The sequence below is a fragment of the Gobius niger genome, assembly GCF_951799975.1.
Source record: "Gobius niger genome assembly, chromosome: 7".
Lineage (NCBI taxonomy): Eukaryota > Metazoa > Chordata > Actinopteri > Gobiiformes > Gobiidae > Gobius > Gobius niger.
Window position 1 is genome coordinate 11,989,506 of NC_136858.1, and position 130,513 is coordinate 12,120,018.

At 41.1% G+C, this 130,513-nt stretch overlaps 8 protein-coding genes across 12 annotated transcripts; 5 read left to right on the top strand and 3 right to left on the bottom strand.

The window, feature by feature from the left end:
* Positions 1–1,092: 1,092 nt before the first annotated feature.
* On the top strand, positions 1,093–34,595 carry stox1 (storkhead box 1). The gene is made up of 4 exons (XM_079559897.1): positions 1,093–1,734; positions 29,623–29,775; positions 30,714–33,213; positions 34,146–34,595. Exons 1-4 carry the CDS (start codon positions 1,413–1,415, stop codon positions 34,297–34,299), a joined length of 3,129 nt encoding a protein of 1,042 aa, XP_079416023.1. The 5' UTR covers positions 1,093–1,412; the 3' UTR covers positions 34,300–34,595.
* An 870-nt stretch (positions 34,596–35,465) lies between these two features.
* On the bottom strand, positions 35,466–41,055 carry LOC306965761 (uncharacterized protein). 3 transcript variants are annotated; one of them, XM_079560305.1, is made up of 2 exons: positions 40,845–41,055; positions 35,466–38,824 (listed from the first exon to the last, which is right to left on the bottom strand). In XM_079560305.1, the coding sequence occupies exon 2, from the start codon at positions 38,700–38,702 to the stop codon at positions 37,023–37,025; it is 1,680 nt and encodes a 559-aa protein (XP_079416431.1). In that variant the 5' UTR covers positions 38,703–38,824; positions 40,845–41,055; the 3' UTR covers positions 35,466–37,022. The 3 variants fall into 3 exon arrangements, with proteins under 3 accessions (XP_079416431.1, XP_079416432.1, XP_079416433.1); XM_079560306.1 differs by lacking the exon at positions 40,845–41,055 and adding an exon at positions 40,164–40,391; XM_079560307.1 differs by lacking the exon at positions 40,845–41,055 and adding an exon at positions 39,667–39,801.
* A 1,712-nt stretch (positions 41,056–42,767) lies between these two features.
* Positions 42,768–47,241, top strand: ftr14l (finTRIM family, member 14-like). Its single transcript, XM_079560309.1, has 7 exons — positions 42,768–43,246; positions 43,374–43,469; positions 44,306–44,539; positions 44,740–44,899; positions 44,981–45,220; positions 46,434–46,570; positions 46,837–47,241. Exons 1-7 carry the CDS (start codon positions 42,815–42,817, stop codon positions 47,221–47,223), a joined length of 1,686 nt encoding a protein of 561 aa, XP_079416435.1. The 5' UTR covers positions 42,768–42,814; the 3' UTR covers positions 47,224–47,241.
* A 1,557-nt stretch (positions 47,242–48,798) lies between these two features.
* Positions 48,799–82,016, top strand: LOC306965497 (transmembrane protein 150A). The gene is made up of 8 exons (XM_079559976.1): positions 48,799–49,026; positions 49,697–49,944; positions 56,569–56,616; positions 58,117–58,203; positions 60,534–60,601; positions 71,322–71,449; positions 80,835–81,012; positions 81,372–82,016. Exons 2-8 carry the CDS (start codon positions 49,880–49,882, stop codon positions 81,668–81,670), a joined length of 873 nt encoding a protein of 290 aa, XP_079416102.1. The 5' UTR covers positions 48,799–49,026; positions 49,697–49,879; the 3' UTR covers positions 81,671–82,016.
* Positions 82,017–87,190: 5,174 nt separating this feature from the next.
* Positions 87,191–95,797, bottom strand: mat1a (methionine adenosyltransferase 1A). 2 transcript variants are annotated; one of them, XM_079559676.1, is made up of 12 exons: positions 95,348–95,797; positions 93,941–94,091; positions 91,640–92,130; positions 90,039–90,116; positions 89,685–89,807; positions 89,470–89,582; positions 89,104–89,247; positions 88,894–89,019; positions 88,602–88,694; positions 88,351–88,533; positions 88,154–88,287; positions 87,191–87,392 (listed from the first exon to the last, which is right to left on the bottom strand). In XM_079559676.1, exons 3-12 carry the CDS (start codon positions 91,704–91,706, stop codon positions 87,290–87,292), a joined length of 1,164 nt encoding a protein of 387 aa, XP_079415802.1. In that variant the 5' UTR covers positions 91,707–92,130; positions 93,941–94,091; positions 95,348–95,797; the 3' UTR covers positions 87,191–87,289. The 2 variants fall into 2 exon arrangements, with proteins under 2 accessions (XP_079415802.1, XP_079415803.1); XM_079559677.1 differs by lacking the exon at positions 93,941–94,091.
* A 1,111-nt stretch (positions 95,798–96,908) lies between these two features.
* LOC306965946 (peroxiredoxin-like 2A) lies at positions 96,909–98,344 on the top strand. The gene is made up of 5 exons (XM_079560558.1): positions 96,909–97,189; positions 97,564–97,655; positions 97,732–97,872; positions 97,951–98,115; positions 98,187–98,344. Exons 1-5 carry the CDS (start codon positions 97,045–97,047, stop codon positions 98,283–98,285), a joined length of 642 nt encoding a protein of 213 aa, XP_079416684.1. The 5' UTR covers positions 96,909–97,044; the 3' UTR covers positions 98,286–98,344.
* A 304-nt stretch (positions 98,345–98,648) lies between these two features.
* On the top strand, positions 98,649–104,952 carry selenou1a (selenoprotein U 1a). Of its 2 annotated transcripts, XM_079560031.1 has the most exons (7): positions 98,649–98,759; positions 100,077–100,278; positions 101,770–101,943; positions 102,171–102,262; positions 102,345–102,485; positions 102,821–102,985; positions 104,309–104,952. In XM_079560031.1, exons 2-7 carry the CDS (start codon positions 100,107–100,109, stop codon positions 104,402–104,404), a joined length of 840 nt encoding a protein of 279 aa, XP_079416157.1. In that variant the 5' UTR covers positions 98,649–98,759; positions 100,077–100,106; the 3' UTR covers positions 104,405–104,952. The 2 variants fall into 2 exon arrangements, with proteins under 2 accessions (XP_079416157.1, XP_079416156.1); XM_079560030.1 differs by lacking the exon at positions 100,077–100,278 and having other exon boundaries at positions 104,309–104,950.
* A 5,367-nt stretch (positions 104,953–110,319) lies between these two features.
* sfxn3 (sideroflexin 3) lies at positions 110,320–118,860 on the bottom strand. Its single transcript, XM_079560048.1, has 11 exons — positions 118,780–118,860; positions 117,227–117,399; positions 116,976–117,146; positions 115,342–115,440; positions 115,111–115,186; positions 114,943–115,028; positions 112,637–112,764; positions 112,498–112,547; positions 112,260–112,309; positions 112,121–112,168; positions 110,320–110,762 (listed from the first exon to the last, which is right to left on the bottom strand). Exons 2-11 carry the CDS (start codon positions 117,388–117,390, stop codon positions 110,666–110,668), a joined length of 969 nt encoding a protein of 322 aa, XP_079416174.1. The 5' UTR covers positions 117,391–117,399; positions 118,780–118,860; the 3' UTR covers positions 110,320–110,665.
* Positions 118,861–130,513: the final 11,653 nt, after the last annotated feature.

Here is a 130,513-nt window from a genome sequence, read left to right on the forward strand (position 1 = left end):
TTTTTTTTTTATCCGTAAATAAACTACAAGCTTTCGAATAGCGCGTCATCGTCTTGCGTCTCTCCTCGTTCTGTGATTGGTTCCCAAATCCACCGGAAAATTGGGCCATGGTCTCCAGGCTGTTGTGCAGTTCGAAATAATTCGAGCGCACACAGCAGCCTGGTGTTAGCCAGGTTAACATCTTCGGCTAATTTAACCAAAAACAAATGCACAGAACTAGAATGTGCAAAAGTTCAGTTTTAGTTATAATATTACAAATGCAGCTCAATTTTAGTCTTATTCTGACACAATTTGCTACAAAACAAATGACTCACAGCCTATTGGCCAGAGTAACACCTCATTTGAAAGCTAAGACCTGCAGAGCTCATCTGAGCATCATCCTTGTTTTATTTTATCACGTTTTCATTGCTTTTTTGCCACATCAAGCCACAAAAATGTGACTAAAACACAAAAGGACGAAAACATTACAATCATAATGAGGAAGAAGCTTAGATCAGTTTTGTAGGTCTTAGCTTTCAAATGAGGCATTACACTGGCCTATAGGCTGTAACCTTATGGATTTGGATAAAGCTGAATTGGTTAAGGGGTTAAGGGGTAAAATCGTCCGGAACAGACTGTGTTGAAATGGTACATTCTTATAAAAGAACATAATGACATTGTTAATGCAGTATTGCACACCTTTAACACACGTTTTTTCAATATCCTGCAGCTAGTTCGCGCCAAGTTGTGGCACGTCAAAAACATGGCGTGTTTCGGCGCTGCGCGGGGTTCCAAACTGGCTCCAAATTAGTCTCAACCACAAACCAGTTTAGGTAAACTTTGACATTGCGAAATGTTTATGCTATCAAGATTGGCAGGTGATATAGACTACTTGTTGTTATTATTATTATTATTATTATTATTATTAGCAGTTGTAGTAGTAGTAGTAGTAGTAGTAGTAGTAGTAGTAGTAGTAGTAGTAGCAGTTGTAGTAGTAGTAGTGGTAGTAGTAGTAGTATTTACAACAACAATTTCAACATTTTGTTAACGGCTAATAATCGATTTTCACCACGCGACTGTTTTTAGCTAGCACCTGTGCGTCAAGTTGTTCGCGCGCATTTCACCCCCACCCCACACATGCACACATGGGCTAGCCGCTCACACACAGGGAGGGGGGAGGCTCCACCTGTGTGTCCCGGGGCACAGAGCTCCTCCTCCCCGGCCCTTTCACTTCACTGTTTCCCTGGAGCCACAGCGGCACACACAAACCAGTCTGACTCCAGCCGGGAGTGCGCACACGCTCATCAGAGGAATGCGCGCTTCCATACGGCTTTCTTGTGGATTTACCGACCGAAGAGGCGCCCTTTAAACACGGTCGATTTGTTGTTGTTGTTGTTTTTTAGCATGCGCAGAAATTAGTAAAGCTTCCCACAATGACTCTCCCGCCGCGGGTCGTCCAGCTGTCCTCCGCGTCCCTCGCTGTGGTCTTCGCACGGGACGAGGAGAGCTCCCACATGATCCCGCAAGTCAGCGCCAACACCGGGCAGGAGATATTCGCGGACTTTAAAGCCCAGAACTCCCGCAGTTTTTGGAATAAGAGACTGGTCAAGGCGATGGCCGAGGTGCACTTCCAGGGGTGGATGGAAAACCTGATCCTGTTCATTCAGGGCAACGCCAATAACCTGGAGGTGCTGCGGGAAGCGTGGATGCGCCGAGCCCTCAGGTCGCCCAAGGGGTTCGTCATCAAAGCAGTGGGTAAGTTGCGCGCTCTCTAGTGAAGTGCGGACAGAAGCGGCTTTTCAGGGGAATGTTAATGATGTGGTGGGAAATGACCAAGAGAACAGCCACCACTTGTGACCAAAACATGGAAAACAAGTGCAGAGCTGTGTGCCATGGGGAAGTGGTTGGAATAACATCAACAATAGCTGCTATAGGTTCGTCCAAATGGGTGATACATGACACAACAAACATGTTGCAACTCATACAGGTTCATAATCAACATGAGCTGTACAAACCTCTTAACCAAGTGCATTTTCTCCAGTTCAGCTTTCCCCGAAATGTAAAGGGTTGCAGCCTACGGGCCAGTGTAATGCCTAATTTGAAAGCTAAGACCTATAAAAGTCATCAAAACTGATCTTTTTCCTCACGCTGTTGACATTTTTTCCCCCATTGCTTTTTTGTTGCACTTTCGTCCACATTTTTTTGTTGACATTTCTTTCAAGAAGCTTTTAGATTTGGGTAAAGCCAAACTGGAGAAAATACGCTTGTTAAAGAGCTTAAAAGCAGTTGAAATCGCAGTTTTAACGGTTGCAATTGTAGGACTCACATAAATCGAACTCATGGTCTGAAATGCAATTATGTCTTATATTACTGCAACTGTTCATGCCCTGGGTGTATCTCAAATGTCCATGTTGAGTTGTTAAACTTTTGCTTTAAAGCAGAACTAACAAATTTAAGTTTATAGAAAAAGCTCTCCGGAAACAGCCCTAGTAACAAGCATGAACCTATCATCACGTGAATCCATAGTATCTTTGACAATATAAGCCAATGGAATCCACCCGATTCCCACACTACTATATTTATAAAGCACCATGGCAGGATGTTATTTTTCTTTTTCATTTTAATATGTTACGCACGCTGTCATCAAGTCAATGCAGGGTTGTCCAAACTGCAATCTCCCTGGAACATGCTGAAGAAATAGGAAAATGTCATTTGCAGTAGCCTAAAGACACAACCTACTGTCTGAGTTCTTCACATTGAAAAGACCAGACAAGACTCCGCAAACCTCCTCGTGTTCAGGTCGTTCGTACAAGCTATAAACACAGTCGTGGCTCCAGACTGACACTTTGCACCTATATTCCATTTCACGTATATCTGTCTGTATGTTGGCAAAGGCTTCCAAAACAATGATTATCCGAAAACCACATAAACACAGTCTGCCCGATATTGTGAATGTTGTTTCCATGGACTTCTACTTAGCCATTATTCAAAACAATGTACAGAGGGCATGCTCCATCGGTCTTGTCTACGTGTAATGAATGTTGCTGCTGGTAGTTTTCACACAATCCTCAACGTTTTCCGATGCCTGCCTTTATCGTGGATAGAGATGGGGATTGTGCAGTCAACCTCACCGATATTTTCTTCCCTCCGACGTTTTATTCATATTCTTTTCATTTCCAACTCCTTCACAGATTTGTCAAGTCGACTTTGCTCGTGTTGTCATAACAAACGGCCCTATAAAACTAGCGCAGCGCCGTCGTCGTCCATCATCTCTGTCACTCGGCTAACGCCACATATCATTTGTGTTTAGTGCGTGGTGCTTGAACTTGAAAGTCCAATCAGCTGTCTTTGTCGTAGCCTTGTGTTTAGCGAAACACGGGCTGTGATTATGCCTAATTGCGTTTGGTGTGAAGTGTTTAAGAGAGAAATGGTGAACGTAGAGCGTGATGTCATGTGCATGTATGAGGGCAGCAGCTTCACAAATGACAGTGCTGCCTGTCTCCAGACCTAATGACTGTGTTCTGGAGACAGGCACCGCTCATTGGAATTTTTGGGACTTTGAGAGTGCAGGCAAAACATAATAGCGTCTATGTGTAAACGAAGGTGTTTGTGACTTGACACTGCACGCGATGTCCACTGATAGGAATTTGTTTTGTCAAGGTGCACACATAATATACAGGTACAGTGCAGGTATTCTTAAAGGTCCTATTCTTCTTTAGTTTGGCTGTGGTCTGTCATGTTTATGTAACGTGTCGGGCCTATGTTGTGTAAAAAGAAAGATGTTTAAATTGTACTCATAACGCCAGCCCACACTCCGGTAAACGGTACAGTTGAAGCTCCTTTTAAGTCTAATGCACTGACGCTTTTACCAAATCTATGATTCTACTCGTGTATTTTACTGGGACCTATGTTTAAAAAAAAAATAAGTTTCAGGTTGTGGAGCACCAGAGCTCATATTGGAAGGATTACGCCTTCAGTTGCTGTTTGTATAGTTTTCTGGACACATACATTATAAGTCATACTACAAAAATACCAGAAGTCCTAGTAAGGCGCCTGGAATGAAATGGTGGAGGACAAGTTCATGAATCATCAGGTGAGGGGAAATGTTTTGACGTCTTGAGAAGGAGAATCAGGAGGAGACAGATGCATGCCCTTGTGTTATCGTCTGTTGTTTATGGTCAACCAATTATGTGACAAAAAGGGGCTGACATTTTTTTCTTGATGATCAAACAATGATCGGATGAAAAGGCAAAAAATAAGGCTTGGGTCTTTAAGCTCAAGAAAGTAAATTTAGCAAAACCTAGCGCTCGATCTTCCGCCTGGCGCAACAACGGGCTGCTCAAAACGAGGCTGGTATCTTGCGTACAAACAATGGTGCGGCAATGCTTGCGCCCACTAGCCTGGGGTCGACTGAGACATGGTGTACTACAAGCAGTGCTGACAACAATGAGCGCTTGCTGCTTCCCCTTCGCCCTCCGCATTTTTACATTGGCATCACACACAACCTCAAGTACTTCATTCAGCATTTGGGCTACAGCCTTTTTAAGCTCTCACAGAAACATTATTAAAACACTAGCATGTGCGCTCCCGACACCCACCTCCACCCACAGTCTGTGGAAAATATTCAAGTCTCGTATGGTCTGTAGGAGGGAAAAGACTGTGGAGGGACCACTGTTATACATAACATCGCCATGGGTGCCTGTCCAGCCCACTTACTGCGTCAGGTATGGAGCTGAAGATTTCATAAAGCACTCGCTGTCAGCGCAATAGTCTAGTCTACAGCCTGTGTTCAGCCTTATAGCTTTTTTAGGTTTTAGTCTTCTATAGGTAAATACTATAATGTCCACAACAGAATTTAAATTAGTAAGAGAGTGTTCACCAAACAACCTGAAGGTAACCAGATGAAACTTGCTACAAGATACAGCACTCTCAACGTGTGTCCATGAGCAAGACACACAATTACAACCAAAAGACCATCTACCGTAATTCCTGCCCAATTACAATGAAAGTGACTAAAACAAATGGTCCAAAAAAAAAATCCTTTTAGCTAATTGACTCACTATTCAATGTCAGGCCTCACTTTCTTCCCTTTTTATTTCACACCCAAAGGAGTTACCCAAAGTAATAGTCCCTTTGATAAACCTTGCATACCTTATTGCTAATCTCAAATGGCACGCCTCGCTAATCAAAAGCTCCCGGACACCCTTGACTTCTCTGTCTGGTGTGTGTGCGTCTACCTGCTGATTAGCTCCGCTAAGCACTGCCAGGTCGGGCGACACGCAGACAGTGGAGTATAGGAATGCAGAAGACCACACAGAGGAGCAGACAGGGAGACAGGGGTGGAGGGGAGGGGGCTGTTGGAAGGCAGAGGAGGGGGAGCAGATGAAGAGGCTCATTGCTGTCCCGCTGTGAGATCGTTTCTCCCACTGAGCATCAACAAACCAGCAACATATGGGTCGACCTGCGTACACAAGAGGAGGGTATTGAGTAAATTACAATCTCTTTATACTGTTATACTTATAATGTTCTAGTTAAATATTGTATCACAAGCAAAGTTTTTCTTTTTTCATTATTTACTATACAGTAATTGCCACAAAATCAACTATAAAAACATGGTTATGGATATACAGTATAATTATTATGAGACTATGTTTGGTACTATCAAAGGATCATTCCTGGGTAGAATTGTTTTAGTTTTTTGTAGGTATTGAAGTCAAGTAATTAATTATAGAAGGTAAAATGTATTGGTCCAATCATTGACCCTTGTGGAACTCCATGGCTATTGTTCGTTAGAAGTAAATGTACAGTTAAAATGACAACATTATTTGCATTTTTGATTTGTTTTGCGAATCATTCATAGGGAAAAAAGTTTCACATTTTAAATGACTTTAACTGTTCCTTAAGAGCCCGGACATGCATGGGCAAACAACACAACAGCACGTGCCTGAGCTTCACGCCTCATCCTCGTAACCAAACGCAAACACCTCCAAAGTGCGTCACCTCTTTCTCCCCAACAAATCCTTTACCTCACACCGGAGCTATTTGTATGGAAATTGGCCCCCGCCGACTTGTCATCGTGCTTTACGGCTCTACTCGCTCGGCAGTGAATCACCACACGCTAGCTGCCGGCCTCGTCGCTTTTGTGTTAGCTTCTCCGGATTAATGTCCGTTTGGTTTCACGGCCAGCGAGGGACAGAACGAGCCAGACTGCCAAATTGATATCACGCGTGGACACTGTGGCCTTGACATTGTCCGGGTATAAAGATGTCACAAATATGAGGAGTTATGGCCCGTAGTGAATTTTAAACAGGCTTGTTTCCCTCCGCGGGTCGTTACAAGGTTGAGACGTGACTTCTCGAAATTGAAGAGGCTTTAAAGTGGATCAAAGTCAAGTCACGATTCGGCCTTGTTCTGACGTAACTATTTAAATAATTTTCATGGCAGTATGATGTAAAAGTTTGCAATAGTTTTTGGCCCGTTCTAGCGGGAAGTGAATTTACTGCTCAGACATAGAGAGCCCAATGTGCTTTTCGAATAGCACAATGTGGTGATTACAACATTCACTTTACTTTTTTTTTGGTTTACTACAGCAATGTTTACGGTCAGTTGGTTGCACCACAGATTGCAAAAAGGTTTTAGATCTGATTTAGTCCTCTTTTAGTTCTTCAGTACTTGAACAGCCATGTAGCGGTACTTACTGTGAAAAGTTTGAGAATCATTGCTCTAAAGAAAACTCCTGCACCGAAGTCGAAATAATTAATTGTGTCATTGCATCACTCATTGACTATATATTTCAACCGAGGAATTTGTTATCTCCATCCGCATGTGGTTTTAGTAAAAGTGAGTGTGACAGGGCCTGTGGTGTCAAAGCAAAGTGTCATCATCCTTTATCATCCCTCTCTTGGTTATCTGTCCTGAACAGAAGACAGAGCTGTGAAGGCGTCTTGTGCAGGAGGAGATGGGAGAGCTGATGGTGGATGGTTCATTGTAATGCGAGTTAATGTGGGGTAAACACACTGCGGTTATCTTTGTGGGAACGGGCCTCGGTGGAACTCAGATTGACCTTTTTTCAGCTTTCAGTGTCTCCGGGCTGGTTCTCCTAATCGTCTCTCTCTAGTTTCGCAGCTGTTTACATAGCGCAGTTCGTACAAGAGCCTACCCCGCTCATACAGTTTCATAAATGAGTTTCGCCACTGTAAACATAACAGTCTGAAACGTTTTCATTAAATATTATTGTAATGGTTTGCTGCCTGAGAGATTATATCTAACATTGTGAATGGATACAGAGTTGAAGAGGTTCTGTAGGTGTTTATTGTATTGTAGTGACAGCGGTGCAGTGGGTTGGGTTTGCGTCTCCAAATGGATTCCATGGTCAGAATGGTTGTGTCTTGGCATACAGCATGTCATAATATGTAATCAATGAATTATATGAGTGCGGCCGAAATGAGTTTCCTTCGCAGGGTGGCTGGGCGCACCCTTCGAGATCGGGTGAGGAGCTCAGTTACCCGGGAGGAGCTCGGAGTAGAGTCGCTGCTCCTTCACGTCGAAAGGAGCCAGCTGAGGTGGCTCGGGCATCTGTTTCGGATGCCTCCTGGTCGCCTCCCGCGGGAGGTGTTCCAGGCATGTCCTAGTGGGACAAGGCCTCGTGGAAGACCCAGGACACGGTGGTGGGACTATGTCTCCGAGCTGGCCTGGTGTCGCCTCGGGGTGTGTGTGGACCGGGAAGTTTGGGCATCTCTGCTGAGACTGCTGCCCCCGCGACCCGGCCCCGGATAAAGCGGAAGTAAATGGATGGATGGATGGATGGAATTAATTAACTGATAATTGCCCTTACTAGTCTGACAAGTCCAGTAGAAGTACGAAAGAATTTCAGCCAGTTCAGTTTTGGATAATGATCACTTAAGTTTAGGTGAGCAGTTGTGATAGTTAACAGTCTTTTGCAGACATCTTCCTACTTTTAAAATAAACTCACATAACCTGCCCATTATTAAGGTGTATTTAATTGTCTAACATTTTAAGAGTTACCTGTGTTTGCATCCTGTCTACCTTCAAGCAACAACAAAAAATGTGAATAATAGTGGTGCCAAGATTGAACCTTGTGGAACTCCCAAACTAAATACTCCCATTCGGCAAATGTAACTTGATTTGACAGCAAGTTCAAGATTGCCTGTCAACAAAATGACTGGTTACATATGCGTCTGTTTCTGCGTTGTAACCAGAGGCCTCACACGAACTGTTGACCTCTGCTACATTATTCATAATTGTCTTGTCATTGCTTGAGGCTAAGGATGGAACAACAAGCTGAAACATTTATGTGCAGTCAGTCAGTGTTGTAATGAGGTGTCCAGTGTCCCCCGGACAATCACCTCCGTTACTGTCCCTGTGCCCTGGATGGGCCTCTCACTTTCACATTGGAAATTGGTTTCTGTGGGCATTATAACATGTTTTAGTGGATATAGCCTGCAATGGAGTGGAAAACAGGACTAAACTTGATTTCCTTGGCCGTGTTTCATCTTAACTGCTATGTTTGATTTAAACGTCCATAGCATGAGGTGGCGGGGCATTCCTGAGATGCTTCATTTAGTCTTGAGCTCATTTCCTCAGCGCGCTCTCAAAGACTCTCCTATGCTCTGTGCTTGTCGGTTTTACGTGTACAACTTTCACACAAGCAGCGTCCTCTTTCATGAAGGTGCTTTGTCAAAGTCGAGCCGTGCTAACGGTCGTAACTCTTCCAGATGTTCCGTTTTTCACCATGACACTGCTCGCTGCGCCGCCACAGGTTTAAACGGCCCACCCCCCTGTCCTCTTAAACAGGCGCCTGGGGTCAAAGGTTGTGACCTCCATGCAGACTAAGCTACCTTTGAGGTCCGTGGCACACAGAGGGGTTCTGAAGCTGGGCAGCCACAGCAGCACAGTGGCCAGGTGTTCAGTCTGCGGACACTGGGAACAAGTCCAGTAAAGTCCTGATGTTATCTGCGGCGCTCTAATGAAGCCACAAAGAAACGCTGTGTCTGTGTAGCGCAGTTGATTGAGATAAGATGACGTTTTGGAGAAGGAAACCTAGAATCTGATAGAAGCAAAAAGTAGGTTTAAGTGAACACTAATGAGCACATTTGGAAAGTACTTTGCAAAGAAAAGTGTACATTCAAAGTGTTTTGACAATTATCATTCTGATTGGTCCATTTATTCAAATATTGTTGTATTGTGGTATTAAACCTTGAACTGCTCTGAGTTTAAGCATAGTGGTAAACATAAGACGCATACAACCAAGTTTAAATGTGAAAGCTGTAGCAAGTATTCTTTTCATTTGGGCCTGTTTCGAGGGGCTATCTATATGGAAATATGAAGTAAATGTAGGAAGGGTACACCAATATTGTTGCAATCGAAGCATTTGAATCTGGAATCTCGCCTCGAACATAGTACAGTATTACAGTATAATATAGGTTTTCGCTTCATTGCATATCCACCTACTATCATCCTTTTCGAGAGACGCTCTGACTCTGCAGCACATTTTCGCACATTCCTCTTGGCAACCCATGCTACTTACTTCTGCTTGTCAAATAAACTGTCAAAACATCCATAAATCTCTTTCTCGGCTGTGCTACAGATATCCTAAAGCTACCCAACCCCTCACATGACCCTACCCTTTGACAAGAGAGCATCTTCTTGGGTTTTACTTTTGACATCAATTAGTAAATGCTCCCAGGTTTTCCAAGACTTCTTTTGCAAAGTGGCCGAAGTCTGCTACTCATTTAGTGGGAAATCTAACCTTAACTGGCCCTATTCTTCCAATGTATATAAGTTCCTTGCATTTTCTCATTAACCTTTTTAAAATACATGCCTTTAATGTCTATCATGTGTCATAGCGGCTCACCTGACCTACTTAAACTTGTCACCATCTTTGCCAATAGCGCTTGAGTGGATTGGAACCGTGCCCCCCTTTTTTTGTCTACAAAGAAGAGTATCTAGTTTGATGAGAGTACTATAGTATAAGTTACAATCCCTTCTCAAATCAAATCGTTAAGACAGATCACTTACCAGACCCTTGACTCTTGATACTTTGACATCAGGCTGCTGTTTTCTCAATCCACAAGTACGAAGAGGGTGTTTTGACAACTCTTGGGCTCCTTGAAAAATGGAAGTGATATGTTTTTTTTGTAGTAACTGTAGTAAGTGCAGTAAGTGCAGGTATTCAGTAGTGACAGGGCCTTTTATGTAATGATAAAAACGTCTGTGCAACCTGTACCCTGAAGTGCACCAAACCAGTTCCGTTTATAATATGTGTGATAGCAAATGTAATACATAAAACAAAAGCAGGACAAAAACTAAGGTCTTAACCATATCTTTTCCTGCAACAAACAATCAGGCTAAAAGTTTATTTGGCATTGCTTTATTGCTTTGTATACGTTGACATCCACATTTTTTTTGTTATTTTTTGCTTAGGAACGGCACAAAGACTTAAGTTAAGAGTACTTGTGAGGTAGGACAGCTCAATGTAAAGACACAGTGGCACACCTGACAGCAAGAATATCCTGGGCTTGATTCTTCGAGGAGCATCAGCTTTCTGTGTGGACTTTGCATTTTCTCCAAGCGTCTGGGTATAGGCTTTGTTCAAGTGAGCCTAAAAGATGCACAATAGGATGACCCTCCATCTATAAAACTCCTGACTATGATCCTAAACAAGTAAAACAGTAGTGAATAGTACTATACATTACAATAATATTGCAAAAATGTTTGCAATATTTGGTGATGCAATATTTGTATCACAAGAAGCCACAACATATTGCAAAATAGTCCACTCCTGTTTAACTTTAAACAGAATGTTCTCACTGAAGCAGTCCTGTGTGTGTTGGTGTTAAAAGGAGAAACGCCGTCGATCCTAATGTATGCAGACAGTTAGTAAGCCAACGAGTCTGGGAAAAAGAGTCCGTTGTCCTGCTCAATGTATTTTTCCTATAGCCGTTAGCATTAGCCATCAATACATCATATACAGATGTTTATATACACATTTAGATCAAAGCCTTGTCAGAAATCATTATAGAATGTACAGACCTTTAGAGATTTTACTTTAGATACAAATTAGTGTATAAAAGTTGCCTCTGAACTCAATGCTAACTCAAATTCAGTCAAGTTTCTTCTTTTTGTGGGGTTGGATACACATCTAATGGCCACTAAACATCGTCTTAAAATATGTTTATGATAAAGAAGCCACATAAATTATATGTAAATGTCATGAAACGGACAAAACGTACCTCACCATACGTTAGTATTGTGCCTGGCTTCCCTATTCGTTTGTATGGGGATAGAACGCTCAATATAAACGGGTCCGGGAGCCGTTTGCCAACAAAATGTGCGCAATTGTAGGAACAGGTTGAAGTAGCTGTTGGTATTCAGTAAAGGGAATCACGTGTTTTGAACGATCGCACATCACCACTGAAACGTTTCTCGGACGAGTCGACTTGCTCACTGTCGTACGTGAGGATCAAGTTCATGCAGCTTCTCCTTTTATTTCTATGACTCTACTCTGGCAAACAGAAAGTTATCCAAAAACATTTCGTGCACAGCATATTTAGCATGTCTGCTTTTCTACATTTGCATAATTCAAAGGGAAGTCCCCTCGTCACATTTCATTGAGATCCAGTTTCTCACATATATTACTAATATTAATATAAGTCCACATCGCCAGACCTCAGCAGGATATGTAAACATTTAATTAGATTTGAATGAAACTGCAACATGAACCAATGGAACATGTGACTTCATACTCCTTGCCTGCGTCCTTCTACTTCTTCATCGTTAATTGAATTCAGAATATTTTCTCACCAGAGAAAGGCCTGTTATCCTTGCGCTGAAGCCAAGGGTGTGCTCACATATGTGTCAAAGATGTGTAAGCGAAAATCCTTCAGTTTGATTTGCGAGGGGCGGCTATCGGCACCTCATTTGTCCGACACATCCTATAATGCGTGCCAGATCTGAGACATTATGGATGGACCACTGTGCCCTCTTTATCAGCCGACATTAGCACCAGAGTCGGTTCACGGCCAACAAAAACAGGTTCCTTCTATCCCAGGTCTTACATGAGCGCTTAGGTTTCCCTCTTGGGATCCATCTCCATTGACTCCACATTCGGGTCATTGAAAGGGCTATTAAAGAAGTTTCCTGACGGGATGTTTTCTTTGCTTTATTTGGCTGGATTAATGACAGAATCTGGTATTAAGGTTATTAACTTTTAATCAGGGAGGGTTTTTTTTAAATGGGAGAAAAAATGCGTGTGACCATAGGACTGGAACATGAGATGTGTTCGTATAAGCTCTAGCTAATTCTAATCCAATCTTTTATTTTTTTATTTAGAAGAACTGAAAAAAAAATGAAAAAACTTAGACAGTCATCAGCCATGTCCTTTCTTGAGCCTCTAGTAGCAGTGACAGGTTCCCCTGTGACTTCTCATGGAAAGGAAAGAAAGATTTGGCTGTTGTTCCACAGAGCTTGTCAGTATTGATCGGGAGTGGACGATTTGGACAAAAAATGGTATCTTGTATTGTTCCTGCCTGTTGGAGCACTCAGGTTTATTTAATCGCTCAAATAACTTTTTGAAGTAGAATTATTTGAAGATATCAACACCCTTACTAAATATGTTACTCTTCCTACCATGAGTGTCATAGTAGTAGTAGTCTGTAGTAGTAAAAGTGATTGAAAGTGAGTAATTCTTGTCCTTTATCTTAAAAGGTTTTTATATGCAAAATTGACTTTTTAGACTTTTCATCGCATTACCATGTTATTCTCTCATCAAAAACATACATGGTGTTATATTTCGACCCACTCGCACATTTTTGAGTAAACTTTGGGTCTTTACCAATGGTAATTGTAAGCAGTTCCCTAAAAGCTCCTCCTGAGGTCCTACGTATCCAGGAAATGCTTTACTCACCTCTCGATCTCTTGCTCAACTTAAAGTTTTTAAAAATTACAAACAATGAAAGAGAAAGCCACTAAATTCCCTAACTTTCCTAACATATCTGTAGCATCCCACTTCTTCACAGGGACAGGTTTATAGACACTTTTCACACAACTTGCAGGGTCACTTTTCAGGGTCACTTTCACAGAAACACAAGAAAAGTAGCCAGTAAGTCATGAAATTGATACAAATACTTTATAATGAGTGTTTTCCCACAAATGTCATCACTAAAACAGTTTCTCGGTCATCAATTCACCAAATACTCAAGTATTTTTGTCATTCTTTGTATGGATACTTTTTACTTACTTGAGCACAACTAGTTTAAAGCGACTCTTGCTGAAGTTCATTTTTTTCTACTTTACTTACCTGTCAATGATCAAACTGCCATCTTTTGTTGGTTCGTACCAAGTGATCGAACATCTCTATAGCAACTCAACAACTGGCTCTTGAACATATTTGGCCTCAGTGCTGCTGAAGTTGAAGCGACACAGTGTGAAATTTAGTAGCCACCAGCTGACTGCCCATTAGCGTGTTTGTTTTGGGCTGACTGTCCAAACATGACTTGGGACTTCCTCCTCCTCACACACTTCGGTCTGTTGCCCCAAGTTTGCCGTTCCTCCTGGAGAGAAACGGCAGGTATTTCCCCTAAAACTGCACCCGTGTGGCCTTTCCCTCACCGCCACACTCAGCCAGGCCTATCCCAAGACCCCCACGCACACACACACGCCCTTCATCAGGGGTAAAGCAGCCTCGAGATCAGATGAAACCCATTTCCTTGAAGTGAACTCGGCCTGGGTTAGCAGATTGCAGCGTTTGTTATTCTAGCGTTTACTGCTCGACCATCTGATCATCTGCGCCGCGTTAAACTCCAGCAGCTGAAAATGTCTGCTGTCAAGGTCCTAACCTCAACCCTCACTATCACAAAATCATGCCAGAAAAGCTATTACTGTGCCCTAATCAGTGTTGGGAACGTTACTTTTAAAAAGTAATTAGTTATAGTTACTCACTACTTGTTCCAAAAAGTAACTGAGTTAGTAACTGAATTACTCTATAATAAAAGTAACTCGTTACCAGGGAAAGTAACTATTTGTGTTGCTATATGTCAAAGAATTTTGTTTTTTTGTTGTTGCTGTTTTCACAAGTCAATTGAAATGGTTAGAACAGACAGGTGTTCAAAGATGTTCAAAGATGTTCATAGTAACTGAATGAACTGAATGGGGGGTGAGTGGGGGATGCCCCTGTTACTGAGTGGTATTGTATTTGCCTCGCTGTTTTATTAATGTAGGAATATGGCCGTATTCAAAGAGAATGGGGAGGAACAAGAGTTGCACTGTTCTATGGAGCGGAGAGCGGGGAGAGAGGAAGAAGAAAGGCGCTGAGAGAGAGAGGGAGAAAGACGTGTCTCCACCGCGTCCACTGCGTCTTTGGGTTAAAAATAAGTTCCGACACTACTGATCAATGATCACCAACTTGATTCTCCCCTGCGGCTGCACCGCGCTGTGGGGATGACAAGCCGCGGGTCGGGGACACAAGTAGTTTATGGAGCAGAGAGCGCGATGCAGTACTCTGCACGGACAGTCAGATGTGCGTGTTCTGCTCCGTCAGACTCCGCCCACCCTCTCCACTGCTCTCCCCATGCTGACACCGCGGCGCTTCATTCAGCCCAATTGTAACGTGCCACTTTGTTTACCCAGTAACGATAACGGCGTTGTAACGACGAGGAGAGTAATGAATTAGATTACTCCGTTACTGAAAAAATAACGCCGTTACCTAACGCCGTTCTTTTAAACGGCGTTATTCCAAACACTGGCCCTAATGCAATCAGTTCTGACAAGCTGTGGGCCGATGGAAATGTCCTCAGTTTCGAGACCTCTTTTTGCAAGCCTGTGCTTTCAATCTCCTTAACATAGATGCAGATTTGATTGAATTCTTTTGTAGAACTTATGGTTACACTATATAGACACAGCCTACTGTACAACCCTTCGCTTTCCTCTTCGGGGACTTTTGGAAGAGATTGGACTGATAACAAGTATTTACGTATCTTTGGAGTTATTCCTTCATTCATTCAATGTGTGCCATGACCACACCATGGTTTGGCTGGGTTTCATGTGTTCCAGATGCCCCTCCTGTTGCCAACAGCCTAACTAGATAAAGTCAGGACTAAGCTGGGTCTAAAAAGGGTGTAGAAAAGACACAAATGGATTCTAAAATTGCAAATGACCCTGAGTACCACATGAAGAGGAGCAAGGACAAGGGCAACACGATGTTGAAAAAACGTGCGATATACGATACGGATGTGCAATATTGCGATAAGAGTGTATTGCGATATTTCACGATATGTTTCATTCAATTTCATCAAACAAATTGTGATTCATTTTATTGTTAGCAAATCGTGTCGAAACAAGACTTTGAAAAACACCAGGGGTACATCCGAATTCCTCAAATAATACACCTATGTCCTGATCCTAGCTCCGAACTGTTTGATCCCTATGCAGTTAGGAGGTGGAGCTTCAGTAGAGCTTATGCGGTGCGGTAGCTTATGGGATGGCACATAGCTCCTATTTGTCGATGCCTATGCTAAAGGAGATATAATAGGGAGCATACAGACTCCTTTTCCTACCTCCTTCCTCACTGACAGCACAATTCGGACGCTTCTTATCATGGCCGACGCTGATGTAAATCTGGTTTGGGTTTAGACTTCTACCAATCTGCTCATTTCGGATGTACCAAAACGAGACTACTAAAACTGAATCTATAAGTTCCATGCCTTTTTTGCTTAGGCTGAGTTTGCAAAATCTTTGACTTTTTGACTTTGCGTTATGGATATTGCATCACCTAATTTTGCAATATAGGTTAATATAGGAAATATAGATTAAATAGTTTTTTTGTAACGTCTGTTAGCTGATTGTTTTGAAGATGGTCATTTCCAATTCACAAATGGAACGGATCATCTTCCCCATAGCGCTCAATTGCAACATTGTGACCCCTCCAGTCGACCGTCTTCCTTCTAAATCATGCAACATGTGCTCACTGTCATATTTATTTTACACTGACATTATAGTTTTCATTGTTCTACACAAATATTGTCATCCTTTTACTGTAGCCGTTTGAACTTCCATTACATCTTGAGCCAATCGCGTGACAAATCCTGAGCTATTTCCCATAATCTGTAATAGCGGTGTGATAGATGGTGCCTGTGAAGCGCTGTCAAAGCTTCAACAATATATCTGACAAATGTTTAAAAAGGGCAAATGTGAATTGTCTGGGGACTTTGCGGTCTGGCTGGTATGGTGCTTAACAGTGAATACAGGCATACCGTGACTAATGCTTATTCTCACATAAAAGCTTATAATAAAAGCAAAATGACACAGCGGTCTGCGCTAAATAGCTATGTCTGGCACCGTAATGCTTATAATAAAGAAGACAAGAGCCAGATACTGCCTGCTGAGGTACAGTATCCTGGCATCTCAGTAAGCTGGATCATATTACACAGCTAACCGGGCCTTAGCTTGCGCCTTGTCGAGTTTACCAGCTGCTTAGGTGTGTTTTCCATTCCAGAAGAACATGATAAGAGGGTTTCAGCGCTGGGTTTTTCACTATTAGGTCATTTAATTGTTATGGCAGAGCGGAGATCCCCTTTCAGATTACTGCGGCGGGATGGTAGAAACATTAGTTAAAAGCTTTACAGCCGCGGGGACTTCAAGCGGAGAAGTGTTGTGACAAAAAGCTTAACTTGAGAGTCCTGGGCTTTGTCAAAGTGGAAAAGTGTCCCACATCGGAGTTTAGTGGCGCTTTGATTGCTGCAGCTCTGGGCAAAAAGGCTGTTTAGTGGGTATAATGTGAAAGGGTGGTTTCACATGGAAGGTTTAAAGTTTTTCTACATTCTGCTTGTTCTCAGCGTGTTGTTTTCCAGTAGAGATGTTTAAGGCGATCATTCTTTGAGGAGTTGATCGAGGTGTGTGGGTGGGTAAACTCCAGCTATTCCATTTTTCTGCCATAAACCTAGAGAAACAAAAGGCTCCTGTTGTCAGTCCTGAGTACTGATAATGACACAGGGTTAATTTTATTTTTGTGGACACTTAAGCTGAGGTTTATTTTCTTGCAGTAAATCATTTTTCTTTTGCTGACAAATGTAGCACATTCTCCTCGATCCCTTATCCCTTATGTGAAAGTAAGATTCTAAATCAGAGCGTTGTGGTGGTTCATCCCAAGTCATGTCACCGTCCAGCAGGGATGCCAAAGATACGGCCTGTGGGCCATATCCGGCCCCCTGGAGTTTTAATCTGGTCCCTGAAGCAATTCACAATATGTAATATCGTTACTAAATGCAATTAATTAATCAATCGCAATTAATGGCACATTTAAGCATAATTTATTTAGAGGTTGTATTTTTAGAGATTTATTTCAGATGCTTATTTGTATTTTCCATGATTTGGACTTATTTTGGTGGAGATGTGAGGCCTGTGTGATCATTTTAAACACTTCAAAGACAGATGCAGTTTGATTTACTTTGGAGAATGATCTTTTTAAATAAGTTTATGTCAGCTTAACTGTGTGAACAAGTTTGACAGTAAAATACTTTTTGGCTTTACGCCGTGTTCGTCCCTAAGCAACGTCTGCAGGAAAAAGGAAACTGAAAAAGTGCACTAAACCTTATGTAATAAATTAATCGAAGTTAATTGAAAAAGGTCCCGGCCCTACAAAAAACATTTTGCCTAATTTGCAAAACAGCCCAACGCATTTTGATGAGAATGATCATGATTATGATTTTTGACCCGCTTGAACACCCTTGATGTGGAGTTTCAGCCCATGAACCAAGATGAATTTGGCAACACTGCTGCACACGCACCCGGAATGTGCATTTAATGAATTCACACGAAGAGTCGGGATGGGAGGTATTGTGAAACCTAGAAATGAGTTGGTACAGCAGCTAAAAGCTTCTACTTAACTACTGGCAACTGCTGCTGTCAGAGATTCAACGTACATCGGTCGGTTCAATTCTTGTCAGCATATTTATGTTAGGATCCAATGTTCAAATCTGGTCTAGCAATTGTTTCAGTCCAGCGTGATGATCTAAACCTTTTCCCGGCTGTTCTGTTTCGCCAACACATTTCAACCACCGCTTGTTCCAGCACTAGCGTGATCTTAGCGACGCTGCACTTTGCGTTCTGGCTTTGCTTTTATTCCTTCCTTTTGTCTTTTGCGAGCACATTAAACATCTCCATGGCGACGCAGTGTCAACAAAGCTGTCCTGCCGTGATTCTTCTTCCTCCTTTTTGGCCTGTACTCTTTAACTCACAACTTTGTCTTTGCACAGCCAGGCCGCTATAAAAACCTAAGTGCTTTTTGAACGAGGCCAGAACAATAGGCTCCGATTTCCTTTCATTGAAACTTCAAAATTCATATCCTCTCGCCGCGGTGAAATTGTCCAGCATAAATCACGTCTGATCTCCTCTTTCTCAAAGCCAAAATTCTGGAGGAGCTGTATCCAAAAAAAATGGACTTGCAGCTTGGACTCCTCGCTTAATGTTTAAACACTTGTGTAGTCGGATAGTAAAACACCACAGCGTTAGGATTAATAATTGATCGGATGCCTGTAGGTTTGGGCAAAGAAGACGGTTTTATGGCTGCGTCTGAGTCATTAGACTTGTAGGTAAATGTAACGTTTTTATTGCGCTTGTCTGCTGCAGGTAGACCACTGTAAACACAGGAAATGTATGGAAAGTGCCTTACATATGAATATTTACAAGTCAGACGTGGTTATTGATTGAGCATTTTCACGGCTGCTAAATAACAACTGGAGTGTGGCTTTCAATAAACAAGATGTATTTGAGTAGAGATCTCCAACCATTAGCTCAGGAGCTACCGCTAGCTCTTCAGCCTTTTTTTTGGTGGCTCACCAAAGGCTTCCTACATTTCTACACACTTTCTTTTGAACATTTACCAGAATCTGCCAACTTTTAGGTATAAAAAGTCAGAATAATTATATTTTCTTAAATCATGTTTAAATATCATCTTTGCTACCTCCCCTTTTATCGCTCACCCGATAAAAGAGGTTGGAGACGCCTGTATTAGAGTCTTGTTTGGACACTGTAGCTTTGGTATTGCAGTTAGCTGAATAGGCGGTCAAAGGTGCTGGAATTCATTACTTGACTAAAAGTACAGATGCTACTGGTCAAATATTACTTCAATAAAAGTAAAGGTTGGTCTGTCAAATGACTAATTAAGTACTGAAGTATTTGCTGTGGTAAATGTTGAAGTATTCAAAGATAAAAGCACAAATCTGTTTATATAAGTGCTGGAAAAAATGCAAAAATTGTGCCCAAATTCACTCTCCGTATGGCAAGACAACGGGGACAAAACCTCTTCCCTGTGGTGAGTCAATAACGTTGCATTTGACAGCACCACCTACTGTTCTGGAGTGTTAAGGTTTTTAAAATGAACAAAGCTCACAGACAAATGTAATTTTTACTTTGGAGCCTGTATAGAGATGTAGTGACATAGAAAGTATTATATAAATATTTCAAATGTAGTGGAGTAAAGGTAAAGTAAAACACAAGTACTACTCGAGTAAAGCACAGATCCTCAGAAACTCTACTTAAGTAAAGTTAAATTTACTTTGCTATCGTTACTGGCCAACCCTGATTTTCAATGTCTTTTTTTGTAGCTTATTTAGGCTGACCATTGAAAAGGTCTGGCAATTAAGCCTGCTGACGCCAAATCATGCTGGTAAATTGTTTGCTGAAATTATCAGAACAAAACTGGTGAAGTTGCACAGACTAAAACTTACATAAAGGAGATTTCAAGTGATACAGCATTTTGACGTACATCGGTTACATTTTTCTGAGAGGAAGAGGAAGGTGGACTAAAATCTTCTCGAACAAAACTATACAAAGCAGAGCAAATTTATTTTGATGAGTGAACGATATTGGTGTAATATCTGAAAAAGGCACATTGTATTTAAAAACGAGTGGTTGTAGCTGTTTAGTAGTGTAACTGAAGTTCCCATCCAAGCACATTGTTTAAGACCCTTCACTCTCAATGTTCTCAGTAATATGGCTGGTAGAAACAGGATGTGCATCTAGCTTTAAAAAAAAATGGTGATAAAGGGAGTTCAACAAGGACAATTCCCGCAAATGAACTCAACAACATCAAGGCAACCAGACACTCTTGTTATTCAAAAATGTACTGGCTTTAATTTACGTTTATTCCAACATTGACAGATTTGCAAAACCTCTATAATTGCAGCCATGTTGACTGCGAGCAGGAAACAGAGACCCGGCCTTGTATACAGTACTTGTGTAAAGGAGGACAATCTATCAGCGCAGTAAGGACGCCATTGTGTCAGGATCCGGCAAAACAGGGCGAAAACAAAAAAGTTGGTCCAACTGACTGCAAAATGTATATTTGTTGAACTGTGACGCTACACAGAAAGGCACACCCTCTTCCTTCCGCCATCCAAAGAAGTGGATGAACAAATGAGTTATCCTTTCAACCAAGCGGTTTTTGACTAACGTTGGGGCTCCTATTTTTACGCAGAGACCCCTGAGAATGATGTTTACTTTGTCATTGTTCAAAGTTGTTTGCTGGATTTGTAATTTATAAAGTTTTAAAATACAGCCCTTCACTGTGGAGCTGATTTAGGTCTTCCGATTATTGTTTGTTTTTATGTAATATGTGGGATTTTGGCAAGCCAGGGGACCTCCATAAAGCTAGCTCTGACATCAAGTATTATGAATAAATCATGCCATGTCATCTGCCATAAATCTAAAAGGTAAGTCGTTCCACAAAATGCCAGGTGTGAGACTGGATGCCATAACTTCTTTGTAACTTCATAAGTTAAATATCACTGGCCAGCTGCAAGAGAATACGTTATTCTCATATGGCCATGAGGCATCCAGTATTTTGGCATCTTGGACTGTAACCTTCTACTGCCAGCAAGGAACAAAGTCCAGTTTATTCACAAGACGCACTATAAGGCATAATTACTGCCAAATGGTGGTAAAGACTCATAACTCTTTCATAAGCTATTGTGCTGCACAAATGTTTCTTCATGATAGTGATGCAAAGCAGAGATGACATTCTGCTCACGCAGCTTTTATTTGCACAAAATCATTCAGGACATTGGCGCAGACAAATGACTGAGGCGCAAGAATCGTCTATTGACAAATTGATGGATAAACTCTTGGCGCTTAGACCCTGGCAGGTAAAGACATCCTCAGTGTGATGCAATGACAGGAGAAGATGGTGGTTTGTTGAAAGAAGAAAAAAGTAAAGTACGATATCTCCATCCAGAACAAGGTTGTGATGAAGGGGCTGAAGAATATAGGAAGATGCGTTGCTCCTCGGCCAAAAGGCTTTATTGAAAAGAGATTTAATCACAATATTTCGCAATGCACAATTTATCTCCAAATTACTGTTATTGCAATGTTAGGTAACATAATATCCATATTGCAAGACAATCACTGAGGTCTACTATCTGACTAAGGTTTACCTTATTTTTTGCTAGCAAAGCCTAAAACAAAAAGGCTTTCTAACTTAAGTCATGATTTCCCTAACTTAACATATTCCTTAAGATTTATTTTTATTTTTATTTGATGGAGCATACAGTAATAATATTGCAATAACAAGGCAATTTTCAAGATATTTTTTTTCTCATCATGTGCAGCCCTTACACCTGTTATAAATTGAATTGAACCCCTGAACAATGTTTCTCAACTGGTGGGTCGCGGGCCAAAAGTGGGTCGCGGGACCATTCATGGGCCTTTGCCAAAAAAGTGAGTTGATAAAAACTTTTTATAATTTTTGATGGACAGTCATTATGATCAAAAACTCTAACAGGGACCATTATATAAGTTTAAAGCTATAATTGGGCCAAACAGAACAATGTTTGTGTTGTTATTATAAGTTTATGCTATGGTAAAGGTTGTCACTGTATTTTCCTGCCCCAATAGAACTTCAAAATCTGGTATCGTGTCAGGCCTTGTCATTACTTGTCATAACACAATGAAGTTTGGTCCCGACTCCTGAGGCTTCACCAGTTGAGAACCACTGCCCTTAAAGGACCAAGATTGACCAAGGGGTCCCACTTTGGGCACCCCCTGTTCTGAATTGTCCTATAAAATGCGGCACGGTGGTGCAGAGGTTTGATCCCTGGCTGGACGAGGCCCCTCTGAGTGGAGTTTGCATGTTCTCAACACTGTGTGATGCGCTTTACTTTCCATTCCAGGAAAGAAAGAAAAGTGAGGAGAGCGATACAGTGCACAAGCATCAGCCTGGGATTGGTTTACAGCAAGAGCCAGGCGGCAGGTAGGATCCAAGTTGGAAGGATTGTGGCTTCATTAGAACTAATATCTGATCGCCCGTTCTGTCCCTCAAAATGACCAGGCCATTGATGAAGCTTTGAAGTCACACCCTATTGAACTGAAATGGTAGAACGTGAGAGAGTGTCTGTAAAACCCATCGGGCCGGTCGACAGAAATGCTCCCAGTGCCAGGAAGGGGCCGTGTTGTTGGGACATTGGCGCGGCGATTGCTCTCTGAAGGGATTCTTTATAGGGCCATTTAAGTGCTACTCCCACATCTGTGCTCCGTGGAAGTGAAAGACGCAAACTCGTAAAGGGCCCTTACGAGGTGACGCACACACACACACACACATACACGTAGAGGTATAAACGAGGAGAGGGTGGGGTCGCGAGGTTCCGTGAGTCCACTAAAACTAAAACAAAGTCAGAAAGGTCCTGGGAGCCTGACATTATAGGCATGTCATGAGTACAAAAATGTTAATTCCCGTGTTAATGTTTACTAAGGCTGTAAGATGAATCCCAGTCGAACTGAATTTGATATTTTACTGTTGAACTGTTCAGATATGTAGCAACATTCAGAAAATGCAGAAAATTGTACAAAAAACAAGATATTTTTGCATCATCGATGATGTACCAGCATCTAGTAGTGCTCCCTGAAAGTTGTGAAATGTGCAGGCTAATTCCTGGAAAGTTAGGAATGAGATTGAACATTTGAATTAACAATTTCAATTATTCAGAAAGGAGAAAATAGAAATAGGGCCATTCAACTATTGTAAATCTAATTGCAATTGCGATATTTGCCAGATTGGAGATCTCGTCGTTCATACACTGCATGATCCCCAAAAAAGGTTCGCCATAAAAGAATAAGGTCACATGCTCCGATATTTGGTCGCATCGCCTTTAGCTTTGATTACAGCGGTGGCATTGTTTCAATAAGCTTCTGAAATGTCAAAAGATCCAGATCTTGTATCAAGATCTGGACTCTGTGGTGGCCGATCCATGTCTCAAAACGACGTCTCTCTTCGTTTTTTGATCAGGCAGTGTAAATATCGCATTGGCAGATATTGTGATAACGAATAAGAAATCTGCGTACACTTCTGAAGTTCCAAATCATTCAGCTTCTTCTGGCGTGAATCCCATAGCAGTAAGTTTAGACCTCAGGCGAGAACCACAACTGCATTGATGTTGTTGAGGAAGAATTCAATTTGTCATCGGCATTAGTCTTGAGGTTTTTCCTTTTTTCCCTCACCACAGCACTGCGCATGACTGAAACAAGGGAGAAGACCTTTGAGTGCCAAGAACAACTCTTGGCATCCATTTGCTTGTAGGTCCTTGTATGTCCTTTTTTTTTTTTTTTTAGCAGAATGTGTATTAGATTAGTATAAAAGGCATTAGCTGTTGAAAGCAGTGTGATAATGTCAGTAGATGAGAATATTGTACAACTTGTTTTTCCCAATGCTATAATAATAATACTAAACGGCTGGAACTCGATCTGAACATCATCACTCATCTCAGGCTGAGGTGATTATGACAACAGATAAACGGCAACATAATTCCGAACCATACAGAAGCCAAGAACATGCTGGTGTATCTGCCAGTGAAATGTCACTGAAAATTAGACATCTGTGATTAGAGTCCAGCGCAAACAGGCACCGGTAAACCTGCTCCCAAGTGCAACAACTTCTCAGAACTGTTAACAGCTGTGACTGTCATGACAGGAAAACACATTAGCACTTCAGAAAGAGCCCACAGCAAAGTCCGGGGCTACGGCGTGGATGGCAATCTAATCGGAATCGCTCAATCTGGAATTAGCGACTGCGCTGTGAACGCTGAATCCTGAATTTGTTTTACTTTGCTATGAGTCAGTCAGTGTAACCGGCGAGTACAAATCACGAGGTCCCCAACCCTGAACTCCCTCAAACTTGATCTACGGACAACATCGTGGTTCTAGGTGTGGAGCCGAGGTCAAGATGACTGCAGAAATCGGAATTTACAAAGCCCAGACTTCCATGCGTCTCGGGCACATAAATATTTCGTGATTTAAACGATGCACCGCTACAATAACAAAGCTGTTAATCTCCAAAACGTGTGTCCTCTTCATGACATCAGCGGGCCAGGAGTGTATAGAATCTGTCTGACGAGTCGCAGAGCGCAGCGCAGACGTCTTATTCACCCCTGTATCGTAAATATTTGGTCTTCTGTAAGTGGAACGGTATGGATCCCTCCTCGAGCGCTGTCGGACGCCACGGTCAGTTGTAGATTTGTGTCCGGCCTCGCGTGACGTCTGAGGTAATGCAATCACGGGGCCGGCGGTGGCTACATGTGGACCCGATCAGCGCTCGGATCTCAGAGGAATCAATCTCCGGCAGTGTAAGGAACCCCCGGGCGGCAGTTTAGGCTGAGGAGAGCAGAATTCATGACACAGCTGTTTCTTCTGGGAGGCATATGATGAATGTCGCTGAAAACGGTAAAGATGAAATATAAGAGTTTGGATATAGAGTTGCAATGATTTGTGCAAAGTCAAACTTGGTCGTGAAGAGAACAGCAGGGCTCCTGACTTGTCGGCTCTGGGGGTCACTTTAAAGATTTCATGATACCTGTAGCTGGCGATGCTAAAACAACACGACTTCTTCTGAGCCTGGCTCAATGCCTGAAGAAGGCTGTTAAATCATAATGTAAATGCTGTCTAGGTTCCATTCTATGGTCCTGGTAAAAATAAATATGATATACCGGTATATATTGTTTAAAAAGTGATTTTTCAATGTCTTTTGTTTACCTCTTTAAACATGTAATATGAAAACAGAAAAGCCCCAGACCCAATAATGCTGCCTATCCTCATCATGTCTATATATTTTGTACCAGATTTTTCTGTTCTTATCACAAAGTATAGTGTGTGATTTGATCATAGTCTTATCCTTCAAGTGAAGATTAGTTCTAATAGAGATATTTGGATCTGGGACTAAACGGAGCCGAGAACAAAAAGATTTGGAAGTTCTAAGAGGACGAGGTTCTACGGGGATGCAAAAGACAATAATTGAAACCTCATTATAAAAGATTTGCACCTTCAGTTTTGGTTGCATTATAAGGTATTTTAATGGAGAGACTCACTATTTGCACCCTTTTCGAAGTCCGAACATGAGTTAAACATCTAAACATCTCACAGGCTATTTTCAGCACAAGGTCCCAAGTCGCATTTGCTCCAAATTCTGCAACTTTGTCACAAAGTGAACGATTTGGTCAAAACTACTTCTGCTTCACGATACAGAGTAAGACATTTTGTTACTGCTCTACACAGGGTTGGGTCGCCACAAGCATTGGGGAAAGACTGTACAGAATATCCAGCATCTGAATTTCTTCTTCTACTCCAAAAATGGGGCTGCTTTTAAAGGTGTGTTTTCCTCTGTAAACTGCAGTTGTCTCCAGTCATACTGAAGGATATGAACTCTCTCTCTCTTTTTTCTCTGCTCATGTCTGTGCCTTAAAATTATATTAAAACGAAGCAGTACCAGCTCTGCATATAAAACATGGAGTAAGTCAGGCGGAGTGCCAAGCTAACTTCTCCTGTAGCACTCAACTTAAATTCCCTGCAAAGGAATATTCCCTGGCCTGTAATATTTTCACGAGTGTTTTTATAATTTAATGCAATCATATTACTCTACATTTGTCATAGTCATAAAACGTAAGTTGCTGATTGGTTTTTGTCCATTAAAATGTGCTTAATGTTGGCGCCTTGTAGTCAGGTTGATATATGTCCTAGTTATGTAATTATGATTGAATGTGGCATTTATACAGGTTTCATCCAACCGTGAATGGAAATCATTATTACATACGGCTATGTAGAAAACACTGGTCAGTGTTGGCCATATTAACCGTGAATTTTCCTTGTAGAAGAGTGAAGATCTTCATGCCCCTGTTGAGTATGTTGTGAAAGTCGCGCAGTAACGGAGTCAAGTCAACAAAGTTAGTAGTCAGCGTATAGTATTTTACTTGCAAACTCATCATTCTTTTCATAAGTTTTGTGAATTAGTCGCCCAACTGCGATGGCTCTCCACTTTTTTCCCTTGTCAGCCTGTTGATCGGCCTGGCTTTGTCACAGAGTCCGGTTGCCATGGCGCTGAGGGGGTATTCATGCTGCGTATGACAAAGAGTGTAATGTGGCCGAGCTGCGCTAAGGTTACAGGAACACAGGGGCCTGTTTCCTCTGGAGAGCAGAGACTTACTACAATACAGTCACGCCGCTGCTTAGCTCAACAAACACGACAGCTCCTCAGAAATAGCTGCGCTCTTTATAATAGAGGAGACAGCAAACTTGGCCCTCCCTGTGTTTGAGTGGGTTCCTGCCATGAACCCAAAACATGCACAACAGACTGAACCTCTCGTTATCGACCAAACCTAGTTGAAGAGCTGATGATGGATCCCCAGATGCGGCACAGCACCATTGCTCCTTACTAGTTTGATCCCGTACGGTATAAGAATTGTATGTTTGTGTGGCTTCTCAGTCGTCCAGCAATGAAATCTTCGAATAGGTTCGACTGGACTGGGTTGATTGTGGTGAAGACGATTCGGCGTGAACTTCAGAGGCTCCTTCTCGCTTTTGTTGTCAAACTGCTGCAGTAGCAGATCAAGAAGCCTCTGAAGATAATACTGGCGAAATATTCAACATAGTCCAGTTGACGATACTTGAAAATCTCTTCTACGATGTCAACATTATAATATAAACTTAGGGGGTCAAAGTATTGATTTCATTACTCAAGTAAAAGAACAGATCAAAAAGTTGTGCATAAGGCTTGGTGCCCACTTTTGACTTTGGAGCCTTTGGAGTAGAAAGTATTATATTGTCCCTCTGTACTAGAAGCACATGTATGTCCAATAGCATGTCCAAAAGGCCAGAATAGTGCACAATGCTGACACATTATTGAACCGTTGCTTCCTTACAAACCATAACAGGAGGTCGTAAACAGGACATCCTCCTAAGATTAGCCCTTCTATTATTGAATCCGACCTACAAACCCGCTTTCGGGCCTAAATGGAAAGTCGACGGCGCTCACGTGCGGTTGCTATGCGGACAGACATTCCTATAGGAAGTCCGACACAATGGTCAGCGGCGCTAAATCTCGACTGCTTTGAGACGGCTATTGAGATATCCGCCTGGTTTAGACAGATTAATGTCCGACTGGGGAAAGCCGCGAGAATTTTACAACCCCCCTGGGTGATAGGATCAATTTAATGTCCCTGTCTGGGGGTCTTAAATCGTCCTACTGTGCAGCTATTGTTGTCATAATTACTTTACATAATTCAGTAAGACACAATGTATGTAGTTTCAGTACGTTTTTTAATCTCTCTTCTTTTACTTTGTTGCAGGTAGGGCTGTCACAATAATTACTATATCAACTTATCGTAAATTCATATTCATAAATAACAGATAAACAGTACATTTTTATCATCTGTGCATTCATTTGCATTTATTGTCACTTTTTTCTCATGTGATAGTAACTAATAGGATTAATAAGTACTTTTCAAACAAAGCTTTACTGTCATTTTTAAACTTCTGTGGCCTTAAAAGGTCTGCAATAATATTGTTTACGGCAATTTAAACTTTTTCAGTATGGGACATCAACATAACTAAAGTAGAACTAATACTAACTAACCTGAACCCACATCTCCGTATCTGTGAAGCTGCTCGTTGTTGAGATTGAAAAATATGCATATGCGGCGCACATGTGTTCCGTCATGCTCCAAGCCCTGACAGACATTTGATAAGCTGTTTATTTTCTCTGTCTCTGGCCATAAGTGGTTCAAGTGTAGGGGCTGAGAATGTTTACTTTACAAGTGTGAGGCGGATGGTGTTTTCGTTCAGTGGCCCGGGGTGGACAGGACGATCACTAACAGTGACCGAAAAGGCATGTATCTGAGTCGCTCCTCACCAGAAACATGTCACACCGAGAGTTTGCGTAGTTTTGGTTTGAGTGCAGTGCCGTTATTGTCTTTGGGGTCCGGTGCAAAATCCTATTTGGGGGCCCCCATTATCTGAACCACGGTTGGAGAGAAAAATAGAGTGATTTCTTGTAGCAAACTTCAAACAAATGAATAATTTCTGTTTCCTAAAATAATACAAAATTCATTTGTACTGAAATAGACATAATTCTTAGTTTAACTTATCAACGTGCCAAAGTAACTTGACCAACATTTCCACAAACCCAAATTAGAGGTATAGTTTCAATCTATGTTACAGAGCATTAAATAAAAAAAACTAATTCAGCAATTTAAAATTCTCTATCTAGTGGAAAACATTTTTTTTGTTTAATTTTTTGGCTTTAGTATAGTAAGAGCAAACGTGTGAAAATGACCTTTGTGCACTGTGCATCCAATTATAAAGCCTTTACATTAATCATTAGCAGCTAGTTGTTCTTTATCGTGACAGTTTTGCTCCATGAAAGATGTGCAACGCGCTTACAAACTCATTCCTTTGAAGAAGTGGAGGATCAGGAATGAGTTACGGATTAGTTTGAACCACAACTAACAACTTAGAATGTATAAACTCTCTCTTTCATTGTTTGTGAACAGAAAACATCAGGTATAGGTCCTTTAACTGAAGCAGATCTTTCAAGTTTGTTTGGTAAGGTTATTGTACTAGTGGCCTGCTGAGCTTTTGGAAGTTTTACGTAGTGGTTTTGATAAGAAACACAGTGACATAGTGCTATTAACATCAAACCATTGCCTTTCTTACTGTAGATTCACTTAAATCACTGCATGCTGTTTTAATTACGTTTTCCTTTGCATAAAAGTCACTTGATTTCCTTTGATTCTCGAGTGAACCAGCTCTAAAAACGTCAAGAGTTTCCAAATTATTTTAATGGTTGGACACAAACTGCGACTTCCGACTAATGGGCTAGCTAAGTTTGTTTGCGTGCGACTTTAATTACTGTCAAAATCCTAGGAGTGACATTTGGGGAGTGGAGTATAAACGACTTTTTGGTATTTAAAGAGCAACATGTTTCTAAGACTCTGTTCATTTTCGCCCAGTCTAACTTTCACCAGCGTGTTTGCCCAAACGCACCACTTATAAGTGCGCAACCTTATGCTATGGGGGGCACGACACTCAATCTCGCTGTGGTCACTTCTGTGGGAGCAGTGGAATTTTTTGTGGTCGGTCCCCGGACTGATGGAATTTCAAAACAGCGAGTCAGGCGCGGCTCGTATAGCTCACATAAATAGACCACCTCGGCCGTGATTTAGTGAGTGGTTAGCGATGGAATGTCAACTGCAATGAGATGTTTTCACTGGCCGACAGTGGGACCCCACAGAGCCAGGTGTGTTTATGTGGGAATCGTTCTAAACCCCACCTGTCCTGTCCGGGCCTTAATGTGTTCCTGTGTTTGTGTTTCAGGTGATCTTTCCCCAGTGCAGATGTCCCCGGTTCCGCAGTCGCAGTTCATTCCTCTGGCAGAGGTGCTTTGCTCCGTCATCTCAGACATGAACTCCAGCCAGATCACTGTGAACCAGGACGCGCTCATCAATTACATGAGCAAGGCCCATCCAGGTAACATCATAGAACAACCATAATTGAAATGAGTCCAGAGCAATGTTGATGTATAGTAAATGAAGAAATATGCTATGAAAAGAGGTTTTGAATAGCTGTGTGCTTTTTTGTGAACACCAATTTAAGTGGTTTGCCGCTGCCCACTGCTCCCGACGTCCAGGGGCGTCGAGGGATGGGTTAAATGCAGAGGACACATTTCGTTGTACAGTTCATGTATTTTTATTTATTTATTTATTTGTTCGGGACAGTGCATGGTAATGAACATACATGGGTCACATGCATGTAAACACGCCACACACCCTCATTCATCCTGGCTTATTATTATTATTAGTTTTTAGTGGTAGGGGAAACCGAAACCTATGCATACACGGGGAGAACATGTAAACTCCACACAGAAAGGCCCGTCCAGGTGGGAATTGAACCTGGGACCCTCTAGCTGTGAAGCACGAGCACTAACCGCTGCGTTACTGTACCGCCCAATAATGACTAAAGCAACAACTTTTGAACAAACTACTTTGATATAATATGTACATGTGAATTGATCCAGATCATATTTTAAAGGGATTTGATCTTCTTTGGGGAAACAGACCAAAGGATATTTACTTTAATTTCTCCCTGGAGAAATATATATATTTTTCCTTTTAATATAGCGAGTACGTAACCTTAAGTGCAGATGTGTTTAAGACAGGAAAAGTAATTTACCTAATTCAATAATCACTGAAGACGTTATGTCATAAAATGTGGGTTTTATGAAATGGGCTTCTACTTTTTTTTATGTGGTATGTGGTGCTTATATTAAATGGCATGAAAGTCAGCTTGACCAAAGTTCAAGGATAGGAGGCAACAGCATTTGAATCTGAGCTACAGCAACACAAAAGCAGGCTGGTATTTACTTGCAACTATAAACAACTAATCTACTTCTTTTCTTTCAATTACAGGAATAACTATCCCAACTCAGGACATCCTCTACAATGCTCTTGGAAATCTCATAAAAGAACGCAAGATTTACCACACTGGAGAGGGCTACTTCATCGTCACCCCACAGACCTACTTCATCACCAACAACATGGTGCGGGAGAAAAACTGGTGGCCCTCTGGCTCTGCTGATGACCCTCCCTCCCCTCCCCCTATAACTTACCTTTTGAGCAATGAAGTCTGCATGGAAACAACTCACACCCCGCCGCTGGCACATTGCAAGTCGTGTAGCTGCTTTAGCCCCCTTCCGTTGGCCAATAACATCGCATCTGCACCTAATACCGACACGCTTCCTCCTTCGACTGTCCCAGACCAGCATTCAGTTTCCATTTCTGTGAGCGAATGCACGGGCAAAAGCTTAAAATGGCCACGCCCGCTTGATCTGAAACCCACCGTTCAAAATCAGTCTACCTCCACAGCAGCAGATTGTCAATCCAGCGAGATTAGCAAAAACACCGCAACTACTAACACCACAAGCCGCAAAGAGAAGGACACCAAGCCGCCAAGGAAGTTTGTTCTAAGTTTGTTCAGGAGAAATGTAAGCAAAAAGGACAAACCAAAGAAGGAGTATGCAACCTTTTCGGCACAGTTCCCACCGGAGGAGTGGCCGGTCCGGGATGAGGAGGACCTCAACAATATGCCTCGCGACCTAGAGCACGCCATTATCAGAAGAATCAACCCTGAACTTACTGTGGACAATTTGACCCGCCACACTGTCCTGATGAAAAAGCTAGAAGAGCGACGGGAGAGGGGATTTGAACGCGGAGTGGACAGAGGTCTTGACAAAGATGATAAATTAGTCGACAAGGGAATGTCTACTGAGATGCTGTCAGTTTCAAAACCAAGGCACCATCATTCTGCCAAGGCGTCAGGAGGAAGGCGGTCGGGTCCCAAAGCTATACGCAACAAGAGACGGGCACATTCTTCAAGAGAGAAAAGGGAAAAGGACAGGGAAAGGGTCAGGAGTAAGGCGGCCATATGTGCCGATGACTTGCCAGAGGGGGAAGACCTGATCCCGACTCGGCTCAGAGTGGAAATCCCAGTGGATCAACCCGATCAGCTGGAAGAGGGAGGGAACGTGGAGGGTAAATCTCTGTATAAGAAACGCATTGACAATCCCTTCCAGGCGGAGACGAACAATGACCCCTCAGAAGTGGAGACCGCACCCATCGCGAGCAGGGACTTTAGGAGACGAGAGGGCAAAGAGGGTAAGGTCTCGGAACATGGGAGGAAGGAACGATCAAGCCATCGGTCCAAATCCTGGGACCCGCATCGAGCCAAGATAGCTTTGGCAGAGGAGCAGCAAACAGGAAGATCGCCAAATTCTGAGGACAGATACAGCTGTCTGCAAGAAAGGGATTTTCAAATGGACTTGAAACCGACCAAGGAGCTGCCATTGGACTACAGCCCAGCCTATCCTCAGAGTAGCACCCTTAGAATCGACGACAAGGTCCGTCACCAGAGGGAAGCTACAAACTACAAAGACATACCAAATCACAATGAAGCTAATGCTAACTATTTAAACCCGGGGCCTTTGCATGATCCACCAATTTCGAATGCCACTTTGCGAAGAAAGCACTCACTCAGAACTGCGAAGCCTCAAAACAGTGAACTTTGGAAAACTGAAAATCTAGCGTATCCAGTTCATCCATGTGAGATACCTTTAAGTCTAGAGAAAACAGACCAGAGGGCGAGTACCATGTTGGAGCAAAAGAAGGTTGGAATTGCAGAAATTCTAGAGTTAACTGATGACAGCAATGCATTGGCAACAGATTCAAGCAGCTTTTTTGAGGATGACTTGAGGCTTTATGAGAAAGCTGATGAAAAGGACGAAGAGGATGCTTGCAGCTCATTGTGTCTCAATGAGGAAGATGTTATTGATACTGCAAAGGTGTACCGGGCATCTGCAAGCCACTACAATGACAAAGAGCCGAGTTACGCTCACGAATTGGACTTAGAACATCAGGGATCTCATCACCACTTCTATCATTCTTACATTCAGCGTGCCCCTTTGGTCCAAGAAATGAAGGTCTTCAAAGCAAGTCCGGAATCTGAAGACACACGATGGAGATCAAGCCACCATCGTCAAGCATCAACATCTCCTCACAGTGAGTCAAGTCCAAGGCGCAGAGTGAGAGAAGAACAACACAGTGAAGCTAGCCTTAACCTGGACTGCGCCGGCACCGCAGAGGTCGGCGACTGTAGTATCTTTGACTACTGCCAAACCAGCGAGGTGGAATCCGACTCCGAGACTGTCCGCAAGTCCACGGACGAGGGCGATGGCGAGTCAGCTCAATGGACCGTTGACGTAGAGGGACAAAAGGATCTCGGTGAAAGGAGACTGCTTCCAGCCAATAGAAGTGGGTTGAATATCCCCAGTGGAGCCATGGCGGAGGTTGGTGAACCAGGGGAAATGGTGGAGAACCAGAGCATGACGGGAGACAGCGGGATAGACTCTCCCCGGTGAGTAGTTTATTCAGACAGTACATTTGATACTTCCAAATTCTCTTTTTGAGCAACACATAAACCTACACTAAGCTGTTCACGTACACTATCAAAATTACACATTTTTTCAACAAACATTAAACGTGATAATCATTTTAGTCAATACTACCAACTCCAAGTCAGGCAAATGCAAAGATATACAAATATGCAAGACAGTTCAAACCAGTGTTTAGGTCTACACATGGCCACACAGACCCCATGTCAAAAAGAAGTCTAGTAGTGTCTATTGGGATGACTGGCATTGCTTGTGGAGGCCAATGATCGTCCATGGCAACTGTAAACAAGCACACTGCCTGTGCCATGTTTGGAGAAGAAAAAAACAAAACGCTTTTTATTCCAACTATGAATCCAAAAAGTATACAACAGCATACAACACACGATTCAAACGCATACACGACCTGTGCTAGTTAATGCACTACAGACCATATGGTTATTTATTCGCTGTAACGCGGGGAAACACAGACTGGATGTAAGATATAGCAATTCAATTTTACTTGCAATTCCCACCTTTTGCCTCAGGCTCATAATTATCACACCTTGGGATTTTGTTTTATCTCCCCTGCTGGTTAACCAAGTCCAGATTCCCAACTGTAAGCTGCAAGGTTCTGCCAAAGCTTTACAGACAGGTAAAATAAACACTGTGTGAGGTAAGATGACCCCTGGGTTACATATAGTCTTGGCCTCGCTCCAAAATAACGCTTCCCTTTGAACTAAATTGCAATAAAGCTGAACAAACACCACAATGACCAAAGTATACAAATCTGTATTTAGACAGGAGGGAGTAATTTTCATAATTATGTGTAATCATCTGACAGTATTTAATATCTGTGGATAAGTAGATTTCAATACGTCACTATATTAACCTTGTTGCCCCGCTTTTTCCCACGCAGAACTCGTGTCAGCCTGGCTTCAAACAACACCGTCATCCTGGAGGGCCTGAAGAGAAGAGGATTTCTACAAAACTTGGAGAAACTACACACTAAAAGCAACAGCATCCGACCACAGAGCTCACTCCTGCAGCTAACTCCAGTCATGAATGTATAGCAAGCTCTTTTGATACCCCCACTTACACATTCCCAATAAAGTCCTATGCAATACCATTGGCATTTATGAGGTGTTGTTGCTCATTTATAATTTGTGTGTATATATATATATATATAAATCTTAATTTTGGCAGGGAATATACCTACTTTTTCATTTAGGGGTCGACATTGTGAATGCATGGCTGTTAATAGCAAACATTGTCAAACATACTGTACAGTTTTTGGCTAGATTGTCTCCTAATATTTCTGTTTATTGTATGTAATGGATTACTGCTAATAAAATCTTGTGTTGTTACCCAAATATTTCTTCGCTTATAATGGCATAGCTTTGCAATAGGACTAATTACTTACGTACTCTTGTAATGCGCTTTATAAGCCTGTGTCACAAATTTCTCAAAGTGCTTCACTGCAGTCATTATTCATTCACTCCGTACTTGGTGATGCAATCTACTACTGAAGCCACAGCTGCTTTTGCGTAGACTGCTGGACACCATCAACCACTCACTCACAATACATTCACACAGGCAGTGGGTGAAGTGTCTTGCCCAGTGACAATTCGAAACAGCAACTTCTTTGTTATTAGACAACCCGCTCAACCATCTGAGCCACTGTGATTAATGTAATAATTGTTATTAACATATTCATCTATATTAAACAGCAGCCTACAGTAAGGAAATTCATCAAATAAAGGCACTACAAATGTATGCTATAGTCCAACCAAGTATGGAATAATGTTGCTGTTGCCAAGTCATGTATAAAGAAAGGAAATATAAAACAAATTGGAGCTAGTAACATGTTTAACAAGCCAGTGGTTGGGCAACGCACCAGACATAACAATCATTCACATTTTCTTACGTAGTGAACAGTGACACCTGGTGGACAGTTCTGAAACTGCAGATTGTTAACATATGCTTGCGTCTTGGCAGTCAAGAACGTAGTAATGAAGAAAAAATACGTTTTAGATTTCTCAAGACAATTGTCTTTTGAAATGGTGTAAAACTAACCATTGTTGTCCAAATTCTTATATGAATATATATGTATATATATATTCAGATTTGCGCTGCACTATTTTAAAACAATATTTTTGAGTATTATTTGAAAAAGCAGCACTCTTGGCAGCCATTTAACATTTTGTATAATAAAACTACAGATGTGCAAATCACACACTTTGAGTCAACAACCTTTATTTATCCATAAATGTGCCACTCAAGAAACGGGAAAAGGTGTTACAGGATCTGCCCTTTGAGAGAAGCTTGTGATGGATCATTTACAAATTTTCTTTCTACAACGTGGCCATCGACATAAAGACGTGTGAGGAAAAAAACAAAGACAAAATGGTCGTAACAGTGTAAAAACATTGTAATATACACAAAAAGCAAGATCAGTGACGGGAAATTAAAATGAAGGCTTGTTAGTATGAATAAGAACTCAAGACTCCAGGACAAAACCCAAACTTGTTTTCCTCACAGCTCTGCATACATCTCTACATAGCATGCAATAAGGCACCTATCTAACACAAGGGAAAAATAAAACAAAACTATGCTACAGTCTGAAGCACAACTGTTCTAAATCAAAAGAGAACTAAAAATATTGCTCACCATTAAGTTCACTCCTGTAAAAACAGCCTCTCTCATTCCCTTTCATAAAACCCAAGCCATATCTAAAAAAATACATTAGTTATGTAAAAGATATTTTACACAGTCAGTAAATAGAGCACAATCCATTGGAATTTGCTGAAGTCCTCTAGTCCTGTAAAATTTAGTTTTTAATATACACAATATTTTCAAATTCTTTTGCTGATCCACATCAGTTAGCTATATTCTGTACATATTATATAATCACTCTCCGAAAGCAAGTGTCAATGTACATCTAGTGCGGGAGTACAGAAAAGCAAATAACAGGACACGGGTCGTCTTGTATGATGCTACCCAGAATGTTTATTTTCTATTATGTGTCATCTTGTGGCTAAAATGCAGGACATAATAGAACCAGGGTTTCAGTATTGCTCTGTACAAAATCTATGCAGCATTTACTTTTTTTGAGATATACAACAAACAATTTCAAATATACAATGTGGCTCTTTTTTTCTTTTTTTTTCTTTTTTAATCGACCAACAAGCTGCAATGAGCACACCCGCAACATTGAAATCTCTTGTACTCAAATCAACTTCAAAAAAGGAAAAAAACAAAAGGAGACAATGTGGATCTTACAATCAAAAATGTAATTTTTTTTTGAAACAGCACACTAATCACCTATACATATATATAAAAGAAAATGCGTATATACACTGGATTTTAGTCGGCTTTGCGTGGGATTTGCAGGTGAAAAAGAAAGTGTCAATCATCCTTGTTCACCAATTCTCTCGGTAGTCTTGTAATAAAGTTGCCGCTGAAAAGCGCATGTCCGCACCTAAAAGTACACTAAATTAATTCTATCAAAAAAAGACTAACCATTGGGTGAAGCATTTTTTCTTCAGATGACAATTTGAATCATACAGATCTGCAAATTACATTTTTAAAAGTTTTCAACAGTCCCAAAGAGAATGAAGCACAATCAGTCCTTCAGGCCAGGATTTCATTTCCAAGAGGCTTTACTCTTTCACTTGTTCTATAAAGGTCTTTGTAGAAGTTAGTCTGATGCTTCCTGCGTTGTAACGACTCAAATGAAGGGAGTTTGTGGGCACAAGGACATGTGTGCCAAAAAGGGAGTATTGTGGAAAGACTCTCATTGGTCAACATGGATTCTATGGTGTCGGGAGAGAGACGACGAATGATTAAAGCCTTTCCCACACTGGGTGCACCTGTAAGGCTTTTCCCCACCCATCATGCGCTGCTTGGGGCTGTAGGCGTTGTTGGAGAACCCTTTTGGCGACTGGATGGGACTATACTGCGGCGGTTGTGGCTGCGTGGCCTGGGGAGATTGCGGTGGCTGCTTATTTTCCAAGTGCACTCTCTGGTGCCGAGCAAGGGAAGAGGAGTGATTGAACCTCTTACCGCAGTGGCCGCAGGTGTAGCTTTTGCCCTCCGAGTGGACTCTTTGGTGGCGGGACAGCGACGAGGAGTGGTTGAAGCCCTTGTCGCAGTGGTGGCACATGTAGGGCTTGTCTCCCTGCTGGTGAACTCTCTTGGCAGGAGAGTATGTGAACGTCTTCCCCGGCTGGACGTTGGTCATCACAGGCATGACAGGCATGACGGGCATCGCGGGGTTCTGCAAGTGGGTCTTGTGGTGCCGGGACAGAGAAGAGGAGTGGTTGAAGCCCTTGTTGCAGTGTCGGCAGGTGTAGGGCTTTCCTCCGGCGTGGACCTGCTGGTGCTTCTTCAGATGGCGTTTGCGGACAAAGCTCTTACGGCACATGTTGCATTTGTACTTTTCGCCCGAGTGGATCCTCTGGTGCTCTTTCAGAGTGGCAGCGGCAGCAAAACACTTGCCGCACTGTGCACATCGGTGAGGCTTGTTGTCTCCAACGAGGGCCACTCCAGCAGCCGCGTGGGTCTTTTGGTGCTGTTTCAGATTTGATGTTGTTGCAAACCCTTTCCCGCACTGGCCACATGTGTATGGCTTCTCACGAGCATGGACTTCTTGATGCTTTTTCAGATGCCTTCTACGGACAAAGCTCTTCCTGCACTGAGTACACTTGTAGGGCTTGTCCTCAGAATGCATTTTCATGTGTTCTCTTAAAGTGATGGCAGCAGCAAAGCTCTTCCCGCACTCTGAGCATCTGTGGGGCTTGTCAGGTAAATGGATCATCTGATGAGACTTGAGGGAGAAAGTATCCATAACATCTTTGCCCATTATGTCAACTCCGTACGGCTTTTCTTTCATGTGAATCTTCATGTGCTGTTTCAGACTGGCCTCCACAGCAAAACTCTCTCCACAGTGGACACAGATGTAGGGGTTCAGATCTTTGTGAATCTCAAAGTGTTGGTGAAGGTCAGATATGCTGCCAAAGATCTCCCCACACTCGTTACACTGCAGCCCATGAGCTTCATGTATGATTACCCCATTTTCTGACTCCACGGTCAACTCACCACCATGATCAGACTCCATCTTGACTACGTGCTCCCCATCGGCCTTAAGTAGCACCTCTCCCAGCAGATGCTCCCCTCCTGGCGTTTTACCCTCTGCTCCAGTAAAATAATGCATTTCAGCGTGTTCCACTTTGATGTAATCATGGTCCGACTCTGCTACGATTGCCTCAACACAGTGTACAGGTCCCAGCTCTGTGCCCATTCCATGAATCTTCAACTCTCCTCCATGTATCTCTAGCTCCAGACCACGCTTCTCCTCAGTCATAATCTCTGTTTCTGCTCCATAGTGAAGGTCGACATGGCTATGGGCTATGACACACTCCGACCCAAGTGTGTCAAGCCCCGGTGTGTCACATTCAGTCTCTGACTCGGCCATAAGAACACACTCCAGCCCGACGACCTCCGTTTTTTGGCCGGACGATAACCAAATTAGGAAACTGGGGGATGTATCTGTTGTTTTTCACAACGTAGCACTGGTGCCGTCTCAAGAATACAGACCTAAAAAATAGAAAAGGTATTTTTTAGATTACCTGAATATTAGAGATCATGCAGTGTACAAATATCACAATTATCCAAATTTCTGGTAATTGGAAATTGTGAGTAAATGTATATAGAGTTCATTCATCAAAAACAGTAATTTACCATTTAAAAAAAGTAATATATATGATAACCAACTGGTAATAATCACCTAATGTCAATTTAAATTCGTCCTAATAAAATTAGTCTTAAAAACGCTAAGAAATGTTCCTTCTAAATTACTGGTTTGTTGTTCTACACGTGGAAACTTCCAAGAGAACTTCTCTGGTCGATAAGTTGGTATATTATACAATTGCCAAAAGGCTGGAATATTACAACAATAACACATAAATGCAACATTAGGCTGTGCTACAGCTGTTTTTAGCCGCTACGTGATCAATTTGCTAGCCCTGTTAGCGAAAACGAGCATAATTTCACCTGCTAACACAAAAATCAAACAGGAATACATAATAGTGGCCTTAATCCGTAGGCACGAGCCAAAGCCTTGGTGGCCTACAAATGGCGCTTATCTGCGCAGATTCCTTTAACTCCACATTGTCTTTTTCAGATAAAATGGTGAAGCTCAAAGTATAAGCACGGGTAATTAAAGAATGTCCCAGTGGTTGTTAGCTTTCCCAAACGGCTACAAATAGCTTTCATAGCCGCTAGTTAGCTGGCTTTGGCGAATGAAGACTGGTTACCGACAAAACAGCATTGTGTTAGCAGCTAATGTGTTCGAAATCTAGCTCGCTAACTAGCTTGGTAGCAAAACACATCATCGGAAAATGTATCCACCATAAAAAACGCTCATGTTCATTGCTTACAGAAGAGAGAGGCGAAGGTTGAAATACACCACGAATGTTTCCTATTGTCGACGCGGAAACTCCTTGGGAGAGTATTAACAGGCCATCTTGTTGTGCCACACCAGCACTTCAGCTAGCGCAGATGATATGCTCGCACAAGATGGCTGCCAATAGCTACACTTAGCATGCTAGCTTCCGCCCATCAGACCGTAATGAATATGAGCTCCCTGAGGCCATTACTTAAATAGTATTCAACACGCTCTGACCAAGACTTTCTGGCACAATTTAAGCCAAAGAATCAATTACTCAGTACAACAGGAAGGCTACTTGAAACACGTTATCAGGCTAAAACGACCAGCCTTGCAGAAACGGTCGTAACAAAGATGGCTAACCCAGAGAGCAAGAAGCGCCACGAAAAGCCCGGGAATGAAAACACATTTTCTTTTACTTGTACCTAATCAAAAACGTTCCCCGTATAAATAGTTCTGGCTAAATAGTCAAACTGGTGAACAACTGACCAATATAAAGATAAGCGTGGACGACTGTAGATCCTGGCTACAACCCCAACAAGCTCAATTACTGCGACAGCCTCCCACAGACCACACAGAGCACTTCAATGGCGGCCTTGCTGATGTTAGCAGCACCCAGCCGAGACCAGCGCGCTGGCTACGTAGCCATCATAGCGTAGCCATGATGCAAAGCTAACGAGCCTGCTAATGTTGTGAGTTAGCACGGCTACATCGGTGTATACAGCTTTGAGTAGCCCATGGATGGTAAAAAATTAAGCGGAAGCTTGAGTCGGGCGCCCATCCTACCGTAGTAACTTATGGGGTGGGGGTCCTTTGTAAGATCCAACTATGCAATAGACAGGTTTATGAGTTATGGATAACGCGCTTTAAATAACCTACTCTATATACAGTACAAATAGTCACACAAACCTATCTGGGCTTTACAGCAGAGCTCAATACAGCTTTCGATAATGATTTGGCATACCTATTTTTCACTGCTTAGTTTGGCTGCTTCTGCTGCGAGTACTACAACAACAGAGTGCATTGCCCTGGAGTTTTCAGCGATGTATTGTCAGTCAGATTTTTCGCATCAACCTCGCCACTCATAACATTTTTCAGAGATTATCTGTTCTGTGGCGGTACACGTCCCATCAGGCTAGATTCCAGATACAATTGGACAAATTTACCCACCTTTCTGTCCGCTTTTTCTTGACCAGCTGATGCAGAAGCAAATAAGAATGACCGCTGATGTGTTAACTTCGGTTCGGCAGGGCAGTGCAGGCTGTAAGGCTGTTGTGGATCGGTTGTGAGACTGATCTGATCTCGCTGCTGTGTCTCCCTCTCTCTCCTCCGTGTAGAGCTGGCGCCACTGCTCATCTGGCGCCAACGAAGGAGCTACCGATGTACTTTGGCGAGGGCCGCCACTGTGGTTTTACTCGCATGGCTCCCCCTGCAGGTTTGGAGATCGGGCCGCTATGCAGAACGTAATATATAATCAATTGTAAGGCTTCAGCTGATTATATTTGTGTTACTTTGTTTGCAATGTTCTTAATAATTGTCCCTGTTTTTCCCATTGCATTCCCCCCTGATGTCTACCACACTCATAGCCAACAGTAACATACTATGTATAGTGTTATACAGTGTTGGGCAAGTTACTTATAAATTGCAATATATTCTATATTAGAGATTACAGCTCTAAAAATGTAATATGTCTGTATTACATATTACTGTTTCACACATGTAATAATGCCACCGAGCAAACGCGTAGTCAGAAATTTCCTTTTTCTTCGTTTTCCCCATTCTCTTGTGTTTTGTTTTGAGAACATTATGCAGATCTCATACACCAGTGTCCAACTTGATTTGTTGCTGCATTTTCTTTGGGGGGAGTTTCGCATTTTTTCGTTCATGCATTTAAATGCTCTTGTAACTCGAGTTACTTGAAATGTAAAGACTAATATATTCCCGTATTTTGTCTAAGCAAGATGTTATGTTCCTTAGTTCCTTAATAACTGAATAAGAGCATATATATTTGTAACTCGTTACTTTCGTTACCCCCAACAGTGGTGTTATTGGATATATTCCAAAAGATACTGCAATTGCAATAGTAATAAATATCATAATGTAGTCATCATCACACGCATTCGGCTATTGTGTGTTTAGGGTCTTAATTTACTGTCAAAGAAGTGCTTAGAAAAGGGTATGATTTATTATTTATTCTTTGGAGTTCATGCTTCTATTTCAATATATAGTTTGGTGCACTATAGCACCTATATAGACCGTTTACAAAAATATACATATTTCATTGTTAATACCTATTATTGATGAATGAATGAACAAAAGAAGACCTTGTTTCTGCACATCTGAATCTGATGCTATGCTCCATTTGTTTCACAAGAGGGCCCTGTTCCTCCATCAACTAAAATATGACTAAAATATTTAGTCATAGGCTTTAAGTCTAATCATCATTAATGTTCCTTGATTTTTCACCCCTAGCATCTCTCCACCATCTAGTAACATGCATTAGACCCCTGACAGGATAAGGAGACAGACAATTACTGTAGGCCTACACGTTTGTACATTTTGCTATACATCATTTATGTCACAGGAGGGTGCTGTTTCAGGATTTGTACAGTGGAATATTGTCCTTTCTTTAGCTTCCTTTGTCATGAAATAAAAGATTTACAATAAAACTATAGCCTACAGTAAAAATTACATGGGGGTTAAAAATTTACCCGGAACTATTGATTTGTATTAACATATGTCATCATGACCGGTGTGTGCCTGAAACTTTTGAATCATCATGGATTAAAATGTATTAGAAACAATTATAGTCAGTTAGAATGAGCTGAAAATAGGTGCCTAAAATATGCCATTTTAAAAAAATTTGTTCATGAGTAGTTTCATCACTTTTGTTTGAAGTTTCAGCGTTTGACTCACCAAGTATCATGTAGTTCCACCCCTTCCTTTGGCTAAACCTTCCACCAACCAGGAATACAGGTTTTCATTGAGAGTAAACTACATAGCTTGCATTCTGTCACCCGTAGTCAGTCACAAAGTTTCACTCAAGCTGATCACTTCAGGAGAGCCTTTTTTTCAACCAAGAAGACTACTTGAAATACTTTTTGTTTCTAAGTTTTTCATCTGCTATAATAATAATAACTATGTCTCTAGACCTTGACCGATACAGCGGCCTGGATAAACCCCGCCGTTCCACCGCAAACCGAAGCCAGCCTCGCTCCAAATCAAGATCTCAAGCCAAATATGAAGAACTGCCAAAATCTCAGGCTAAATATGAGGATGCCTTGTGCGATTTCTGCACTACGAAGAAGCAAAAAGCCACCATGTCTTGCCTGCTGTGTCTGGCGTCCTACTGCGAGGCCCATCTCCAGTCTCACTACGAGTACCCGGCTCTGATGAAGCACAAGCTGGTCAAAGCCACGGGCCAGATGAGGGAGAAGGTGTGCGCCCAACACGACAAGCTCCTGGAGGCCTTCTGCCGCACGGACGAGACCTCGGTGTGTGTGCTGTGCATGATGGACGAGCACAAGCACCACGACATCGTGCCAGCTGGGACAGAGAGGACAGAGAAACAGGTGGGGTTTGACAGTTAAGGCAATATTGGGGAATTTTTCACCTCTTGAGACCCATAAATAGTTTTGTCATTGGTATTGACACAGCTAAGAGTGCTTTTCCTAAATTCTTCTTGTATTTTTTTAATAGAAACAACTTGGAACGACGCTGAACAAATCTCAGCAAAGGATTGACCAGAGAATTAAAAAATGGCAGGACCTCCGACAAGCTGTGGAGTCAATGAAAGTAAGTCCCTTTTATTACTGTGGCATAAATGACCATTACCAAATACTTTCAAACTAAATATCTAAAAGAAAACATTGGACATCTTAAATTACTTACAAGCTCCATTATCCCACGGGTTAAAAAAAAAAACTTTTATATACTTTCAGATTCCATATATTCATGTATTATTCCTTAAAGCCACACTGCGGAACATTTAAGGTTGTAAAACTCAAATGAAGTATTTGGAAGAGGACCTAATATATTTTGAAACTTCATGTTTGGCTATCTGTAACCAAAGCAAAGTAACCACAAGATGTCTAAAGCAAAGTTACAAGTCAGATCTTGGGTGTGGGCTATTGCCAAACAAATACCAGGTGTGTGTGTGTGTGTGTGTGTGGGGGGGGGGGGGGCACAACTTTCTTACCTTTAAAGGAACTTTTTAATGCAAAGGAAAAATGTTGATATTTGTGCGTAATTGACCTTTTTTTTGTGGCCTAACGGCTGGCACGGTGCTTTTACTTTCGATCACGGTAGCCTCCACGCTCCAGGATCAATGGAATGTATGTGTAATCAAGGATTACCGCAACTTCAGCAGTGAAAACCTACCAGAAACTCTGAAAACTGTTGATCCTGGAGCATCATAGAAGCCACTGTGGTGGAAAGTAAAAGCACCAGGCTAACCACTCAAAACTACGCACTAATAAATTGTTATTTTTTTTCATTTTCCAAATAAAAAAGTTTCATAATGCACCTTTAATAATAATAATAATAACAATAAGGACAAAAAATGTAAATGCTATGCCCAAAATGGCTGGCCTGATCTCAGACTGACCTTCTCTATTGTGTTGTCGTCTTAGCACTCTGCAAAGGTGGTCATGGACGAGAACGAGCGGATCTTCACCGAGCTGCTTCTCTCCATTGAGAGGAAGTACAACGAGGTCAAGGAGATGATCCGCTCCCACGAGAAAGTCACGGTCACCCGCGCCGAACTGCTGCTGGACCGGCTTGAAGAGGAGATCACCCTGCTGAAGAAAAAGCACAATGACCTGGAGAAGCTGTCTCACACAGACGACCACATCCACTTTCTGCAGGCAAGTACGAACTGTGGATCGCGGAAGGATCCAGACCATTTGGGTCATTCCTATTTTGTTATGTTTGAGACGAAGAAGGGATAGAAACCATTCAAAGAGTTCGGAAAATTCTCTGAGCCCACTGTAAATGTTGGAAATCTCTACGTAGCTATGTGACTTCTCTGTTTGTAAGATTGAACAATAATACACTCATTTTGTAGAGTTGGCAATCTCTGTCTGGCCCATCCGGTTACGAAGACCTCAATAGCGTGATGGTCGCTCCTAACTACTCCTTTGAGGCGACCAAAAGAGCGGTTGCCACGTTCAAATTACAAGTGGAAGAAGTCGCCAAGCAAGAAATGAGCAAAATCTCTGCATCAGGTAAGCTACTTTGAATCAACTGGTATCAACTATTGTGTCCTTTGATTGAGTGATGAATGCATCTTTGGTGTTTCAATACAGTCAAAGACGTCTACGTCACGCAAGAAGCAGAAAAGGAACCCAAGAGGGAATCTTTTTATCGGGAGGAATCGAGGAGAGAGGAGTTCAGTAGACCAGAGTCGAGGAGAGAGGAGTCAAGGAGATCGGAGTCACGGAGAGAAGACTCATGGAGAGAGGACTCGCGCACGAGGGATGAGCCGCGAACAAGAGATGAGCCGCGAACAAGAGATGAGCCGCAAACAAGAGATGACTTTTTACAATGTAAGAATTTGACACTTTTTCCCAAGGTCTGAACGATTTTGGAGAAAGATTTTTTTTAAGATAGATCAAATAATTTGAAAAAAAAAAAAACAAAACATGATGCAATTTTATTTATTCCCACCCTCCTCCCTGAAGTGGCTGCAAATCAAGCTTTTGTTAACAACAGTGCAAATATTTAACAAGTCTATGAGCATTAATATTTGAGAGGAAGCTTAGATTTGAACAACCAATGGAAAACAAGAATCACATGCATTCATAGAATAGTCGACCTTCCAACTACTATCAGGCCTAGATCAAGATCAACTCTGGACTAAACGGGTCTGAAACAGATCTAAATTGGGCAAAATTGTGTCTTAACTAAAATTATGTTCATGTAACATTCGGTTACTTGAAGAATAAAAAGCGCCAGTCACGGTCTATTATGTTCTGCATCCTAATTTGATGACAATAGCATGTGGCAGAAACTACACAGAAGGTATGGCACTTGCAGAACTGGTTTGATGAGTGAAAGCAAATCTACGGGACAAGGTTGTTTCAGCAAACACAGGTGATGTGAGCTACTCCTTCGAGTTATGGCCTTATAAACAAAGGTGAACCCACATGGTCATTCCTTTAGTTGTTTTACAAGGAGTTTCGACTGTCGAAAACAAAAATACTTGTCTTTTTCCTTCAGTGTTATTAAATAGAAAGGGAGGTACTTCTTTCAAAAGCTGAATTGTAACTGGATTACTATATCATATCTGGAATAACAATCATATTGAGATGTTTAAACATGTAAAACAATGGGAATTGATGTTGCTATTATTTCATAATAGTCATAGTGAGAACAACCTGTCAGTGTTTTCACTGTGTTTAGCACTGTGGTTCTATGGTGTCATCTGATGACCATTTTTCTGCTTTTTTTTGCCATGTAACTAATGACTGCAACGGCTGCAACAGCTAACAGCTAACTAGCAATCAGTAATTCATGATTAGCATTGTAATTAAAATAGGACAACGATAACATACGTACACTTACAAATGTTCTGATAGATTCCAAGTTTTTAGATGTTGAATATAGCTTTAATTTTAAAATAGGTGATACATTTTTGTCTAGTTTTTTATTTAGTTGATCTATTTTTAATTTGCTATTTAGGGAACGCCAGTAGTATCGCAGAAAGAGCATTTATTTCTAAACTTTTACTTAATTTGTAATGTCTTACTTTCCTGCTAGATGCCTGTCAGATGAGTCTGGATGTCAACACTATCCATCCAAATCTGCACCTTTCTGAAGGAAACAGAACTGCAACAATGAGGGAAGAACGCAAGAACTATCCCGATCATCAGGAGCGGTTTGAAAACTGGCAACAGGTGAGAAAACTGGAGAAGACTGGAGGTGGGCGATACATTGTGCACTACAAAATATCACATAGGTACTGTTTAGGAAGGTGACGTTCACATGCACAATTTTATCACATTTCAGATGCATTAGCAAAAATATTACTTGACTATTTGTGACATCTAGAAAATGACATTGATATATGTTGCCCACTCCAATTTAAAACGTTAATAATGTGTGCAGCGTTAGATAATATAACTGCACGCTATACGAAGTAAATACTTTAATGTATCTTCAGGTATTGTGCCGAGAGACCCTGACTGCATCCCGATCGTATTGGGAAGTGGACTGGAAGGGGACAGAGATAGACATTGCCGTTACATACAAGGGAATCCGTCGCAAAGGCAATGACAATGAATGTAGTCTGGGCTGGAACAACAAGTCGTGGAGCCTGTACTGCTCGGAGTCCAAAATGTCTTTCGTGCACAATAACAAAAGCACAGACCTCGGCGCTCCTCGCTGGTCCCGCATCGGAGTCTACCTGGATTACATCGGGGGAACCCTGGCGTTTTACGGTGTGTCCGGCAACAACCTGCAGCTTCTCCAAAAGGTTCAGACTTCTTTCACCGAGCCCCTGTATGCGGCGTTCAGTGTATGGGGCTTTGGCACCACCATCAAGCTGTAGGAACATGCAAAGATATAATCGTCACATACATCTTACACATATACAGGCAATGTTTGTGTAGTCTAGATTTGATCACAATTCCGTCACACTCAGCTTTTGTTTTTTTTGTAGATGTTTTAAAACTAACGCTATCTGCTTCTTGGAGTCACTGTTTGGTAATTGGTTAAATCTTTCCATCACTCACGCTGTGTAAGAAAAGACAAACCAATAGGAGGAGAGAGTGGGGAAAGTAAAGTAGATAGCATGAGTTTGAGTTTAAAGCTGCTTTAGGAAAACACATAGTGGAGAACAGGCTCAAATAGGTACATCATGATTTAATACATCACAGTTTGGTTTATTAAAAGAGTCTTGAAAATCAATATGCTGTTGTAAATACAGAACTAATATCTGAGCGTAATGAAATAAAATTATTTTATTGTACATAAGAGACATGATCAAATGATAACTTAGACTAGCATAAACATAAAACCTATTTGTTTACTAGCTGTATATGGTTATCTTACTTTCATTTGAGAGACTAAAGGAATTATAATTTGTACTGCGTTCATTGTAGCTAGCTGCATCCATGACCTTAGCCAGCAAATTAACGCATTGTTGGTGTGCTTGTAAGTTAATTTTTAATTTCCTCATACAACTCAATTTGCTAAATTATTTGTATTTGTTAGTTTTGTATTTCTTTGATTTAAATAAATAAAGTAATGAATGGCCAAAGCTGGTGATATCTATGTTTGTTTTATCTTCAAAAATCAAAAATCAAAGCTTTGTTTGGGCAAATACTTACCGCGCTAAAAGTAAATGTGTCGCTAGGGGGCAGCAGAATCACGTTTTAGGTTCGCATTCTCTTTCTGTCTTGTCCATATGATTTTAGCCATGCAAAGGAAAATATTCATTGTTCATGCTTTGTACATTTGCAGTCGTTGCTTTTGCCTTATTGTAATTGGAGCAAGAAACGAACAATTAAAAAATCTCTCTCCTGATGAAGAAAGCGTCAAAATGGCGGCAAAACCGAGAAGAAAACAAGAATGAAAATGCAACAAAAAAGTTGACCAAAAGCCTCAGAAGAGCAACAAAAATGTTTAAACAAAAAAAAGATTGTGCAGCAAGAAAGTGATGACAATTCAACAAGAAAAGTGGCAAAAATGTGACAAAAACACACACAAGAAGCCACAAAAAAATCAACAAAAGATGAGCAACAAAATAGTGGCAAAAATTGATGAAATAGAAAGTGAAAAAAGTGACAACACGGCAACAACGCAAGGGAACAAAGCCGCTTAGATCAGTTTTGTAGGCCTAAGCTTTCAAATTAGGCCTTAGATTTGGGTGAAGCCGAACTGGAGAAGGGCAACTTTGTGTTTTCTTTCATAGGCTATTGCTAACTTTCCTGAGAAACACTTTGTTCTTCTTACTTCTGTTGTCAAGCTACAGTATATATTATAAAACTACACTGATTGATATTTACCATATTTACCGCCCTTCTGTCGGTGTGTGGCGCTGTTTCGACACAAACGCCCCCAGCGGCGGGTCTCTCTCGGGGGCGGAGCTGGCACATGAGCGGCACAGCTGGAGTGTCTCGTGGCGGGGACTCGCGTGCACTGAAAGCTTCCCCCACTCGGAGCGACGGTGCGATCACGGCTAACGGGGGAAACATCACTTCATTTACTACACTGAAACACTACCCAGCCGGTAACCTTCGTGCTTGGTGGGACATTATTTGGAAGTTCCCTGGAGTTTGGAGGAACGATCGGAGTGCATCAGTGCCTTAAAAAACTAGGGAAAACTTTGCAGATCTCGGCGAGGAAAAAGGTGAGCAGGATTTTCCTTTGATGTACCTTGTTAGCAGTGGAAACCAATGGGAACAGCTATTATTTACCATTTGGACTGTACTCTGTAATGGCGATGGTTGCTCTCCATCCATACATTTATTTAGTGCAGCGTTTTGCCTCGAATTCATGCAAACCTTTACCCCTTCAACATTAGTTTATGTTTATAATGTTAGTGCAAGAAGCGAAAAAAAAATGCACATAAATAAAAAAGTGAATTCCTTTTTAGCCTAAATATTGACATGCATTACTGTATTTAGGAAAGGGGTAGCTTAATGATTGACAGTTTTATTTATAATTTTTTTTAGATGTATTTTGTCTTTTTCATTTAATTTATGAGGAGGTTCCATTGAGATGGCAACCTCATTTGCAATTTTGAGTAATGATATCAAACAATAGCAAAACAATAAAGCTATTCTAGACTATGCTTCTAATTGGAACTTACAGTAGCCTAAACTAAATGAAGGTTAACAATGCTGAATGGGATAAGATGTGAGAAAGTGAGAAGCACCCACTACCCACAGGTGTTTCTTATTAAATGCACAAACCGCTTTTACAAGATGTGACTTATTTGCATTGTTGTTAGCATGCAGAGAGTTAAAAGGTAATTACATTGAATTGTTGTTCTGCCTATTTCTGTCTGTTGCCTGTAGCGCGAAAGGGCACATCTGTCCGGTCCTGTATCCCTGCCATCCCCCTGCCTCCCGAGAGACATGAATCAGCTGGTGTCTTTGCACATGTCCCACAGTTAAATGTTAGTGCTACTTGAGCATACAGTGCTGGGCTGGCTGAAGAGGAAAAAAGAAGGACGAGCGTGACCGAGGAGAAGGCCAACGATGTCTCTGTGGATGATCCTGCCTGTCAGCCTCCCAGTGCTCACCATCACTGGAATATGGGTCGTGTAAGTGACGCCGCCGCGCATGCTGGAAATGCTCACTGTCTGTTGTCTGAAATTGTGCACAGTTATGTTGGGAATGTTACGGCTGTGAATACTTAGGTAATAGAATATGGTGCGAAGAAAAACAAAAACAATCCATACAGGGCTCCAATATGTCTGATAGGGTCAATACAACTTAATCATTGATCAGTGTGTTGTTTCAATTCTCATGAGCAATATAGTTCAAGATCAACTGCAGCAAGTTTTATATGTAATTGATTTAATATAGATTTTATTTTAATTTTATTTATTGTCATTCATAAGTGACATTAAAATAAAAATGTAACAGGAACAAAGAGGGGCGAAGAGAAGAACAATCTTATGATGTTTTCTTTTCCCCCTGTTGATGTTCCTCTTTCCTCCAGTGTGAGATCAATAAAGTCTTTATCTTTTCCTGGCAACGAGATGTTACAGATCAATTATCAATTATGTCTTGTAAAGCTGGGGGACCTGATTTTTTTGCTGTGTTAGAGCACATTTATTTTTGCCACCACAGCGTGTGCTGTAAACACAGCATTTAGGTGAAGACAATGCAACAAGGTCTGTTTCTTACAGACCTTGTTGCATTGTCTTCATCTAAATGTTTATTGAGTGATGGAAGATAGAAGTGGAATCTAAACTAGGGCAATTTATTTTGGGGGTGGTCCCTGCTGCTTCACTTTGCCACTGATCAAAGCTGTACACAGACGTGACACATGCAAATAATTGATTTGCTTGTCATCGAACACCCATTTATTCCTCTGTAAATTATATATATATATATATATATATATATATATTATATATATATATATATTTTTTTTTTTTAGACACTTATCTTTGACTATTTGGTTCAAAGCTTATGCCCAATGGGGCTCCAATTCAATTGGCGAACACTGCAGCTTTTAAACATTTAAGAAGGAGACTGTAGATGGGATTTCACCATTAGCATTAGCTTTACTTGTGGATTATCAGGGGTCTTGTTGGTAATCCATCAGACGTACCAGTCAAAATAATCGATTTCTGACATTGGCTGAAAACCCCAAATCGTCTCAAGGACATGGACATTGCTCAGATCACGGTTCCCAGTCTCCATGAGAGCCAGCGCTGCATTTTTATCCAGGATTCCAGGGAGCCATGGCGATTGCGTATGGATTATGCGTCCCCGCGCCGGCTGAGATTATTATCACCCCTGTCGTGGCCGTAGTGTGATGGAGATTATCACCCCGGTTGTAATCGTGTGATGTGTGCCATGTGCGCTAAAGGGGAGCACATGTATTTGGGGGAGGAAGAGGGGCCTCTCCTGGTAACGTTTGTCAGATTGTCTGAGTCTGCCCTGTTATTAGTGCAGGAGGAGGAATGCACGCTGCAGGGGACGGGGACAGATGGCCCACATTCAAACAGACCTCGCCAGTGTACCCCCCTGTGTGCTACATTACAATATTCACCCTTTTATCCATCTCAGATCTTTATAAGCTTTTTTTAATAAATGATTTAGTCCCAACCAATCATATTTAAAAGGAAAAGTTCTCTTTATTTGAGCTCTGCATTTGACCCATCCTTCAATGTCACTGGAGGCAGCCTGTCAGGAGCAGTGGGCGATCTAGACCTACAGAGTTGGTCAGGAGTACTTAGTTGCAGGATTTAGCCTATCGTGCATGTTCTAGGTTGATGGTGGGAACATGAGAACACATGGGAGGAATCGTTTTGGTGCCACAAATAGTTGATCTAATGTAACAGATTTTGATGTAGAAGGCTGGGTGTGAAAACCAGAACCAATCCTAATGATACCTATGAGAGTGGTAGGCGAAATGAGGCGCAGAGGTCATAACAACTGTCTGCAGCAAAGGCCTGAATTAGGTGTAAAATACTCAAACTATATACTATAAGAAACAGTCAATTTCTTAAAAATGTGCCGGGGGAGGACTCCCAGGCCGCTTTCAGGTGTCAACATGAAGCTTTTGTCACATGCAGATTTAGGCCCTGTCCATATGAAGTCGAGCTGAGGACCAAACGCAAAGATATTTTATCAACCCAGTGTATCGTCCATGCACGCTCAGCGTTTTGGGGGTCTGTAAACGAACATTTTCCAAACTAGCTCCCAGAGTGGAAAGATCTCAAAACGCCGCTTACGTGGCGCCCATGTTATGCCTCCCCAACATTTACTAAAACGATGACATCACAGCACCAGAGTGGTAGAAAATCACGGCCGAGTCAGTCTGTGTTTTTGGACTGACAGTAAAAGTCTGGTCACTGACAGGTTTTTCTGCTTTAGTCCCGCTACGTCTGAAGAATAAACTCGCCTCCTCATCTCTTCTGTAGATCCTAAATCCTTGAATCAGTTTAATTTTCACTGTTTACATTCCACAAAAGTTTCAACATCTTGTCCCATTATCTGTGTTAGCGTCACAGCGCCTCACACAGGCCTGGAAGATGAATTGCATCGTTTTCACCCATGTGGACGCACACATTTACTAAGCTGACTCTGTGCCTTTAAAGAAAGTTTCTGAAGATATAAGCATTTTGTCGTCGTGGATATACCCATAGTGATTTCTGACTGGAGAGCTATAGGCCAGAATAACGTTTAATTTGAAAGCTAAGACCAACAAAACTGATCTAAACCAATCTTTTTCCTTGCGTTGTTTTTTTTACACTTTTGTTGCTCTTTTGTCACTTTTTTGTTGCTCTTGTATGGCTTTCTTGTCATTTTTTTTGTCACGTTTTTGTCACTTTTTGATGTTTTTGTTGCGCTTTCATCCTTGTTTTCGTCTCATTTTGTGTCGCTATTTTGATGCTTTTTTCCAAGATGCTTTTAGATTTTGGTGATGACAAAATGGAGAAAATCGGTTCATCGGTTCACGTGGGGGTCAGGGGGGTTAAGAGGTTAAAAGTGACATATCTCAGTCACAGTGAAGTGTCATTTATAGTAAGCCATTTGTTTCTGTTGGCAGCACACTTGCATCAAAGAGTGACTTTCCCCAGTGTGATTGGGCGTCTGATAGCTGCGCAGTCAAAGGTCTCCCAGAGGATGTAGCGTCTTACATAACTCCCTCTTTTTGTATGCGTGCCTGCTGCTTAGGTAAGTTTTGGGAATGGGTAACAGGAGGCGGGAAGGGGAGCTTTTCCCTGAGCATTTGGTGGTGTGCGGCCCTCCTATACTGCCATGCCACGTCTGCGGTTTGGATTATACTTTTCCTGCTCATGTTTTCAAAGTTTTGTATGTCAAAGAGCAGCTTATTTGGATAAAAAAAAAAGAAGTCTGCTCTCTGTCTTTCTTCACCCCTGCATAAAGGATGGAGACTACCCGCGCTCTTAAAGTTGACTTAATTTGCTACATCCTTCTCTGGTTTGTGTTTGCGAGGCTTTTGGAAAGTCTTCCCACTCAGCGCAGATGTTTCCATAGAGATCTTTGTTTAGCTTTCCTCGGACACGCATAAACAGGGCAGAAAGTGGTGGAAGAAGCGCCTTTTTTTATATTAAACACATACTGAAGAACGTAGGGTGTATTAAAAAGATAAAATGCCAAACATGCTGCTTATGCTCAGCCAGACAACAACAATGGTATACGTTGCAGTGGGTTATCCAAATGAAGCACATGAAATTGGTGTGAATGGATTTAAGATTCATCTTTGGCTGGAGGTGTCCCACTCCGAGCAAAGTTACGGGTCGTGCTTGTGGAGATTTGAACCCATGCACAGTAAAAGACACAAGATTTAGTGCTATTTTTCACCATTGAAGACGTCCTTAAATAAATGAAAGCTGATGTGGGAGTAAAGAACACAGAAGCAAAAGAGTGAACTTAAAGTAAAATACACAAAAACTATTGAAAAAAGTTAAATGTGTGTTATTTTTAGCCTCTTAACCCCCACTTTAAAGGGACTATATGAGTTTAAAAATGTTAAAATGAAGTATTTTCCCCCTAAATGTTCCAACAATGTCCTAATGTGTAGAATGAGCTCAGACCTGTTCACCACAACTGCCTCTAAAATCCTGCCCTGTCACTCAAACAGGTGTTAATTTGGGCCGAAGTGCCGTCATGCACGAGCTTAATATAGAAAGTGCAGTTACATGTACGACCTGAGGTGGCAGTAGTGAGTATAAAATGGCCAACTTGCATCTAGTCCCTTTTAAAGTAAACTATTAAACTAAAAAGTTAGATGTGCGTTATTTTTAACCTCTTAACCCCCACTTTAACAAGTGCATTTTCTCCAATTAAACTTTACCCAAATCTAAAAGCTTCTCGACTGGAGGTTGCAGCCTTTAGGCCAGCGCAACACCTCATTTGAAAGCTAAGACCTACAAAACTGATGTAAACTAATTTTTTTTCCTTGCCATGTTGTTGTCACTTTATGTGACGTTTTTATCATCATATTTTTGCCACCTTTGCATCCCTTTTTATGCCACTTTTTTTGTCACATTTTCATTGCTTTTTTTGTCACTTTTTACTTGCGTTTTTCATCGTCGAGAACTATTAGTCTTGTACAAACGCCTCAAATTTGCCTTTGCTTTGTTGCTTTCCTCCACTGCCTCCAGTCACGCAATTTACCCCCGGCCACTGCTTATGCATTTCATAGCGACCTAATTGTGTAAGCAAACCTCTCATTACTGCGCCTTGTCCGGAGCTTTAGGTTCAGCTCAGAAAGACGGCTTTATTTAGCAAGTGTCCCAAAAGTTCTATTTACACTGTGGGAGGGGACCAACTATGTGCCCCGAAAGCCATGGAAAACTTGAACAACCTCAGCCGGCCATATGTTTCGTATCCACTGTTTTCCATCATAAATTCCGAGCTCTATTCAATTCAGTGTTTTTTTTTTTTTTCTAAAGCCAGGGTGGTGAAAACGTGGAGCTTTTTTGTCATATACTGTATGTTCCTTTTATGTGATGACCCACTCTATTAAGAAAGGGTGAATAGTTAAAGCTGCACTGCCAAACATGGCCGTTAGTTATCTGAGCCTTTTCCTACAAATGCAGACTTCTGTTTGCCAACGGTCAAAGATCTTTAATAAAACTCTAGATCGGACGTGAGGCTCGTTGACGTGGCAAACGTGGCGGCCATCTTGTGCCTGGCCGGTGAAACTAACCCCTCCGGAAGTTCACCCGGGCGCTGCCATGAATTGTGCCCGCCCCTTCTCTCTTATCAGTTAACATAGGACTGGAGAAGTCATAATAAAATCAGTTACTGCACAAAAACAAAGCCGATTTTAGGCCGTGCTAAAGTCTATGCATTCTATAAAACTGAAATAACATTTGGAAACACGTTATTTTCTTGCCAGATTGGACATAAGGTCAGTAACAATTATCAAAGTCATGAAATAACTTAAGATTGATCAAAAACAATATGAAGGAAATAAGTGGTGTTTCCATTTGTTTCCATTGCTCTGGGTGAGAAAGGCCAGTCAGAAGATGGCCGACAGAATTGCCATTCGTTCCAACGATTTATTACATATCTTTGGCCAACAGTTTACTGGACCTGTTTGAATTGAGCGTTCAATCCCCATTCAAATGAATGAAGGAGCCAGGCACAATACTGAACTATGGCGAAGTATGACATGTCCCTTTCATGACATTTATATAATTTATCTGGTTTCTTTATCATAAACGTTTTATAAGGTGATGTTTAGTGATCATTGGATGCGTATCTGACTCACAAAAAGCAGAAACTCGTCTTGTGGTTTGTACTACATTACTGCTGCTTAGTTGTACAATTTAAAGCCGCACTGCGTAACATTTCACAACATTGATTTTATTACAGATATTTTGAATGAACGTGTGTGTTTGATATGAGCGGCTCACCTCTCCCCAGACCTGGCTGTAACTTTAATGGGAGCGGGACGGGGTTAAGTCCTCATCCAAATCCACTCTTTGATAGCCCTCTGCAACATCAACATTACATCACTCCAAAGTAAAACTTGTACATTTGAGAAGGCTCTGGATGCAGCCGTTGGAAAGTGAAGTGATCAGTGGAGCTCCTCTTCTCCACAGAAAATCATTTCCTGTGGAGAAGTGGAGCTCCACTGATCATGCGACTCCATCGGCTCTTGATAAACTTGGATGTGCATTTGGTTCATTATATAAGTTTTTAGTTCTTCATAAGCATTCATTCATTCATCACCTTTTATATATAAGGAGCGACAACACTCTTAATCACTTATTTAACTGATATGCACTTTCGACTTTGAATCTAAAGCAAATAGTCCCTGCTTCCTTTTTTTTGTATTTGAGTAATATTTGACCTGTGGTATCTGTACTCGTGTGATGATATCAAGTACTTAGACCGGGTGATGTCACTAAGAGCTATCTGTTGACATTCAAGCTAAATCTGTGATGTGCGGTCATTTAATCGTAGAAACCGTCTCCAAAGCCGTAGATCAGCGTGTGCAGTCAGTCAGTGGTCGTTGGCCTGACCTGCCGTGTGCCTTCACCATTGATAGCTGTTCCTATCAGTGTGAGATAAAGATGAGGAGATGACATCAGTCTGGATACCACTGGCCTAATTTAGCCATCGCTTTAACATGTTGAAAGCGTAATTGTACAGAATGCTGTTAAATGTATATATTTTTTTTTCACAGCTTTCATAAGAAATGCCTTTTTCTTCTTCTCTTCTTATAGATATGCCATGGCCCTGTACAACCAGCATGTTTGCCCTGTGGAGAACTGGTATGTTACACAAAAAGTATACACTATCTGACATATTTCTGTATTATTATTATAAAGTCATTTTTTCCCATGTTATATTTGAAATTGTTCAAATTATGACATTTTAATTGATCAAAATATTCCATAGTCAGGCTTAGAGTGGCTACTGAACAGGAATAGTAACGAGAACCGGTTCTACTTGTGCAATCTATCGGAACCGTATTTCTCCTTCATTAACGATGCCGGAGCCACTGCAGATCCACACACCACTTTCACTTCATCACAAACTAAAGTCTCGGCTGTTTTAGGATCTGCACATTGTAGCGAGCCCTCTCTATACGCTTCGTAACGTACAGCTGCTACGCACTTAAGAACCCAAACAATGTGCACGTGCTAACACATGTGCTTCTACGCCATCGCTCAGAAGCAACGGCGCCGAGGAGCAGACAAAGGAAATCCTATGACCCTCCATAAAAATAGAGGAAGGGAGAGAGATGGTTATGAACATCACTGATGACCTGTGCAGCTCCTCCTCTGCACACTTTAGAGAACAGCGTGTCTGCTCCTCTGAAACACTATTTCAATTTTAAATCCCGTTAGAGAGAGAAAAAAAAAGACAAAATAAATTCCCACCCCTTGTAATTAATGGAATTTACTCTTTAATCTTTAGAGTTATTTTAATTGTCCCATCAAACCAAGTAAAAACACAAAGACTGTGGTGGTAATGAAGTAATAATCCTAGTTTTGCACCAGTGAATTTGCCATTTGATGGCGAAAAGTTGACATTGTCATATTTTCAGTGGTCACCAGCTGGTGGGTCAGGACCTAAAAGCGTGTGATTTTTCAGTGGGTCCTGATCTTTTCCCAGCGAGCATATCTTTCAACATTTTCCTACTGAAAAAGTACAAGAGCACTGTTATCTGTTAACAGACTTGTTTTAAGCAGCTTTAGAGGCTTAATTTATAAAACTTCTCATTGATATTATATGGGCGTGCACCTAAAGTTATGGGAATACGACCACGTACCTTTACATGCCACGTCCCCTGTTGAAGGATCAATAATAAATCTGTGAAGCACTTTAAATAAAGTTACAACTGATTGAAACATTGTACAAAATGTCAAAATATTGAAAACTTTGTATATATTTTAGCAACTGTGTTGACTCTCTTAATGTTTAAGAGGGATATAATGCAAACTATTTTTAGAGCTTTTAACTTGCGCATCTTTGAGTAATCATTGAATCTTCATACCACTGCCCCAAAATTGATTTCCTGCTAAGTTCCCTTTCATCATGGAGTAAAAACTACCAATAGGGATCAAGATGTGTTTGTTAGATTATTACCAAATACCTACCAAAAGTATGAATAATACCCTCTTTTTTAAAAAGTTTCATCCAATGTGTCACATCACATGCCCTTTAAATTGTTCGAAACCTTCCTGTACATGTGGAATCAGTGCTGCGTCAGTTGTTAGCGGACGGTATGTGACTCTACTGTGCTGTGTGTGTGTTTGCTGTTCCAGGCTGTACAACCAGTCATGTGAAGAGGAGCTGTATTTGCAGAGCGGCCCGACACTGTGCTGCACTTTAGACAACGTACCCCTCATCAGGTCAGTCAGACTCCTGTCCACCACCTCCCACTGTAGCTCTGTGTGTGGTGATCTCAAACAGGAACACACTGCCATTGTTTTTCACGACCCTTGTAGGCACTCCTGAAGGACACTGCCCGGTCCTGTGTATGTGTGTTCTGAAAATAACTTTGGGCTGAGATATCCTGCCACTGTGGTATCTATGTAAACACAAAGGCTTTACTGGCAGTGGCTAAATGTTTGAGGCTCTACCTTTCGACTATACTTTTTATCAGTTTCCTTCCTCCTGTTGATGTCTCTCTATTGAATATCGCACTTGGCATTGCACTAGTATGAGTCAGCAGAAATATTATTTGTACATTGCTTTGAGATACTATATCGGGAATAGGGAGGTTCAACATGGGTCTGCAACATGCCCACAGATGGCTATATGCAGTTTATTGCACTTTTTGCTGCTGTAGCCAATGAGAGGTCGACTTGGCCTTGTGCTTTGGATTGTTGTCATGTTGAAACGTCCAAGTGCGTCCCATGTGCAGCTTCCAGGCTGATGAGTGACACTTGTCCCTCCATATACGCTTTTCTTTAACAACATGCTGCATTCATCCTGGAATCAGTTTTGTCCAAGTTCCCTGACGCTCACACATCCCCAAAATACCAGTGATCCAGCTCCGTGTTCCACTGTAGGAATGGTGCACCGGTCATCACTGGCCTTGTTGACTCCAAATGTAACGTTTATGGTTATGGGCAAAAAGTTTCATCATTCCAAAAGACTTTTTTTCAGAAATGTTGAGGCTTGTCTCTGTGCTGTTTGGCATATGGTAAGTGGATACTTTGTGACATTTGCGAAGTAATGGCTTTCTTCCTGCGACTTGGCCCATGTTTCATCAAGTGCCTCCTGACTGTACATCTTGAAACAGCTACACCACTTTTTTTCAGAGTGTCCTGTACTTCAGCTGAAGTTACCTTAGGTTTTCTTTGCATCCAGAATTTTGTTGCTGAAATCGTGGTTTGGTTTCAACAGAATCCCTAATCTTCCACATAGAGTTTGAACACTGCTGATTGATACTCTCAGTACCTTGGATATCTTTTTTATAGCCCTTTCCTTTTACACAGTTCAACTACCTCTACAATTCTTTTGCTTTCACCATGACTCAGAAACCAGAAACCGCATTTGGCCCCCGGGCCTTGGTTTGCCCACCCCTGTGTTAGGAGCTTCCCCCTTAATTCATATGATTAAACATGAACTTTCCCATTCATTTTAAAGGGGGGTTTTATGCAAAATGTACCCTTTTACCATGTTACATTGTTTTTCTATCATCAAAAACATGCCTGGAGTTGACCTTTGACCCACTCACACATCTTTCAGTAATCTTTGAATCTTCCCCAGCAGCTATTAGCACCTCGGCGGAAGTGCCCAAAAAGCTCCTCCTGAGATGCTTCCCTCACCTCTCCATCTTGAGCTAACTTTAATCCTTCCGGAGTAAAAACACTTGCCATAGCTTCACTACAGCCACACAGGCAGCGCGGTCTTTTATTTCCTCTCTCTATTAAACAGCTGAAGGTGAACAAGAGGAGGAGAAGTGGTTTATGGGCAGGTCGCTTAAAGGAAGTTAAACTACAGGATATTTAGTTTTAACTGTTTCTGGGTTTTTCTAACCCACAAAGTTTGACATAGTGATACAAGATGTGTAAGCACACTCCCTCTTTAACTGCTCAAAAAGTTGCATTTTCATGTTTTAAAGCTATTTCATTGTGTCCAATTGATATGTTCTCTGCCATTTGAATGAAACAACTCCTTGAGACAAATTCTATATTCTATTCTATACATTGCGAAAGATAAATTTGGTCAGGTGCTTATCGGCATTATGTTGTACCACCTTGCTATGTGTAATCTTGTTCAATCAAAGATGAGAGAACGATGATAATGCAGATTGACCGCAACTTCAGAAGTGCAACAAGTTTGTATTTGGGTCATACTGTCGCACTCCTCGAGTTGGACTTAAACAAAAAGGTTTCAGCTAAACTAAATCCACTTGTGCTACAGTACAGTGGCTTTTGCGGTTGTGTCTGAGCCCTCGATATTGTACATGACTCTAATGTGACTGCAGTCAGCTGACAGGGCTTTAGTTTGTCGGCACCAGGAGCCTCTTTGACCAAAGGGATGAAAGTTAAAACCTACATGTTTGGTTTATGTGTCCTACTTTTTATATAGAAAAAAAATCAAGTCTGTTTTCTCTCTTGAATGTAATCTACTTTGGGTTTAAAATGTACTTAACTTTACTTGTGTAAATTGTACGTAATAGATTAATCTCTAGTTTTGCTTACATGTGCAATAATGTTTTTATTTGTAGCAAATGTGGGACTCTTCCCCCGGAGAGCTGCTTCTTCAGCCTGATCTGTAGCACTGGATCGTTCATGGGTGAGGCTACACACACTACAATTAACATTATATACTGTGTATATACTGTACATTTTTACGAGTTATTAAACATACATGGACTGCCGAGATAATTGAAGTCTAATTTAAATGGATCAAATTGCGACTTTGATTTGATGGCCATTGTGCAGCTCTGACATTTTCAATGAAAGTAAACGGTCTTGCTACACCTGACTTTAAAGAGGACAGTTTCTTTGTAACAGGAAGACCAGAGGTTAGCAGGTTTGTGCGAAAAGAAACCACAAAAGCTCAACAGCCAAACGGAAACTGTGACTTTTGTGGTTACGTCGATGTCAAATTTGTGCCTCTGGACAACGGCCGGTTTCTTGATTTTTACTATTCTGTAAAATCTCCCACATTCCCTCTGAGGGGAGATTTTGTCAACGATAGATCAGGTATTTTGTTATTGTGGTTCAGCAGAAGAGCAGAGGTGTAGTAGTGTTGGATAAGATAAGATAAGATGGTACTTTATTGATCTCACAGATGGAGAAATTGCATTCGATGAGAGAGCATCCGGCAGCAGCACCCATTCAGTGCGCACCACTCTTTTATTTTCTTTGGTGAAAGATCGTTGTGTCGCAGCCGCCATCTTCACTGTTTTGGTCACAGGAGGAGCACTGGTTGATGGGAAATCCGTAGACGATGACCACGGCGGTGGAGCTCTTGCGCTTGGCCACTCTTCGCTGGAGAGTGGGAGCGTAAATGTAACCCAGTACCTGAACGTAATAAGAGGGGATTATTTATGTAAACGTTAGAAAGTGAGCAAAAGAGATAGTTTTGAGTAACTGTTTTAAGCATAAAAGTTTGACTTATGTTATGATGTAATCCAACAGGCAAAAGACAAATATGAAAATTCTGATATTTCTAATGAAGACACACAAACTTTACATCACTCTTTAGTCTTACACTCACCAATTGGAAGGGAGTAAAAAAACAAAGCATCACTCCAGATGTTAAAAAGTTGCATGTCCTAAAACTACTTGAAGAAGCCTAAAATGAATGCAACATACTTCCTGTTAATGTTGTCAAATAATCCACTCCCAGATACTATTAAACCTAGTATCTCATTTGAGCATCTAGTTTAGATACTTTTATATGACGTATATTGCTGCTTGTTACAACCACAGAATGTAATTCCCAAATAGCGTTTAGCGCGGGCTAACTGAAGCTCGTTCATGCTAGCAGTTCTGCTTTATTTATAGATTTAGCTCCTACATTGACAATAGGGCGAAAATAAAAATAAACATGGTGGAAGAAAATAAAAAAACATAGGGGTGGGATAGGGTGCATATGGATACAAATCTCACAAGATGAAACACGAGATTGAATCCACGAGAACGAGATGAGATTTTGACATAATTTGCAATAATAAATAATATTTTGTTCTTATATTTCCTTTGTTTGGAGCAATAATAAGAATGGGAATTGAAGCTTTTACCAAAATCATCAGGCTCTATTTATGTGCGTAGTGTAATATTAGAACAAGGCTTATACATTTGGCTCTTTTGACAGAAGATGTATTCTGATCAAATTTCCTATTGTAAATATGAATAATTCAACAGAATTTGAAGTTTCAAAGTTGATTTCGGGAGGAGGAGACAGTTTAGATTTAGTATCTAAGCAGTCTGTGTCAGACCCTGACCCACGCTTTAAACAGAAAGTGATTCTGAGACTGACCTGTTTCTTCCTCAAATGGGCCACTGTTATCTTACCTTCATATTCTGCGTGCTGTACTTTCAGCCTTTCCCGCGCTGTCCGCACGGGCATGACGTGAGTAATATCCAAGTTTGCTTGTGCAATCCACCTGGACTCGCAGCGGTAAATCAGAGGTTCAAACAGCGGAGCCTTTAGTTCGTATTGCAGCCTATTAAAAAAACATATATATGTATCACAAGATTACTTTACACCGTGATGAGAAATCCCGTGGCAATTTTATCATGCGAGTGCCCATCCCTAAAAAAACATGTTCAACAATAACGTGTTTCAATTGAAAGTCCATTAGAGCCAAGAACTCCAATGAGGCTTCAGCAGCTCATAGCGATGCTACATGTCACAATCCAACTGAAACTGCTGGTAAAAATGATGTCTAAATAAACTGAACAAAACAGACTTTTAGAGTCGTCTTATTGATCAGACAGAGACAAGGACACTTTTATTTTGTGTTGAAAATTGCATTACATTCTATATAATGGAATAAATAAATACTATAGAGATGGTCAAATGCATTGTTTGTTTGACCTTGTATTGACCTACTACATCAATGCATTGGATGTTCATTTGAAAAGTGGATTTATTTTTGTGTTGTATGTGAATTGGTACTACATAGTGCATTTTTCCTTAGTATCAATGTTACGGTTGAAATGTAAGCATTGAGACGACTGGTGGTTTTGTCGAAAGCATGGTCAAGTCTCTGGAACGCCACAAAATCAAATTACTTTGGAATTTCTTTTGTAATTCTCAGAAATTTGTAATTGTGGTTCAACATTAGCCGAGTGGAGGGTCTGAGTGCGACATGGAAAAAACAATAGACGAGCGAGTGTCTTTACTCCGTGTTGTTCACTGGGCTCCACGTGCCTGTTCCCTGCATTAGCTGTACCCGGCTCGGGTTAATGTTTCCCAGCTGTGGCAGTTGTACAGGCGCCGGCTGGTGTTTGTCCGCTGTGTGTGGCAGAGGGAAGTGAAAAGGTTTGGAGGTGTTTTTGGGCTTTCCACTTCCAGCAATCTTTGTCGAAATTTGTCCTCAAGGGGCGTCAAGTGGAGTGAAGACTAGGAAACAGACATGTAAACAACAGTAGCCACAAGCATCTTTGCTGACTCAACACACTGACGTACCATTTATGATGGTTGTATTCTGTGTCTGCGATTCACTTTTGTCCCTAGGTAACTACACTGCGTGTACAATCATTATGCAAGTGTTTCTTTTTGACGATTTATGTTAGTTTTTTTCACATTTCAAACTCCAAACAGTGCAAAACTGAAAGGCTGTTGTACTGAAGTGTCCCCGGTGCTGGAATTGTTTGTAATGACATGAAGTCTGGTCAAAGTCCTCATTCTGAGTCAGGTGTGCTGAATTATTATCAGAAATTGTTGTTTAAAGTCAGAGGGATTCTGTTTGACTCTGTTTGGAATTTGGGATGGGACAAAGTACCATCACATGTTTTGTTGCCAATAGCCCACAGGGTTGGAAGAAGTGAGATGACGGGAAAAGATGCAAAATAATGGTCAAAGACAAAAAAAAACAAGCTGGAATCCATTATCTACTAGTGCGGTCATTTTCAGTTGCTGTTAATCTGAAGTGTCCAGAAGTACAAGGTGTTCAGTGCTCCAAGACATCACCAATGTGAGAAGTGGAAAAGTGGAAACGCGGTCATTGACCTTGGAGCCAGACTAACCACTGTAGCAGCGATTGAGTCTGGTCAACACAGCGTCAATTCCATTTCCCACAGCGGTTCATACGCAAGCAGTCGGGAAGCGAAGTAAACCAGTCAGTGAAGGGCGGGCGTTGATGCGCTGTTATTATCAGTTTGCGTTAATCGCTGGATTATGAATCACGAAACTCACCTACTGTGGATGTATTTTTGGTCATTTACCGCCGATTGGAGACTCGCTCTTTCACAAACAGGGCACGGAGCAAGCTTTCATTAAATCAGCCCCTCCAAGAATCCTGCAACTGCAGCGCAATTGTTCCAATAAGCTACGATTTCCTTGAAACTTCCTTGGCTGCAACTTCCCCGCAGCCAATGTGACAGTCCCATACCAGTGTATTATCTGCAGATATGACTCGTGCTAGTTTTGGGATCTGGGACAAAACCTTTGAATTCAGGACTGTCCAGAATTTTTTGGGACATATGGTCACCCTATTGATTATGATTTAGCAAATTCATCAATGGGTGTCTGAAGTTTTGTGAGCCATAGTTGTAGCCCTCTTTAGGTCAGTCCTCTTTTGTTTTTCCTCTTTATCCTCTTGTACAGAAAAAGTTGTTACATTCCATACGTTAATTCTGTTGTAAACCTGTTTATCGCTGCCGCAGAAAACTGGGTTAAGTTGAGTTGGCATGTTGCTCCACAACGGCCCATTGTGTCCACATCAGTTCTCAGCATCTTAGCCTATTGATTTCTGGCTTGATATTAGATTGTGCCTACTTAACATGAACAATCCCGTCTGGACTCGTATGGACTCCGTGAACTGTGCATTTTCTCAGTTCCCACCTTTCCCCTGCTCCATGTGCGGACTGGACTGTCTTTGATTGTACAATGGATGCATTCTTTCTCTGCATGCCTTCAGTGGGAGAGAACACATTATGTATCGTCACCGTGTGGGAGAGAGTGCTTTATTTTACCGTGAGGTGTGCTAGTTGTGTGTGTGTCTCATAATATGAATAGTCCAAGAAACTTTTTAGAGTCTTTTAGCCTGATCACTGTATTTTTTCCTATAGCCTTTAGCCGTCAAGCATCACAAATTGTGAACAATCCAGATGTTTTCAACTAGTGATTTAGGTGAGGCCAAAGCCTGGTTAGAAATCATTTATGAATGTACAGACCTTTGGAAATTTTACTTAAAGGGGGGGTATTACGCAAAATCGACTTTTTCAAGCTTTACATCATGTTATTATGTCATTCCCTCATTAAAAACATGCCTGAAGTGTTGCCTTGGCACATTCACGTATGTTTGAGTAATCTGTAAAAACTCTGATGGCAGCCATTTTAGGGATAGCTTTACCTGAGTCCTCCTAGGAACGCCCCCACCTCCCGGAGACGCCTCCGAGCTTTCGTCACCAGCCGAGTAACCAACCACTGCTGGAGGGGGCGTGTCGGAAAGGCTCAGAGGTTCTTAAAGAGACAGAGGCCTATTTCAAGACATTTGCTACAGCCATTTTGAGAGAGAAATTTTATACAAGGAAGTTATTTTAATTTACTGCATTTACAGACCAACAGAAGGTTTCGTCATCCTTGTAGTGTGCTATAGACTGGTGCTATGTGATTGAAAAAAGCCTAATACCCCCTCTTTAAGATAAGAATTAGTGTATGAAAGTTGCCTCTAAACCAGGGGTGTCAAAGTTGCAGTAAGTTACTATTGTAGCCACAGCCGCCCTGGGGCAGACTGACCATTTACCACATGGCGATAATATGCTGTTTATATCCTGATCTCTTACGTCAGTGCCCTCTGCTGGACACGTTTGGAATTCTTTCCTTTTTAAAATTTAAGCTGCCCCCTAGTGGCTGGAGTGAGCGAACTGGTTATTTCTTTAAAAATCCAAAACTCCGCACAGGAATGGGCTGGAGACTTTTATTTTTACATGCTCAGGAATTGATGTTCCTCAAAAGGCCACATTAAATCATCTCGCAGGCCGCATATGGCCTTCACCTTGACACGTGCTCTAAGCCAAATGCTAAATCAAAATGCAAATAATTCAGAATTCTGATATCGTGCCCATGCATTCCCAACGTGACTATTTTGACAGGATAAAGTAGTAGTAATGTGAGGCTGCCTCGGTAGCCCCTCTTGGGCTTCCTCAGTGTACAGAAACGGGAAGGGATCTGCTGAGCGTCCACGTTAAAGGGGATAGATGCAAGTTGGTCATTTTATACTCACTACTGCCACCTCAGGTCATACGTGTAACTGCACCTTCTATATTAAGCTTGTGCATGACGGCAATTTGGACCCGAAGTAACACCTTTTTGAGTGATAGTGCAGGATTTTAGAGGCAGTTGTGGTGAACAGGTCTGAGCTCATTCTACACATTAGGACATGGCTGGAACATGTAGGGGGGAGAAAACACATCATTTTAACATTTTTAAACTCTATATAGTCCCTTTTTAAAGTGGAAGGTGATTGGCGCCATAGAAGCCAGTTTGTCTTCTCCTTTAAGAGACTCAGTGACATAGCAGAAATACGGCAAATCTTTATTCATGCTTCTTGTAAATACTTTGTGCACCATTGGCATTTTACATAATTCTAACTTAAATTATGTCTGTTTTATGGTAATTGAATCAGCCGTAATTTCTGACCAACTTCATTAACGGAGCACTTTTCATCCAAGTGCTTCAGGGATAGAGTTCAAATACAGAGAGGAAAAACAATTTCCCAGATACAAAAAATGAAAAAAGGCTGATGTCATTAGGCAAAGATTATCAAGTCGCATAATTGGAAAATATAGACAGAAAATGAGGTGACACCATATTTACTCCAAACTTTGGGGAAAAAAGAGACAAAACAACTGGACAATACTTCTCCCGGCACATATGGGAGTGAAGTGGTTTGAATAAAGCTAAAAAACCTCCCCGGACTGCTATTGGGGAAAAAAAGGAGCGGCAATTCGAGCGCTGAAATTATCGCCATCAGTTGTGTGTTGGGAGAGTAGTTCAGAAAACACAACTCCAGGTATGTTTTTTTTTTATGAGTGAAAACATAACGTGGTTAAAGTTAAAGTCCTTAGAGACTTGAGCTCTTGCATAACCTCCCAAACGGCGGAAAGTGGAATGCTGCCCTTTTGCGATGATGAAACTGTGTGTTTGCGCATCCACAGTCAGCCAGGCGGTCTGCTGGAGACGCGCATAATCTAATAACAATTAGAGATAGCTTGGCTTTATTTTCCCTCAGCAACGTAGTCTCCATTTGAAGAGCGCTTTTCGAAAGAACACTGGCTCTTTGGGCTGCGGTCATACTCGGGCCAGAATAACCTTGGTCCACAAAGGCAGCAGTCGAAATGTCATCCATCCATCAACTGCATTTTTTGTTTTGAAAAGAAATCCAGCATTGTTGTATGTGTGATATTGGTACTTTCAAGGGGGTCATGCAGAATCAACTTCTTTTTTTGGCTTTTAACAATGTTAGTATTTTGTTTAGCTCACGCACGTTTAAGTGACATGGTTCCCTTTGGTCGCCTCTTCTTCTACTGCTCTAATCTGTATTTTCTACACTATGTTCGTAATCAGAGTTGGTAGTACTTGATTTCATTACTTGAGCAAAAAGTACAGATACCACTGGTCAAGTAGAAGTCAAGTAAGTGAAAGTAGTACTTCAGTGGTTGTTGTTGAAGTTGCTGTTGAAAATACTTGTATTCAAAGTCAAAAATAAAAATCAGTTTAATTAGTGTTGGGAAAAATAACTTTGTGGCTTGAAAAACGCAAATATCGCACCTGAACCCGTACAGAAACATAACAGAAACAAACCTCCTTCCTTGTGATGAGTCAGTGACGTTGACACTACATCTGCACAGCGCCATCTACTGTTTTGGAGTATGCATTTTAAGGCTTTGAAGATAAGCAAAACGCACGGTTAAAGTTACTTTTTACTTTGGAGGCTTAATAGAAATGTGATGGAGTAAAAGTAACAGATTCTCAACACAAATACTGTACAGATCCTCAAAAATCTATTAAAGTACAGTACTTAAAGCACAGTACTTAAAGCAATACTAAGTAACTTGATTACCTTAATAAATCATTTTTGTAGTCCTTATAATACAAGTGTTAATGGGATGATTGAAGGGTCTTTCATCTCCCCCTGGTGTCTTTGGCCAGAAAACCACAATTGCAACCAATACACACTAATGGAATCACGAAGAAGAAGCTAACAGGCTAACGGGCAAAGCTAACTGCGGGCTAGCGTCACTTTAAACAGTATTTACAGCCAAGTTTGAGTGAAAAAAATGATTTCCATTGTGTAATTGGATGTACAATATCCCTCTCTCCCTTTGTCTTTCCTGTCAGCGTAGTATTTACTCTCACGGACAATTAATACGTAAAAAAATCGCAACTTGCTACGACACCTGCAGTTGCGCTTATGGCCTCTAGGGGCAGTTAGCACTAGTTAGAACTCTATTGATTGAAAGTGGTGACTCGTACCTTATTTCTATCATGGGTAATTCCCCCTGTCGTCAGTGAGAAACATCAACCACATTATCTATTCATGTGACTGCAACTGAATCTTATTAGAAAAGTAAATCACAAACCCACTCACAAAATATTAGAAAAGTTACTCCTTTTCTCCCTAGAATTGTCCAGTTCGAGGTGAAACAAAGTTGTTGAAAATATTGATGTCTTTGCTGGCTCTTCCCATGACTTCCTCTCGTGCTGTCCTGTCAGGAAAACCTAAAAATATCTTCAAAATGTCGCAGTTTTACTTTTACAAGTTTCCGAAATGGCAAAAAATGTTATGTAACCCAGAGGCGTTTAGAAAGGCCTCTTTGTTCTACGCGGTCCAGGTCTGGAGGAGTTACTGATGACCATCGCGCTAAATGTTGAAGGCTGTAAAAGGTTGTCTCAGTGTTTGCTTTGGATGTCGGGAATACAATGCCTGACATTGTCCTCTACATTTCTCTCTCCTGTGTTTCATTTTTTTTCTTTTAATGATGATCTCAAAAGTGGTCAATCTGGACTTTGTTGTTTTAGTTGAAACTGTTTTGTTGAAACAGCCCAGTCCTGATGTCCACAAAGTTTTAACCATCCTTAGCGTGTGCCGTCACTCACAACAGCGTTTTGTTTCATTCAGCTTTCTTCACTAGGGCTAAAAACTCATCATTTCAGTTCTCAAATTGCGGCCCAATCAAATATTAGAGCAGCCTGGCAGTGTGTAAACAACTATAAAATGTTAGGCTACTAATGTATAATAAAATAGTACTCGCTATAGATACAGACGGCATCTCTAGAATCACCCATATATGGTCATGTTTGAAAACAAGCGGGAAAACAATTTGGAGAAAAATCGAAACTTTAATTATTCAAAAACTACAAACAAACGCTGAATTTTGAATATAGTTTTTTATTAAATAGATATACAAAAAAAGGAGCAAAGTGGTTCAACAGCCCATATATACATAAATAACAGTGAATGCTAACTTGATGCTACATGTTAACATCGGGCTAATGCTAACGGTTAGCTCGCACTAGCGCTAGCGACAACTGCAGTTTTTTCACTTCTACTGAACAATCTGCTGTGAGAAAATATCTATATGGACTCGATTTACATTTCACTTTATTTATGTGATAAATAAGATTCTATTTTCCCCCTCGGCAAAGCCACGCCCCCTTCTATGACGAGATGCCGTCTTTATCTATGGATAAAGACGACAACTATTTTGCCGTTTTCTGGCTGACTATAAACACAGATACACACAGATAAAGTTCAGCCAAAATCGAGTCCATGTGGATGTATTTTCCACAGCAAATTGTCCAGTCGAAGCGAAAAACTGCACTCGTTGCATATGTAGCATGAAGCTAACTTTGCTTCCTAGTTAATTTTGTCAGTTTTGCAAGTATTTATGGGCTGTTGAACCACTTTGCTCCTCTCCATGTCTCTGTATCTTTTATTTAGTAGAAAAATGTATTCATAATTTAGCTTTATTGAAATAATGATGGATAAATGGGGGGGGGAAAGTCTTTGTTTTCCCTCTCTGGCTGCTTTGAACATGACCATTTATGGGCATTTCCAAAGATGCCGTCTGTATCCATCAGCATGTAAGTTTGGGGAAAAAAGGGTATTGGTGCAACTTTATTTCCCATGACTATATAGTTGTTTTAAAACCTGGAAGCTCAAAGCTAGTCTAAAAAGCCAGAATAAAGCGTCCTATACTATATAGGACGTTTAAAGCCACGCTGCGTAACATTCTCTGTTGTTATATCTGGAAGCTCAACTAAACCGTCTAAAACTCAAAACATAAATATACCAGCGATACAACCCCTGTTCCTAATGCTCAGCCAGACAATGTTATTTTTTATTCCATTGAGTGAAATAGTAGTATGGCTGTCTTTTCTCTTTTCCCGCAGTGTACTCTTGGCCAGTGTATGGGGTGGAGTTCAGGACACGGGGGTTGCGTGTTGCCTTTTCTTCTCCGCCCCCCCTCCCTCCCCTCGTCTTTTCCCTCGGGGACCCCCTCGTGTGTGTCCTGCTTTCTCTAACCCCAGTCAATCCTGGTCAAGTACGGTCTTCGAGGGCCAACAAAGGGCGACCAAGCGGGGGCCGGTCCACTTCGCTCAACTGCACAATGCTCCCAACAAAGCGGTAACAATACGGACCCTCAGAGCCTGTTAGCGCGCCCTGCTGTACTGCCCCTCTTCTCATTCAGCTTTCGGTGTCATGCAAGAATACCTCGACATGTGCTCCTCCACTTTCCCGCCAGCCGTCGACTAATGTGTTTCGTCACGTTTTTTGTCAATGTGATATCGTTGCTGACTTAAAAAACAAGAAGTAATTGGCGAAGGCTTAAACACTAGGAGTAAATCTGCTAAAATAAAGTGATACGGCTTTAGGGAAAAATGTAGAGAAACAAGCTCGGGATGACATCTCTTCTCAAATCACGAAAAGCCAACATCTTTGTGAAACTGTTCCTAAAGCCATATAATTTGAAAACTGTTTAATCTGAAAAAATGAACAGTGTTGTCAAACTTTTCCTGGCTCTTGACTTCCAGAATCCTCAGTATTTCTCTTGGCCAGATAAATGGAGAAATGTTCGCATCAACTTTGAGTGCGGGGGAGATCTTTTCCAAAAATAACCGTCAGGAATTCTTGCTCTTGTACTTGTTCATTATTTAGGGCTACGCAATCCACTGCAATCAAATCAAAATCCCAATTTGGCAAAGTCTGCAGACACTTGAGCCTTAAGCGTTACCATGTTCTTTACAAACAATCACATAGACTTTCAACTTTTTTTTTCTCTCTGAAGATACAGCCTTGAGTCTTGACGCTGTGTTATTTATTCCACAGTGATGGTGATCGTGCTGCTGCGTTATGCTCACGTCATCGAGAAGCACCAGAACTGTGTCCTGAACACGGCCAGCCTGTCCACGGGCTGGATCTGCGCCGCTGGGCTCATCATGGTGGGCAACTTCCAGGTAACTTCATCATCCACTCATCATACTCCTTTGAGGCACATGAAATGCTTCTCTTTTCAAAACTCTTTCAAATGACAATACCCCCAGTGACCTCTACGTTGGTCTTCTCTCTCCAAATTTGACAAATATTTAAAGGACTTTTCCTTGGACTGCTTATTCAAGTTATTCAAATGGTAAATGGTCTTATATAGAGCTCTTCCACCTACATTAGGCATTAGCCATTCACACTCTCATAAAGACCTTTTGACATCAACATGCCATACTTTAATACAATAATTGGCTCCACCATGTATTTGTATGTGGAGAGAAACTTGATGGAATATTATGACACAAAAAAAGTGACAACTCTGTGAACCCAGCTGTACACAGCAGGTTAGCATGATGGGCCACTTCTGCAGTTTCTATGTTTTGAATGGTCTGGATCTGAAACACATCAGTTTTTGTTTTATTTCTGATACCGTTATTGCGTTGGAAAACTGTGTTCATTTCCTGTGTAAAAAAAACTTCTACATGTGTAGCATTGAGATGCAATACTACATGTGTAAATGGTTACATTTTTCCCCTTATACGGTACTTCAACGATACTTTGTTTTCGATACTTACTGATACCGGAACGATTTGTCATATTGAACCAGAAAACGGAATAATGTTTATCTTAGTTTGTTCCATAAAAGTAACTTCCGTTTAGGCCGGCCCCAGACTAACGGGCGTCAATCATATTTCAATCATATTTTTTCCTGTACCTGCTTTCGATACTTTTATTTTTTCATTATCCAGCTTTATAAAACAGTGACAACTTTTTTTTTTTATCCCCCTTTGTTTAGACACGAGCCCTTGGATGTGCTGCCGTCTGTATTTTAGGTATTCTTATTTCGGTTATTTTTCAATACCGGCTATCTACCAATCTAATGCTGATAAAAGCCAGAAGTGAAAATACCAAGACTTCCTGTTTTTTGCAATGTTAAGAGCCCAGTCATAGACTTCAAGTGAATCCTCCCACACTTCCTAAGAACATCGCGATGGAAATATGCACTTTAAGTTTTTATTTTTTATGTTGTAGACTTTTGCTTATAATTTTGGAATAAGAGATAGACTTTCTTAATAAATCAGTCCTATGCCCCTAATAAAGCGCCCCCTGCTGTCAAAATTCAACGCTGACACATTAGAACAGATTAGAAGCTTCATACACAGGATTAAAAACGAGACATTTGGAAAATCAGTCTCAACCTCTAGTATGTATCTATTGCACATAATGTGTGATGGGAAAGTATTCCTACCTTTTATACCATACACATTTGTTTTTCCCCAAGTGTTTCCTTAAACTGAGGCTTTACCTTTCTGTATCTTCGTAATGAACCATTCTGAAAGGGCAGTCAATGTAGATTTTTTACTAATAAAAACAATTTAGAGCGGTCTAAAAACGTTCTGACCTCGCTCTACAGTTGTCTCCTTCAGAACAAGTATCTCTGTGTTTCCTTTGTGTTCAAACTTCAGCGGTGAGTGAAGAAGCTGACTTCTCTCTCCGCTAAAGGAATGTCCTCAAGTTCAAACTGGGGCGACCCCGCTCGAGTGCCCGTGTGTTGAGCGCAGCCAAATATTTAGGCAAGCTTTAATGAGACGTGCACGGGATTTCTTTAGACTGTGTTGTTTATGGGGGCGGCACAACACAACCAAACACAGGAGAGGTCCTGATTTATACTAGGAAAACAACAAAATGTATAAAGTGGAAATTGTCCCACATTTATCAGTTATCACATAATGCGCTGTGATAACATGTGGCTTTTTTTTTCTTTTTCTGACACGTTGCTTTGAAATGTGTGACAGTGCAACGAGGTCAGAGTTGAACATTTGCGCTCACAGACGGCGCTTGTCTGGGAACGCTAAAGATAGTCTTCACCTTTTTGCCCGTTTCTCCAGTGGGACCTCGGCTCAGCAGAAAAGAGTGTGAGGAATTTCACGGGAAGGGCCAGGGGGAAATGAATCATCATGTTTGGGTGTGTGTAGAGCGGCCGGGCAGACGCTGTGTGGACTGGAGATCAGCTTTAGGCGGAGACTTGTGATTCTTACCTACGAATTGGAATTTACTTGAAGATTTAGACCACGAAATGTCAAGCGAATTGAGTCGGTTGCACGTTTTGCTATATTGTAAGTTTACTGCTGCATGGACTAGGACTTATTTTGTTGAAAACCTGCTAACCCTATTGTTACAACCGTGTTCTGAAAAGTTAGTTTAGCAGTTAACCTCTACAGCCACACAAAAACCTTCTGGAAAAGCAACAATAACACAACAAAAAAAAAGCATTAAAAAAGCAAACGACGAATGAGCGATGAGAAAGTGACAAAAATCAAATGAAAAAGTGACCAAAACACGACAAAAACGCAAAAAACGGCGACATCATATTTGTAGGCCTTAGCTTTCAAATGAGGCGTTTACACGTGCCTATTGGTTGTAAGCTCTAGTCCAGAAGCTTTCACATTTGGTTAAAGCTGAACTGGAGTAAATGCGCTCGGTTAAGACGGGGGTAAGAGGTTAAAGCCCTTATGCCCTTTTTTTTCCTTTCCCTCCAGTATATTTTACCAGTATATTTGGCACATCCGTATTGTTCAAGCAAATTAATGATATGCTCGTTTCACGCCTGTGCACAGCTTTGAGCGGTGGCAAAGTGAAAATAATTTGCACTAATTTAGATTCTGCTTCTATCTTGCATTGCTCAATAAACAGTCAGTTTGAAGACAATGCAACAAGGTCTGGGTTTTGCTGTGTTTACGACCTGCTCTGAAGTGGCAACAATAAATGTACTCTACAACAACAAAAAGTCGGGCACTCCCGTTTTAAGTGGAGTAACGAACTGCTGTGCATTTAATTATGAAGCATTTTTATTGATCGCAGGCTAGATTTACCATGAAGAGCGTCGTGACAGTTGTGAAACGTTCTTCATATGAGTTTAGACCTCCACTAACACCTTAAGCATTGCTCGTCTCTCTTTTGTTAATCTATTACCCCCTCGCCTTAACCAAGCGCATTTTCTCCATTTCGGCTTTACCCAAATCTAAAAGCTTCTTCGACTGGAGAGCAACAGTGTAACGCCTCATTTGAAAGCTGAGACCTACAAAACTGATCTTTTTCCTTGAGTTGTTGCCGTCACTTTTTTCCACGTTCTTTTTCATCTCATTTTTGCCACTTTTTGTTGCACTTTCATCACTTTTTTTTGTCACACTTTTTTTGCTTTTTGTGGCTTTATTTGTTGCGTTTTCACTTTCTTTTTACAAGAAGCTTTTAGATTTGGGTAAAGCCAAACTGGAGAAAATGTGCTCGGTTCAGGTGGAGGTTAAAACAAAACCTAACAATCAGGTACAGGGCCTTTAATACTTGGACATTAATGTCAGAGCTCCTGGACATGTTTATAACCCGCACAGTGACCTGAACCTTGTTACTTACACCATTGGTAAATGGTCACATTTTTATCGCGCCTTTCCACCTGCTTCAAAGCGCTTTACATCCAGGAGCCACTCACCCATTCACCCTCTCATTCATACACCAGTGTACGCACATACTGGAGGCAAAGCGAGTCAAGTGTCTTGCCCAAGGACATGACGACAGTGTGCACCTCGGGCACAAGACGTCCTGCTCTGCTCTCTGCACCACCGTCACCCTAACCAAGTGGTTCCCAACCTTTATTTGTCCCCCTTGGGCCTCAGTGGTGGTCCGTGTACCTCCTGCCTCAAGGGCGTTGCGGTTTATTTAGAAAGAAATCACTTTAAAGTAGGGATGCACCGATACCAGTATCGGGTATCGGGCCGATACCACATGCTTGTACTCATACTCGTACTCATTCATGAGGTCCCGATACCAGAAACCGATACCATTTCCTCTCAGCTGAGGAGCGAAAATGGCAACAAACTGTAGAATTCTTTAGTGGAAATACAATAATCCACATAGACCTGACTTTATTACAGACTGCACTCTCTAAATCAGAGTCTGTGCTGGATGTAGTTACTGTCAGTAAAATTATATTGAATGAAAATAAAATAAAATAAATAAATGGCATCAGCACAATTCTAATATAACTGCTCTTAAATGTGTCGCCTACTTTACTTAAGGAAATGTAAATGAGTAAATTAACTAATTACAAACCAATCTGCTGTGAAAAAAGTAAGAATGTTGAAGAAACTGCCTTGTACTCGTATCGGTATTCGGTATCGGCAAGTACTTAAATCAAAGTATTCGTACTCGTATCGGTTTTAGAAAAAGTGGTATCGGTGCATCCGTACTTTAAAGTGATATTTATAAGTAAATTTAAACAATATTGCGTTCAAAATAAACTATAAATTCTCTGAAAACTACACATTTTGCTGCAAAATGTAGTTTTTCCTATCAAAGTAATGTTCAGTCTCTCCTTCTTTTTCAATCTGAAATAGTTTGCTCGGTCCTGGAGTACCCCCAGGGGTTCCCGTATACCCCCGGCTGGGAAACACTGACTTACACTATTGCAATACCACATGTCCGTTTTGTCCTTTTTTTTGTTTTGCTTTTATTAGACAACTACAATAGCTGTGCGTGTAAGTCTTTGATCTGCAGTATTTTCATGGCAGTGATATAATAACGTGGGCACGAGCACGATTAGCATCAGCAGTGGCTTTCATTTCAAACGGTGTTACATAAGGCCCCGGCTGCACAGCTGTGGAGAGGCCTCTCTGACACTGACGACTCGGGCAGAAACATGCACAGATGTGCAGCTCAGCGTTTGAGACGCCGGCGAAAAGGTGACCCGGCTACTTTTGGCAAACGGCTAATTAGCTACTTTTAGATGCGTTTCTCTTGAGATGAATCAATGCCTTGCTGTTTCCAGGCCTGTTCGTGTATTTAAAAAAAAAGTTGGATCTATTGTTGCGGAAAATATCGTGACTGCTGTGTGATTAGCGTTTTGCCATATAAACAGAAGATCACGGGTTCAATTCCCTACGAAACCGTTGTGTGTGGAGTGTGTGCATATCTCTCCCTCGCCTGCGTCAGTGTCTCTTTCCTGTTGACCTTTTACCCCCGCCTTAACCGAGTGCATTTTCTCCAGTTCAGCGTGACCCAAATCTGAAAGCCTCTGGACTGATCGAAACAGATCTTTGTCACATTTTTGAGCAAGTCACTTGACATAACTTTGGGGAGCTTTTTTCTTGCTCTTTTGTCACATTTTCATTGCTTTTTTCTTGCTCTTTTGTTACTGTTTTTGTTTTCATCGTCTAGTGACAAAAACGAGGCGAAAATGAAGCTTTTTTTCCGAGAAGTTTTTAAATTTGCTTAAATAGCAAACTGGAGAAAATGTCTTCGGTTCAGGTGGGGGTTAAGAGGTTAAAACATGCACAATAGGGTCCCCTCAGTTGCCGGGACATTTATTCAAGAACAGTAAATTGTACAACATTACCCATTTTGTGATTCATATGCAGCGCTGAAAATGTTTTCAAAAAGTAGTCATTTGGACTGGGTTGTTTGAAGAAGATTCTTGGATAAGAGGTCAAAATTCAGTGTCTTCGAGGAAGTGAATTTTTAACAACCCATTGTAGGTGACACCTTTTTGAAAACTTCTGCTTACATCAGATAACGTTTAGAGGTCGACCGATGGGAGTTTCTCTAACGCCGATGCCGATATTTCTGGCCTATTATTCCAAATTTCTTGTCTATAATCCTGTATATGAAGCCTTATTAAAGGCATGAGGCTGATTTATTAAAAAATCCGTCCTGCCCTGGCTTTCTCTTCTGAGTGGAAAAGTGAATTGTCCTCTTTTCTCCCGTGTGACATCTATACAGTCTTGATTTTTTTCTTGCAAATGAGATGTTACAGATAATTTATCAGTTTTAGCTCTTCTAACATCCGGGTCATTTCAGGGCACCGCGGATGTGGCGATGAAAACAATTTGCCTCTGAAAGACAGATTGTGTTCGATAAATTGGGTTTTTCTCAGTAAATCCTGCATTAAAACTGTTGTGTGGTTAGATCTTCCATTTTGTTTGAACGGCAGCTTCAATCTTGTAAACTGAGTAACTTAAAGATTACAATCGACGTCTGCAGGTCTAAGCAAATTGTGTGGAATTATGTTTTTAAAGGTACACTGTGTAACATTTTGGACTATACTGTTGCCATCAGTACAAAACATGCTCCTAATGACCGGCTCCACACAGAAAATGCTATTACTGCAGTGAGAAATCAAAGAATGAATTTGGATGGGAACCTAAACTGTTTAAATCTCAAATTCTACCCACTTCAGTCGACATCTCCATGGAAACGAGCTGGAGACGTACCCACTCCCGATAAATTTATGTCATCTCTTAGGAGAGCTGAGCCGCTCACAGCAAAATCACATGTTTGTTTGAATTATTTTTAATGCTGGAAATATCTGTCATAAAATAAAAGCTTGTATTTCAATTTTATTTTTTGGGTAAAATTCTACGCGGTGTGGCTTTAAGTTTAACGTAACTTTGCCAGACACATCCAAATTCTGCGATTTTCTTGTTTACTTGTTTAATTGTTGTCAAATCTTTAATATCATGACACGAGTTAGCTAAATCACGTTTTAGCTCCTTCTAAAGCCAAATAAACTAGAAAGAGCGTCGCCTAAGAGCTTCTTAAACGTTTTCTAGCCTGCATTACGTTATCGGCCGATCGACCTCTTTGACCGTTGATTCACTCTTAGCTGTTAGGAATGTAACTTCCCCAACTTGAGGTTTTAGTTAAGTTTCAAGTTCTCCCGTAAATTGTCAGTGACATGAAGTGAAACTAGAAACAGGAGTGACAGTTGGAGCTTGTCACATCCATCCTTTCCCACCCACACCCTTTTGTGTTAAAGCGGAACTGTCATGCTTCATTCACACAGTTCTGTTCATTAATGTTGGTTTTAAATGGGGGGGAAATATTGAATGTTCATTAAAAGGTCATTTGGAGCAGGCTTGTTTATCTAAACAAAAAGGTAGCAGCTTGGGATAGATTGTCAGACAAGCTAAAAATGTTTGCTCAAATAATTAAATACATCCATGGTGATTGGGATTTCTTCTTCTACTCTTGAAGCGCTCTGATCTGTAGTTTTGGCTCGTTTTAGATGGAACTCGAAATTGCCCTCCACGTTTTTCAATTTTGCGCTAACGGTGTGTTCATTACGCCGCCATCATGTGCTAGCGGGCTGTTTGCTAAAAGTGAAAGCTCGTTTTGACTATTTTACAATCGTGTCATTTCCTACTACTTCCAAGCAAATTTTCAATCATGATCCGCCCAGTCTCTCACTCCTTGCTGTCTGTTGTTTGCAAAGACATTATTTTAAAAAGTAAAATACCTCATGTACCCAATAGAGCGCTCATTTGCATTTAGAAATGCCGCATAGAAGCCATTCTCCGTGGAGGAGGGACCGTATCCGCTGTGTTGTGTGCACATCATTGATATTCATGTATGCAGTCAAACACCGGTCAGAAGGGATTCATTTATTACACGCTTCTCGCTGAATCATCAAGCCACATTTGACGTCAGCACATTCACAAGGTCAAGTCTGCAGACCCCGGGACCCGCGGGAAAACGCCCAGTCATGGATTTCACACGGACACTGGAGTGGCACCGGCTGCTCCTCTATTGATTTGTTTTCTCAAGTCACTGTAGAAACATGCAGAGCTGTTCATGTCATCCCTGTGGTGGTTCTTTGTTTCAGTGGGCTTGTTCTGGTCATGGCATTTTAATTTCAGCTTTCAAATAGCCTCTGCTGCAAAACAGGATTTGCAATTTAGCTTTTTTTTTTTTTTTTATTCGCTTCACTCATGTTAAGTCCAGGCGTTTTGTGTGCTCTGGAATAAAGGTTGTTTTACTTTTGCTGGTTTTCCCATTTTAAACATCCGTAACCCTTTTTCTCTGTGACAAAGGGACTAGTTAAAGGAATAGTTCACCGTTTTTCCATACTGAGATATGTTCTTACCTGAGCTTAGACGAGTTGATACGTACCTGTCTGGTCTTTGTGGGTGCCCTTGGAAGAGCGTGGTAGCTTCCAACTTCACCCCGTTTGGAGCTATAGGAATACATTGGGAGAGGCCAAATGCTAACAACATCTTTCGTCTTTTTGCGTGACTGAGGGCACGCACAAAGACCAGACAGGTACGCATCAACTCGTCTAAGCTCGGACAAGAACGAAAAACGGTGAACTATTCCTTTAAAGGGAATTCTCAAGCAAAATGTTCTCTTGCTTTGAGCCATGTTATAACATACGTGGAGTACTATGTTGCTTCATTCACACAGTGAATTTTGTTGCATACTAATAGTGTATTGTACTAGATTTTAACAGTCCATAATAACCGTCGTTATGGATCTGGATCGATGCCAGACTGCAGCTCTTCTAAGGCGCTCATCATAATGCTTTTGATTTGCTAGCATGTTAAAAGTGGAGGCATGTTTTATTTCATGATAAGACTTCATCATATTCCTGGTGATAAAGTCTCTTTTCCATGCACAGTAATTAATTGTCGAATAGCAATAAGACTAAGTGAGGGTGACTTCCCCATAGCGTTTAGCACGGGCTAACTGAAGCTTGTTTATGCTAGCTATTTGTCTGGGGTTTTGGAGCCAGCTTCTATGAATAGGTAAAAAATAAAATTGGCAAAAATAGGATGATGTTGTGCAGGTTAAAACAAACACGTGGAGGTCACGATGACAAGCCTGTGTTCAGTAAGGACTTCCGGAGCCTCCCCCCATTTTCTATTAGGCTTCCTGCAGCTATTAGCGGCGCTACATCCATGTTTTTACAGTCTATGGTTATAAGTAAAATTTCAAAACCCAAAAGCATGTTAAGAAGCCACAGTATTGCAGGATTTATCCACTTTAACATCCAAACCTTTCGCGTTACAAACAAAGCCCTTTTTATTCCTATGAGCAAAGCCTTACCCATCACCATAATGCTAACAACTAGCATTAGCATTAGTGCGCAGAGTAAAGCGTCGCTGTTTATATGAAGCAGGAAATGTTCATTGACCTTGTGTGTGTTCAGTTTGGGGTTATGTGCTGCCGAGTCTCTGTATGTGTGTGTGTGTGTGTGTGTGTGTGTGTGTGTGTGTGTGTGTGTGTGTGTGGGTGTGTGTGGGTGTGTGTGGGTGTGTGTGTGTGTGTGTGTGTGTGTGTGTGTGTGTGTGGATGGTGCGGTGAGAGTGTGGTCACATCCTCCTTGGCAGCTCTTCGTCAATAGTGTTTTTGTATCATTCTTGTAACCAGTGGAAAGTGCAGCCTTTTTCTTTCCTACTCAATCTCATGAATGTAAAGAACATTGTAGCTTGGTGAATTCTCCTTAATACATTATCAAGATGGATTTCAGAATTAGGCATGTAGAATAATAGTAAAAAATAGTTTGCTTGTTGTCGCGTGTCTGTGCAGGTGGACAACGCTAAGGTCCTGCACTACGTCGGCGCCGGAGTGGCCTTCCCCACCAGTATGCTGTTCGTGGGCCTGCAGTCCGCGCTGACATACCGGCTCGCCAAGACCCAGGGGGAGTACAACGTGGCCCACCTCCGGGCCGCCATGACGCTGCTGGCCTTCGTTGCCCTGGTGCTCAGTATCCTCTGGCCACAGCAGATGGTGATGATGATGATGATGCTCGCCACATCACAGTTACATGTGCAGTTCATGCTACTGTCCATTTCCTCAACGAAGATATTATCTCATAGTTCTAGTTATTGTAATATTTAACTAAACAGCAATGGGGAGAAATTCAAGCTCATGCTGCTACAACTTAAATGCTATTATTTCCAATCAAAGAGTCCTGAACTATAGGATCCCAGGAACAAGTCAGGTCCTTTTAAACATTTGTTTAAAAGCTGATAAAAATCCGCTATATTAAGCTGAAATATTAAGTTTTGTGTGAGCTGACGTTTCCCCACGTCCCAGTTTCCCTCCTTGACCCACTCTCTTCAGGCGGCGTCTTCTTCGTGCAGGAGAGCTTCGTCCTGCAGCACGCGTCGGCCATCTTCGAGTGGGTCTTCTGCGTCATCGTCATGCTGTTCTACGGGACGTTCGCCTTCGAGTTCGCCGGCATGTCGAGGGACACCATGGCGGTGCTGGCCCGGGGGGGAGGCGGAGGAAGCCTTGGCTCGGGTACCCTGGACCGCAAAGTAGAGGCCCTGGGACTGCCACTACCCCGCCCCAGTCACCCCAGTCACTCGAATCACCCCCACTCGCACCCGCCCCAAACAGACGGCCTCACCGTCCTCTGAGCGCGGTGTACTCTTAATTTTCTATTTTATTGCACAAGTTAAAAACCAAAAACTCATTTCAGAGAAGCAGAGAAGACCCCTTCTGACCCCTTGGCAAATCCAGTGCCGTTACCGTCTTGTGTGGAGCGATGCGTGCGCCCATCCTGGGTGGGTGGAGTCCGAGAAAACGCCGGAAAAGGCTGCAGGTCGGCCTCGCTTTAACAGTGTTAGCCCGGACTCTAAGGGAATGCGTGCGACTGTGGAGGAAAGTTAAAAGCACGAATGTCTACCTCCACACGAGCAATAAGTAGAGATGATGGATTCTGCAGATTGTTTGGGACTTGCCTTTGAGAGAGAGATGGGACAGTTTGCATTGTGTCAATACCTGAGGGGGTAGCAGGGTTTTCTCCATGGGGCCTTGTGCGTAAAATCCCCCGGAGTTTTACGATCAGTTGCAAGCCTTTAAAACTGCAATTAATCGTGCTGGCCTTTCGTACTTTGCGAAAGCGGTTTGTATTATTGGTCCAACCTGCCATAAGAAGAAAAACTTGACAGTGCACTCATCGACGGAATTTCGGACACCTTTTTTAGTAAATAACCTAAAGGTTTGTTTCAAAGTCGGTGAGTGAATGGAGAAGTCTGAAATGGTGTTGGTCTGTACAGGTTTGAGGAGCGGTCCTAGCCTTCCTCGTGGCCAGTTTGCTCAAAGCTGCCTTGTCGTCGATTTGACCGTATTACAACGAGCCAGTGCTATTGAATGCATACAGGCTTGAAACATGTGCAACAGGACGAACTTATGTTATCCGTTTATCTTGTCCTGATTTTATGGTGCCGCAAAATTGTGCCAAAATCTCAACTGCTGTGGGATACCCAACTCGTGCAGCTTCCATCCATTCCGTTACTGTAGTAGCAAAAGTTTTGAAAAGACTTCTGCTACCATGAAACACACCGAGGCGACAGAGAGGTTACATTAACAGCGGGGCCATAGCTTTACTCTTTGTTGCCTTTTTCTTCTGGAAAGGTGCTGATCATCACAAAACGCCTCAATTTGTGAGAGATGAGATGAATCACGTTGGCTTCCGCGCTAATATGACACTCGTTCTAAGGTAATAGTTGTTGTTGTTTTTAGAGCAACTTAATCTTAAAGATGTTTTAAATCATTTTAGTAAGAGAGACATTTTGGTTTTGTGCTTGAATGCTGGGCCAGTTGTTATGCTGTTGTAGTTGAGCGCTCTCTAGTGGAGGCAAAGTGTACTACAGACTTTCACAGACCATAGCTGCACTGCAAAAAGTAATTAACTAGATCAGATAAACATCTCAATTTGAGCATAATAATCCACATTTTACCTGTTTTGACTAGTTAAGACGTTCTTGGGCATTTGTCCTAGATTATTTCACTTGTTCTGAGATGTTTCTGACTCGTTTCAATACATTTCGTCCTTATTTCAGGTAATTTTCTTTGCCAATGGGGTAAGAAAATTGGTCTTATCTCATTGGCAATTTTACTTTCTTATTTCAAGCGAGATTTACCCTAGAACTGGTCTGAAATGTCCACAAACAAGCAAAGTAAACTTGGTCCGATCAGGAAAAGTGTCTGAATGAGCGAAAACCGCTCAAAACAAGAAACATTTCCTCAATTCAAGTCATTTAAGCCAATGCTTGATATTTACTTTTTGCAGTGTGTTGTTTACTGGGAAGTCAATGTTTTCCACATTAGCATTACACTTCAGTTATCATTATTTATGGGCCTTTTACAGTTACATGTTATTCTTTTTAGTGCTTGTGCTCCAGAAAATGTCATGTCTTTTCTTCTTCCGGGTATTATTAAAGTGCATATGGAAAGCTTAAATATCAATTTTGCCATAATCATATTTATTAAAAAAAATGTCTTATTTGCTTCTGGTTTCACAACTTTTTCAATGATATTTCTTTAACTTCTTTATTGGAAATGGGCCCAAGATGTAACATACGGAGTAGGGATATTGGGCATTAGAAGTGTGTTTAGTTTTACATTGAAATGTTTTGAGATTTGGGAAATTACCAAACTCATAATCTCTCATGTTGCACGCCTGCTTAAACTGATCAGAAGGAATTTTGATTTAAAACACAAACATTTAAAGAAATTAAAATATTGATAAGCTTGCTCAAGTATCAATGTTTTGTCAATGTTTTGGTTTGTATCGTTTAGTGATGGGCGGATACAAAGGGGAAAGATCCATAACTTGCGTCGTGTAACTGTACTGTACATAAGGGCCATGGTAGTAATATAGAATTTGGCAATGTATAAGTCATATGCACTTTAAAGCGGAACAAGAAAAATATTTTTATGAAACTGGAAAATGAACAGTCTCAAAACTCTGCTTTGTCCTATTAATTTGTTTCAACTTTACGAGAGTGCTGCCAGCCCACTCGGCCACTACCGCAATGGTATAACACAATGTTGTTGTTTTTTTCAATATTCTTGTTTTTGTTCTACTGTCTGTCTCTGATGTTTGCACTCAGGGAGAAAAAAAAAAAATCAAAATGTTCCAGCACCAGCCAGAATCCCTCCAAAAAGCAAACTCTACAGGTTGCTTCACTTTGACATCTTTATCTCCAGTCCGTCTTGTATATTTGTATAGCAGAATCGCTGCAGGATGGTTGTGTAGCCGTCTATAGATTATTTTTTTGTTAATCACAATATGCAAACAAAGCTACTTTCTAAACATTCCCGGGTGTGGGGCTTGTGAGAATGCTGACACTTCTGCTCACATAATCGTAGTTGAATAGCTTAAAGAGTTAGCCTGTTCTTTGCAATCATTGATGAGAGCGTTGTGATATGTCGATCTCAATGTGTCCCGTTTTTACTGTCTTTATGTGCCTTACTTTTATAATAAAGCCAAAGATGTGGTAGCTTCTAAATTCTATATGATTGTATGTCATTATGCCTTAATGTTCAATAAATAAATGCATAAAAATTAACATGTTGGATTGTGTTCTCCTTTCTGAAGGGTTGATTTGTTCAACCAGAGATTGTGTTCAACAGTCCCACCCACTTCCGGTCACGTGCCTGAGACATAAAAAATCCCATTAATTTTTAGTGTTGATTTTTCGAAAAATTAATAAAAAATATATCAAGATTTCAAAAACCCGATGCTGGCAAATCAGTTATGTGCTAATTACTGACTATTGTGCGGATATTTTACAAGAAAGAAATCTATAAAGTACGGCAAAATTATTTTAGAACTTAAGTTTCAATGTTCAAATTAACTTTGCATGCTTTTTTGTCCAATAGTTAGCACATAGCTGATTAGCCGGCTTCGTGCTTTTAAACTCTAAATATTAGAATTTTTTTGAAAAATCGATGCTACAAATTAATTACATATTTTACCTCTGGTTTCAGGGATTTACGTGACCTGAAGTCTCTGCATTTCAACTATACTGCCTGATGTCTTTTTTTTTTAACTGTATGTTCCCGTCCTTTTTGAAATATTTTGAACAACGCTGATTTTTGTACAGCAGCCCTTAAAGGGGGGGTATTATGCAAAATCGACTTTTTCAAGCTTTGCATCATGTTATTATGTCATTCCCTCATTAAAAACATGCCTGAAGTGTTGCCTTGGCACATTCGCGCATTTTTGAGTAATCTGTAAAAACTCTGATGGCAGCCATCTTAGGGATAGCTTTGCCTGAGTCCTCCTAGGAACGCCTCCACCTCCGGGAGACGCCTCCGAGCTTTCGTCACCAGCCGAGTAACCAACCACTGCTCCTCAGCAGAACCCCCTCCCCACTGATGCCAGTGTGTGGAGGGGGCGTGTCGGAAAGGGTCAGAGGTTCTTAAAGAGACAGAGGCCTATTTCAAGACATTCGCTGCAGCCATTTTGAGAGAGCAATTTTATACAAGGCAGTTATTTTAATTTACTGCATTTACAGACCAACAGAAGGTTTCGTCGTCATTGTAGTGTGCTATAGACTGGTGCTATGTGATTGAAAAAAAGCATAATACTCCCTCTTTAAAAGTGGAAGCCTTTTCACTGCATTGACTGACGCCAGAGCCTGACAATCAAGCTCTGGCATCTGGTGGTTTAAAAAAGACATGCAGGGTCCCCACCAATAGTAACACCAAATCTACGACCTTGAGCTGCGCACAGGATTATGGGAATTGAAACTAATGAATATGCAAAGTACTATAGCAGCGATGTATCAAAATAACAACACTGTTGAACTGGCGCCCCCCGCTGCTCATTTTGGCGTATAACTCATGATACAAATTGACCCAAAGTGCTGGAACAGTGTCAGTAGATGTTTAGCTCGTTCAGCCCATCGCTAATGTGTACTCGCTACAACCTGGAAAATGCTGCCGAATAGGAGTGGAATAACAAAACTTAGCTAAGGATAATCAAGACATCTGCGGTGTTAAATTAATTGCAATATATATATTTTTTCTATGAATCAGAAAATATGGTTTCATCTTCTTTTGTCATCTTTGAAATAAAGATGACAAAAGTGCTTGTGTGCACACAGGGGTCCCCATACCGCTGGTTGGGAAACACTGCTTTATATGACATGAAATGGCAATGAGTTGGTGGAAAATAGTGAAGCACAAACATTCATCTTAAAGTCACTAATCTTACCTTTTTTATTGTTAACAATTATTTACACAGGCCACTTCCAGACAGTGACACTGAAGTCCAAATGTTACAGTGACCACTCTGACACAACAGTTGGTTATAGAGTAACTCAGGGTTTGTATCCTCAAGTGTCCTGACCGCCCCAGTCATCTACTCCTCCCTCTATAGACTCTTCTTTAACCCAGAAGAGAAGGACAAGGTTTTAAGACTAAAGCTTTTCTTTGGACCGATACAGCAGGAAACATGATAACTATAGCATTTGATACAAACAGATGTATGAAGCCGTCATTGTTGCAAAAAGATTTGAACAAGCAAATTGATTTATCTGTCATGAAAAGCATGTGCATGTGTAACAAGATTCACACATGTGTCTAATGATTATGTTGAAAAAGATGAAGTGAAGCGGTCACAAAGCTCTTATTACACATGCAGCACTTCCATGGCACAAACTCACCAAGAGAGGGCAGTATTTTACACGCACACAGACACAAAACTTAATGCACACACGCAAATCTTTTGGCAACAATAACTCCATGATAAAGCAGATAAATCAGAGGCAAAGGCCCATGGTGTGAAAAAATAGTTTGATATAAATATGACTCCAGTTCTAAATCTGAAACACTTCAAAAAGCTTTAAAATGTAGAGCATCTACAACCAACAATAATTAAATTGCAATCAAACATTCATAATATAGGTCCCATCAGTGTGTAGGAAACAGTCAAATGGTAAAAAGGCACTTGTCACAACAGCCCTTATAGATGTGCGGACGTAGCTGACCAGGTTACATGTTGAGCGTAACCAGAGCCTCTGTCTCAGTGTAAAAATACAGGCTCCTTCTGTCCCACTGTCACAGTAAAACATTAAGACTTTAGGTGGAAACAGTAAGACATTTGTCATGTTTGGGATTTAGCACCATTTGAAAATATGTGTAAATCTGTGATATCTGTAATATGTCCAATGTCTACTGCCACTTTCTCATGAACATTTCCTTATTTCACATGTCCAGTCCCTCACTAACAGACAGCAGCATTAGAACACCAGCTTCTTTGGCACCTCCCAGCTGAACTCCGGCCGACCGAAGTGACCGTACGCCGCTGTCTTCTGGTAGATGGGCCTCTTCAGGTTCAGCTCCCTGAAAACATCAGTTACAATCATGTGCTGCTACTCACTCATTATACAGGTGCTCGTCATATAACTAAAATCTCATGAAAAAGTGCATTTACTTCTGTTATTCAATTTAAAATGTGAAGGTAATAAATGATATAGACTCATTACATGCAAAGTGACAAATGTCAAGCCTTTGTTTGTTATAATTTGGATGATTATGGCTTATAGTCCATTTTCAAAATATTCCAATTTTCTCAGATTTTACATTTTTTAAAGCTGTGATCCATAATAATCTAAATGATAACAACTAAAGGCTACATATCTCACTTTGCATGTAATGAGTCAATATCATATATTACTTTCACAGTTGAAGTTGAAGTAAGTAAACACACTTTTTCATGATAATCTAATTATATGACGAGCACCTGTAATAGGACATTTCTGATGACGTAGTTACTAGATTCAATTAACCAACAGAATGTATTTGGAGCCTTCTAGTGGATAAGTGACGTCTACATGACAGGCCCATGCAACTATGGTCAGTAACCATTCATTAGTATTTTAATACCAGACTCGCATAATAATCAGATGAAGATCAGATAAATAATCAGAAGGCGGCACACATAAATGTACTATGGTCAGATGAAAAAGAAATACAAATGGCTAAAATATTCCGACAGGTCATTTGATAGATCCGGAGGACAAGTGTTGTTCAAAGTGTATGCTGTTGTTTAGTCTTTGATTGAGATGTAATGCTGGTGAGGCGGGAGTGTAAAGAGTGTGTACCGGACGATGACTCCGGGCCTCAGGTCAAAGTTGTTGTTGACGATGTGCAGAAGTTCAGCCTCTGATTTCTTGGACGACCCGTATGTGAAGATAGAGATGGACAGAGGGTGTGCCACTCCGATGGCGTAAGACACCTGTAGTTACAGAACAGGGGGTTAGTTAACGATGTTGGGAGGTAAAACACAAGTGTCTCATACCTGCACCAGGACTCTCCGGCACAGGCCGGCTTTGACCAAAGACTTGGCCACCCATCGAGCAGCGTAGGCTGCAGAGCGGTCCACCTTAGAGAAGTCTTTCCCAGAGAAAGCTCCTCCTCCGTGAGCGCCCCAGCCTCCGTATGTGTCCACGATGATCTTTCTGCCTGTCACTCCAGCGTCTCCCTGAAGCCACATACAGTAATGTAAGACTATATGAAATGTACCACAACATTGAACAGTCAGGCGCTCACCTGAGGTCCTCCAATCACAAAGCGACCGCTGGGCTGCAGGTGGTACACTGTCTTGTCATCCAGATATTTAGCCGGTACCACAGCTTTAATGACCTGACGGAGACAAGACGTCAGAAATCACAAAACTCACCACATGTCAACTTCAACAGCACGTTTTCCATTCAAGAACAACATATTACTAATGCATGCAGTGTTGAACAGAATATCTGAGTTCAACATAAGAAGAACGCCATAAAGCAAGTGTATTCCACCTGCCCTCCTCAGTAGGTGTTGTGACCGTCAGTATTTGTACCTTCTCCTTCAGCACCCTCTTCTGCTCCTCCAGGGAGATGTCGTCGTCGTGCTGCACTGAGATCACGATGGTGTGGACTCGTTTGGGTATCACAGCTCCATCCTTCTGCTCATAGTGCACTGTCACCTGGACACGTTACAGTGTTAAACATGAGTGTTTGGAGAAGACAGGGGTTTGTGAATGCAATACACTGTGATCCATCCTCCCGACCTGTGTTTTGGAGTCGGGCCGCAGCCATGTGATGATCCCCTGTCGTCGGAGCTCGGCCATCTTCTCATTGAGTTTGTGAGCCAGGACGATGGTGAGGGGCATGCACTCCTCGGTCTCATCTGTGGCATATCCAAACATCAGACCCTGCGTGAAATAAAAGCATTTAGTACCAAAACATCAGGTCACAAGTGATGTAGATTCTAACATGACAGCGGTGGTCACATGTCAAGCTCTACCATCATGCTTCTACCTAAAACAGTCTGCAGTTCCATTCCCTTTAACTAGAGGGACCTGTCCACGCTACAGTGAAGCAGCTGCACACGGATGAGGCGAGGTCTTGCCCTTCCTGTCACCTGCCCAAGTTACCTGGTCTCCTGCCCCGATGTCCTCCTCCGTTCGGTCGATGTGGACGCCCTGAGCGATGTCTGGACTCTGCTGCTCCAGAGCCACCAGCACGTTACACGTCTTGTAGTCGAAACCTGCGCGCAACGTCATACTTCACCCACAGCTCTACATTTGATTAAAAGGACACATTCTTCGCTGCGTTGGGGTTTGCGGGATGTGGGATACACTTGTAATACCTTTGTCCGAGTTGTCATAACCAATATGTTTGATGGTGTCCCTCACAACTTTCTGATAGTCCACGACGGCCCGTGATGTGATCTCCCCGCACAGCAGCACCATGCCGGTCTTGCACACCGTCTCTGCCAAAACAAAACAATTTACATTGCAACAGCTCATCTAGACATTCACTTTTATGCTCACTGGATCAATGAGGGACTTTACTATCTGCGATTCAGCCATTTGTAGATTTGTACAATTACATTCACGTCTGATGTGAATTTTTATGTCAACATCCACTTTTTTGCCAGCTGTTTCCTCTGTCTCCATCTGATAGATTAAAAAAAAAGCAGTGTGTTGTGCTGTTGACTCACCGCAGGCCACTTTGGCATCTGGGTCCTGCTTCAGGTGAGCATCCAGGACTGCGTCGCTGATCTGGTCGCAGATTTTGTCTGGAAACACACACGGACAATGGTCAGTAAAGGTCACCGCTGGTCTTAAAGTCTTTATGTTTGAGTTACAGTGATTTACGCTTTTAGTCTTCTGCTTATCCAGCTTTTCTTTAGGCCCCTTTTTCGAATACTGGCTTTGGCGTGAGGTCAGAAACACTTGTGTCTGACAAAGCCAAACCAATCGGAAAAGTGCTTATTTCCGACCCCTGTACGTCCAGTTTTACGCTTAAATAAATATGTGGCCCCAAAAATCAGATCTGAAAACACCAAAAAGGCCAGGATGGAGAGCATTTACCATTTTCAAATTGCCATCCCTACTTCATTTACCTCTTCCTCCCCTGCTTTACACAGCGGAGAGGTTCATATCAGACTCTAAGACCACATTCCTCACCTTTCCTACTGCATCTCCTGATTATCGATTAATCCCGGGACATTGTTACACAATTGTGTGTATCACAATATGCAACAGGTGAGCCAGGGGGGCAGAGTACAACTGCCTTTTTAATCTCACCGCGTAGACAGAGTGACGGGTCATGCCGTGTCGCAGATACAAATAGTACAAACTCAATCCTATCATAATGAAAGTACTAAAGGTTTACCTACGATTTTTTTTGGGCGTTCCTGATCATAAACGACTCATTCTTTCAAGTGTCGCCTCATGTGCCTGAAAACTCTTTTTACACACTCTGAAGACCTCCATCTTATGCTTGATAATGATCTATTCACAGAAAGCACCAGCTTGAATGAAAGTGATAACCTTTCAACCAGGTACTAATTGAAACCAACTACCCCAGGTCAAAGGGTAAATGCTTTTAGAGTCTTACAGACACGTACGTGCATTACAACACAATTAAGCACGTGTCGAAATGCTGGTGCGATGTTGATTTACGTCGCGTGCAACTTTACACTCTTCCGTACAGCTGTTGTCAATGAGTGGGGGTGGCCGACACATGCTGCTGTGAATGGGATGCTTGCCATACGGAAATAGACAATAATGGCAAGGATTCCATTCAGTTCCCTCTATTGGCCTTTTGGGATTAAAAAAAACACACACACACAGAGAAAGTGGGAGATCATTCAGCACAACAGTAAATGTAGAAAGGTTTGGTAGTTTAGACTTTTCATAGGTTTTTGAAGGTTTTAACCAGCTGGTTTTATTCATTTTAAATAGTTGTCATATTTCAAAACTTGAATTAGAACTTGTTTAATTCCTCTTTTATCTGCACTTCTGTTCGGTTTCTACTCTAATGATCTTTTGTTTTTCTGCCTTTGAAGTGCAATTGTGTGTACTTTTTAACACGTCCTTCTTGCTCTACACATAAATATTGACATTCCTACTATGTCTTGTTCATTGCATTTCATTTTGCTTGTTGAGTTTCATATGAATAGTGCTATATAAACATACATATTATTCATATCTAAGGGTGCAGCTTTTGCTCATTGTGTTGAAATAAATGTGCAGTGAAAAGTAGACAAATCCGTTTTTGTCACTGCAGACCCCATGTGAACGCTCTTCTCCTCACCTGGGTGTCCCTCTCCCACGGACTCAGACGTGAACATGAAGGAGCCGTCGTCCAGCAGGTCGCTCATGTTTGGGGCTGGTATTTGGGTCGAGTCTCGGGGGAAATAAGAGTGTCTCCGAGGGAGAGCTTATAGTCCTGATGTTCCCGGGAAAAAGCAGAGGAGGAAGGAGGCTACACAAAGTGTCCAAAACTCCACGTCTGTGTCCACATGGCTCAATATATATGGCCCTCACACTACACACACACAGGGGCGTCATGTGGTCCCGGGACAGACCATTGAGAGGGGGGAGTGTTGCAAGGGGAGGACTGTGCGTTCTGGAAAGCTCACTTAACCCTTTGTGGTATAGTCTGAAGAAAGCTCCCTTTATGCAGCGAATGCCGTTTTCATATCTGCCCTCTGGAATGTTTCTTCTCCTCGGGTAAAGTGGGGACATATTTAATACGGGGCTGTCCACCCCCTGGACGAGCTGATGGGACGCGGCCTGGACAACCTATGGACACACAAAAGATAGTACGGACAAAGTGATGCAACTGCTGTTTACATCATGAGCTCAGAGTCCTAACACCAGCTACACTCTCTGTCTAAATAACTTTTAATAAAATACATGTAAACAAGCCATTTTGTTTTTGGTGTGGACTTTGATCTCTCCCCTGAGCTGTTTTTTACAGATTGTTTAATTACAGCAAGCACAACTTGTGCTACATTTTACTAGGTAACTCTGGATGTTTGACCAAAAGTCAACAGTTCCTGCCCACTTCAAAATCTGCTCTGGCTCCAGAAGAATTTTTTTTCCTTACATCTTTCAACAAAATGTACATTTAAAAACTGTGATAGTCTAAGTTTTACAAATGTAATAGACTGTGTTTGATCAACCCCTCCATTTGCTGATGTCAGCAGCTAATCAGATGACCCCGATGCCATCACTTTGAACAATGAGATGAGCTTTCCTGTGACCCGGTCTGTAAGGACCAATCAGGAGGGAGCTTGACCATTTACTTTTGAAATGTCTCTCTCTTACAAACTAAGAGGGGCTTTTAGGTCTAATCAGGAGGAAAGGTGGGGAACTTGATTGTTGACTTTTTAAATCTCTCTCGTTTCTCATTTTACAATCTTTCAGATAAATATCAATAATACAATTTATTTAAAGCTGATTAAATGTTTTTTTTTTCCAATTCATGGGAAAATGAATGGTAACTCCTTTAACTTTTTTTTTTTAATTATGTATTAACTAAATGTTTAAGTATTCACACTCTCCTTATTCAACTTTTCTCTTAAAAAATGACTAAATACTTCTTCAGTGTGTACTTTTAAACTTGTATAGAAACAACATTAGGCTCCATTATTGCAGAAGCCCCGAGGCACTTGTTCTCATCAGTAAAGCTGCACCTCCATTTGCCCGATAGAGGATCCAATAATGGAGATGCACCTCTGATATTGTGCGCAGGAGAACCTCTCTCTCTCTCTCACACACGCACACGCACACACGCACGCACGCACGCACACGCACACACACGCACACGCACACGCACGCACACGAGCGTCCATCAGGAGACAAAAGGCCCGACACAGAGCAGCGGTAAACACGTGTCTGTGTTTTGTAGAGAGGGATGCCGTCTCCCCTCGCTGTCGTACGGCTCTAATGCTGCCTGTGCCTCATGAAGTGGTGAGGAAATCTAACTTAACTTAACTGTAATACTTAAAATCTGCAAGTAATGGCTGTGCAAAAGTCCTAGACCCCGTCGAACGCACTGAACTGCAACCTGATTGTGCCAGAAAGGTCAGAGATCGACCCCATTTCCAAACATGAACTAGATCAAGCAAGTGAAGACACGAACGGCCTGCCAGGAACGGCACAGAACAAACCCTGGTCAGTGTGGTTTCACCTCAGAGTGAAGGGTCAGATCAAAAAGCGTGTCCCACTGGACTGTAATAGGACACAGACAAGAAAGAGACATCAAAACAATAACACACTGGTTTACTCTGTTTAGTATAAGGCACCTTTTACACTAGAGTAGAGATAACGCTGAAGGTTGACCTTTGCTCTACAGAGCCAGGGGCCCTTGGTGCAGAAAACATGATAAAAGCCTGATGACCTTTGTTTTTTAAGAATATTAAACTAAACTGATAGACACCGTCTCTCTGTATTTCACTCTGCAAGGCCAACAGTAAAATGTATGCCATGTACTGCGCCGACTCCTCCCTCTGAGGCAGTGGGTAGAGTTGGCTTAAAGCAGGCTCTGTGAGGTAAACTCGCCCGAACAGGCTGAGATAACCACAGCCGTCTCAGAGGAGTGGAGCACCTGTTTGCGTTTCCAAGTTCAAGGCCACGCGGTTCACCTCCGCGGCCCTGCGCTGGTCACCAACCAGTTCTATCCAGACGGGCCCGGAGGCGGCCAGAGGTGGATCCGGCCTGCGGTTTCCCTGATCGCCTCTTATCGCCGCAACAGACTCCTACGGGGAAAACATCAATCATGTACGGAGATTGATTAGTGATTATTTTTTTTATAGCCAATAAATATTTAAGAGTTGCTTGGTGCGTACAGCGAGCAGCGACGGAGACAAAGAGGCCCCTGTGCTGCGGTGTGCCGAACAGATTTACTTCAGTGTATACACATGTATTTAAATGTGTTACATCACCTGTGTATTAAAAAACAGCTGCTATTTATGGCCTATTGAGGGCACTGATATCTGCCCTTACTACTCCTACTTAAGAAGCGAGCAGTTTGCATGTAACAGGGTTAATGTTTAATAATGCTCTACTACACACAGACACATTTATTTAAAGGTTTGTTTTTTTTGGACATTGCCTTGAAAGTGTCCTGCTGTGCGACTGTTAATGTAGTACAGGCAATTAAAATGGCCTGATTTAACTGATACAAATATAACAAAATATCAACAGCAGAGAAAGTTATTTAGTATCATGGTTTCACTGAGGTTTTGATATTATTCAGTTATATTTCTACTGATAGTTATTTTTTCCAATAAATGAAAGCAATTTTCAGGTGTCGCACCACATGACATTTTGGCAGGGAAACTAAAAGAGAATCTCATCATAAAGATAGAAAGTTAAAAGAGATCCTAAAATCAACAATCGTTTCAAAAACTACAGACCTCTAGGATGATGACTAAAATTAATTTGCTTTAAAATAGTAACTTTGTACGCCAAGTGCAAATATTTATGAATGAATGAATGAATGAATGAATGAATAATCTTTATTCGGACCATAAACAAAACATAAAAACACAAACTCATACGAACTCAAAATACAATCAGCCTTGATTATGGCAGTTGTGAGCTCAGTCCGATACATACTTAGAGAATATCCATTCTTTGTATTGATGTTTAAACTGTCTGATATTTGGACATTGTTTAAGGTCTACGTGTAATTTATTCCATATTTTAGGACCACAAACGGACACACAGAAACTTTTTCTGGATGTCCGGGCATGGGCAATTTTAAAGTGATCCAAGCCCCTTAAATTATATTTTCCTTCTCTTTCAAAAATCAACTGCTGAATTTTTAGAGGTAGTTGCTTATTTTTAGCTTTGTACATTAATTGAGCAGTTTTAAAAGTTATCATGTCTTGAAGTTTTGGAATCTTGGCTTTATTTATACAAATAAGATTCCTCTCCCCCTTTCCCATTTAAAAAGTATATACATTGAAGTGTCTCTATCTCCACTCAGGCTCAAATTGGTGATGTTTACCTCCGCAGCTTGGCCCGAACAGTCTCCCTCATTTGCTTTGGCGGCCAGCAGTGTCCAATAGGTGTTGCTCAGCCCGGCCAATGGGAGAAGCGAGCCGGAGTGGGCAGGAGGTGGGGCGCAGAAGCTGCACTGTGATTGGCTCCGGGTGCCACACACTCCCCCAAAAACAGAAACACAGAGAGGAAATTATTGTTGGGTTGTAATAGTTTGTTTGTGCGATGAAATGCCGGCGGCAGAGAGGCGCTTTGAGCACACATACACGGACTGGTTGTGTGCAAGAAATGAAGTCTTAAAATGAGGAGTCACTCTGTCCCCATTTTGTATGAGCAGAGTCGAGGTCCTCAGAACATTTGTCTGTCTGAGAGGTCAGAGCATCGGTGACCTCTGCGCACCTCTGGCAGGCCATACACCTTTATTGCTTTTTATACGCTGATATCTGTTGCTGCTTGTAAACATGCCATGCTCCCAGGATGTTTTCGTGATTTATGTGAACTAAATATAGAGCTATAAATGGGTCAAATACAAAGCCCTCTTTTGTTGGCACTCTGGACGTAAAGCAATAAATTTCTGTTTTATAAATATTTTCAAGCCATAATCGACGCCTCTTCGAGTTCACAAATATTATTTCTACCATGAGAAACATGACATTTTAAATCGTCAAAGAACAGGCAGCAATCTCATCACGACGTGTCAAATTCCAGAATAATAAACAGGGCGTGTTGACTGACCCTGGATCAGGACATGTGATTATCTCATTATCTCAAATTATCTGGGTACATGCAGCCACAATTTGACGAATGCTGCAGAAAGTGTATTCCAGACAAACGTGACAATGTGCTGGTTTGCACAAATAAAACAATGAAGTTATCAAGGGCAGCGATGCAACATGACCGCTCATATCGTAAATAGGCAACAGATCAAGGTAATCAGAATCCATAGCAGGCCGATCAAGGACTCTCAGAAAAAAAATTTCAGAATGCAATGCCACTGTGTGACAACAATCTCCTCCTGCAGTAGTTTAGACTATTTGTGGTATTCATGATAAAATAAAAAAAATAAAAATCATTAGTAGGGTTAAAAGAGAATTAAAAAAATAACAGGCCACAGTGAAAGATGAAACAAATGTGTGATGTCCCCGACCGCGTCCAGGGGGCAGTGTCGTCGTGCCACCTCCTCAGGGATGCTATTCCATACCTGGAAATAAAAACAATATTGTGAGTGGTCCAAACTTCACAAATCACATGATTTAACTACCCAAAGGTGAAGATGAGCGTTAATGAAGTTACACTAAACAACATAAGCAGAGTAGTGTCTCCTGTGCACTGACCTGAAGTGGAACCAGGTCTCCAGTTCAACGTGAGCCTTGTTTGAGGCTTTCCCCACGGATTTCTGTCATGTAACACACATGAGAAAGGCTTTCAGTGTGATTGGGCTGATCTGAGCTGTGGGGGCTTAAGAGGCTGCTTAAAACACATCAGATTCTTCTGGCATTAGCTACAAGTCACAGCCTGGTGAGTACCCACTTTCTCTACTCTCTTATGTACTTTAATTGTTAGAAATAATTGTTGGGAGTCACTTGATTTTATGTCAAAGCAATAATAATTCATCACTGACCTGTGATGCAGCCGTTTGTGTGAAAAGTCACAATTATGTAGTTGAATATAGTAAATGACTGTTTCACAGCAAACCAGGCAGCGATGTGGACAGTGAGCGCCGTCCTGAAGGCACTGGCCCTGTATGTGGCAGAACTGATCAGCTCCATCACAGACTGGTTTCAGACCAAACCAGAATGGGCCGATCTCAGGGTACTGGAGGACACCGAGCTCAAGACCACAGGAGGAGGTGCCTGAACACAAAACAAATAACTTCAAATTCTGGTGACATACCATTCATTTCCTAGTTTGATGTATCTTTAAGATCCAACAGACAGTGTGTGAACCATGCATGTGAAAGACTGGGGTATGTAACTTTAATCCCAGCCATAAGCTCAATACATTCCAACAATTAACAAGTGCAGCTTAACGTAAGGAGTAGAGTTACGCAATATCCCTGCGTTTGTTTCCTCCCTAAATGTTCATATTTCAACTTTCTTTTGGACGGCATGTGAACTGATAAAGGTAGAAAATCACTATATAAGTTAAGTCCATTTACCATTTTACCATTTACTGTACATGCTTGTATATTTATAGAAGTGTATTTTCTTGTGTATGTTTCAGTGCATGAGCGCTACAAGGCCAAAGCTCTGTGGGAGAACACTGGAGCCGTGGTCATGGTGGTGCGCAGACCTGGCTCACTTTTTTGCAAAGAGGTAGGTCTGTAGCCCTTTCGCGTAATTTTGGATGACACATGGCTGGCTGATCACTTCTGTTTATGTCCAAACAAAGGAAGCTGCAGACTTGTCTTCTCTCGGGCCCATGCTGCAGGACCTGGAGGTTCCTCTGTTTGCTGTCGTTAAAGAAAACATTGGGAAAGAACTAGACACTTTCAAAAAATACTTCAATGGAAATGTCTATGTAGACCAGCAGGTCTGTTAACACAGCGGGAGAGTTTAGGACCCCGTGTCACACATTTACAATTCAAATAGACACCTTTTGTTTTTGTAGAGGAATTTTTACGGCCCTGTCCAGCGCTGGATGTCCCTCTCCGTGCTCCTGCGCATCGGAGTGTGGAGGAATCTTTGGCGGGCCTATCGCAGAGGATACAGGGGGAACCTAAGGGGGGAAGGCCTGATCCTGGGAGGAGTGTTTGTCATTGGGCCGAGAGACCAGGTGAGATTTGTGACTGCCTGTAACCGCCACTTCATCTTTTGGTCTCTCATCGTTGTTGTGTTGTTTCACAGGGCATCCTCATGGAGCACAGAGAGAAAGAGTTTGGGGACAAAGTCAACTTGCTGGCAGTTCTTACGACAATCCGCAAAATCAAATGCAAAAGCACATAGCAAAAATGCACAGATGTTCTTTGTGCAAATGTTCTCCTGTGCAAGGTGTCAAAGCATGACTCAATTTGTGTCCAGGTTCGCTAACAAATGGTTTTGGAGCCCCTATAAGTTCTTGTACACAATTTGAAAAAGGGGTTTTGGTGCTTTGTTTGCTTGTTTTTGTGTGCTTGGGGTTGGTGCTTATTACAAATAACTAATAATATAACCACTTATAACAGCACATGACTTTTACCTCAATATTTGTGTTGCGTCTACATAATGAACATAAACAATAATAAATATATGTCTGGATCTGGACTACCTGTGCTTGTAGAAATGACAGTAGGTTTTGTCCTGCGGCACATTCCTGTGTACGACAAGGTACAGCTCTTGTGCGATTAGTCGTCCTGTGCTGGCTCCTTCAGTCCGCCTGTACAGTGCGCCCTCCCCTGTTGAGAAGAACCGGAGGAGTTAGTTGAACTTTCATTGATTCTGGTGAGTAATTTATTGCGAAACTGCTCTCTCGCGTTTTTCCTCAAAAGACCTCTTGTTAAAGCCTTTCCTGAGCTGTGCGGCGACTCCGCGGGGAGGCTATGGCTAAGTTAGCATCAGCTAACCAGTACAAATAGCACTGACAATGACACAGACGGGCAGGAGGGGAGTGGAAATATGCAATATTATGTAACTGCTTACTATTGAAATAATGGAGTGTCTTTTGTCATTATTCACGTGGTATAACGAACTAGATAATGAATTATAATCGAGAAGCAGCATGCTAATGTAGCACTAAGTGGCTCTTGTAATCAGGTTAGGGCAGGTTCTGAGAGGCTTGGCCGAAGCTTAGCGTTCAAAGGTGATGATTTGTCATTCAACTTTAACCGTCATAACTTATGTAAGAACATCCTTCGGTATATAAGCCTGTGTAAAAAAAAAAAAAAACATGTCATAAACAACACCATCATTTGACCTGTCCTCTCAGGTCATCCTTTCACCTGTCCTGTCGTCCTCTCGGGTCATCTGTGTGTCATTAGTTGCACCTGTTCTTTTAGTTTTCATCGAAAGACACGCGCACATGGATAGTACTCTTACGTCATGTACGCACAGTTTATATAAAATTGATTTAATTTTTTAATTACTTTTTCATATATTTATTAAGTAAAGGGGAACAAAATATTGCTTTTAAACAATAAAAGTAGCGGTAGAAAAGTAAAAAGGTTGTGCCAACGGTTGATCATGTGGTTGACACGATAGATTTGTTAATTGGCTCCAGACTTGGCAGAGGTGCGCCATTGAAATGATCATCTTTAAATCATACATTTTATATAATAAATACCATTCAACAATTCACTTTTTAACATCATTATTTTGGGCCTCTTCCATACAAAAAATATTATGATCAAAAGGCTACTTGGGCAGCATGGTGGTGCAGTTGTTAGTGCTCGCGCTTCACAGCAAGAAGGTCCCGAGTTCGATTCCCACCTGGACGGGGCCTCTCTGTGTGGAGTTTGCTTGTTCTGCTCCAGTTTCCCCTACCATAAAAAGGACTCTCCTGCAAAAGCGATTCAGTGGGACTTTCCTGGTTAAATAAATAAAATAAACACTCCTTAAATGGCGAGGATCCGCTTGATCTAAATTATAGAGCAAGTTAAAAGCAATCAAAACCTATAACTTGCGCATAGGTCAACATTGCAGAATTAGATGTTCTTCCAAAGCCCTTGTCAAAAGTTTGAAATCTGTTCTGTCACTTTCGGTTTTAATGACTGGATGCGATGGCAACAGCAGATGACGGCACCTGTTTCTCTTGTCTTTCAGCTTGTCTTGAAGCTATAGTCAGAGGGTCCCATGTTGGCATTGTCCCGGTGCACTTTGTGGAGAGGGTCTATTCCCTGTTCGGCCTTGTGCTCGGGGGGCATCGGCTTCTCCAAAGTGCCCCCCACTTTATTAAGAGCACAGGTGGCCCACTTTCATTCAAGCCAAGCCAGAGCCAGTGCCGACCCACACAAGCCCACCACAGGCAAGACACGTTTGATTACTCACAGCACAGAAGCTGGAGTCTCACTGTATTTTGTATCAAATGGCCCGAAGTCTTCAAATGAACCAGTAGGCTTGTGTTATTTGGAATAAGGCTGCACGGTTTTGGAATAATATCAAAGTGCAAGTTGCCTGTATTGGATTTTGTATGTGCAATTTGTCAAGATTGTGTTCTCTGTGTAATTAGTCTGCAATTTTTTGTGCAACCCTATTGAGAGTGACGTGCTTGCTTTTACTAACACAAGAAAGTTGGAGCTCTCTGGAAATGTTTTCTCAGTCATAGTACTGTATCTGATGTGGGGGAATGTGGGCCGCTATCAGATGGTTGCCCTCCTTTGCCACACAGAAGGCGGTGATGCTGCTTTTGTCAATGTTTCGAGACGGACAATCTTTTGGATTAGTTTGTTAGCTTGGAGATTTTGTAGCTAGGCCTGAAACAACAATCGACAACTAATTGATTACTAAAATAGTTGTCAACTATTTCAGTAATTGATTAATTGTTTTCTAGTAAACACAGAAAAAAATAGAGCAAAAAAGACATGACAATTATGTATTTTAGATGAAAACCTACTTTGTTTTTAAAGTTAGGGTCTGCAGTGTTTTGTACATTGTAAATTTCATAAATATCTGTCTCGTCCAATCAGAAAGCAGAATTAGCACAAAGAGCCTCCTACAAATGTTTACTTTAAGTTTACTCCATCATCATAACCTCAAGCGGCGCCACTTTAGCTCTATGTGATACCATTTCCATGCACCTTTCACTCCCAAGCGATTAATCGATTAATCGCAAAAATGATCGGTAGATTAATCGATTACCAATCGTTAGTTGCAGCCCTATTTGTAGCCATTGCTTATGTATGTTGAAGTTTGTAACAATTTTTGGCCTGCACCACGCTAACAGTGGACGGAATATTGTGGCTAACTTTTTGTTAAATAAAAACCTTTAACAGAAATAAACATTAACGCGAGGTTAGCCTTTAGCTTCAACACTAAAACACCAACAGGGTTAGCAGGTTTTATCAGAACCATGGAGCCAAAACATTTTTATTTATTTCTAAAGGACATTCGACTGCCTAGACAAAAGCATGTCATTGAAATTGCAATTTTGGCTCAATTGCGATTAATTGTTCAACCCTGCAATACAGTACAATATAGTTTCATTATTTTTTATTTTTTTGGTGTAGACCAAAAATAGCTGAGTGATGGGCGGCTCACATCCTGCTCGCAGAGACTCTGACGCTTATCTCATCAGTGTAGGCTCCTCACCCAGCGTTAAAACCAGACATCAAGTTGCGTCTTGTTCCTGTTTTTAAGGAGTTTTCTGTTGCGGACATTAGACGCAGCATCGTGAAGACTCTGAGGCGCTCAGTGGAGGAGGGATAGAAAGACAAAAGACCAAAAGTAGATGCAATGCTGTATAACGTCTTCGTATCTTACATGGTTGTTTATGTTTTATCTTGTGTTCTCCCTGCAGTGTTTGGACTGGACGGGGAGCTGCTGACGATGGGCATGTGGTCCTTGGGTCTGGGGGCTGTGGGAGCGGCCATCGCTGGGATCTTTCTGGCCAACACCGACATGTGCCTGCCCAAAGTGGCCAAGGCATCTGTAGACTATCTGGCGGACGCCGATCTGAGCCCGACAACAGATGGTGAGATGATGTTTAATACATCGCTTTGCCTTCTGTCGTAATGAAATGTTTATACACTTCTGATCTGAGGGTTTGATTTTGCCTGTAGAAATAATCTTGGTATGTGTTTCTTAACTTGACTTGAGGCATTTTAGTGGTATACAAACGTTTAGGCACCCCTTGCCATCCGAAGAAAACCTCTCCCGCGTTGTCAACACAAAAATCAGCGTCTGAATTGTTCTCCGCAGAGAGCAAATTGATCAAAGCAGGCGCGCTGTGGGAGAAAAGCGGGGCCGTGGTGATGGCCGTCCGGCGGCCTGGATGATTTTTGTGCAGAGAGGTAACGCCCAACAGCATAGTAGCGACTAAACCCTAAGTAAGCGCCCTACAGGTCATGTCATGATGATGGGTCGCCTGTGCAGGAGGCCGCTGAGCTGTCCTCTCTGAAGCCCCTGCTTGAGGAGCGCGGGGTCCCTCTGGTCGCCGTGGTGAAGGAGGACATCGGCACGGAACTCCAGGACTTCAGACCGCACTTCGCCGGGGACATTTACATCGATGAACAGGTAATTCAAGAACGTCATTGAACTAAATCCAAACCCAAATAACGAAGGATGTAAGATTTAGGTGACGTAATGTCCTCAGTAACTAGGATCTTGGAGGATCTTGAATCTTGCCTTTGTATGGACATTCCTGGCTTTTGTGGACAATTCCCCAAAGTTGAACATTTTATGACATAGGTTTGTGAGCTCTGTAAAGGAAACCAATCAGTCTTTTACCTCTTCCAAGTTATTGCATTTGACCACTCAGAAAACTCATGAGGCCTTTTAGTCGAATGCCTCCAAATCCCACCCCGCTCTCTGATGTTGTCTCTAAAATGATCTTGCTTGTGAAATTGCAGAAGCACTTCTACGGGCCGCTGCAGAGGAGGATGGGGGGGCTGGGCTTCATTCGTCTGGGGGTGTGGCAAAACTTTGTGCGTGCGTGGAGGTCCGGTTACGAGGGCAACATGAACGGAGAGGGCTTCATCCTGGGAGGAGTGTTTGTCATTGGGCCAGGGAATCAGGTACGTGTGCCTTTAATACGTCATATTTAAAAGAACGCTGTATCACCTTGTGTTTACATTTCATTCTGTTTATATGTTTTTGTTTAAAAAAAGCCATGCCAAATCGAGGAGGAGAGCATGGCAACGTTTTGCTGTTGAATTTACTATTAAAGTAGTAGTGAATAAAAACAAACAATCTATTACAGTCTTATCTGTTATGTTTGTTTACTTTTTTTTATTCATTTCAATAATTGAGAACCTTTGATTGGAGAATACATTACATTGACTAACATGCAAGAGATTAAGATGCAAAAGAACTGTGATTAAGTCTACTGTGCAAAAATCTTCTATTTCATTTATGCTTCATCATGAGGTCCTCTAATGGCATAGTACATTTACTATATATTATATACTCATATTTGTGTGCTTTCAACAAACCAAGTATTTATCAGTGGTTAAAAAAAAAAAATCTTAGCTGCCGTTCTACTTGATAGTGCAGGGGTAGGCAAGTTTGCTCGGTCGAGGGCTGATTTTCTTCATTGTAAAAAAGACCAAGGGCCAAACCTGACAATTTTTGCCAAAAGTAAACCTTACACATGCCAGTACGGTGCTTAATATATTACATTAATTTGGTGTTCTGTTTGGAAATGTTTAAGTAATTGAAAGTATTTCTCACATTTTTTACAGTACTTAACCCCTTAAGCGAACAGATTTTCTCCAGTTCGACCTTTCCCAAATCTAAAAAGCTTCTTGGGGGGGGAAAAAAGCATCAAAAGATCGACAAAAATGGACGACAAAAAAGTGATGAAAAAGCAACAGAATGCAACAAACATGCATAAAAAAAGTGAAGACAACGCAGCGGCAACGTGAGGAAAAATCGTAGATCAGTTTTGACGGTCTTGGCTTTCAAATGAGGCGTTACTCCTATAGGCTGTAAGCTCCAATCGAGAGGCTTTTTAGATTTGGGTAATGCCAAACTGGAGAAAATGTGCTCGGTTAAGGCAGGGGTTAAGGGGTTAAACTCTACTGGTTAAAGTACCTCTGATTTGTGTAAAGTTATTTCTCAAAATCCTCTTGAGGGCCAATGGTTCTATGCAAGAGGGCCGGATTTGGCCCCCGGGCCAGACGTTGCCTACCCCTGACATCGGCAAACTGTAACAAGTCTCGCATCTGCATCGTAGCGCTAATAGCAGAAGCACTTGTCCCTGGGTAAAACGGGTTTATAAAGGGGTTTATTCAGTCCACATGACATTAAGAGCAGCACTGTGAGTTTGTGTATCAGGTTTTGGATCCGAGCATATTTTCAACTCTTGAACTTCTTAAACACGGTTCTTTGTTTTGCAGGGAATCCTACTTGAACACAGGGAGAAAGAATTCGGCGATAAAGTCGACATCGCAGACGTCCTGGAGGCTGTGAAGCTAATCGTACCAGAGCAATAATTGTATTCATTGTTAAAGGGAATTAGAAAAAAAAAAAAAGGGAGATTGTGTAGTATTTTCAGCACATATGACAAACGACGCATGTTTAAATATTTTCCATCAATAGAAAGCTTATTTCAACAAGAAAAAATACAATATTTTTCTGTCACGCAACTTTACTGTTAACACGAAGCTGTGAATTGTAAAACTAAAATCGCAAATCATTACCTCAGCAGAATGGTACACTGGAAGTTTTACACTTTAATGTCGATAATCTATGCATCTGCCTGTTAGCGATTTATGTCTAGATAGTGTCGTCCCGCTCGTATTTCCCGGTAGTGTCTTTCACAGCAGCAGAAGCTTTGGTCTAGTGTGTTTTAATGACAACTTGTCTCTAAACTCTTCCGTAGAGGAGCTGGTTTGATGCTCGGACACACAGAGCAAACGACTTGTGCTACTTTGGGGAAACTAGCTGCTTTATGTGATAGTGTGATGTGTCTTTTGTTCCTCTTTGTAAAACCACAACCGTGAATTGAATAAATTACATTACAACCACAATGTTTTATTTGTAGTGCTTGGTTGTGTGTGCATATGGCAAGTTAAAAAGTTTTCAGAATTATATTTAAGATTTAGCAAAAAAATATGACATGGTTAGACATTTGTGATTTGTTATTTAAACTTCCTTTTTGGAAACTGGCTAAATGGGCCATGATGAGTATATGGGTCCAATTCTCCTTATTCTGTAAAATACAAGCAACAATATTGTAATTCCATCCTTTTTCTTGTCCATTCTTCATAAATTTGCCACTGTTCAAACTAAGTAGCAAATAAATAAAACTGTTGTACACAGACAGAAGATGCATGACAACAATTGACTGGTTTTGAGTTTTTTGTAAGGGTCGGTGAAATGTCTCCAAATTAGGTTGTGGGGTGAAAGTAACTTATGCCGGCCACAAGAGGTCAGCAAAGAAACGTGATAAACTCGTACGAAAGAGGAAAAACGCAGTAACTTCACATTACATCAAATAATTGGAAAGGAGCATACTTTATATTTTTGGTCTACTCAACTCTACCATCTTCTCTAATAGCAGAGATTCTCAAACCTTTGGGGAACTGGGACCCCTTATTTAACATTAAAAAAAAGACACCAGAGTTTCCATGACAGCATTGCAATACAACACTGTACACCAGTTGGTTGGTTTATATTTTTAAAAGGTTGAATTAACCACCAGTTCGATTGAGAATTTACATAATTTTACCAGAGGCTGTGAAAAACATGGATGTTGCTCAATAGGAAATGGGCGCAGGCTCCATAGGTTCTTTCCTCTAATGAACTTTTCATTGAAATTGAAACTTTTAGTCATTATTACACAGGCTTTTCATTCTTCCCTCCATCTGTTGTACTATTATTTTTGCACTATTCCAAATGAGCTGGCTCCAAAAACCCAGCCAAACTGCTAGCATGAACGAGCTTCAGTTAGCCTGCAATGAACACTTCTGGGAAGCCACCCTCACTTAACCCATTGCTATTCTACCTTGTATGTATTTTACTGACTAGGAAGAAGGAAACGATCTAAGAAAGCAACATGGTATGAACAAATACCATAAGGAAAAAACAAATTCAAGTGAGTGTACATTCTGGGGAACATTTTCTTAGTGGCATATTTTCCGTTAAAGAATGCAAATGAAAATGTGTTATATTGCCAAGTGAGAACCAGCTCTGGACATGCTAGAGCTGGTTCTCACTTGGCAATTTAACACATTTTTAATTCAAAATCAATGTTTTATATCTTCAGACATCAAGAACACACACACACAACATTTAAAGCATTTTTCCATATTTTATTCAACTGCTCAGAGAAAATACCTTTTACATGGAAATATCCCAACACAATACAAAAAGGATACACTGCACAATACTGACATGTCTACATGTGGGGCTGTACTGAAATAATGAACACATTCATTTGGAGTAACCAGGACAGATTGTCTGACGTAGTGACACGTAAACGCCGTAACATGAACAGTGGCAGTGCTGCATCATATGACAATCATTTATGATTGCGTGTCATTTGGTGGCATTTTTTGCATAAATAATAAAAATATATGGCCAATTTCCTAAAGTAAAGGCTAAAGTTTTGAAATATTCTCTCATCCTTATACCGTCTTTGGTGCAAAGTCTCTTCAGTTCCTCTGGCAAATTGAATTCGGAAATCATATTTGGTGTGAATGACACCGATCCCTTTGGAGACGTTAAAGAAAATTGTCATATTCTGCATAATATTTCAGGTTAAACGGCACCTTCTTTATCCTAGCCAAGTTCTGCCATAACCATGCTCTAAAAACCTAAAATAACACAAACAGAAGTTCTGAACTGACTGAAAAGCCCCACTAACAGTGTTGTTCAATGAGAATTTGCGGGGGCGCGGTTTACGGCGTACGCGTCTTTACAAAAAAGAATGAGGCATTTAAACAGTAACACAAATATCAACAATAGTGCAGTCGTACATTTAAAGCAAATGCAAGCTAAATAAGTACTTAGTAAACACAGCAACAAAACAATGGCGTTTGGTATTGTTATAGTTTGGTTTAACAATCAAAGTGTTTAGTAGAATTAGCAGATTAGTAGAGCATTTTACACATTTAAATCAAACACAATTATACACCCAATACCCAGATTGTAAGAAAAATCCTTAAAGCCATACTACGAAACATTTTACCAAAGGTAAAGATAGCATACATGGCCAATCACAAATATAGCATTGACTGTTCAGTTTTGGTAGTTTAGTAACATTTATACCTGGAATGATCCGCAGGGTGGCTTTAAGTCATACAGAAAATAAAACTGCAGGGAAATATACATATAAAGTAAAAATGTGTAAGTTTTCAGAAACCCAGATGTTTATCAGACATACTGCATATTTATTAGGCGAGACTTCTAATAATAGGAGTCCCTTTTAATGACAGTCATGTTGTCATATACTCTGCACCAGTTCCTTCGTGCAAATAATCAAAATACCCCTCATTGGAAGTTTGTCTTTTTGCAATATTTCCGATCATTTCTTTACATGTCATAAGGGGTTTCAAGACAATCATGTCCAACATAATGTAACAGAGTACTGGGCAGTATCCACACTCAAAATAAGTCGACATCCAGTTTTGCTCGTGACGTCTGTAAGCAGACCATACAATCTTTCCTGGTAACAAACAAAAAGTTGAACTATTGCATCATAGAATTCAAGCAGCATTAACATTTAATGTTACGTTTAGGGCCATAATAGACACTCCTTCAAAATATAATCTTACCTACAAGTGCATACAGGTCGATAGATCTGATTTTTATATAGACATTTATTTTGTACAAGTATATAATAAACTATCCATTCATACTCTACAGGTGGACTCCACCCTCAGTAAAATCTAGCATTTTACTAAACTAACAGCTAGGTCTCAAATATATTGTATTTGGGCTGATGTAAAAAGCTGGTTATGGATCGCACTTTACAGCACAGTAATAATGCATGTAACAGGATAGAAATGGCCCCTTAACTCAAAATAAAGGGGGATAATGCATTTCGCAGCCCTTTTTCATATAATGATCATGAAAATACAATGGTTCCTGGTAATTTACAGTCTTTGCACTAGGTAAGGGTTAATCAAATTAACATGAAAGTAGAATCAAGTGGAGGACCAGTATACAGAAGGATTTACAATGGAATTATAGCAATGTGAATGGTGGCAATTAGCAAATTGCAATTATTTATGAAGTATAGTGTTAATAATATCCTGTATTAGTGGGGTCTTAGTATGTTTAAATGCTGCTAACCCTGTAGTTTAAACCTTTACACACATGTTTTGAAATGTACCTGTTATTGTATTAGTTTGTCCTCTCTCCAAAGTCAAACTGTGGACCTTGACCAGCGCAATTGTAATTTCACAAGACTATTCAGAAAAAGCCATTAAAGCTTGTGTGTCCTGTTTCCAAGTGTAATTAACTTCATAATTACCTTAATTACTGTGTTATTACACTTTGAGGTGCCATGCTATTTCAATCCTATTACCAGGCCATCACTGTGCCGCTCAATGGTGCTTCAGATGATGCATAAACCCTGTATCTTCACGCTAATGGAACTGCATCTATCAATAGCTAGGAATTAGTTGTAACTAGACGTCGTATAGATAATATACAGATGCCATAATTGTACGTATTGTCCATTTAAAAACACACACACAAACTGTCTGTCACCAACACTAACCACAAACAGATTACATTGCCCTTCACAACATAACACAATCCACTTAGAATAAATGTTCATATCTTCGTAAAGGGGCCACATCAAAGGCCTGCATCACTCACGCTATGGACGTGCTTAGACAGTGCCCTAAGAGTGCTTTGTAACATATACTTCACTTACAACTGTATCTAGCACCACATTGTCGGTTTGAACGCAAAGAGCAGCGTAAGTACACTTTTTAAGAAGCTGATTAACAATTTATGAAAGGGATGAGTCAACACAAACCTGTTCAGTTAGTTTCAATGCATAAATGAACCAAAAAGGGAAGCAGACAAGGATAGCGCACAAGGCAAAATTGTACATTCAGAAAAATACACTTCTGGTGACATTATTTGATACGCAACTATAAATATGCTAATGCCAATTTGACTGACCACATTAAAAGAGAAATATTTAGATAATTTTACATTGTGTGTACCTAATAATGTGGCCAGCAGATATATATATATCACAAGCCTTCAATGTACGTGTGAAATGAGGTGGTAAAGTTAAACTACTTGAAACAACAACTAGCCGCGGGTAAAGTTAGCATCGGATGCATCATCATTTCTCGGTGAATATACTTCTAAAAGGTGCAAGCTATTCACACAATATTTTCACTGGATATTGCCAACAACCTTATGAATCCAAAAACATTTTTAAAAAAGTATAATAGATGTTTATAAATTCTGTTTTAAGCCTTTGGTGTGATCCGCTAACCGTATTTTAGACAACCAGCAGAAAATACCTGACTTGCAATACTTCGCTAGCAACTAACATGTAGCCAGACAGCTATCACAATGCTAATGCTACATGCGATATCAATATTTGCCAGATTAGGATCATTTGAGTTGTTAAAGCCACACTGCGGAACATTCTGGGTTACATGTTGCTAAGTCACACGGGCAACTATACCAAGCACGCTGCTAATGTTCAGCCACACGACCAACCATGTTTTTAAGTGCGTTATCGTAAAAAGATTTTGAAATCACAGAAACGCAGTTAGCTATTTGAGCCTGCTCCTACAAATTCCTACAAATTCACAGTCCATTAATTAATGTTGAAGGCAGTCATATGTAAAAGTATGACATTTATATAATTCCTGTGGTTTATCCATTATTTACATATTATAAGATGATGTTTAGTCAAGTGGTCAATGGATGTGTAGAATGTACAAATTTAACTGAATATGATTTAGCATTTAGCTTAGAGGCTACTCCTAAACGCCAATTCTTATCTAAAAGTAAAATCTCAAAAGGTCTGTACATTCGTTTTGATTTCTACCTGGGCTTTAACCTCACCTAAATGTGGTCGATGGATTGACAACAGCTGAAAACATCTGGATCGTTCATAATTGGCTATGTTTGATGGCTAAATGCTAACAATTATAGGAAAAATACATTGAACAGGCTAACAAACGCTGACAAGTTTCCCGGACCGGCTGGCTTCCTAATCGTCCAAATATGTTAGGATTGAACGCCACTTCTCCTTTTAATTTCTATGACCTAATGCGCTTAAATATGATGTTTGGCCAATGCTAGTTAAAGCAAAGCGGCAACATACTCTTGTCCCGCTCCCACCAATTAAAACACCTTATCTTATGGCAGACTTGAATTCTATTTAAAGGGACAAATAATTTAACTTTAACAATATTTGATTTCATATCAGTTGCACATTTAGAAATATAGTTAGACAGAGAAATGGTGACGCTTCCAATACTTTTAGTTTTACACATGAACCAAACATAAATGAGGCAAACTTTTTGCATGGAAGACATAACGACACTTCACAACATCATAATTAGATTCCTCATAATCTTAAATATGTACACCTACTTCCTCAACTTCAAATATCCTTTCAGTTGGTCAACATTATCCAGTCTTACCACTGCAGCAGCTTCATATATCGTCAGTAACAACATAACATCATGTATAAAATGGGAGTGACCTTTTTCTTGTGCTTGTGCTGTAGATGCATGAGCGTGCTTGTGCGTGTATGTGTGCTAGTTCTACAGGCCCTTGTTGAAGTAGACTGTGGTGGTTTCGGGGCTGGTCTCTCGTATCCTGTCCTGAAGCTCCTTTTCCAGCCCGCTCACACTCATCGAGCTGAGACAGAGGAATACAGTTTTAGTTAGACGCATGTATAGAAGTGAAACTACAGAATTGGCTGCTTTTAGAATGGTGTTATATGCAACAAATAAGTCTATTCCACTTAGAGACGATCATGTCTTTCTGAGTGCAAAAATCTGTTCAATTTATTAAGCATTTTATGCAACTATAGTACAGTATTCTTGTGCGTTTCATTGCAGTACAATCTTGTCTGCACATTGGTATTTTCATGACTCTCCCAAATAGTTGATTTAAATAATAAGAGTGTGACCCAGAAGTTCAACAAGTAGTTCCACGGTTGTTTTCATTTAAACATTCTTTTAACTAATGTGATTCTTTTTTTTTTACTAGTATAATTCTATGGATGATAGATACTGACGTCGCGTCATACAAAGGGGCGTGGCCTCGGCGAGGGGGAAGGAAGTATGTTTTGGGAAACACATTTTTTCCTTCTTTTTTTTTCTGGCAGAATATAAACGTATTTATCACACACATAAAGTCAAGTCTAAATTGGGCCCATGTGGGTGTTTTTTTTTTTTTTTTTTTTTTTACAGCTGATTGTTCTGTAGAAGCAAAAAAAAACAGAGGTCGTAGATAGCAATAGTGTTAGCATGTAGCGTGATGTTAGCATCCTCCATCATTTATGTATTCATGGGCTGTTGAACTACTTTGCTCCTCTCCATGTCTTCGTATATTTATTGGGTAGAAAACTATATTCATAAGGCAGCAATTTTAAGTAGTTTTTGAGTAATTACAGAAAATTTCGATGTCTCCTCTTTGTTTTCCCCCTAAACTGCTTCAAACATAACCATATATGGGCAATTCCAGAGACGCCGTTGCTTCTACTCAACAATGTGCTGTAAAAAAAACATCCATAATCACCCGATTTTGACTTGACTTTATTTGTGTGTGATAAATACGTTTATATTCTGCCAGAAAATAGCTAAAAAGAGTGAAAAATTGTTTCCCAAAACATACATCCTTCCCCCTCATTGAGGCCACGCCCCTTGTATGACGTGACACCATCTGTATCTAGAATTTAGTAGCACAGGCCCGAATTCTTTTTTTATTTTAAACTGGTACATCTTCTCTATCAGCATAGATTAAACCTAAGGGGTTTCATTTATAAAACACACAAACATTTCCTTCATCAATTCTGACATTTTCATGAGACATATCCAAACGAAAATCAGTTGGCTCTAATCCTTACCGACAGGCTGCAATATCTTTATATTTTACAACCACACCTGAAAGTTTGCAAATTAACAACGACACTGTTCCATCTCCCACCTAAAACAAACAGTACATGCCATCGCATACTGTGAAAACATAGCAATGAGAGGGTTGGGACGTACCTTTTCTGAGGGAACAGGGCACAGCACAGAGGAGTGGCAAAGACTAGGCTGAAAGAAAAAAAATAATCCAATGTTAGTTGTAAACGAGTTAACCAGGCTCTCTGGTCATCAGTTTTAGATTAAGATACAAATGACTTACCACAGACCGACAAGGCCCACTTGTACAGGAGCGTTTAGTAAGGGGAAGCGCTGAAGAAAAGAGGAACAGAGGTTTTATGAAAAAAGAAAATGACAATCATAAGTAGTAGTACCATTAAATTATGAAAAAATGTTGGGCATGTAAAGAGTTTTCTCACACATTATGAAAGTGTCAGACCAAAAACATGCAACCCATAGCCAACATGAGGAATTCTCCAACAGGCCTTCAACGACCTTACCTTCATGAATGCTCTCTTCTCCAGTGCGTTCATTATAACTGGGGGAATGGCTGTGGAGATACAAGTACAAAGGTTGTGACAAATGCTTCTATAAACACTACGTGAGTGAAATCATGTGCGAGCGTTGCGTAAGACTTACCCATGGCGGGCACTGCCATTCCAATCCTGGACACCACCACCTGCGCAATAGCCTGCTGGGCCGCGTTGGCCGACTCCCCTAACCTGTTTCCATTCTCATCGGTTACAGGGATGCCGTACTTCAGCTCCCTGAGCACAAGGTCAAGATAAAATACAACATGAATCTCAATGGTAAATGCTCTCTAATTATACAGCGCTTTTGCACCTACATTGGGCCCTCGAAACACTTTACAGTGAGGAACCACTCACCCATTCACACTCATTCATACACCAATGTACACAGACACTGGAAGGCAAGATGTGTGAAGTTTTTTGCTCTAGGGTCACTTGTTCAGTGTGCACCTGCTCTAACTGTGTGTGTGACTCTTTTCCCTGATTGTGCTGTGTCGATGCAGAGTATGTTGCTAAACAGCGGCATCTGGTGGTAAAAAGTGCAATAAATGGCCTAAATCTGGGCTGCATTAAAAAGACAATAGCTTCTTTCTCCTTTCTTATTTTCCTTAACCTTTGAGGCCGACGTCATGAGGTCGACCTTGAGGAACCTTTTGCAGTGAGGAACAGGAGCTTCAGCTGCTCTTTCTGCGTCAGGACGACCTTAACCTTCCTATCCCGGCGGAGGAACAACCAGGAAGTAACGTTGTACAATATACGCTCCATATCCTTCTACAATTACCAACCGGACAAATATAATCTACTGCACAAATGTCAGAATGATGTGCTAAATAAACAACTCTTTATAAACATCATTGTTCAATTATTACAAATGTTCACCAAATCCTGTCCTTAAGTTCACTGCAGACATTAGCCTCTGTTCTTTCAGTCTGCAGGTCGGCAGGTTCAGTCCAAAGCGAATGAACAAATTATTTTTCTTTTTAGGTGCAAACCAATATATTAAGTGCACACTGTTAGATAACTTTAGTCTAAATATTCCTTTAGGCATCATAAGCTGTCTACAGTAACTAAGCCTATATTTTTAATGCAGCCGTTCTAAAAAATAAGAAATCAGAAGATGACTTTACACCATGATGAGACATCTTGAGACATTTTGGTACGAGATCTCGGCCCATCCCTAAGAGTTTTAACCTTGAAGCCAAAGGCTAATGTTGATTTGAAGCAAACATATGTTAACACTCAGCTTGATGTTTATTTAATTTTTTTTCCTGTCTTTTTAATCTTGTTTTATTTTTAATGTACGTTAAAATGTGGACAGGACGTAGTCTCTACTCTTCTATTCAACAGGAAGTTACTAGAAACATTCCGTGCACTGAACCTACTCTTGTTCAGAAATGTGAAATAAATTGTCATGAATGAGCTTTTAAATAATCAATACCCTCTTAACCCCCACCTGAAACAAGCACATTTTCTTCAGTTTGGCTTTTCCCAAATCTAAAAGCTTCTTGAGAAAAGCGTCAAAATAGCGACAAAACGTGACAAAAATATGCTGAGGAAAAAGATCTGAAGAAAATGCACTCGATTAACTTAAGGCTTCAGAGGTGAAGAGATGAGATTAACCTCATTCTGTATTTGAGGCTAGAAACTAATGAATGAGAGCCAAACATAAAATATAAAATATAATATAATGAAAGGTTTCCACTGATCTCAAAATGAAGATCACTGGAACATTAATTAACAGTGTTGGGGAGTAACTAAATACATGCATTTAGAATACTCATTTTAAGTAGTAGTATTCTGGTAAAGTTGCACTTTCATTTGAGAGTATTTAGTTATTTTCCAAATATCAAGGGAACACATTCCAGTATCAATCATTACATTTTAGCTCCATCTTTCACAACATTATTAAGAAAGAATTTAATGTCGAGCTGTTTTCCCTCCTAGAATAAAATAAAGATTTAAACGCCTTATGCCAGAGTTCATACAAACACTGCACATGTGTCACATGATCTGTATCTGCTGCTCCATTTGCCAAGAGAGTTAAAGAGTTCATCATTAAAGGTAAGTGAGTTTATAACAGCTGTCCCAACAATCGTAGTCTTCATTTTTGTAGTTATGCACCATAATCATACATAAATATAATGACAATCAATGTGACAGTAAGTATTCAGAATACAGTACTCTGATTAGATAGTAACATAATACGTTACAAAATACATTTTAAGTATTCAGTATTCAGTAACTAAATACAATTTTTAAGTATTCTCCCCAACACTGTTAATGAAATCCTTGTGCTTGTGACCACAGCTTGAATGACAAAATGAGTGATGTTTCTCCCATAAAACTGGCGCCCCCTGCTGCTTGTAACACAAGATGATACAACATCACACAGCGAAGTGACTCCTACAATCATACCTTTGTCTCATGAAGGGGATGTTGATGCAGTTAGCGGCCGCCACAGCAAAGAAAGGAACGAACCGGCTCATAATCGGAGGGAGACGCTGTGAAGAAAGGTACAAAACAGAGTTGGCAAACACATTTTCTTCTAAAGTCTGCGTTTTCTCAGATAATATCTGATATTACCGATGCTAAGGCCTTAAGGCTCAGGGCGGTGACCACAGCTCCAGTTGTAGCACTGACATAAGCTACACCCAGCTGACTGTGAACACACAAGTCACACATTGTTAGCATACTTCTACTGTACAAATACTTCTTTAGAGTTTAGAGCTTGTAGAAAAATGTAAAAGTCAGTATGTGGCATTCGTCAACATTTATAGCCACTGCTCTTTCGATGATATTGAAAGGAAGACGTACTTGACAGAGATGGGGGCGTCTCCGCTGCGGTTGGTGTAGTTGACAACAGCGTTGAACGACTGGTTGACCCACTGCCAGAATACCACGGCCGGAGTCGTCCTGAAAAGAAAAAAAGACATTTTGAAAGATGAAATAAAGTCTACTCCATAAAATCAAACAATATGTGCTTAAATGTGGCATATTTAACGAAGATAGAGCAGCTTTAGTAAAACACTGTGCACTAATGCTATATATTACATTTGTTTTACAGAGAAAACCCCAAAAACTGATACTGTTAAATGTGGGACTTTAGCACCTCTCAGTGGTCATGTTAAGTATTACATTCATATTGTATTGTAATATTCTTTTTTTTTTATACAATCACCTTCTTTTTCTCTTGATTTATACGGTATTCATATTTACATCAATAGTTTCTAAGAGACACAGTAAAAAAAAAAGGCTTCTGGATATAATACTGTATAAAAAAACATGATGCTCGGTATCCTGACATTACTGTGTATTAGACATTGCACAGTAAACAAGCCGCCACAGAAATACCATCTACAGGTCTATTGTGAACATCGTGCCATTGATCCATCACAGTTTGAATAAGACTAAGCGGAAGTACTCAGCACATTTTTCCCTGATAAGAGGATTTTGCCCACACAGGGATTAAATCATTTTGATGCAGTCGCCAGTGACGCTCGGGAGACAGGATGTACAGTATAGACCTGCAGTACTTCTGTAAAACTAACAGCGCAGCACGAAAGGGGGAATAATAACTGTATTGAATATCGCGCTGACAACATTATTGAGATGTTTCACAGACCATTTCATCACAGTATATTTAAGTGTGTAAAAAAAAAATAAGTTATTTTAAGTATTTTAACACAAATTGTGTTCAAATTGTGTTCAAATAAAGACTGAAACAAGAACAAAATCAAGCCTGAACCATGTGGCATGGTGAGAAAAATTGAACTTTTTAAAGTTTCCGTATGTTTTTGTTTTAGGTTGTGCTATTTTGTGGTCTATTACAAGCAGAGAACGGTAGTTACTTGAGTGACTTTTTGAAGTAATTGAACTTTTGCAAGTTGTTTTTCATACAGAACATTTTACTTCTACTCTCTCATGCCACTGTGAGTAAATCTTTAAGTGACAAATCTTTATTTTGACTCATAAAAATATGTATTTCTATTTTTGTTTTTTTTATTAATTCATCATAGTGATTTGTTTTTATGATATTTTCTCAGAAATTTTGTTTCTTTATGTCACAACTGAAACAAGAATCAGACTTTTGCGCTCCAACAGTTACTGAGTACTCAAGAAACCTTTCTCCAAGAACTTTTTTACTTTTACTTCAGTAAATATTTTAGCGACTCTACCCACCTCTGATTACAAGATGGATACTGAAATATACTGAGCAGTCGTAATAACTAATATAAACCTTTCTTGATTAGGGCAGTGTTAAAACATATGCTGGTGAATGTAGTGGTTGTGTGTGTGTGTGTGGGTGGGTAGGTGAGTGTGGGTGGTCGATGGGGTCGATGGGGCCGATGGCGCAGATCGATTACCACCACCGAGAATGGAGTCATTGAATAGTGCACGAAATTCTGGAAAAGCGCGATATGAGACAAATGCATTATCATTAATCTCACCTGTAAAACGTGAGCATGCAGCCAGTGACGGTCATGTTCATGGGCACCTGAGCCGACATGCGCCCAATCACAAACATCTTCTCCCCCGTGTCCGGGTGGAAGGCCGAGTCGTACACGTACTTGGCCTTCCACAGCTCGTCCTCCGTCAGCCCGGGCCGAACGACCCCAGCTCTGAGACACAAGGAATCAGCTTTCACACCGTAATGTGCATCAATCAAGTAGCTCATGTTTTTTTCTCCCCAATCGCTCACCTGTAATTCTCCACAATGACTCTGGCTTCCTCTAAAGTCTCAGAGGACAGCAGGACAGTGCGAGGATCCGTCACCATGAAGAAATGCTTGGCCCGGCCCATGAACGTGCCCTGGTCCCATCGCGGCTCCTTGATGTTGATGTCGCGGGACAGTTCTCCGGACATTGTTGCTCCCTTTTAGGAAACACAATGGAGTTCAGTCATTCATAGGTGCAGTGAGAGTTGAATATGAACACATTGTAGTCACGTGGTCGGCAACATCAGTAAATCAAAACAACTCCTCATCCAGGGAGAACTCGTGGTTCAAATAAGAGTGAGCAAAGAAGAAAACAAGTAAAGCTGTTCTAAAAAAGTTCTTCATCAGTGGTGCCTGAGAGAATGAGATAAACAAAACAAAGGCTGTTTCAACAGAAGTGAAAAGACATGAATGTGACTGAAGTGAAAGAAATGTTTTTTTTCTAGGTCAGGAGGATGCATTTCCTGACTTCAAACAAGCAAGGAAACAAATGCCAGAGTTCATTTATGCAAAGTTCATAAGCTGCAGTATAGAAACACTTCTAATATTTGCATATACTTGAGCAGCTTTGCATACATGGATTGTAGAGGCCAGTAGAGGATTGTGTGAGCATTCAAAGCAACTACAAAAATGTGAAAAATGTTAAGATGACTCAGCAAATGCCATCAGCACTTGACTTCTTGACAGGTCCCATCTGAGAAAGTGTCACAACAAGGCTCTACACCTGATTTCCCCCCCCATTTCAAACAATGAAAGAGGAATCCGCAAAATTCAAATGTTGCTTGAGGTACAAACGTCCCTAATCTTCCTAACATATTTGAAGCCTCCCAATTCTTCACAGGGACATGTTTATGGGCGCATTGCACAATGTACAGGGTGACTTTTCAGGGTCACTTTCACAAAATAATGCTAAAAAAAAACATCCTGAAAGTTCATGAAATTCATACAAATGCTTTATAATTTGATCTACAGTGTTTCCCCCACAAATGTCTGAGTTTACAATAAGATAAAGGGAGACTAGACATAGACTAAACACATGTCATTCCATAACTTAAAAAAAATCTGGTATAGCTCCTTTAAGTATAGTTTGATTTTCCTCAGTTTCATTAATACTATACGTATGGTTAAAACAGTGGAGATGACCGGCCTCACGTGCCCACAGGAGGTGGTTCGGTCACGACAGGCTCCAGGCTGCTCCTGTCTGAGCCAACCCCGTCCCCGGTTAACCGGTTCACACATCCGCTGCTGAACACTTTCCAGCCCTGCAGCGTTGTTATTACTTTATTAGAAGACGCTTGAATGAACATCAATGAAAATCTATTGGTAAAAGTCGTGGCTTTGCAGCTCCTGACGCTACACATTGATCTGAGTCTAGCAGTAGCTACATTTCCCCCCAAGCTAACACGACAGCTTTCTACTGTGCACTGAAGCTACTCTGCTCCAGGGCAACACAGGACAATAAACTGAGGACGAGATTGGGCTAAATCTGTATTTCAGCGAGTGACTACAGTGTCAGATGAAAGTATAAACTGGCTTACCTGCGTCGTTTTTCTTGTTTTTGTGGAAATGTATGACCTCTAATTTGGCAGCTCAGCCGGGTGGACCTGCGCGGGCTTCAATGTCACACCGAAGACTTCGTAAAACACAACGTTACCTTTTATTTTACCAAAAAACATCAAAAATCATCCGCGATAGAAAGCAGGGGGTTCGTTTGCTAAGGTCTTTATCTTGTGTAGTGTGTATTGTATTATATTTTTGGATATTTGATTTGTGTTCATTTAGTTTTACATCATTTCTCATCGTTCTATTGTATGTACTGTACATTATAAAATCACAGAGGGTTACTGAAGGCAACAGCTTCTCGGGGGCGGGCTCTTCCCTCCTCGCGCTCATCATTTGTTCCACTGGAGCACGTGACAGCAGTGACTCACAGGGCGTGGGAGGATAAGCCCCCCTGATTGGCTCAGTGACAGTGACTAGTGCTCCAGGAATTCAACAAATATAAACACTACGGTATGTTTAAAACTTCCACAGGCGCTTCTATATTATATCTATAGATACTGCCGAACAAAGCAGGCTCTACTCAAGGACATTGACTGTAGATCCTCCCTTTGTCACCAGGACAATGAAACTGTTATCCACCATCCACCCATTCTACGTGATTCAGTTTTTAATTATTTTTGCAAAATTTCGTGAAAAGCCCCTTTCTAAACTCTACTTGCCCGAAATCTGTGTTGGGAGAAACGTAATTCAAAAGTAACGCGTTACAAAAACATATAACATTTTTCAGTAACTAAGGAGTATAACATTACTTTCACACAGTGGCGGCTCCAGACAATTTTGATTGGGGGGGCAATGGGGGGTCTTGGTCATTTCAAGGGGGGTCTCATGAAAACCAACAAAAAATATAGTGGACACGGCTAATAACTGCATATTACTGCTGCTAAACCATAAAAACAACACAGCAGATCAACTACTTTGTTTTTAATTGATGAATCAATTGCAGTTTGCAAACAATACACTCAAACTTAAATCGCCATATTCACGCCCATGACACAAAAAATATTTACAAAATAGTAAGTGCAGCAAAGTTCATGGGGTGTTGCAGGGATGTTTATGTGTTTTTATGTGTCAAGTAAATTATTAAATATTATTAGGGCCGGGAATCGATTTTTACAAAATGTTTACAAATGAATTGCAAATCTAATTATAAATGCCTTCATGAACTGCCTAAAATCTCCTGACTAGAATTTACTTTGGCTTTGAAAAAGGCCAAAACATTTCTCTTAAGTCTGTGAGCCTGCCCTTGCTGTGCTGGTCCTCAGCGAGGGTCACCAGTTCTATCACACTGAAAAAGCAGGACTCTTGAGGTCAAAAGTGCAGGACACATGTGAAACCTACAAATATTATTTTAAATAATGTTACATCCAATCAGGATGTACAAAGCATCAATGTTGTTGCATTATGTATAGAAAATATCATTAGCATAGATAAGAATTTACATTTTATCAACTAATGATTGATGTACTGTAACTTTAAACTCTTTAACATTATGTGGTCATAATGCATTTGGTGGGCACACAATGTCCACCTTTTGCTTTGACCGGGCTGTGCCTGTGCCCTGGCCCGCCTGCCCCGGGTCAGCTGCTGCTTACAGGGGCATCTCTGCGCTCTGACCGTACAGCTGCCGCTCACACGCACAGAGCGAGCGCCCTGACCAGAAGGGAAGAGACAGGTACCACAGGTACCACGCATTCATCACTCTGTTTGTTTGAGTTCTTCACAATATGGACCAAATGAGAGAGCGAGTCAGCCCCTCCTCTCAGCGTTACCATAGAGACCTGTGCCCAGGGGCGTAGCACCAAAGTCTGGGCCCTGGGTACAAACTATCTTGGTGGACCCCCCCCATATGAAATTCACATTTCATATCCTATGTTCTTTGACCACATAACAGTGGTTTAGTGGTTTGACAGAGCAGTTCATTTATATTCTATTATAACTTTATTATTATCACCAAGGTCACACAAACAGTCTCCAAAATTATTAATCTCCCCATCACAGACCCCTCTGTCATCAATAAGAAAGCAGTCATACTATAGCCATGGACTCCGATCACCCTCTCCACACTCACTTCGTCCTGCTGCCATCAGGCCGTAGGTACAGGACTCCGCGGTGGGAGCGGGTACGCTTCAGGAAAAGTTTTATCCCCTCCGCCATAGCCGCATTGAACGACCTGTAATTCCCGCCCCCCCCGCATATTCTCTTTTGCGTAGTGTGCTGTTACTGTCTTTGGCTTGTCTTCTGTGTCTTTTGTGATCCTGGGAGCTCTGTTGTCGGGGGCTTCGTGCCCCTGGTAGGGTCTCCCAGGGCAAACTGGTTCAGAAGCCCCTTATGAGAGACCAACAGGCCCGGTTAATCGTGAGGCCGTCCTTCTGTGAACCCACCACCTGCAAGAGGAGCCATAAGGGGCTGGTGCAATGTGATTTGGGCAACTCCAACAGCTGCCCCCACGACCCGGAAACGGAAAAGTGGAAGATGGATGGATGGATGGATAACTTTACTATATATACCTTAACTAAGTGAAAAATGGGTTGGCCACCAAAAAAGTGCTTCATATACAAACATATATGCAATACAATGGGTACTTAGTTCATGGTTTGTTTGTTTGTTTATTTGTTTCAAGTCAATGTTTGACTTGAAATTGCATCTGATTTGGCTTCAGTTACAGAAATTGAATAACCTGTAATCCTGTAGTGACATAGATATTTAGATTAGGGTGGAATATTCTACTTTCATTGGGCCAATTGAAATGGCTAATTTTAGGCAGAGCATAATGATTATTAGCATCACATTAAACAGGAGGGCTGCACCAGGGACATGGGATATTTGTGCTGAGAATAACACATGTGTGACTTTAAAATAGGCACTAAAATGCTATTTTACAAAAAATGATATGATGTCTCTGTGGCCACAGGCCTGAACAAAAAATGCGCGCGGCTAATTAGCATAATTAATTCGGCGAAAATAGCGTGAGCGACCTGTGGCTTTAGTCACTGTATTGGCCTGATGGCTCAATTATACTAAACATGAGGAAAGAGAAACTTTAGAGGTTAAAACGAGGAGAGAAGGAGCTCTGTCTCTGTCTCTGCACCTGCACCATCCTCTTCTCAGAGCAGGCAGAGGCAGGACTCACCTCACCTCATGTTTAAGCGTCATTTATGACAACAAAGTTGCCTCTAAGGTCCGCTAGAACAGGCTAGTGTTAAATAAAAGCACATTAGAGCGAGGTAAGACTAAGATCTGTCTTTCCTCAGAGCTCTGTGTCATTACATTACAGAATCCACCTCATCAAGTCAAGGTGCTGAACACCGGTGTGGGCTGCACCATTTGGCATATTTTTAAAGTGGTGTCAGGGCCCTGAGATATTATCAATCATTGTTGTTTGTGGAAAATTCTGTGTAGCAACCATTGTATTTCAGCCCGGTTGTGTTCAGTTCTTATAGCATCAATTATGAGGAAACTATAGAAAGTAAAATACAGAACGCTTTTTGCAGCATTTTTGAGGGCCCCTACCCTGCTCTGGGCCCTGGGTACTCAGTACCCTTTACCCCCCCCCAGTCCCACGTCCCTAACAGTATTAGAACATAATTATCATTGTCGAGTGTCCCACATGGGTGTAATATAAAATACTAACCACACGAGGGCAGTATTTCTTCAGAAATAACAGCTTCCTTTATTGCTAAGAAATCTGAATTCCTACTCCTTATCCATCCATTCTTGCTTACGGTATTCCCATCATTTATCCAGGATTGATTACGTTTCTACAACTGAACGCGACATCCAAAAAGTGTTTCAAAGGTTGTGATTGGAGAACCATAAACATGTCTCCTCGACAAAAAGCTGTTTGTGTGTGACCGGCGGATTCTTCTCCGGGACCCGCAGCCTGGAGCCCGTGTCCGTTTGGTTCCATCTCCAGGCAACAATCGCAGCTGACTCTGTAGCACCTGAAGAAGCCCTGGTGTTTGTGAATCACTGGACTTAAAAAACAAGGACGTTGACTCTCTGTGTCTCACAACTACATACTAACCTGTTAAAACAAACTCCTCTGTCTCTGCTGTTTATAATACTGTACTTACAACAACTCCCCAATGCTTTCTAAATAAGCGATGAACAAAAAAGACAATACAAATCATCATTCTCATTTACTTACGTTTATTTATCACTGCTCAAAGTTTTCTACAGGTGGCGCTGCACAGTCAGGGGGACACGTCTCACCTCTGCCGGAGCTCCTCTACGGGCAGGTCAGTGACATGTGACTCCCACAAGACAGGAAGACAGTGGTGCAGATGGTAGAGCGGGTCGTCTCGTGACTGGAGAGTCGGTGGTTCAAATCCTGCAGGTGCACACCGTCATTGTGTCCTTGGGCAAGACACTTCCCCCTCCTTGCCTCCGGTGTCTGTGTCCACTGGTGTATGAATGAGAGAGTGAATGGGTGAGTGGTTCCTTGGTGTAAAGGTGCTATACAAATGTGACCATTTACCATTTAGAGCGGGTGGTCTCGTGATCAGAAGGTCGGATTCCTGGCTCCTGAGCGTTGTGTCCTTGGGCAAGTGGCCCACCTGGCCTCCAGTACCTGTGCACATCGGTGTATGAATGAGAGTGTGAACGGGTGAGCGGCTCCTTCTATATATATATATATACATATATATACATACATTTAAAGTTGAGACAATTTACCATTTATAAAGAGCAGCGGCCTCCTGAGAAATCACAAGTCACTCCTGGGTCGTGGGGTGTCGGGTCAGGACGTCCTCTGCAGGTGCGGCGATCACTCCCAGATGTTTCCCCTGTAAACAAACAAAACAAACACACACAACCCTACCGACGAATACACAGTCCTATTCATCTTTAATATTCATGTATCAGTCATAAAGGGAAGGCATTAGGTGAAGATTTCACAGCAGTTTTGGCATATTTTAAACTAACTTTTTATTATAATATTTTTATGAAATGATAAAAAGCTCCTTCTCTGTCACACCTTTTAATGTTGGTTTTGTTTCTTTTGCAAACCAAAATCAAGTGCAAAGAGACAAGTCAAATCTTTTTATTAAACATATTAATACAGTTAATACAATACCAAACAAAAACATGAGAAACGGGGGAAGTAGGGAGTGTCCCACAAACTGCTGAGTTCATGGACAAACCCAAATCTCCTGGTTACAGTTGATTACAGTCAGCAAGTGTGAATGGACACACTTACCTTACAGTACAGCAGTCAGTCATTCACCCACACACCTACACTGGGGGCAATGCGGGTCAAGTGTCTTGCCCAAGGACACAACAACAGTGTGCACTGCCAGTATTAGAGATCGAACCACCAACCTTTGAATTAGAGGTCGAACTCTACCAGCTGAGCCACTGCTGCCCCACAACAACGTTCAGTTTACAACACACACAGCTATGGTAGAAATCAGATCTAAAAGTTTGACTGAAAACACAGAGAAGGAGTCGCACCAACAACCCTCTGGTTATGGGGCGTCCGGTCTAACCCGGCTCTGCCCCGAGTGGAAAAGGGCCCACACAGAGATGAAACTTTTTTCACTCATTTTGTCTTAAAGCCACAGTTATGACTAAGAGAAGAATAAAGTCATTTTGAAACACACACAGATACTTTTACATTTAGAAAACTAGAAACACAGATACTTACCACAGTACTACTACTACTACTACTACTACTACTACTACTACTACTACTACTACTACTACTACTACTACTACTACTACTACTACTTAAGAAATATGTTTTTTGTCTTTTTGTTTTGAAAGTTTTTGAAAGCACACAAAACCACTATTACTACTACTACTAAAACTACAGAAATATGTTTCTTGTATTTTTGTTTTGAAAGCACACAAAACTACTACTACTACTACGACTACTACTACTACTACTACTACTACTACTACTACTACTACTATAGAAATATGTTTTTTGTCTTTTTGTTTTTGAAAGCACACAAAACCACTACTACTACTACTACTACTACTACTACTACTACTACTACTACTACTACTACTACTACTACAGAAATATGTTTTTTGTTTTTTTGTTTTGAAAGCACACAAAACCACTACTACTACTACTACGACTACGACTACTACAGAAATATGTTTTTTGTATTTTTGTTTTTGAAAGTTTTTGAAAGCACACAAAACTACTACTACTACTACTACTACTACTACGACTACGACTACTTCTACTACTACTACTACTACTACAGAAATATGTTTTTTGTCTTTTTGTTTTGAAAGTTTTTGAAAGCACACAAAACTACTACTACTACTACTACTACTACTACTACTACTACTACTACTACTACTACTACTACTACTACTACAGAAACGTGTCTTTTGGTGTTTCGAAGCACACGCAGACGCGACTAAGTTAAGGTCATATACAGGTCAAACGGCAGCGGCGTGGACGGTGGTAAATGTCGCCATTCTGGACTTTCCAGGTCCGGAGTTCAGAGGCTAAAATTCAGTCCGAGTCTGAATCCGGGTCCTGGAGCAGGTGGGGGTAGAGGAAGTAGCGGGTGAAGCCCCCGGACGTCCCAGCTGAAGTGGAGGGGCCGTCGGAGCCGTCTTCAGAGGAGGAGAGGCGCGGGCGCTTGGCGTCGTCTTCCTCGTCTTCATCATCTTCATCCCTGCTGCGCTTGGATCCGCCGAGGGGCAGGAAGTCCGGAGCAGGGCCTGAAGACAAATCCAGGACGGGACGGGAGGGCGCAGGAAGAGAGAGCTGACCGAGGTCCTGACGGTGAAGCGCTTCCTCGAACATCCTCTGCAGGGCGCTGAAGGCTGGAGACGGGCTCTCTGCTCGCTGCTGTGGGGCAGGGATCTGGGGAAGACCCACCGGCTCCACAGCTTGAGCAGGAGGGGCCCGGAGCTCCTCTCCAGGAAGGCGCTGGTCTTCATCTTCATCTTCCTCTTCCTCTGCGAGACTTCCATAGCCAGAGTCCCCGTCGTCCCAGTCCTCCTCCTCCTCCTCCTCCTCTTCATCAGAAAGCACGACCACCTGCAACAAAACAGGAGCCCAATGCACATGAACCTCACCTACGTCGTCCTCGTCTGAGTCGACCGCCTCCTCTGGAGCGTCCCACGGGTCGTCCCACGGATGGTACCACGGAGCGTCCACAGGGTCTGAAACGTACAAACATGAGCAACTCGCACCAACCAGTGTTCATTTTGACAACATGTTTTTAGTTCTAGTCTTTGGACGGAAAGGCAACTCAATTTTAGACAAGATTCAGTCAAATAGTTCTCTTCAATTTCACTCTAGTTTTAGTCGACTAAAATTGCGGGTCAAATTTTGTCGACCAAATCTAAGACAAACTTTTTATTTGTTTTTTGATTATATTTAATCAAGGTCCTCGGCTTCAAGGAGCTTCTCCTCATGAACAAAGCACAGGGCTGTTCCTTTGGCACTGACTGTAAATGACACGAGGCTCTTTCAAATTGTCATTGGAAGTTTGGATGATTTTAGTCTCTTCTTTACATTTTTATCTAATATCTGGACATTTGTTATAATTTTAGTCTCTTAAACAACTTTTAATTTAGTTTTAGTCCAATTTTAGTGGACAAAAATATTCACTGAATAAAATTATGACTAAATATTTTAGTCAACAAAATTAACACTGGCACCAACAAATGTAACAACCAATTCATGTTAATAATTCAATATGACTGACCTCAGGCTGGCATCTCTGTGTAAGTTTCCGGGCACCTGGTAATGCTATCCAAACCTAAAAACGCATTAACCAATATTAATCTACTTTTAAGCAAAGCTAATGCATTTCTGAGAAATAATCTACCAATTTAGAATGTTGGGCTGGAAAGGTTTACATCAAACAACAATGATTTTCGATGCTCAGAAACTAAACTATCTCAGTTTTCCATCAAATTCCTTGATGACGTTTTACTTAAGATTCCTACTGATACATTTAAACCATTTTTATCAGGTATTAACCACGTCCAAAATAGAAATAGACGAATGAAAGTTACCAAGTGCTCTCAAGACTGACCGTTTCGTTAGCTTGACCACTTTTGACAAAAACGACGTCGTGAAACTAAACTACCACAGGTTTCCAACAAATTCCTGGATAACTTTTTACTTAGGACTCCTACTGATAAATGTAAGCCATTTTTATCAGGTATTAACCATGCTCTAAAAAGTTATCGTCGAGTGAAAGTTACTAAACCTGACCAGTTTCATTAGCTTTAGCCCCTTTGACCACTTTTGACAAAAACATTAGCATTAGCAAAAAAAAAACCACACGGACAAAACGGGTACTAACATAGAAAATTCAAGCTATTTTTGCAATATTTGTTGATATACAGTATTATAAAGACACTTACCACCAGGGAAGGGGTGCAGATTCGGAGCCATGATCGATCAGAGTTGAGCGTTTGTTCGTAAATCTGGAAAAAACACACATACAAGCACAGGAACAAAGTGTTAGAAAGCGTTTTGAATGTGTCTATGAGAAAGAACTGACATAAACTTGGTGAGAAATGATGATACAGACCTCTCGTGTAGTCTCTCACTCGAGCGTCAAAGACTGCGGTAAAGTGGCCCGCCACTTCCAAACCCACGGTAAAGTGGCCCACACTTGAAAAGATGTTGCGCCTTTTGCCGGTTACTTACGGTAATAGCAGATTTCCTCGTCGTACAGCTTGCCTTTTCCGTGCAATTTCGCTATGAATAAAGTTGTGATCATCACTCTTTTGTAGCTAATGATGTGTGTTCATTAATTTAGGGAAATAGAGTTGCGCGCACGCGCGCGTTTGTTTGTGTGCGCGCGCGCGGTGGCTAAAACTTCATATTTCTACCACTGTAGTGGTCACGTGACGGCACGGACAGATGACCAGCGTGTATTGAGAATATAGGGAACTATTCATAGTCATTGTCTTTTATTCCCTACTTCATGCAGTTTTATTATCATTATTATTATTATTATTATTAAAAGATTATAAATATTATAATCATTTTGACAGGGCACCAAGGACGCTCCAAATGGAACAAAATTCAGTTTTTCAAAAAATGTTTAAAAAAAACCTTAAGAGGTTTGCAACTAATTTCACTGCAGACATGGCCTCAGTGCTGCCCTCTATCACCCTGCCAAAACAAAATCCACCTTTACTGTGGAAATCTGAAGAAAACTGAGGTTGAAAAAGGCCAAAATGGAACAAAATTCAGTTTTTCAAAAAATGTTTAAAAAAAATCCTTGAGAGGTTTGCAACTAATTTCACTGCAGACATGGCCTCAGTGCTGCCCTCTATTGCCCTGCCAAAACAAAATCCACCTTTACTGTGGAAATCTGAAGAACTGAGGTTGAAAAAGGCCAAAATGGAAAAAAATCATTTTTTTTTAAAATATATAAAAATAAAAAAAATCCTTGAGAGGTTTGCAACTAGTTTCACTGCAGACATGACCTCAGTGCTGCCCTCTATCGCCCTGTCAAAACCAAGTCCACCTTTACTGTGGAAATCTGAAGAAAACTGAGGTTGAAAAAGGCCAAAATGGAACAAAATTCAGTTTTTAAAAAAATGTTTAAAAAAAATCCTTGAGAGGTTTGCAACTAATTTCACTGCAGACATGGCCTCAGTGCTGCCCTCTATTGCCCTGCCAAAACAAAATCCACCTTTACTGTGGAAATCTGAAGAAAACTGAGGTTGAAAAAGGCCAAAATGGAAAAAAATCATTTTTTTTTAAAATATATAAAAATAAAAAAAATCCTTGAGAGGTTTGCAACTAGTTTCACTGCACACATGACCTCAGTGCTGCCCCCTATCTCCCTGCCAAAACCAAGTCCACTTTTACTGTGGAAATCTGAAGAAAACTGAGGTAGAAAAAGGCCAAAATGGAACAAAATTCAGGTTTTCAAAAAATGTTTAAAAAAAATCCTTAAAAGGTTTGCAACTAGTTTCACTGCAGACATGGCCTCAGTGCTGCCCCCTATCACCCTGTTGAAACAAAGTCCACTTTTACTGTGGAAATCTGAAGAAAACTGAGGTTGAAATTGGCCAAAATGGAACAAAATTCAGTTTTTCAAAAAATGTTTAAAAAATATCCTTAAGAGGTTTGCAACTAGTTTCACTGCAGACATGACCTCAATGCTGCCCTCTATCGCCCTGCCTAAATCAAGTCCACTTTTACTGTGGAAATCTGAAGAAAACTGAGGTAGAAAAAGGCCAAAATGGAACAAAGAACAGTTTTTCAAAAATTCTTTAAAAAAAATCCTTAAGAGGTTTGCAACTAATTTCACTGCAGCCATGGCCTCAGTGCTGCCCCCTATCTCCCTGCCAAAACCAAGTCCACTTTTACTGTGGAAATCTGAAGAAAACTGAGGTTGAAAAAGGCCAAAATGGAACAAAATTCAGGTTTTCCAAAAATGTTTAAAAAAAATCCTTAAGAGGTTTGCAACTAGTTTCACTGCAGACATGACCTCAGTGCTGCCCTCTATCGCCCTGTCAAAACCAAGTCCACCTTTACTGTGGAAATCTGAAGAAAACTGAGGTTGAAAAAGGCCAAAATGGAAAAAAATCATTTTTTTTTAAAATATATAAAAATAAAAAAAATCCTTGAGAGGTTTGCAACTAGTTTCACTGCACACATGACCTCAGTGCTGCCCCCTATCTCCCTGCCAAAACCAAGTCCACTTTTACTGTGGAAATCTGAAGAAAACTGAGGTAGAAAAAGGCCAAAATGGAACAAAATTCAGGTTTTCAAAAAATGTTTAAAAAAAATCCTTAAAAGGTTTGCAACTAGTTTCACTGCAGACATGGCCTCAGTGCTGCCCCCTATCACCCTGTTGAAACAAAGTCCACTTTTACTGTGGAAATCTGAAGAAAACTGAGGTTGAAATTGGCCAAAATGGAACAAAATTCAGTTTTTCAAAAAATGTTTAAAAAATATCCTTAAGAGGTTTGCAACTAGTTTCACTGCAGACATGACCTCAATGCTGCCCTCTATCGCCCTGCCTAAATCAAGTCCACTTTTACTGTGGAAATCTGAAGAAAACTGAGGTAGAAAAAGGCCAAAATGGAACAAAGAACAGTTTTTCAAAAATTCTTTAAAAAAAATCCTTAAGAGGTTTGCAACTAATTTCACTGCAGCCATGGCCTCAGTGCTGCCCCCTATCTCCCTGCCAAAACCAAGTCCACTTTTACTGTGGAAATCTGAAGAAAACTGAGGTTGAAAAAGGCCAAAATGGAACAAAATTCAGGTTTTCCAAAAATGTTTAAAAAAAATCCTTAAGAGGTTTGCAACTAATTTCACTGCAGACATGGCCTCAGTGCTGCCCTCTATCACCCTGCCAAAACCAAGTCCACTTTTACTGTGGAAATCTGAAGAAAACTGAGGTTGAAAAAGGCCAAAATGGAACAAAATTCAGTTTTTCAAAAAATGTTTAAAAAAAATCCTTGAGAGGTTTGCAACTAATTTCACTGCAGACATGGCCTCAGTGCTGCCCTCTATTGCCCTGCCAAAACAAAATCCACCTTTACTGTGGAAATCTGAAGAAAACTGAGGTTGAAAAAGGCCAAAATGGAAAAAAATCATTTTTTTTAAAAATATATAAAAATAAAAAAAAACTTAAGAGGTTTGCAACTAGTTTCACTGCAGACATGACCTCAGTGCTGCCCTCTATCGCCCTGTCAAAACCAAGTCCACTTTTACTGTGGAAATTTGAAGAAAACTGAGGTTGAAAAAGGCCAAAA

Coding starts and splice junctions, on each gene's coding strand:
- LOC306965761 (XM_079560305.1), bottom strand. CDS start 38,702: ATGGCCGAGTCAGAGACTGAATGTGACACACCGGGGCTTGACACACTT.
- ftr14l (XM_079560309.1), top strand. CDS start 42,815: ATGTCTCTAGACCTTGACCGATACAGCGGCCTGGATAAACCCCGCCGT. Junction 43,247..43,373: donor CAGAGAGGACAGAGAAACAG/GTGGGGTTTGAC, acceptor TTTTTTTAATAG/AAACAACTTGGAACGACGCT. Junction 44,540..44,739: donor ACCACATCCACTTTCTGCAG/GCAAGTACGAAC, acceptor CTCATTTTGTAG/AGTTGGCAATCTCTGTCTGG.
- mat1a (XM_079559677.1), bottom strand. CDS start 91,706: ATGAGCGACCTGCTGGACGACGGCTCCTTCATGTTCACGTCTGAGTCC. Junction 90,117..91,639: donor CGTGGGAGAGGGACACCCAG/GTGAGGAGAAGA, acceptor GTGTGTTTCCAG/ACAAAATCTGCGACCAGATC. Junction 89,248..89,469: donor ACATCGGGGCAGGAGACCAG/GTAACTTGGGCA, acceptor TATTTCACGCAG/GGTCTGATGTTTGGATATGC.
- LOC306965497 (XM_079559976.1), top strand. CDS start 49,880: ATGTCTCTGTGGATGATCCTGCCTGTCAGCCTCCCAGTGCTCACCATC. Junction 56,617..58,116: donor GTTTGCCCTGTGGAGAACTG/GTATGTTACACA, acceptor TTGCTGTTCCAG/GCTGTACAACCAGTCATGTG. Junction 58,204..60,533: donor GACAACGTACCCCTCATCAG/GTCAGTCAGACT, acceptor TTTTATTTGTAG/CAAATGTGGGACTCTTCCCC.
- sfxn3 (XM_079560048.1), bottom strand. CDS start 117,390: ATGTCCGGAGAACTGTCCCGCGACATCAACATCAAGGAGCCGCGATGG. Junction 115,441..116,975: donor TGCATGCTCACGTTTTACAG/GTGAGATTAATG, acceptor TTTTCTTTTCAG/GACGACTCCGGCCGTGGTAT. Junction 110,763..112,120: donor GCCCTGTTCCCTCAGAAAAG/GTACGTCCCAAC, acceptor CCTCTGTCTCAG/CTCGATGAGTGTGAGCGGGC.
- stox1 (XM_079559897.1), top strand. CDS start 1,413: ATGACTCTCCCGCCGCGGGTCGTCCAGCTGTCCTCCGCGTCCCTCGCT. Junction 1,735..29,622: donor GTTCGTCATCAAAGCAGTGG/GTAAGTTGCGCG, acceptor TTTGTGTTTCAG/GTGATCTTTCCCCAGTGCAG. Junction 29,776..30,713: donor CATGAGCAAGGCCCATCCAG/GTAACATCATAG, acceptor TTTCAATTACAG/GAATAACTATCCCAACTCAG.
- LOC306965946 (XM_079560558.1), top strand. CDS start 97,045: ATGTGGACAGTGAGCGCCGTCCTGAAGGCACTGGCCCTGTATGTGGCA. Junction 97,190..97,563: donor GCTCAAGACCACAGGAGGAG/GTGCCTGAACAC, acceptor TGTATGTTTCAG/TGCATGAGCGCTACAAGGCC. Junction 98,116..98,186: donor TCATTGGGCCGAGAGACCAG/GTGAGATTTGTG, acceptor GTTGTTTCACAG/GGCATCCTCATGGAGCACAG.